The sequence below is a fragment of the Phyllobates terribilis genome, unplaced genomic scaffold (assembly GCF_046119375.1).
Source record: "Phyllobates terribilis strain yellow unplaced genomic scaffold, ASM4611937v1 Scaffold_11__3_contigs__length_659146591, whole genome shotgun sequence".
Classification (NCBI taxonomy): Eukaryota; Metazoa; Chordata; class Amphibia; order Anura; family Dendrobatidae; genus Phyllobates; species Phyllobates terribilis.
The window spans coordinates 547,520,818-547,629,713 of record NW_027362771.1 but is presented as its reverse complement, the minus strand read 5'-3'; the positions used below and the strand labels follow the sequence as shown (position 1 = coordinate 547,629,713).

The window sequence follows — 108,896 nt, the reverse complement described above, 5'->3', positions numbered from 1 at the left end:
TCTCAGGTAAGGAGGGAGTACTGCCCGGAACCCCAACACCTGCATCCAATACTACACTGCTCCAGGCCGGCTGGAAGGGCAAGACGCAATGTATGTTTCTGCTGAGCCCTGTCCCTGGCTGGAGTGGGGGGAACCCAGATGTAGGGGGAACCAGTAGTGGGTGTGGGTGGAAGAAGTAGTTTAAGGGAGCACTATAGTAGTAGGTATATATAAAGGGAAGCCATTTTAGGGTGGCAAGTCAGTCTGTCAGGACAGTTCAGAAGAACAGTCTGGGAGCAGAGTCTCAATAGGAGCTCTGCTCTACAAGTCAGGGCCTAGTGATAGAGGCCCAGGAGGGGAGCAGAGGAGTAGGCTCCGTTCTAAGAAGGGATCCTAGGGGGTACGGCGAGTGCAGGAAGGCACCCGTACGCCCCGCATCTGTCAGAAGACAGAGGGATCGTAGGCCGCAAGAAGGGGACCGGCCCCTGGCCCAGTCGTGTACTCCAAGTCCCGGCTGGAAAAACTGGAGGCTTCTGGCTTCTATAGTCAGTTGCTGAAGCCTCATTCTAATCCCCGTAAGGGTCAAGCCGGTCTGTGACCTCCGATGGACAGAGCACCCGAGCGGGATTGAGAGTGGGAAGCACAGGGCAGGAGGGAGAAAGACCCAGCGAGAAGACGGTCTAGTTAGGAACACGAGAAAGTGGGGTTCTGCCAGGTACTCCTGATCTACCTGAGGAAGTGCTGAACCCCTGCCCGGTGAACGTAGCGCAACGTGGGAGGCTGACACTTGTACAGTGCACCAAAGGAACTGTCATAAGAACTGTTAGTAAAAACTCGGATGACTGCACCATACTGCCTCCGTCCATTCTTTAATCTGCGTCATCGTTCCCTCTCTGCACTACAGCGCACCCCACACTACCTACACTGCCCTGGAGCCAGCTCTACCTGTGGAGAGCCACACCATCCCTGCTGCCGTAACACCAGCTCCAGAGGACTGCTCCGCAGCGGTGGCACCCTTTAGCCGCAATCCACAGGTGGCGTCACGAACAATCCCAAAAACCCCATATAAAAGTAACCCCCTTTTGCACTGACCGCCCTGACATGACATGAATACATAATGAGAATACATAATGAGAGCGCCAGAGCACATACATATCATTATGGCAGAACTGAAAGTAAAGACTATAAAAGAATAACTGGATGGATTTCATCATCAAAGGTATCATTTTACTCAGTATAACAGCGCCCACCTGACAGTGTATGTAGTTTACCAAGCACAATCCTGCTGACAGGTGCACTTTAAACATTTGAACTAGCCCAATGATCAATTTCAGTTTCACAAAACCTCCGGCGATCAACTGATCAACTGTTGTTGCTCTAGTTAGCTACCCATTTTCCCTGCAGCGGCCACTACAGGGGGAAATGTAGTATTACACGGTGGCAATCTCTTTGCAGCAACTACACTTCAAGATGCTGGATGCTACGGCTTTAAGAGCTCCAGAGGACTGCTCCGCGGCGGCGGCACCCTTTAGCCGCAATCCACAGGTGGCGTCACGAACAATCCCAAAAACCCCATATAAAAGTACCCCCCTTTTGCACTGACCGCCCTGGGTCACGGACCGGGCCAGCCACCGTGATATCCCCCGGCATCCATAAGAGGCCCGGCTGCCAAGTACCCCACGGCCCTGGGGGCGCGTCATATACACCTCCAATTCCAACGCACAGAATATATATATACCCTGATACGATCACTGCTAACTCCACAATAACAAAAGGAACTACTAGCTGCCACCACCAATCGTTTATACACACCGATTGGACACCAATTACATGTAGCATATGGCTTCATGGGTGCGATTTAGAGAGCAAGATGAACGAAGCTATTAAATTTTATATACAGGTGCATTTCACAAAATTAGAATATCATTCAAAAGTTAATTTATTTCAGTACTTCAATACAAAAAGTGAAACTCCTATATTATATAGAGTCATTACAAACAGCGTGATCTATTTCAAGTGTTTATTTCTGTTAATGTTGATGATTATGGCTTACAGCCAATTAAAACACAAAAGTCATTATCTCAGCTGAAAATACCAACCATACCATATACACTCACCAAACAACTTAGTGGGACACAGAGGAGTTAAAGGAAGGAGAAACTAATAGGAGAGAATGAGAAGGTGCACACAAACAAACTCCAAGCAACAATATCCTGAACAAATCTCCAAACGCAAACTCCTACCACAAACTACACCTCCAACTCCAGAACCAGGCAGCAAGAACTAACACTGGCAATCTCTAAGTGCCAGTGGCCAGCATATATAGCATTGGGGAGTGGCCAGCACTGAAGAGCTGAGACAATCCAGGTAAGAAATCTCCAGGAACTTCAACTGAACATTTTAATCCTTGCACCGCTAGCAAGGAAATAAACTGCACAGTTTGATAAGATGGTGATGTACTTCTACTAACCAATGCAGGAGTAACCAGAAACGGCGGTCTTCTGACCCCTCTGTGTCACAGTATCCCCGTGACACTCACACTGCCCAGTCTCAGTACTATGCCCCCATCTCACAGTTTTACCACTATACTGTCCCCTCACACTGTTCCCCCACTCTGCCTCCCTCTCTATCCTGTCCCCTCCATACTGCACAGTCTCCATACAGTGCCTGTCAGGACTCTAACCCAGCAGCTCTTGTGCACCAGTAGGCAGCTCTTCCCTCTGAGCTATTCAGCTCGATGGACAGCTCCTGGCTAACCTACATTCTAGTGCCTGTGTTGTTCCTGATTGGCTACATCCTGTGAGTTCCTGATTGAACACCCTATTTCATCTTGGCCTGGCACCTCCTTTTTTGCAAGATTATTGTGCTCCCAGCCTCTAGTCAAGCTCTCCCTTCACCTGCTGCCTCATACAAGACTGTACTGCTGTTCCTGTGTACCGTTTCCTGGCTTTTCTTGACTATGCAACCTGCTAAATTCTTCACGACTATACTGCTTTTCCTGTGTACCGATTCCTGTGATTAGAGTCTCAATTATAACTGCTTGAATGGCCCTATCCCACTTCCAGGGCATGGTATTCGGCAAAATGCTGGCCCTTGGATGGTACCTTGGATTGCCACATGAAGTGACCCGAAAATGCTCCCCTACTGAGTGCACCCAGGGCAAATGCATGCTCATACCGTCCTCTCCCTAGTTTCACCCATGGACACATTTAACTAATAGAGATTTTCTAAAACTAAGACTCTTTTGGCACAGTCATCAAGTAAATAATAACATTTCAGCTAACAATACCATATCTTAAAGAGTAAAGAGAACCTGTCATCACGATTTAACCTGTTGTAGTAAAGGTATGGCTTGTTATACTGATTTAATGGATACCTGTAGTGAAAATATTTAAAATAGTAGGCAAGTCACTGAAAGCACAGTGACCTGTCAGAGGCCAGAGATAGGAATACATGAATACATAATGAGAGCGCCAGAGCACATACATATCATTATGGCCGAACTGAAAGTAAAGATTATAAAAGAATAACTGGATGGATTTCATCATCAAAGGTATCATTTTACTCAGTATAACGGCGCCCACCTGACAGTGTATGTAGTTTACCAAGCACAATCCTGCTGACAGGTGCGCTTTAAACATTTGAACTAGCCCAATGATCAATTTCAGTTTCACAAAACCTCCGGCGATCAACTGATCAACTGTTGTTGCTCTAGTTAGCTACGCATTTTCCCTGCAGCGGCCACTACATGGGGAAATGTACTACACGGTGGCAATCTGCTCTTTGCAGCAACTACACTTCAAGATGCTGGATGCTACGGCTTTAAGAGCTTCTGCTGTTCAATGCATTTTTTCACATTATTATCACAGCTTGACTGTAAAGACAAACACATACCAGTCATGATTGATGGGATCTGCATTGTTTTTTTTTCATCATAACATATGACGGATTCTCTACAAATTTCCTGCTGAGTAATTGATGAGCATTAATTATTAACACTGATCATTCTTTATTTTAGCCACAGTTACAGTGGGTCAGTCTTGTTCTTCAGGAATGCAGAGAAATTTAGCATCCATCGGTCTATGAAGGTCATCCTTGGACATGTAGATATACTATGTTTGCACCATGTTGCATTTCTTTTAACTGTATGGCAGTATTATTATTGCTCTAATAATATGGCTACTATATGGAATGTATGCAGATATGTATATGTGGGTACTATGTTTGCTGCATTTTTTTGTCACTTTATGGCGGTATTATTAATGCTCTATTATTTGGGTACTGCATAAATCTATTATGCAGATATTGCAGGCATGTTTTATATGGATACTATGTGTGCTGCATTTTTTGCTACATGCTGAGCACCTATTATTTCTGTTATTTCAGTACTGCATGGTGCTATCATGTAGTCATACTATGTGGACGGCACTATAGTTATTGCACTTCCTATCGTAATGTTTTTCTGCATTTTTCTCAGTATATGGTAGTATTGCTAATGCTTTATTATTTGAGCACTGTATAGAGCTATCATGCTGACATATTATCTGGATACTATGGGGCTCATTCATCAAACAGTTTTCTGCAGAAGTATCTCGTAAAACGGTCTGACCTGCAGTTGCGATCCAAAAATTTTTGACTTTTGTCATTTTTACATCAGTCCTGGAAACTCTATGTAAAGTGGGTGAGGCTTTTCCGGAAGAGTGCCTGGCCAAACACGGGCAACATATTTTATCATAATTTCTATAACTTACAACACAAATGTACTCCAGTCCCTGACTGATGTAGATTTCTTGCAGCTGTAAGATGCACCAAATTCATTAAAAGGCGCTAGTTAAATTATTATGAACACCTCCTAATGAATTTTAGAGCATTTTATTGGTGATGAAGACGCGGCTTGTACATCGTTTGGTCTTTCCTGTAATAATAGATGGATGAGAAACCTAGACAATAAAGAAACAAGGCAGAAGAAGAATTGCCGCCTTCAAAGTGTGGTGCTGGAGAAGGATGATATCAAGACCATGGATGGCAAGAAGAACAAACAAAACAATTTTGGAACAAGTGAAGCCAGACATGTCACTTGAAGCAAGAATCACCAAGATAGGACTTTCCTACTTTGGACACATCATACGAAGAGAGCAATCACTGGAGAAGGACATCATGGTCGGAAGAATAGGAGGAACAAAGCGAGGAAGAAAACCAGCAACCTGATGGCTTGATACTGTCAAGATAACTGTAGAGAAGACCCTAGGGGACCTATCTAGGCTTGCACAAGATCAAATATCATTTACTCAACTCTAGTAGACCAGGAAATATTTCCACCTTGTACAAATCATTTGCTTCTCCGCTAAAAAAGGAGGAGGATCTCGGGAAGTCTTTGTCTCAGAGATTGGCAAGATATGGCTAAGCTTTCAATTAATACTGTCCTGGCCGAATCTTCTTATAAGGTCAGTTATAAGATTGGATTTGACAGCCCAGAGGCTGGCGTAGGTTTTCCCAGGGCCCCCCCCCCCACCCCCCACCTCCTTTGCTTTTGTTGTTGGGTTGTGGGCTCTTTTTTACAAATATGGTGGTCCTACCCCAAAGTACGCTGTTTTTGGATACGCTTCCATCATCTTCTTCAGACTGTTACTCATTTATCACTTAAGGAGTAATTGTCATTATATTTTTTTATTTCATAAATCAACAGTACACATGAAAATAAGCCACTTTGTAATTTATCTTATCAGAGAAATCTGGACTGAACTTTTACTCTCACTTCATGGGTAAATTCTGTATTCAGTGAAGACAGTTTTTCTCATTATTGGGATAGGAGATGACAGTTGGTGCTTTTAAAATTCTATGGAGGGGAGGGGGAGGAGCTAGAGGCTGACAGACAATCTACGGCAAGTTTTCCTGAAGCGACACTTACAATTCTCCATATCGATCGCAGCATTCCCGGAGCAAGGAGAGGTAAGCGCTGTAACTTGCCTCCTCTCTGACGTCCCGCGCTGTCTCCTACCGGGTCTCGGATGTTGTCATGGTGACCTGATGTCATCATGACAACATCCGGGTCACCAGGAGGCAAGAAGTTACTTTGGTCATGCGCAGTGAATGACCAAAGTAACTTCTCCCTGTGCAGCTCTGACAGGCTGCATAGCACAGGGAGCTGCTGCTCTCTATACTATACAGCCGATCAGAATGTAAAAAGTGAAAGTCCCATAGTGGGGCAAAGTGTAAAGTAAATCACATCAAAAAATATCACGTGCCCGGAAATTATATCAATAAAAACGTCAACTTGTCCTGCAAAAAAACAAGCCATCACCTGACTGTCGGCCGAAATATGGAAAAATTATAGCTCTCAAAATATGGTGATGCAAAAACTAGTCTTTGCAAAAAAAAGCGTCTTTTAGTGTGTGATAGCTGTCAATCATAAAAACCCGATATGAATCTGGCATCGCTGTAATCGCACCGACCCGAAGAATAAAGTCGTCTAATTACTTATACCGTACGAGAAACAGCGTAAAAAATAAACTCTAGGGTTAGGGTTGTGCTAGGGTTAGGGTTATGCTAGGGTAAGGGTTGTGCTAGGGTTAGGGTGGTGCTAGGGTAAGGGTTGTGCTAGGGTTAGGGTGGTGCTAGGGTTAGGGTTGTTCTAGGGTTAGGGTTGTGCTAGGATTAGGATTGTGCTAGGGATAGGGTTGTGCTAGGGTTAGGGTTGTGCTAGGGTTAGGGTTGTGCTAGGGTTAGGGTTATGCTAGGGTTAGGATTGTGCCAGGGTTAAGGTTGTGCTAGGGCTAGGGTTGTGCTAGGGTTAGGGTTGTGTTGGGGTTGGGATTTTTTCAAAAGTAAAGAAAAATAAATGATGATGATGTGGCGACCAGTGTTGAGCGCAAGTGCTTGCTACTTGAGTTTGCATCGGGGGCTCAAGTATGCACCGAGTATCGCGGGTGCTCGAGTCTCCGCCCCATATGCTTCGTGGCCAAAAAAAGTTGTATAGATTGCCTGCCATGCACGAGCAATCCACGCATGTTTTTTTTGGGGGCGTCTAATCATGTCACTCGAGCACCCACGATACTCGGTGCATACCCGAGTACCCAATGTAAACTCAAGTAGCGAGCACTTGCGCTCAAGACTAATGACAACTTATTCAATATGATGATCTAATGTTATCAAATTCTGTGTCATACCTCTGAGTTCAAAATGTTCACTAAACCCCTTGATAAAATCCTTGAGGGGTCTAGTTTCCAAAATGGGGTCACTTGGGGGGGTTTCCATTATTTAGGCACATCAGGGGCTCTCCAAACGCGACAAATTTTGTTGGAAAAATGAGGAATCGCTGGTCAACTTTTAACCCTTATAACTTCCTAACAAAAAAAAATATTGGTTCCAAAATTGTGCTGATGTAAAGTAGACATGTGGGAAATGTTATTTATTAACTATTTTGTGTGACCTATCTCTCTGATTTAAGGATATGATAATTCAAAGTTTGAAAATTGCAAAATTTTCACAATTTTTGCCAAATTTCCTTTTTTTTTCACAAATAAACGCAAGTGATGTCGAATAAACTTTACCACTATCATGAAGTACAATATGTCATGAAAAATATTCTCAGAATCAGCGGGATCCGTTGAAGCGTTCCAGAGTTATTACCTCATAAAGTGACAGTGGTCAGAATTGTAAAAATTGGCCCGGTCATTAACGTGCAAACCACCCTTGAGGGTAAAGGGGTTAAACTGTCCCTGTGGGAGGGACCACTTGACAGACTTATCCCATGCTCATACAGTGGGTACGGAAAGTATTTAGACCCCTTTACATTTTTCACACTTTGTTTCCTTGCAGCCATTTGGTAAATTCTAAAAAGTTCATTTTTTTCTCATTAAAGTACACTCTGCACCCCATCTTGACTGAAAAAAAACAGAAATGTACAAATTTTAGCAAATTAATTAAAAAAGAAAAACTGAAATATCACATGGTCATAAGTATTCAGAGCCTTTGCTCAATATTGAGTAGAAGCACCTTTTGAGCTAGTACAGCCATGAGTCTTCTTGGGAATGATGCAACAAGTTTTTCACACCTGGATTTGGGGATCCTCTGCCATTCTTCCTTGCAGATCCTCTCCAGTTCCGTCAGGTTGGATGGTGAACGTTGGTGGACAGCCATTTTCAGGTCTCTCCAGAGATGCTCAATTGGGTTTAGGTCAGGCCTCTGGCTGGGCCAGTCAAGAACGGTCACAGAGTTGTTCTGAAGCCACTCCTTTGTTATTTTAGCTTTGTGCTTATGGTCATTGTCTTGTTGGAAGGTGAACCTTCGGCCAAGTCTAAGGTCCATAGCACTCTGGAAGAGGTTTTCATCCAAGATATCTGTGTACTTGGCCGCATTCATGTTTCCTTGCATTGCAACCAGTTGTTCTGTCCCTGCAGCTGAAAAATACCCCCATAGCATGATGCTGCCACCACCATGTTTCACTGTTGGGATTGTATTGGGTAGGTGATGAGCAGTGCCTGGTTTTCTCCACACACTGCTTAGAATTATCACCACAAAGTTCTATCTTCGTCTCATCAGACCAGAGAATCTTATTTCTCATAGTCTGGGAGTCCTTCATGTGTTTTTGAGCAAACTCTATGCGGGCTTTCGTATGTCTTGCACTGAGGAGAGGCTTCCGTCTGGCCACTCTGCCATAAAGATCCGACTGGTGGAGGGCAGCATTGATAGATGACTTTGTGGAACTTTTGCCCATCTCCATATTGCATCTCTGGAGCTCAGCCACAGTGATCTTGGGGTTCTTCTTTACCTCTCTCACCAGGGCTCTTCTCCCATGATGGCTCAGTTTGGCTGGTCGGCCAGGTTTAGGAAGACTTCTGGTGGTCTCAAACTTCTTCCATTTAAGGATTATGGAGGCCACTGTGCTCTTAGGAACCTTGAGTAATGCAGAAATTCTTTTGCAACCTTGGCCAGATCTGTGTCTTGCCACAATTCTGTCTCTGAGCTCCTTGGGCAGTTCCTTTGAGCTCATGATTCTCATTTGGTCTGACATGCACTGTGAGCTGTGAGTTCTTATATAGACAGGTGTGTGCCTTTCCAAATCAAGTCCTATCAGTTTAATTAAACACAGCTGGACTCCAATGAAGGAGTAGAACCATCTCAAGGAGGATCACAAGGAAATGGACAGCATATGACTTAAATATTAGTGTCTGAGCAAAGGGTCTAAATACTTATGACCATGTGATAGTTCAGTTTTTCTTTTTTAATAAATTTGCCAAAATTTCTATATTTCTGTTTTTTTCAGTCAAGATGGGGTGCAGAGTGTATTTTAATGAGAAAATAAATGAACTTTTTAGAATTTCCCAAATGGCTGCAATGAAAAATTTAAAGGGGTCTGAATACTTTCCGTACCCACTGTAAGCATAATCCAAAACTGATCTCATTCATTCATGTTCTTGGCTTCAAAAAGTTGATTGCATGTGCTTGGAAGTCCCCTTCGATTTGCCTTAAAGGGGTTTTCCCATGAACAAAGTTAATTTCATTCAGCATTTTAATCAATAGATTTTTGAATAATAATAAGTTCCACAATTGAATGTGTTTAAATAAAATATCCCTGTTCTGAGATAACCTTCTAAATGTGCCCCTGCTGTGTACTGTGTAATGGCTGTGTCTGACCGTACAGGGACATGGTCTGATCATACCACATTCCCTAGCCAGGGGAGGACGCAAAAGAGAATATACAGATAGCACAGCGTCAGATCGCAAATGATTCTTTTGTTTCAGGTAAACCATTGTTTAAAATCAGGCAGTGAAATGTTTTACCTCACAAAAAGAATCAGCTGTGATCCCCTGCTGTCCTGTCTGTATATTCTTTTGCTTCATCCTCTGCCCAGGAGATGTGGAATGATCAGACCATGTTCCTGCATGGTGAGAATATGTAGCAGAGGTCCTGTAGGCTGCTGGCGGACAGGAGACCAGGAACAGGTAGCAGAAGTCCTGGAGACCGCAGGAGGACAGGAAAACGGGAACAAGTAGCAAAGGTCCTGGAGACCGCAGGTATACAAGAGACTGGGAACAGGCAGCAGAGGTCCTGGAGACAGCAGGCAGACAGGAGACCGGGAATAGATAGCAGAGGTCCTGCACAGGGCCGGCGTCAGCACCCGGCGCACCCGGGCAAGTGACGGGGCCCTGAGCAGGCGGGGGGGTCCACTCACTGTCGGGCACCCTGCCGCGCTATGGGACCCGTGAGCGGTGTGGTGCCAGCGCCCCCCCACGCTTGCTCAGGGTCCCAGCACAATACTCATCTCTCCCCGTGCCTCCGCAACAGGTCCGGTCTCTTCCGCGGCTGCTGCATTGTGACGTCTCAGGTCAGAGGGCGCGGTGACGTCTTTACACAGCGCTCTCTCCTGAGCCGTCACAGCGCAGAGCGGGAAGACGCCGGCGACGCTGAGGAGTCTGGAGCAGCGGCAGCAGGTGAGAAGTGAGGTGAGTATTTGATTTTTTTATTTTTTTTTTATATATGGAGGCATGGGGCATTATAAGGGGGGGTGACATCCTGCATGGGGCATAAGAGGGGGTGACATCCTGCATGGGGCATAAGAGGGGGTGACATCCTGCATGGGGAATTATAAGGGGGGGTGACTTCCTGCATGGGGCATTATAAGGGGGGTGACATCCTGCATGGGGCATTATAAGGGGGGTGACATCCTGCATGGGGCATTATAAGGGGGGGTGATATCCTGCATGGGGCATTGTAAGAGGGGGTGACATCCTGCATGGGGCATTATAAGGGGGGTGACATCCTGCATGGGGCATTATAAGGGGGGGTGACATCCTGCATGGGGCATTATATGGGGGGAGAGGTGACATCTTGCATGGGGCATTATATGGGGGGAGAGGTGACATCTTGCATGGGGCATTATATGGGGGGAGAGGTGACATCCTGCATGGGGCATTATAAGAGGTGGTGACATCCTGCATGGGGAATTATAAGGGAGTGGGGGTGACATCCTGCATGGGGCATTATAAGGGGGGTGACATCCTACATGGGGCATTATAAGGGAGGGTGACATCCTGCATGGGGCATTATAAGGGGGGGTGACATCCTGCATGGGATATTATAAGGGGGGAACAGCCTGCATGGGGCATTACGTGGGGGAAACAGCCTGCATGGGGCATTATGAGCGGGGAACAGCCTGCATGGGGCATTATGTGGGGGGGAACAGCCTGCATGGGGCATTATGTGGGGGAACAGCCTGCATGTATTCTGTATGGAGCATTATAAGGGGACCAGTATCCTGTACAGAGCGTAATATGGGGGCCAGTATCCTGCATGGAGCATTATTTGGGGGCCAGTATTCTGTATGGAGCATTATAAGGGGGCCAGTATCCTGTAAAGAGCATAATATGGGGGCCAGTATCCTGCATGGAGCATTATTTGGGGGCCAGTATTCTGTATGGAGCATTATAAGGGGGCCAGTATCCTGTACAGAGCGTAATATGGGGGCCAGTATCCTGCATGGAGCATTATTTGGGGGCTAGTATTCTGTATGGAGCATTATAAGGGGGCCAGTATCCTGTAAAGAGCGTGATATGGGGGCCAGTATCCTGCATGGAGCATTATTTGGGGGCCAGTATTCTGTATGGAGCATTGTAAGGGGGCCAGTATCCTGTACAGAGCGTAATATGGGGGCCAGTATCCTGTATGGAGTATTTTATGGGGACCAGTATTCTGTATGGAGCGATTCGGCGGTTTCTGAGCTGTTGTGGAATTTACAATAGATATCGCTCATGTAATGTAAGAAGTGAAATCTTTGGCATTGTACTATATATATATATTTCTCTGCTGTATCTGTGCATCATGAAGCGTGGTATGTGTTAAAGGGACCCACTGAGACTCTTTCGCCCGGGGCTGACAAAAAACTGGAGCCAGCCCTGGTCCTGCAGGCACTTGAAAGTCTAAATACCAAGACACAGGTGTGTGTCTTGGTGAGTTTTATATAGGCGCAGGCAGATGATCACATGGGAGCACGCCGGGCCATCTGCAAAGCCCAACATGGAGCAAACCAGAGTTCAGCGGACCAGGTTGAGGGGAGCAAAGGCCGGATCTGGGACAGTTGCACAACAGGTATATGCACACATCTTTTTTCAGTTTGGTACACGCTGTTACCCGCCTGTTAAAGCGCATAATAAATGTTAAAAAGAATGACCATGTGCACTGCAATGTAAAACCGTCATTTCTGTTCATACATGCTCTTTTGAGAGTCTCTTAACTGCTTCACCTTTGTAAAGACGCCAAGCGGCTAAAAGAAGTAACCCAATCGTTCTTCAGACGGCTTTCACTTGGCTGCCATTCACTAATTTATGCATAGTATTAAAAAGCAAAGACAAAAAAATGGCCGCAAAAACAACGTTGTGTGCACATACCCTCACTGAGCAAGAAATTTAGTAGTAAACTTTCAGCATTCTGCACCGTTGACCTTGTTTTTCCACCTACATAATACTTGTGCACTCTGCAATTTAAAAGTGGAAGATGGATTTATATTTCTCCCATTAAAGGGAATCTGTCATCAGGATTTTACCCCCAAAATGTGCATGTTGCTCTTTCAAAGACAAGTCCAGCAATACCTTTACAATGCCAGTCTGTTCCATGTTACTGAGAAATCAGTGTTTGCATTTATATCTAAATGAGGCTGAAGGGCTATAGTAGATCTAAAGCCTCTGTCACTCCAGCTCTATTCCCCACCCAGCACTGCCTCCTCTCCTCCTGCTGCTTGACTGACAGCGTCTCTGCTGTGTGACTTCAGGCAAAGGAGCCTTAATTCAAGCCGGAGGCGGGGAATAGAGCTGGAGTGACAGAGGCTTCAGATCTACAGACAGTTCTTCAGCCTCATTTGCATATTAATACAAATGCTGATTTCTCAGTAACGGGGGAATGGACTGGCCATGTAAAGGTATTGCTGGATTTGTCTTTGAAAAAGCTACATGCTCATATAAATAGTTTTAGGGTTAAATCCTGCTGACAGATTTCCTTAAAGTGCTATTTTGATGGACTTTTTATGGTGTTCTTATTCTTCATACTTGCCATTTTAATGTTTTTTTTACGTGTTTATAACTTTCATAACACATATTTTTTTTTAAACTTTAACATAGAAAATATTATTTTCTCCGGGGCCTCTACTAATCTACATCTGGTCCTGCTCAGTTTTCCCAAACTACCGAATGGAAAATTTGCTTTGACGAGGAGATTACAGCCCTCCTTTATTCTGGCTGATTTTGCAACAACTATGGGATCTGTTGTGCACATATACGGTGTACGCACCTACAGTATCTATACAGAAGACGATCTCGTAGTATCACGCAGAGCAGTTGATATATTTTCCTCTCTGTTTCTCACGCCTTCCTGTTTCCTATCTTTTCGAGGCTCGCATTATGTCATCGGTCAGAGTTTCTTTATGGCTGACGGCTTCTCGCTTGCTGCTAGTGGTGATGTCATCTAAAAGGTCAGACTCCATCCCGATCAGTTTCCTCCCTGGTATGACGCAGTCCTCTGGGCCACAGCATGACAAGTCGTCCTTCCCATCCTCATTGATGATGCCATGGACTGGGCACATGGTGATCCGCCCTGTACATCATTCAGACTTCCAGGGAAAGTGGGAAATATCAGGAAGCTGTGGTTTCTGATAGTTAGTAGGTTACACATAATATACTATTGTGTATTACTATGTCGGAACTGCTTCCTTATCTATTAGTTTTTTATGTGTTCCTGTGCAAATTAAAGCGGATTTCCACATAAGTAATAACCACATACTCATAGCCATCCCTGAAGACAATATTTATTGGTTTAGTGCAGCTTCTTGATCTTTTGATCTTCCAACTGTAAAGGGGAAAAAAAGGGAGTTGAAACCATTGGTAGCCATTTTGGAAACTTTGGAGAAATATAATTGGTCACCTGGTGTCACGGGTGTGTCAGATGTAGCAGACAGTCATTCTGCAACTGGTTGCAGAAGGTGACTTTGTTTGGCATTACAGACGCCTTCTTAAATCTGTCTTACAGCTACCTCCGTCCTGCTCTGATTGACACCCTGGCCTGGGTGTTTGAATACTTTGTTTTCTACAGGGAGGCGCCGGTGATATTCACATGTTCCCTTGTGAAGGCTTGGAGCTATTGCAGTCTGCTTACTTCCTCTCTGGTGCTAGGAGGATGTGTGGTGTAATCTCTCTGAAGTCAGCTCAAGCTAAATTACTTTACCCCGTGTTTGTCTCCCTTGTTGTCTTTAGTTGCTATTGGGGACTGACTAGTGCTCATCCCCCTCTTCCCTATCCAGGCCAAACTCTAGGGAAATACAGGGTTCCTGTGCGGCGATTGGGGAGGAACCAATATAGGGACGATAGGGGAGACAGAATGATATCAGATCAGCCTATGAGGTCTCCACTCCCCCTTTCCCTAGTGTCTGGGCTCCCTTCCCCTCTTCCCATCGTGTTGCACTTAGTCTTTCCCACACTTTGCGTGACACCTGGTCATCCACCTGTAAACAAATATATACAGTCTCTCGCCTTTTGTTTTTTTTCTCCCTCTTATCACCAACTCCACATCTGTAAGTTTTGTGGACTTGGAATAAGTACCCTGTAGGGAAGTTAAGAGTTTTTTTCACACAAATTTTGGTATAAATTCATGTGAAAACTCTTATAAAATGTATAAAACTGTTTACACACCCCAATTTTTGATTCTGATATGATTTCCAAAACCATGTCCTTTAGTTAAACGGTTCCCCCAATGGATTGAACAGAGCTAATATACTCATGTGGAACCTCTGCCATTCAAGCGCAACCTTCTGCTGTGGTTCACAGATTTTTCCAAAGTGTATGAACATATCCTTAGATAGGGAGTAAGCAGAACATACACAATAAGGCCTCATTCACATGTCCATGTTTAAACACGTATGTGAAAAATTGGTACCGGTGTCATCAGTGTTTTCCACAGATGGATAAAGAAATTAATAAATTACGAAGCTTCTTCTATACTTTGCAATGGTAAACACGGACAGCACACGGACGGTACGTGTTTTTCACGAACCCATAGACTTGCATTGGCCCTTTTCTTCCGTGATAATGGAAAAAAAACTATCACTATCTATATTAAAAAATAAAACATTTTCAATTTTCACATTGACCACTAGATCTAGTTTAAGACTCCAACTTCCTGTTTGGTATATGGACATTAGCAGCAATAGACAGACTCAGATATTATCTTTTTTTTTTTTTTTATAGACGATCCCGATGTAAGAATAGGGATCTGGTCTTACAACGGGATCCACTGTATTGCTTCTACGGAAGGACTGCTGTCCGGATGAGCGAACCAGGGTAAAAGAATGGGCTGGTAGCCGGGTCAAAACCAAGAGGGCAGAGAAAGTACAAAATCGTTAGGCAGGGAAACTGCTGGACAGCACACACACCCATACTGCCAGACTGGGCAGCACTACAGGTCCCAGCTGGTTCTGACATCTTCTCCATCATCAGCGCTGCCCATAGAATGAATACAGCGGCGCCTGGTGACAGAAGCAGACATCTCAGGAGAAGGTCCCGGAGGAGATGTGACAGTAATCTGAGTAAAGGCCATTGAGAAGGGAGAGGGAGGAGGTGAGCTGTGACATCACCTATTGTGAATGGTGGATCCTGTGTTATCTTCTGTATATAGAGGTGTTATTGACGCGACCCTGGGCCGTAGGGTTCTCGGTGCCGGGCCGGTGGTTGCTAGGGGAGATGTCACAGTGGCGGTGACCCGGTCCGTGACCCAGGGCGGTCAATCAAAAGGAGTTCTATTTACAGGGGATTTTTATAGTTTTCATGTATATAGTTCGTGACGCAACCTGTGGTATGCGGCTATATGGAGCAGCCGCTGCGGAGCAGATCCTCTGGAGCTGATGATGACGCATCAGAGTTGGTTTAGCTCTCCACAGGTAGAGCTTAGCTCCAGGGCAGTGTAGAGATGTTATAGGTGATTTTACTCACGGTTATTGCAATCCAAGTTACAGGTACCAGTGTAACTTCCCTCGTCGAGCTGCGCTTACTCAGGGAGGGGTTCAGCCAACCCTCAGATATCTCCGGAGTACTTAGCGGGACCCCCTTCTGTGTGTTCTCTCTCTCTGGCCATCTTCCTACACCTCACACCTAGTGTCCCAATCCGGTACCCGCGGGCCTTGTCGGGCGACGTCTGTTCCGTACCCTGGGTCCTCTATGGCTACCTTCTTGGTGAGACTGATGTGGACTGTTGGCTGCAGGACTTGAAATACTGCAGCCTCCGGTTTCTAGTTGAGACATAAAGTACTCTGCTAGTTGAGGGACTGGTCCCCTTTGTGCGACCTGACCCCTCCACCTCCTGGTGGATTCGGGCGTACGGGTGGCCTCCAGCACTGCCCGTACCCCTGGGGTCCCTTCCTCATTCCTGGAGCCCTTCCTGCTCCTCTCTCCTTCTCCTTCAGTCCTGGGCACCTCCTCAGGCCCTCCTCCTGAGCAGAGCTCCTACTGAGCTCCTGCTCCACACACTCTTCTCCTCTGACTGAACTGACTTCACAAGATGGTTCCCTCTTTTATATCACTTCCTTTCATGTGCTCCCCTGAACTATGTCCTCCACCCACACCCACTACATAGTTCCATCCTTAAGCTAGGGACCAGGGACTGTGCTCTCCCTTAGGAGCAATCTCGCCCTGTCCCCACTGAAGTGGAGTGTATTGGATGCAGGTGTTAGGGTCCCGAGCAGTACTCCTTCCTTACCTGAGAGTGAGATACCATACCTCTGGGTGAGATGTAGTACCTCTGTGGTGACCAAACCCTCAGGGGCGCCACATTATCAGTCATTGTACAGGAGGAGGAGGTGAGCTGTGACATCACCTATTGTGAATGGTGGATCTTGTGTTATCTACTGTATATAGAGATGTTATCAGTCATTGTACACGAGGGGGAGGAGGTGAGCTGTGATATCACCTATTGTGAATGGTGGATCCTGTGTTATCTACTGTACATAGAGATGTTATCAGCCATTGTACAGGAGGAGGAGGTGAGCTGTGATATTGTGGCGCCCCTGAGGGTTCAGTCGCCACAGGGGTACTGCACCTCAGATAGAGGTGTGGTATCTCCTCTTCCAGGTAAGGATGGAGCATCACTCAGGACCCCACTTCACACTCAACACTACACCACTCCTGTCCTGTAGGGGGCCTAAATGCACCAGGGTGCTGCCCCGGCCCGGGATAGAGGAGATGGTGGGAACCAAAGATAGGGGGAACTAAGTAGTGGGTGAGGGTGGAGGAAACACTTACTGGAAGCACTTATTGAATCATATATAATATATGCCCATCTTTAGTACAAGGTCTTTGATTGTGGGTCTTCTGTCAGGGTCCAGCAAGAGTCTGTAGCTGGCTGAAGATTCGTGGTCCTCGTTCTCTGGCCTTGAGACGAGGAGCGGGTCAGAGTTAACCAGTGTCTCTACCCGGTCAGGGTTCTGTTCTAAGAAGGCCTTGGAGGGGAGCAGAGGAGATAGGCTCCACAGGCAAAAGGATCCCAGGGGGATACTGACGGAGCGGAGTCGCCACCTGTATGGTTCACTCTGGCTTAGCCAGACGGATTCCTGCTGCAAAAGGGGTAACCGGCCCCCGATATCTGACTTTGTCACTTCACGTCTCAGTCAGAAAAGCCCGGTGGCTTAGTGGATCCCAGGGGGATACGGACGGAGCGGAGTAGCCACCTGTATCTCTCAAACTGCGTTTACCCAGTGGGACCCGGCCTTACACCACGTTCATTCCACACACAGTCAGGAGAAGATTCTGTGGGAGAACTTACAAAGGAGAGGAACACACACACCAGAGGGGTCTCGACAGGTGCTCCTGATCTACCTGGGAAGTGCTGAACCCCCTTCCTGGTGGCCACAGTATGCTGTGTGTAGCAGAGAGAAGCTTTGCGGCAGAAAGTTCATCTAAAGTGTGTAAAGACCCGGATGACTTCATTCACCGCCTCCGCTTGTTTATTCCTGCGCGGCACTGCACCCACCATACCTCCACACAGTTCATCAATCACTGCCCTGAGGCCTGCTCCACCTGTGGGGAGTAGTACCAACCAAGCTACCAGAACATCAGCCTCAGAGGACTGTTGCAGCGCTGGTGGCCTTCACCAGAAACCTCAGGTGGCGTAGTCGAACAACCACTCATCCAAAAGCCCATTTTTCATGTGACAGCCCTGGGCACGGAACGGGTCAAGGCCACGACTGCATCCCCGCAACACCTACACTGACCCGGCTCCGAGTAGCCCCACCGCTCAGGGAGGGCGAGTCAATATCACCTATTGTGAATGGTGGATCCTGTGTTATCTGCTCTATATAGAGGTGCTATATGTCATTGTACAGGAGGAGGAGGAGGTGAGCTGGGACATCACCTATTGTGAATGGTGGATCCTGCGTTATCTGCTGTATATAGAGGTGCTATCTGTCATTGTGCAGGAGAAGGTGAGCTGGGACATCATGTGAATGGTGGATTTTATGTTATCACTTATAGGGCTTCTCAAGTTTCTATTACTAGGACCTCATCAGAGAGACCAAGATAATGTTGGACCTCACCATCCGAATTGGAACTTAATTTCTCAGTTTTTCATCTTTTTTGTTTCCTAACCACAAAATAACACCATAATAACAGGATGAGTCAGTTATATTGTTACAGCCATAAAAAGGATGATGCAACATTTGGTAATTTCTATGAAAACTGCCTCTCATCAACATCTAGCCGACACGTCGCAGTTTGAGAAGCACTGGTGATCTCTATATAGAGGTGTAACCTTTTATTATTATACAAAATAAAGATGATTATTATTTATTTTTAGAGCTCCATTGATCCCTGGTGCTGTACATGAGTAGGGGTTACATACAAAATATAAATATAAGTTACAGTGAACAAATTAATAGTAACCAACAGGTACAGAGGGGAGAGGGCCCTGGCCTTGTGGGCTTACAGTCTACTGGATAATGGGAAGGAGACAATAGGTTGGGAGGTAGATAGAGAAAAATGCTGACACTGCTGCTACACCCAAATTTTCAAAGAATTTTTTGCATTTTTTGTTCTGTTTCTTGTGTGGTTTTTGCGGCATATTTTAATCAATTTGATGGATTTTTATGCAATTATGTGCATTTTTTTGTCTTCTGTTTTGCATATGTATATCATGTGATATGTGAAATGGGTTTCATTGGTTGAGCTAATCTTTAAAAAGATTGCTATGTATTAACTATATAGCTTGAAAAAGGACGCTTCATGGCGTTTGAAACAAATTGCTATTCAGTATATGAGGCTATAATCTGATGAATTTTACTACTCTTGAATAGACTATGGAATTTCAAAGGAAGCTGGAACGAACAAACTTTTTTTATGTGATAGTTGACACATGTGGCCACACGAGTTCTGTGCTTCTACATGCCAAGGTCTGCTGTGGGTGAGCTGGTTTCTTTTTTCCTTTTTCTTGCACAGCTCTCTTAGCTCTTATACCCAGGGACAGCTCTCTTAGCCCTACTACCCAGGCACAGCTCTCTTAGCCCTACTACCCAGGCACAGCTCTCTTAGCTCTTATACCCAGGGACAGCTCTCTTAGCCCTACTACCCAGGGACAGCTCTCTTAGCCCTACTACTCAGGCACAGCTCTCTTAGCCCTACTAGCCAGGGACAGCTCTCTTAGCCCAACTACTCAGGCACAGCTCTCTTAGCCCTACTACCCAGGGACAGCTCTCTTATCACTACTACCCAGGGACAGCTCTCTTAGCCCTACTACCCAGGGACAGCTCTCTTAGCCCTACTACCCAGGGGCAGCTCTCTTAGCCCTACTACCCAGGCACAGCTCTCTTAGCCCTACTACCCAGGGACAGCTCTCTTATCCCTACTACCCAGGCACAGCTCTCTTAGCCCTACTACCCAGGGACAGCTCTCTTGGCACCACTGTCCAGGGACTGCTCTCTTAGCCCTACTATCTAGGGACAACTCTTTTATCCCTACTACCCAGGGACAGCTGTCTTATCCCTACTACCCAGCCACAGCTCTCTTATCCCTACTACCCAGGGACAGCTGTCTTAGCCTTACTACCCAGGGAAAGCTCTCTTAGCCTTACTACCCAGGGGCAGCTCTCTTATCCCTACTACCCAGGGACAGCTCTCTTATCCCTACTACCCAGGCACAGCTCTCTTAGCCTTACTACCCAGGGACAGCTCTCTTAGCCTTACTACCCAGGGGCAGCTCTCTTATCCCTACTACCCAGGCACAGCTCTCTTAGCCCTACTACCCAGGGACAACTCTCTTATCCCTACTACCTAGGCACAGCTCTCTTAGCCCTACTACCCAGGGACAGCTCTCTTGGCACCACTGTCCAGGGACAGCTCTCTTAGCTCTACTATCTAGGGACAGCTCTTTTATCCCTACTACCCAGGGACAGCTGTCTTATCCCTACTACCCAGCCACAGCTCTCTTATCCCTACTACCCAGCCACAGCTCTCTTATCCCTACTACCCAGGGACAGCTGTCTTAGCCTTATTACCCAGGGAAAGCTCTCTTAGCCCTACTACCCAGGGGCAGCTCTCTTATCCCTACTACCCAATGACAGCTCTCTTATCCCTACTACCCAGGGACAGCTCTCTTAGCCTTACTACCCAGGGACAGCTCTCTTAGCCCTACTACCCAGGGACAGCTCTTTTATCCCTACTACCCAGGCACAACTCTCTTAGCCCTACTACCCAGGCACAGCTCTCTTAGCCTTACTACCCAGGGACAGCTCTCTTAGCCCTACTACCCAGGCACAGCTCTCTCAGGCCTACTATCCAGGGACAGCTCTCTTAGCCCTACTACCCAGGGACAGCTCTCGTAGCCTTACTACCCAGGGACAGCTCTCTTAGCCCTACTACCCAGGCACAGCTCTCTCAGGCCTACTATCCAGGGACAGCTCTCTTAGCCCTACTACCCAGGGACAGCTCTCTGAGCCTTACTACCCAGGGACAGCTCTCTTAGGCTTACTACCCAGGCACAGCTCTCTCAGGCCTACTATCCAGGGACAGCTCTCTTAGCCCTACTACCCAGCGACAGCTCTCTTAGGCCTACTACCGAGGCACAGCTCTCTTAGCCCTACTACCCAGGGACCGCTCTCTTAGCCCTACTACCCGGTGACAGCTCTCTTATCCCTACTACCCAGGCACAGCTCTCTTAGCCCTTCTACCCAGGGACAGCTGTCTTATCCCTACTACCCAGGGACAGCTGTCTTATCCCTACTACCCAGGGACAGCTCTCTTAGTCCTACTACCCAGGGACAGCTCTCTTGGCTCTACTACCCAGGGACAGCTCTCTTAGGCCTACTACCCAGGGACAGCTCTCTTAGGCCTACTACCCAGGCACAGCTCTCTTAGCCCTACTACCCAGGGACAGCTCTCTTAGCTCTACTACCTGGGGCAGCTCTCTTGGCCCTACTACCCAGGGAGAGCTCTCTTATCCCTACTACCCAGCCACAGCTCTCTTAGCCCTACTACCCAGGGACAGCTCTCTTAGCCCTACTACCCAGGGACAGCTCTCTTAGCCTTACTACCCAGGGACAGCTCTCTTAGCCCTACTACCCAGGGACAGCTCTCTTATCCCTACTACCCAGGGACAGTGCTCTTAGCCTTAATACCCAGGGACAGCTCTCTTAGCCCTACTACCCAGGGACAGCTCTCTTAGCCCTACTACCCAAGGACAGCTCTCTTAGCCCTACTACCCAGGGACAGCTCTCTTAGCCCTACTACCCAGGGACAGCTCTCTTAGCCCTACTACCCAGGGACAGCTCTCTTAGCCCTACTACCCAGGGACAGCTTTCTTAGGCCTACTACCCAGGCACAGCTCTCTTAGGCCTACTACCCAGGCACAGCTCTCTCAGGCCTACTATCCAGGGACAGCTCTCTTAGGCCTACTACCCAGGCACAGCTCTCTTAGGCCTACTACCCAGGGACAGCGCTCTTAGGCCTACTACCCAGGCACAGCTCTCTTAGGCCTACTACCCAGGGACAGCTCTCTTAGGCCCACTACCCAGGCACAGCTCTCTTAGGCCTACTACCCAGGGACAGCTCTCTTAGCCCTACTACCCAGGGACAGCTCTGTTAGCCCTACTACCCAGGGACAGTTCTCTTAGCCCTACTACCCAGGCACAGCTCTCTTAGCCCCACTACCCAGGGACAGCTCTCTTAGCCCCACTACCCAGGGACAGCTCTCTTAGCCCTACTACCCAGGGACAGCTCTCTTAGCCCTACTACCCAGGGACAGCTCTCTTAGCCCTACTACCCAGGGACAGCTCTCTTAGCCCTACTACCCAGGGACAGCTCTCTTAGCCCTACTACCCAGGGACAGCTTTCTTAGCCCTACTACTCAGGCACAGCTCTCTTAGCCCCACTACCCAGGGACAGCTCTCTTGGCCCTACTACCCAGGGACAGCTCTCTTAGTCCTACTACTAATGAGAATTGCTGTAAATGATGTCGGCTGTGTACTGACTACTATGTCATAGGAGTTTAAATGTGATTGGCTAATTATGAACATCCCCAATTTTAAGAGGCTATTCACACTTATGCAACCACATTATTTTAGCTTTTTTATGGTGTGTAGACTTTTTATATCCATTGTATCTACTGTATACCTTTCATAGAATTTGTGTTTATGATGATAATGAAACTGGTGAAAAGTGATTTATTCAGAATAGGAAGTATTAGCTTAGTATAAGGATTAAAAGCCAGTGTGAAAATGTCAAGATTGCTGATGTTTTTATTTAATATAGTGAAAAAGTGGAAAATTGGAAAATAAATAATTAGAATGTTTTTTTTAACAAAAAATGTTTAGAAAATACATTTAACATATAAACCTGATTTCACAAATAGGTCATTTTCAGAAAACACATTCTTTTTAAAGTGGTATGATTCAATCTGACTGGCGGCTAGTGTTTTGTTCTTTCGTCGCCTGTTTGCCGGCCTGTTTAGATGGGCTAATAGTTGAGAAATAGGGTTTCCCCAAACGTTCGTTCCTCAATGTGTGGGTAATGATCCCCTAGGGTCACCACTTTTGGGGAACTTCTGCATACTAGGCTTGCAAACTACCCAGCCTATGGCAATGATCCTATGGCCGCTTCTTATCTATGAGGCCGCCTGGTCAATAACTTGACAGCTTGTTGAACCTCAGAAGTAATGAATTCCCCCTCCCATCATCCATTGCTTCCTCCTAAGTCTCAAATTCCAGAATATATAAATGAAACAAACGTGTCTTGAAATAAAGAACTCAAGCAATGATGATTTTAACCAGCTGCGGGATCCCCAGGTGGATTTCTTGGAAGCGAGGCATTTGCATTAGGAAAAATTCCCCTGAATACACCATGACAATCGCCCTGGAGCCCAAAATCACTTGGTTTCCCCAACTAAGCTGCCTATGTTTTCGCAAAGCATGACCTTTAACTGTTAAGTCGCCATGATAACAAGCCAATCAGCAGGACACAGGGGGCCGGGATAGTCAGTAATGAACTCGGTCATCGTCTGCTCGTAGGGAGGTGGAGTGCAATAACATTGTTGATAGATGGGCTAACTTCTTATATGATTTCATTCAGTATAAGTGCGGGTCAAGTAAAAACCACAGCACAGGCTAAGCCTGGTATCACACTTTCGACTTTCACAGTCCAAGAACTGACCACGATGTCCAGACCAGCTGCAAGTATCTTGACCCAGACTCAACAGCGTCATGAGGCTGTTGAGATCGGATCAAGAGATCCGCAGCCAGTCCGGACATTGTGGTCGGTTCTTGGACTGTGAAAGTCGGATGTGTGAAATCGGCCTTAAGGTTTGCATAGGGTCACAGACATTAGGCCTTAGTTGATAAAAATGGACAATTTCAACCAAAGCGATCTTTTGAGGGATAAAAACATAAAAATCAATCATTTCAGTTAATCGATCACAGAAGTTCATCGAAGTGAAGTTTTCTGTGTTTGATATTTTCGACTGAAAGTTGGAAGAAAAATCTTTTGTGAACGAACTATATTGATTTGAAAGAATAATCCCAGAAAGATCATTGGTTCTTCGCCCGCTTTCATTGAGCATGTGTGGCCATTTTATTTTCTCGAGCCATGGCGACTTGATGGATGAAGGATCTGTAGGAAGATCGATCTTGTAGAAGTCTAGATAGGCCCACCAGGGTCTTCTTCAATCTCCACCATTATCTTGAGAGTGTCAAGCCATTGGGTACTGGTCTTCCTCTTCGCCTTGTTCCTTCTATTCTTCCAACCATGATATCCTTCTCTTGTCAACACCTGGGCATGGCAAGTACTGCACATGCAAACCCAGTAATCATGCCACCTGAGTGCATCACTAAGACAAATAATGCCTCTGAATGCCCCCTTTAGAAAGTACTAATGTTCTCTTTATAAGTAATGGTGGTCCCTGAAATCCCCTAAAAAATAGTAATGTCGCCTTTGTACCTTCACTACCTCCTCCCTCCCGCAAAACAAAACAATGATACTTACCTAATCCAAGCGTCTCAGGAGTTTTCTCCCTTGCGCACACAGAGCAGGTTGGCACAAGTGACACAATGCAGCGATGACCTGTACCGGCGGGAGGTTCACTTCTTGTTCGCTTTTGAAAATTTTGTAAGGTAGTCCTTAGATATGCCAATCACAGGTTGTTCTACGGGTAGGAAATAGAGATGGTGCAACCACAGGACCCATCAGTAATCTGTGACCTTTGGCAGAAGAGCTGTTGGCCACCTCTTACCTTCTGGAATCTGCGGCTCCTCTTTCGATTACGTCATCGTTGCGGCTTGACGCACATGTGATGTCATACCAGGTTGGCTAATCAAAAAAAGAGCCATGGATGATGGTAGATATTAGACAGTTCTCAGGGCTCTTTTCAGGGAGATATGAATTACTGATGTGGCCGCTGGTCCTGCAAACCTATTCGCACCAACTTTACTAGGAAGTCAAGTGCTCAACTGAAAACTTGAAGGGGAACCTGGTATCAAATGTTCAATTTTCCTTCAGCACCATCACAGGGGAAATAAAGCGTTAGCCACGGTAAGGGAAAGAGGAATTACATGCTGGCCATTGAGGTGAAGATCTGACCATGTAACACATGGAAAGGTCAGGCCTATACAGAAGAGCTACAATCTAGGACTATAACATGTCCTTATCGGCACATGAAAAGAGCGGTCTTAACAAGGTAACATTTTTAGAGGTAAAAATACAACTGACAGCCCTGACAGCCACCGAAAACTCCATCACAAAATATTCTTATGTTCCCCCCCAACCTGTAAATGTAGGATATGCAGAATCCCATAAATGACCAATATCTCCGCCCAAATCTTGTTGCCGTTGCTCATTTTTCCGGGTCAGTTTGCAATGGAATAGGACAGTGATAGAGGAAGTGACTAATGTTAGGTTTGTTTTACTCCACCAAAGAGATGTTATCAACAGGAGGGATACGGCCATATGTAGGGCACACATTGACGTGGTGCTCATCACCTCTCATCTCCATGCATGAAATGGCAGGAAAGCTCATGAAAGCAATTGTATTGTGATTTCGGCCACAATATGGCATAGTGCTAGGATATGCAAGGACTTCCTAATTAGTGCCATTCAACTGTCGGGACGCCCACTTATCTGTGTTGGAGCTGAGGGGCTGCAAGACAGTAAAAAGTGGAAAAAAAAGAAAGTACATGTCACTTGTGCTAATAGAGTTGGTGCGGGTCTTCTCTTGATTACTTGACGTAGCATGATGTCACATGTACAGTACAGACCAACAGTTTGGACACACCTTCTCATTTAAATTTTTTTCTGTATTTTCATGACTTTGAAAGTTGTACATTCACACTGAAGGCATCAAAACTACGAATTAACACATGTGGAATTATATACTTAACAAAAAATTGTGAAACAACTGAAAATATGTCTTATATTCTAGGTTCTTCAAAGTAGCCACCTTTTGCTTTGATGACTGCTTTGCACACTCTTGGCATTCTCTTGATGAGCTTCAAGAGGTAGTCACCGATAATGGTCTTCACTTCACAGGTGTGCCCTGTCAGGTTTAATAAGTGGGATTTCTTGCCTTATAAATGGGGTTGGGACCATCAGTTGTGTTGTGCAGAAGTCTGGTGGATACACAGCTGATAGTCCTACTGAATAGACTGTTAGAATTTGTATTATGGCAAGAAAAAAGCAGCTAAGTAAAGAAAAACGAGTGGCCATCATTACTTTAAGAAATGAAGGTCAGTCAGTCCGAAAAATTGGGAAAACTTTGAAAGTGTCCCCAAGTGCACTTGCAAAAACCATCAATCGCTACAAAGAAACTGGCTCACATGAGGAGCACCCCAGGAAAGGAAGACCAAGAGTCACCTCTGCTTCTGAGGATAAGTTTATCTGAGTCACCAGCCTCAGAAATCGCAGGTTAACAGCAGCTCAGATTAGAGACCAGGTCAATGCCACACAGAGTTCTAGCAGCAGACACATCTCTACAACAACTGTTAAGAGGAGACTTTGTGCAGCAGGCCTTCATGGTAAAATAGCTGCTAGGAAACCACTGCTAAGGACAGGCAACAAGCAGAAGAGACTTGTTTGGGCTAAAGAACACAAGGAATGGACATTAGACCAGTGGAAATCTGTGCTTTGGTCTGATGAGTCCAAATTTCAGATCTTTGGTTCCAACCACCGTGTGCGACGCAGAAAAAGTGAACGGATGGACTCTACATGCCTGGTTCCCACCGTGAAGCATGGAGGAGGAGGTGTGATGGTGTGGGGGTGCTTTGCTGCTGACACTGTTGGAGATTTACTCACAATTGAAGGCATACTGAACCAGCATGGCTACCACAGCATCTTGCAGCGGCATGCTATTCCATCCGGTTTGCGTTTAGTTGGACCATTATTTATTTTTCAACAGGACAATGACCCCAAACACACCTCCAGGCTGTGTAAGGGCTATTTGACCAAGGAGAGTGATGGGGTGCTACGCCAGATGACCTGGCCTCCACAGTCACCAGACCTGAACCCAATCGAGATGGTTTGGGGTGAGCTGGACCGCAGAGTGAAGGCAAAAGGGCCAACAAGTGCTAAGCATCTCTGGGAACTCCTTCAAGATTGTTGGAAGACCATTTCCGGTGACTACCTCTTGAAGCTCATCAAGAGAATGGCAAGAGTATGCAAAGCAGTCATCAAAGCAAAAGGTGGCTACTTTGAAGAACCTAGAATATAAGACATATTTTCAGTTGTTTCACACTTTTTTGTTAAGTATATAATTCCACATGTGTTAATTCATAGTTTTGATGCCTTCAGTGTGAATGTACAATTTTCATAGTCATGAAAATACAGAAAAATCTTTCAATGAGAAGGTGTGTCCAAACTTTTGGTCCGTACTGTACGTCACGGCGCAACGATGATGTGGCGGTAGATCACATGATCAGAAGAAGAGACGCAGACGTCAGTAGGTAAGAGGCGGTACTCCCTCTTGCATTAAAGCATCCACAGATCACTGTCTTGGCCGATGAAATGAGACGTGAGAGTCTATTCGCACCAACTGGCTACTGATGGAAGACTCTCCAAACTAGGCACTATTCAATCAAAAAGCAGCAAGAAAAACTTTAGGGGAAAAAAATCTCTTACAAAACATCCAGGAACTGTCCAAAACTACTTCAGAAAATGAAAAACTCCTCCAAAAACTGCCCAAGATGGAGCATTTCCTGAAACAGCTTACACTTAAAAAAAAATAGTCTTTTCTGACCACTTCAAAAAACTGCACTTAGCCAATGGATGATCTTTCACCTTTCCTTAAATGTCTGTTGACCGGTGACCGGATGCAACACGCAGACGGGGACAAGGCGGAAATAACCAATTAAACTGTTCATTTCTTTAGTATGGCAGGAAATTGTGGCAACTATAGCAACAGTGAATAGTGCAGAGCAGAGTAATTACAGCGTGAAATATACAATATAGATATACAATGAATCCTCAGGTTCACTCTAACTATTACAAAGTCTACCAAGGCTCGTTGGGCCTCCTTTCCTTCAATCTGCAACCGTCCTATATGCTGCAGTAGCCCAGGCCAACCCCTGTACTGTATGTCAGTCCTGGAAGCAACAGCCAGGCTCATTCGCGCCTCCCGTTCACCAATGCCGGCGTCCATCCCCGAGCGTGTTTCCTCGTGGATCTTCTGTGCTTGACAGATTGGGATGAGGGATGGGCCTTAGCTCTTCACTGGAGTCGTCAGGGTTCCGGATCTTGACCGGCGCAGGTCTGGTCTTTGGACCTTGACTGGCTATGCCTTCTGGATATGCCTGTGGCAGATCTGGTCTTTGGGTCTTAACCAGCATTGTCTAGGTTCCAGAGCTTGTCTGGCGCCATCTCGGGTTCTGCTTCCAGGCACGCCACAATCCGCTGGCTCACGCTTCCTACTACGGCCTGGCACCCCGGACTCGGCATCTTCCCCAACACACATCCTGACCATCCCTTCTCTTGGTGCCAAATCTGCTTTTGGAGAACTGACTTTTTATACCAGAGAACTGTGCCATCAAGGTCACCTGACCTGGTGCTCCATCTGAACTAGTCCCATCTGAAACTCTTTTTCTTCCGATTAGTTCCGAAGCATCCCATTTGGACAGTAGATGGCAGTCCTTATGCACAAATGCCGCACAGTGCTCCCAACTACTATTCCCAACATTGTCCCTTGCTCGTGCTAATTACGAGCAAGGGACAATGATGAAGGCAGCATTCAGCACCCGGCGCTTGAGAACAGCGCTAACTGTACACTGATTCCCAGGCGCCTGTATGTGTCACACTGATGATCAGTGTGTGACATTTTGCGGACCGTGCAGTGTGTAAAAAAACAGACATGTCTATGTGTGGAGCACACAGACACACAGTCCATGGAAACACACTGACATGTCAACAGACCCATAGATTTGACTGGGACTGCATGTGTCAGTGTCTCCAGTACGTGTGGAAACCACACTTACTGGCGACACGGACGTGTGAAAGAGCCCTTAATGTCTGAAAGGGAACAACCTCTTTAACAATCTCATATGAGGCCCCACCACAGACTTTGTTCCTGAGGGAGTTTAGTGGGCAACCCATCAGCACCTTGTGATCGCATTGTGGAAAGGGTGACATGTGCACTATTGGGATTGTGCCACTAAAGTGCCACTATCAGTGGCAGCTCTGCTTGCTGTATGTTAGCAGCAGGTGCTGGCTGTATAACACAGCTGGCACCCACCAAGTATGGAACTAGCAAAGCTCCTGAGCCTGGTCCATACATCTGCAGCCAAATACGCCGTACATATACCTCTTTACAGTGTCTCTAATGGTGGAGTTTCCCTCTGAGCTGCAACACCAAATATAGCCAGTAGACAAAGGTGGCGCTGTATCAGGTAGAAAGCAACAAAACTTCATACAACTTTTTTACAACTCTAATTGAGGCATTTATTAACTGTGTGACTGCCATTGTGATTTTCTCCTTCAGTGGACTGAAACAATCTCCTCATTGACTCCTGGTTCCTTGTGAGATCATCTGGAGAGTGTTTCTGGAAAGCTCAGCAGGTGTGACCTCATGTAGTCAGGTGCCTCATGGCTGAGCGCTCTCAGCTGCTTGGGGGGGTTACTAGGTGGCACTGCCCGGGATGGAGTGGGAGGGGATGACAGGAAGGCATTCTTAAAATTCCTGGCACACACTCATCCATCCAGAGATACTGTACTATCTGCCGTCCTGTAATTTCCTGCTGCGTCGTCAGCCATGGATACAGAACAGGTGAGATCATCTGCGGAGAGATGATGGCCAGGAATGATCCCACAACACTGTCCTGTGGGAAAATCGTGCCCTATTACGTGTCATGGGGCGGCTGTTATTGGGGGCAGATGGCAGACGCAGATAGGGGTGGAGGGTCTGGTATGAATTAAAAGAGCTGGACCTGGACTATCGGCTTGTCGTTACACGTCCATAGAGCTGATGCTGCCCCTATTCCGCCTCCAATATAGTCTACGTGGGCATCAGAATTGGACCATGGAGCAATGGAAGAGGTAAACTGGACCTGTTTAATTTGATGAAACAGCGCCACTCTCAACCATGGGCTGTGTCTGGTATTGCAGCTGAGCTTCGTGCAGATAAATAAGGCAGAACTGCAATTCCAGATACAAACCATGGTCAAGAGTGGCGCTGTTTCTGGAATAACAAAGTGTATTTTTCTAGTCCAGAGTAACCTATTATTATTATTATTTATTATTATAGCACCATTTATTCCATGGCGCTTTACATGTGAAAAAGGGGTATAATACAAGAACAATTACAATAATCTTGAACACAATGTGACGGCGACTGGTACAGGAGGAGCGAGGACCCTGCCCGCGAGGGCTCACAATCTACAAGCATATGTAATCTTTTCCCGTAGCTGAACATACATACAGGGGGTAGGGGTGGTGTTAATTAACCCAGCCGCTTTTAGATTTAAGAAATAGGAGGAGCCCTCTAAGGGCTCATCCCCGTATGTCTGAAAAAAACCGTTCTGATATATGGACCGAAAAAACAGATGAGTTAGCATCCGATTGTCATGCGTATGCGATACGACTGCAGTGCGATTTTAACATGGGCTTTTACATAGAGGAATTCTCTATGTAATTTACACAGTTTTCCAAGGAAATATTCTTCACTACGTATATATACAGTACAGACCAAAAGTTTGGACACACCTTCTCATTTAAAGAGATTTCTGTATTTTCATGACTATGAAAATTGTACATTCACACTGAAGGCATCAAAACTATGAATTAACACATGTGGAATTATATACTTAACAAAAAAGTGTGAAACAACTGAAACTATGTCTTATATTCTAGGTTCTTCAAAGTAGCCACCTTTTGCTTTGATGACTGCTTTGCACACTCTTGGCATTCTCTTGATGAGCTTCAAGAGGTAGTCACCGGAAATGGTTTTCACTTCACAGGTGTGCCCTGTCAGGTTTAATAAGTGGGATTTCTTGCCTTATAAATGGGGTTGGGACCATCAGATGTGTTGTGCAGAAGTCAGGTGGATACACAGCTGATAGTCCTACTGAATAGACTGTTAGAATTTGTATTATGGCAAGAAAAAAGCAGCTAAGTAAAGAAAAACGAGTGGCCATCATTACTTTAAGAAATGATGGTCAGTCAGTGCGAAAAATTGGGAAAACTTTGAAAGTGTCCCCAAGTGCAGTTGCAAAAACCATCAAGCGCTACAAAGAAACTGGCTCACATGAGGACCGCCCCAGGAAAGGAAGACCAAGAGTCACCTCTGCTTCTGAGGATAAGTTTATCCGAGTCACCAGCCTCAGAAATTGCAGGTTAACAGCAGCTCAGATTAGAGACCAGGTCAATGCCACACAGAGTTCTAGCAGCAGACACATCTCTTCAACAACTGTTAAGAGGAGACTGTGCAGCAGGCCTTCATGGTAAAATAGCAGCTAGGAAACCACTGCTAAGGACAGGCAACAAGCAGAAGAGACTTGTTTGGGCTAAAGAACACAAGGAATGGACATTAGACCAGTGGAAATCTGTGCTTTGGTCTGATGAGTCCAAATTTGAGATCTTTGGTTCCAACCACCGTGTCTTTGTGCGCCGCAGAAAAGGTGAACGGATGGACTCTACATGCCTGGTTCCCACCGTGAAGCATGGAGGAGGAGGTGTGATGGTGTGGGGGTGCTTTTCTGGTGACACTGTTCGGGATTTATTCAAAATTGAAGGCATACTGAACCAGCATAGCTACCACAGCATCTTGCAGCAGCATGCTATTCCATCCGGTTTGCGTTTAGTTGAACCATCATTTATTTTTCAACAGGACAATGACTCCAAACACACCTCCAGACTGTGTAATGGCTATTTGACCAAGGAGGAGAGTGATGGGGTGCTACGCCAGATGACCTGGCCTCCACAGTCACCAGACCTGAACCCAATCGAGATGGTTTGGGGTGAGCTGGACCTCAGAGTGAAGGCAAAAGGGCCAACAAGTGCTAAGCATCTCTGGGAACTCCTTCAAGATTGTTGGAAGACCATTTCCGGTGACTACCTCTTTAAGCTCATCAAGAGAATGCCAAGAGTGTGCAAAGCAGTCATCAAAGCAAAAGGTGGCTACTTTGAAGAACCTAGAATATAAGACATATTTTCAGTTGTTTCACACTTTTTTGTTAAGTATATAATTCCACATGTGTTAATTCATAGTTTTGATGCCTTCAGTGTGAATGTACAATTTTCATAGTCATGAAAATACAGAAAAATCTTTAAATGAGAAGGTGTGTCCAAACTTTTGGTCTGTACTGTATATATACACTGCTCAAAAAAATAAAGAGAACACTTAAATAACAGAATATAACTCCAAGTAAATCAAACTTCTGTGAAATCAAACTGTCCACTTAGGAAGCAACACTGATTGACAATCAATTTCACATGCTGTTATGCAAATGGAATAGACAATAGATGGAAATTATTGGCAATTATCAAGACACCCTCAATAAAGGAGTGGTTCTGCAGGTGGGGACCACAGACCACATCTCAGTACCAATGCTTTCTGGCTGATGTTTTGGTCACTTTTGAATGTTGGTTGTGCTTTCACACTCGTGGTAGCATGAGACGGACTCTACAACCCACAGAAGTTGCTCAGGTAGTGCAGCTCATCCAGGATGGCACATCAATGCGAGCTGTGGCAAGAAGGTTTGCTGTGTCTGTCAGCGTAGTGTCCAGAGGCTGGAGGCGCTACCAGGAGATAGGCCAGTACACCAGGAGACGTGGAGGGGGCCGTAGGAGGGCAACAACCCAGCAGCAGGACAGCCACCTCCGCCTTTGTGAAAGGAGGAACAGGAGGAGCACTGCCAGAGCCCTGCAAAATGACCTCCAGCAGGACACAAATGTGCATGTGTCTGCACAAACGTTTAGAAACCGACTCCATGAGGGTGGTATGAGGGCCCGACGTCCACAGATGGGGGTTGTGCTCACAGCCCAACACCGTGCAGGACGCTTGGCATTTGCCACAGAACACCAGGATTGGCAAAGTCACCACTGGCGCCCTGTGCTCTTCACAGATGAAAGCAGGTTCACACTGAGCACATGTGACAGAGTATGGAGACGCCGTGGAGAGAGATCTGCTGCCTGCAACATCCTTCAGCATGACCGGTTTGGCAGTGGGTCAGTAATGGCGTGGGGTGGCTTTTCTTTGGAGGACCGCACAGCCCTCCATGTGCTCGCCAGAGGTAGCCTGACTGCCATTAGGTACTGAGATGAGATCCTCAGACCCCTTGTGAGACCATATGTTGGTGCGGTTGGCCCTGGGTTCCTCCTAATGCAGGACAATGCCAGACCTCATGTGGCTGGAGTGTGTCAGCAGTTCCTGCAAGATGAAGGCATTGAAGCTATGGACTGGCCCGCCCGTTCCCCAGACCGGAATCCGACTGAGCACATCTGGGACATCATGTCTCGCTCCATCCACCAACGTCACGTTGCACCACAGGCTGTCCAGGAGTTGGCGGATGCTTTAGTCCAGGTCTGGGAGGAGATCCCACAGGAGACCATCCGCCACCTCATCAGGAGCATGCCCAGGCATTGTAGGGAGGTCATACAGGCACATGGAGGCCACACACAATACTGAACCTCATCAGGAGCATGCCCAGGCGTTGTAGGGAGGTCATACAGGCACATGGAGGCCACACACAATACTGAGACTCATTTTGACTTGTTTTAAGGACATTACATCAAAGTTGGATCAGCCTGTAGTGTGTTTTTCCAATTTAATTTTTGGGGTGACTCCAAATCCAGGCCTCCATTGGTTAATAAATTTGTTTTCCATTGATGATTTTTGTGTGATTTTGTTGTCAGCACATTCAACTTTGTACAGAACAAAGTATTCAATGAGAATATTTCATTCATTCAGATCTAGGATGTGTTATTTGAGTGTTCCCTTTATTTTTTTGAGCAGTGTGTATATAAAAAAATTGCAGATGAGATGTCACTCGTTGATTAACATTGGTCAGAGTGCAATCCGATTCTTTATCGGATTGTACTCGTCCGTTTTTCACACAAATGAGTATAAGCCCTTAGGGTCCAGCTCATACTTGTCCACTTTGGGCATCAAGGAACAGGAAAATAGGATTTTAAATTTTTTGCTGCCGATCACATCCATCTGTAGCTACAACCTTCTTACAGCGCCGTACACCCTTCATGTCCCTTTTACACCTACCTTGTTCTCCGACTACCCACACCCTGTTCTCCTCAATGAAAATCCTCCCAAAATGCCTGTTTTAAGAAGGTTTGGTAGAAACAGACTCTTGTGGGAATCTGGGAGGTCTCCCCTTTTTCTGTGAACCCCCAGGATGTTTCCTTTTTTCTAATTTGGACCCAGTATGGTCTGAAAAAAATCTACTTACTGCTGTCCATGTACTTTGCCAGTCTCCTTTCTTCCACTTCCAAAGTGGACGGTGCATGACCGCTGCAACCAACCAGTGGTGGGAAAACAATCGGCGGAATTGAGAAGCACGCTGGGAACAGTTTTAAAAAAAAGGGAGGTGGATATGACGCGCCCCCTGGGCCATGTGTGTGTAGGGATACCTGGAACCGGATCTGTTGTGGATGCTGGGGGTTGTAGTCTCCGTGGCGGCGATCCCGTGGCTCAGGGCGGTCAAACCAGTGGCAGTCTATTTGTGCGTTTTTTATGATTAAATGTCCGACTACGCCACCCGTGGATTGCAGTCAGAGTGAACCGCCGCTGCAGGGCAGACCGCTGAGGCTGGTGTTGTGGGTGCAGCAGAGCGTAGTATAACACCCCACGGGAGGAGTATAGCCTCAGGGCAGCAAGTGTGGAAGTTGGGGGTGATGGTGCGCGGGAACAGCAGTAACCACACGGAGTCCTGTAATGCAGTCCAGGGTATTTACTCACAGTTCTTTATCCACGTTACTGCAGCTGGTCATAACGTCCCGCGTCACATTGTGCTCACCAGGTGAGGGGTTCGGCCTACTTCCAGATAACTTTGGAGCGTTTCACAGGACCCCCTTTGTGTGTCCTTTCTCTGGCCTGTCATACCCCGCCAGTGACCTCGCTTCTGTCCGGCTGCCTCGGGCCTCCTCTTGGTAAACCTTGGCGCCGGTTCCCTGACCCTATGTAGTGCCTTCCTAGCGGGTATAGCGAGGGGCTGCGCCACATAAAATGTCACAGCCTCCGGTTTCTAGCTGAGGGTAGTTCCCTGCCTCCACTAGTTTCGGGGACTGGTCTCCCCCTTTGGCCTGACCCCCCTACGCAGGTAGATTCGGGCGTGCGGTGTCGACTCGCCGGTCCACACCCCTGGGTTCTTTGTTTCTTGTTCCTGGAGCCTCCTCCGCTCCTCTTCCTTCCTTCTCCTTCCTCCAGGCCCCGGCCGCCCTCTCCGGCCTGCCTGCGGAGCAGAGCCCATGCAAAGCCTCTGCTCCCAGCCTCCTTCTCTCCCAACTACTGAACTGAACTCCACAACACTGAACCTAAGATGGTGCCCACTTTTTATACCTCCCTCTAGTTGCACCCAGGAACTGCCCTCTCCCTCCTATGCACTACAGGGTTCCCCCTTCCTCGGTGTTCCCTCCCCCCACTCCAGCCAGGGACAGGGACTGTCATGCTCTACTTGGAGCATATCGGTCGCCCTGCCCCCCGGAAATGTGGTGTAATACATGCAGGTGTCGGGGTCCTGATCCACACTCCATCCTTACCTGGAAGTGAGATATCGCACATTTGGTTGAGATGCAATACCTCTGTAGCGACCGAACCCTCGGGGCGCTACAGATAACCACCTTACATTTTTCCACCTGTTCTTACCTTTGAATCTGTCACCAGATTTTTGCCACCTAATGTAGGGGCAGAGACCCTGATTCCAGTGATTTGTAACTTACTGGGTTGCTTGCTGTAGTTTTATCAGCAAGAGATTATCATTAGAGGGCTAGTAAACCTGCTGCCAGGAAGTCCTCCATATTTATGAGCTTTGTATAATCCCGCCTCCAGCACTGATTGGCAGCTTTCTGACTATGCACAGTGTACACAAAAAGCAGCCAATCAGGCATGTGGGCAGGGTTATACACAGCTCAGCATTCCGAGCAGTCATAGATCTGCAGCAGATTTTATTAAAACTACAGCAAGCAGCCCAGTATGTAATACATCGCTGGAATCAGGGTCTCTTCACTTACATCATGCTAAGGTATCAAAAACCTGCTGACCGATTCCCTTTAAGCTCCCGTGTAAACGTGCGGCTGATCTGAGTCCTGTAAGGAATTTTGTAAGTAAATTCACCCTTTAATACACTCCGAGCCTCTTGAATTAGATCCAAGAGATAAGAAGTTTTCCTAATTCATAAAACCAGGCATACTTTCCACCCAAAGGTAAACACGCGGAACAATCATAGGATGCCGAGCCGTCTATTTATGTCGTATACACACGTTAGGGGCTTGAATTCTGGGAAAGAACTGATTGCAAAGAATCTAGGCGAAAAATTAAAAACCAGCACAATCCTGGAAAACCATGAGGCGCGGTCATCTGCGCTAAACCTCAGTGATGACTTATTCAGACATGATACAGATAACGGAGGGCGTCACCGTGTACAGAATACAGATCGAAAATGATTTCCTGGGTATATTTTTACCCTGGCAGGAAAATGAATGCATTGGTCTCGAGCTCCGATAATTCCATTTTTAAGACCATAAAATAATCCAGCACTGATCCCAAGTTACAGCCTGTTCACACTAAGGCTGCATTTATCATTTTGCAGGCTTCAGAGCTGAAATCTCCCAGGTTCACCATTTATAGAGTTTTTCCTGATCATTTGGATGTTAGCATCAGGCACTTTACCAGAGATGGCATTAGGGAAGTACTCACATTGGGCTCACAATCCCTCGGACAAATAGTCGGACAGATAGTGTACAGACCATAGACAAAAGCTAAAGCCTCTTTGTAGAAATATGCTTTTAAAGCATACTTAACTTTTTTTGGGGAAAAAACCTTTATCCTCCAAGTGATCGCTGGAAGTCCGCTTCGTTCATTGTCTATGGGACTGCTGAGTATAGAGCTCGGCTATTGCTCATAGTCCCATAGACAATGAATTGGGCAGAATTTGAGTCCATTCTCAGGGTTCCTGAACCCCGACGATGGCAATCAGCGTGTTATCCCCTATACTATGGATCGTGGATAACTTGTTTTTGTTTTTTTTAGGAATAATCCTTAAAAATTGTTAATGTTAGCAATCAGTGTAACAATGCAAGGCAGTGAGTTTCAAAGGATGGGTGCAGCACGAGAGAAGTCAGAGTGAAAGGATGTAATAACGAATGTGGTGTAGGGCTTTCAGCTCTCTGGTAGCAGCTTGGATACGCACAGGCACAATGTCACACCAGGTGAGAGAAGGAACAAGTGTACAACGATGGGAAGAGTGGGAAAGGAGCCCAACAAGTAGGCAAAGGGGGAGTGGAGACCCCTAGGCCGATCTAATATCACCCTGACTACCCTGTCATCCCTATACAGGTTCCGCAACTATCACCGAGCAGGAAACCTAATCCCTGAATGTCCGTAGACCTAGGCCCTAGGTAGGGAGGGGACGGGGTGAACACTAGTCAGGCCCCACTGTAACTAAAGACAACAAGGTAAACAAACAAAGGGGATATACTTAGCTTGAGAAGACACCAGAGAGAAAACGCCAACTGTCCTCCAAGGGAAGTCCAAGGAGAAACTAGCCGACTACTAGTACTCCAGGCATGGCCAGAGAAACATAGAACTATCACCGATGACTCTCTGGAAACACTGAGAGTATTTAACTACCAAGCAAGGGTGTGTCAATTAGCAGCAGAAGGTGGAAGTCGTTGCTGGGTCCTAAAGGGAGAAGCATATCACTACACTACAGTGATGGGAGGATCAAGATGGCGTCTACAATGCCAAGCGCAGTGACCTTCTACAGCTGGATCCAGAGCGACACTGTCACTGTCATACTTGATACACCCGTGACTCACAGGGTTTTTATATCACAACAGAATAAAATTTATTGTCCTTCATAAACTTTATAGCTTCAAAATGAAAACAGTCCTTTCTTCCGCACAAATGGATAACAAAACAGTCCTTTCTTTGGGTAAGGCAAAGAAAATCAAAACAGTCTCACCAATGTGGTATTTACAGGAACTTCTCAGTCTCTAGCATAGACTATCCAGCATGAACAGACTTTCTCTACACTCTGCTGAGCTAGCTGCCCGTTATTAGTTCTGTAAGACCCAGACTGTAGTATGGGAGCGACCTTTCCCATCCAGACTCTTTTGGTCGCTCCTAAATCCTGGACCCAAAATCCACTTAAAAGAAAAAACATCTCAGTAACCTACACCTGCCATCCAGGACCTTACCTCCTGCTTTCTTACAGTGGATAATACAAAACAGTAGAGGCTACAATACATATATATATGTATATATTTTGTAATATACATATACAGTACAGACCAAAAGTTTGGACACACCTTCTCATTTAAAGATTTTTCTGTATTTTCATGACTATGAAAATTGTACATTCACACTGAAGGAATCAAAACTATGAATTAACACATGTGGAATTATATACTTAACAAAAAAGTGTGAAACAACTGAAAATATGTCTTATATTCTAGGTTCTTCAAAGTAGCCACCTTTTGTTTTGATGACTGCTTTGCACACTCTTGCCATTTTCTTCATATACAGTTTTAAAGATGTGCTGATACAGGAGACTCTCTACTACAATGAGCAAAAATCAGAACTGGACTTGGGGCTGAGGGTGACAGCTGAAGATCAGGTAACATTAGGAAAAAAATGAAATTAGTAAGTAGAGTTAGTGCAAATCGAATTGAACGTCCTAGTAAATTAGCCATGACTGTAATCTGTGGCCGCTGGCCGGGAGCGGTAGTGCCACCTCTTATCTGATGGATCTACTTTTAATTAACCCCTATGGTGCAGCATCATCTTTGCGCCTAATCAAAAGAAGAGCCACGGACACCAGCGGGTAAAAAACAATGGACTGGGATGTGCGAAGTGATTAGTTCCAACTCTATTAGTAAGAAAATGTAGGAAAATTAAACAATTATTTAGATTAGAATCAGATCTAAGGAGAATTTTTGAAAACTGGACAACCCCTTTAAACAATCCTAAGAATAGGTCATCAAAATCTTATGTGAGGAAAACCCCTTTAAGTAATTAAAGGCTTATTCTCATCTCCATAAATGGGTATTGTCGGATAGTGCTTGTAAATATGAGCAATTTTTCAATTTATTGCTTATTAAAATTTTCAGCCGTTCTTGCAATATCAACACTTTTCTTTTGCTTACAGCTCGTTGCCTTGGAGGCCGACCACCTCTGCTAGACAGCAGAACGAGTGCAGAGTTTACAAGCTCATTCCTATTGAGCTTGTAAGCGCTGTTTTTAACCTGATCATGATTGCTGGAATGCACTGTTACCTCTTAATTCCAGCCAGCGCAATTCTTAAATGCTGGTCTCCAAGGGAACAAAGTATAAATAAAAGAAAAGTGGCAATATCTCAAGAACGGCTGCAAATTTTAGCAAGCAGTAAATTGCAAAAGTGATTGTCTTTACAAGCTCTATCCGACAATATCCATATCCTACAATATGTTATCCTGTGGTTAGTAGATAACTTACATCAGCCATGGTCACATTGAATTACATAGCAAGGATCATCTACTGCTAAACACAATATTGCTCAAACCTGGAACACCCTTTAGGTGACCAAATGTGGGAATTGTGTCATCTTGGCAAATCCGGGTGGCTCTAAAGGGCTTAATTATTTGTATCACTGATAAAACACAATCCATGTAATGTTTTCCGTTGCCTTTCTCCATGATGCTTACACAGATGACCGGGTCGGTGATTTCCTGTGACCGTCAGTTTATTTATATCTTCTCTGGATATTCCGACCCTGATGTCCGATCTTCTTCTCTATGATGTTTTATATAGTTTTTTTGGTGCTTCGTAAACCCGTGACGTTACCAGCCGAGTTTCTGTTTATACGTGGTATTTAAATGACGGTAAACGTGACGTGTTTTCTTTTAACTAAAATTTACAGTTTTCAGTTATTTTTTTTATCTGATTTTAATCAGTAGATAATTATTTCTGGAAACAATAAAAAAGGCTGGCTGGATGAAACAGGATCTTCCTGTTGCTTAACTCATATCATCGTGTTCTGAGATCAACACATAAATGCTTAAAGAGTAATCGTTGTTTTATATATTTCTTCATAAATCAATAATACACATGAAAATAAGAAACCGTGTAATATATCTTATCAGAGAAATCTGCTTTGTTCTCCTCCTGGACTGATGTTTTACTCTCAAAATTCTTAATTCAGTGAAAACAGATTTTTCCCATTAATGAGATAGATGACAGTTGGTGCTTATAAAGTTCTATGGAGAACTGTAACTGTCATTCCAGGAGAACTTGCAGTGGAATGTCTGTCTTCTTCTAGCTCCTTCTCCATAGAATTTTAAAAGCACCAACTGTCATCTCCTATCTCAGTAATGGGAAAATCTATCATCAATAAGACGAGGGAGAGTGATCTATCAGTCCCGGGGAGGGGAAAGAAGCAGATTTTTCTTATAAGATATATCACCAAGTTGCTTATTTTGATGTATACTATTAACTTTTGAAATAAAAATTAAAATGGTTATGGTATGTGCACACATTACATTTTTTTTCTGTGCAGTTTTGTTGCTTATTTTTTCCATGCAGATTTGCTTAGATGTCATTTATTTCAGCATTTTGCTGCAGATTTCACCCGTACTGATGAGTGGGGAAAAATCCACAAAAAAAACACACAACATAAAATGCGGTAAAAATGTGCGTTTTTTTCTGCCAACACATCAGAATTTGCAGGAGAATTTTTTTCTGCTTCCAATCCAGAACGTGTGCATATAGCCTTACATAGAATTAATATTAATTGAGTTGTGATCCGTAGCCTATTCACGGCAGGATAATATTTTGTAATAAATAATATAAATATTACGATCCTAACATTCTTGTTCTTTACCTTTTTTTTTTAACAGTACGGAACAATTAAAGAAAAACCTTGGTCGTGGTGGGATGGTTTTTACGCTTTTTTGAACAAAATAGTGTCTTTAAAATAAATGGATAAATAGATAAGGTAGCAATATAAAGGTTGCTGAGCATTGATGCAGGGACAATACTAGCAAATACAAGCTGCAATAATAAGTGTATATCACGCAAGTGATTCAGATAAAAGTCCTATAGTACTGTAGTATTGAGAGGGTTAAATTTCCCTAACAGAAAAGACTTGAATACAGGTACGTAATACACTTACATATGTGTATACCCACCGCCCCAACGCACGTTTCCTTAGAACTTCATCAGGAGACGTGTCCCGCGTCTTTGTATATATTGTGTCATGTGAATTGTGTTGTAAGGTATTATGTAAGATAAGTAATGTTAATAATGTACAGTAGAGGGTGTAAAGTGTAGGACATAGGCTATAAGATAGGTAGTATAGGGATAGATAATTGACGGTAGTTTAAGTAATGACAGCAGGACAAGACAGAGTTAATGTTTGGACTAACCCATAGTGGGAGGAGATTAGTGTTAGAGAGATTGACTGCTTCCTGTAGTTAGTTAGTTCGAGTTTGAAGAGTCAAGTGAGCAGTACTGCCGAAAAGGGTGATCCATACAAAAAGGAGACTTAAGGCCAGGGATAGCGAGATCATAAAGAAGAAGTAACTGACTAGTCATAATGGCCTTCTGGAGAAGGAAACAGTGTGTTTGCAGAGCCCAGGTGTAAAACTACAGAGGTAGGATATGGTGTGAGGGAAAATGATTTATACCGTAGAGGAAACGAACGTAAGACTTTGTAGCCGCTATCACTTGTATATAACCTTTGCCAAGTTATCAATCAGTAAAGACTCTATGTTTGAACGACGGTCTCCTTTATTGAACTGTGGAATCTATGGTCCTGGCCAGCCCACACCACCAGCTATCCACAGCCTGCACAGGTGTAAGACCCTCACAGCGCAAGTCCACACACCCAGCCAGGATCTGCACTTTCATGTAGCGCACCGGGGCGTAAACAGACACTGGGGACTGATGTAATTTTAGGGGTCTGGTCTGAGATTTGAACTCATTTTAGGGGTCTGTTCTGGAGTCTGAAAACATGTAAGGGTCTGAATTAAATTTAGTTCTCTAGTCTGAATTCTGAATTAGTTTTAGGGTTCTGGGGTCTTAATAAGTTTAAGGCTCTGAGGTCTTATTTTTGAGGTATTATCTATGTTAGGGGTCTGGTCTGGTTTTCATACTAACAAACAATAAATCTTGATGTAAATCATTCTCCAAAGTTTCCAAAACTTTACTGTTGGTGTTCCCCTGACCACAGACCCACGGACCGTTACTACAACTACCAGAGTGCTCCTATTCTAGATGGACAAGACGTTCCTTTCAGTCTCCAATGGCTCCTACTATTTCAGTATGAACACCAAACATTGACAGGAGAAAAAGTAGGAAAATTACAAAGTATGCTTCTTCTTCAAGGACATTCCTGACACAAGTAACGTTCTGTATGCGCCCACGTGAAGAAGAGGAATTTACCACTTGTAGAGACAATCATCAAGAACGACAAAAGGAAACTGATCACACAGAAAGTACGTCACCTGCCATGGAAACGTTAATATTTTCAACCATTACCTCTAATACTGAATAATGGATTTTGACTAATGACACAAGAGACTATGAAGCGGTCAATGGATTTAAAGGGGTACTCTACATAATACATGAATCAAGTTGGAATAACAGTAGTGCTCTAGACAACCTCATGTAAAAAAATACCAAGGAGAATCATTTCAAAACTTTTTCCACCTTTAATGTCCCCCATAATTTCTATTGAATTTCAATTGGAACATAAACTGAAATCTTTTCTGGTGGAAAAATGAAAAATAAAGAACTAAAATAATGTGGTTGCATAAATATCTACACCCTTACACTAATACTTTGTTGAAGTGCCTTTTGAATTTATGACAGTTTTCAGTCTTTTTGGGTCGGAGTCTATCAGCAGAATTGACAATCTTCACCCACTCTTCCTTGCCGTAGCGCCACATCTCCTGTGTATAGCACCCTCCTCGGGTCATTGACAGATTGCCAATTGGAATCACATCTGGGCACTGGCTGGGCCATTCCAAAATGGTGATCTTCTTCTGGAGAAGCCATTCTTTTGTCTTTTGTTGGTTTGGAGGTTGCTCGGGGTTGTTGTCATGCTGAAAGGTGAAAATCCTCTTCATCTTCAGTTTTTTAGCAGAGGCCTGAAGGTTTTGTTGCAGAATTGACTGATATTTTGAACTGTTCATAATTTCTTCCATCTTGACTAAAGCCCCAGTTACAGCTGCCAAATAATAGCACCGAAGAATAATGCTGCCTCCACCATGCTTCACTGTGGGTATGGTGTTCTTTTGGTGATGCGCAAGTGTTTTGACAAAAAAATTCAACCTTGGTCTCATCAGACCATAACACATTTTCTCACAGGCTTTTGGCAGACCTGATGAAGGTTTTGACAAACCATAGCCAGGCTTAAATATTTTTCTTTTCTGTAAGAAAAAGCTTCTGTTCTGTCACCATAAATATGGGAGATTGTTGTCACATGTAGTACACAACTAGGACTTACCTGCATACCATACCATACCTGCAGCTCTTTTATTGTTGTGAAGATGTTCGTCCATATGGATGAGTCACTATAAGTGTTGCAACTTTCACTGTCCTCTAATTTTCACCAGCTTTTACCTAACATCAGCATCTACATCAGGCCGAGTCCAGCATAATGGGTGCTCTCTGGCTAATAAATGAGAGGACCCATCTTTATAATGTCCACATGCCCTAAAGGGAAAGCCTGGAGACCGCAGGCACTATGGAGTAAGAGGAGAAGACTGACCCACTCTATTAAAATATGTTATTGTTCCCAATGACGATCAGCTGAATTATGAATACAGCTCTGGAATATAATTCAGTCTGTAACTCGGGATCAGTAGAATATAAATAATGCAATGTATTTATAAAGTTACTCAACATTTCATGTAGATTATTCATACATATAATGGGAGCCTTGAAGATGGATATAGTGGAAGAATTCTCCATTGTGTAGTTGTGCTGGAAGATTGGCTGATCTCGCACCATTTTCGTTGTGCATCGCTGCAGCTCCGGGAATGTTTATAATATGTGGTTGATTTCGTGTCCATAATAATAGGACTAGTGATTTGATCATGGATGACGCACATATGATTTCAATATGACAACCCATGAATACGATGAGAGTCAAAGCGGATGTGATCATTACACCGGACCTCTATAAACAAACATCTGCAGCGTGCGTAAGCATCAACTCTTCTCCGAAACTTTCATGTACAATTATCCTCCTCTATCAAGTTGCTTTTTCATAGGTTTTAGATACCCTTAGCTGCCTAGACAATAGCGCTTTCGGACATGGCACCGCTATATGATCACACACCTTCACACATTACCTGTCAGTCCTTTGGGGGTTGTCTCAAGGTAAATGACTGCTAAAAAGAATTGGACAGCCACTTGTAAATTTTGTAAAGTCACTTATTCTTATATACTATGGTTCCAATGCAGCAGCGCCCCCTAACTGTCTATAGTAGGAAAAACATTAAAGTTTCAAAAAGTTTGGAATTCCTTAACAAAAAGTTTGGAATTTCTTTAAAAAAAAATAAAAAATTATGTGGTCGCTTTATTTTCAACACATCCTTTTTTTTTTACTCAATGCTGGAACCATTTTTCTTCCAAGTTTTCACAAACCTTGTTGCATCCATTTTCTATTCCACGTATGAAAAAAACAACAACTTACTTTCCCTACACATGAAACAGTGCACAGATGAGATCCCTGTGCTGTATTTCTTTTTTCATTGGCTTACATTTGATCAGCGACACAGATCAGATCTGTGTTTTTTTTGTTTTTTCAGGGGGATGAGGAGTGTGGAAAATCTACCCCCCCCCCAAAAAAAAAATAAAATAAGGATATGTGAAATGGCCCTTTGATTGCAATAGGTCAATGCTGTATCCATAAAAATATGGATCGTACAAAAAAAACCAAAAATCTGATGTGAGACACCGGCCTCCTTCAGTCATTTTTCATGGATCAATTCTGTAACAAAACTGCAGCGACACGTATGTTTTTGATCGGAGTCACAGATCAAAATTTCCCATAGAAGTTTATGGGCCAAAGAAAATCAGGGACAGCACATGGGTGACATCGGGGTACAATCCGTGCCCCGTCTGTGAATAGTGTCATAATGATGAAGAGATGATTTGTAATTCATTGATTTATTTTTTCATATGTGAAAATCACTGATGAAACTGATCACACTTACTGATTAAAATGTGACTGGTTTTTTTTTTGCCTGCTTGAAAAGTCACTGACATCTGAATGAGGCCTTAAAGGGAATCTGTCAGTAGGATCAGCCTTCCTAAGCCGTCTACATCGACATGTAGGTCATAGGAAGCTGAATTAAATGACACCTTGATGTCTGCGATCCGATGTCTTATTCCCGAGAAATCCATGTTTTCCTTAATATGTAAATGAGCTGTTAAGATGTATGGGCTAGACATAGAAAAAGTATCTACAGTCTCAGGGAGGGCAGAAAAAAAGCAAAATGTAGTTAAGTAGAAAGCAAACGATAAGGAAATAAGTGCAGTATAGAAGCTGTGCCAATGTATGAGCTACTGAAGCCAGCAGCACAGAATCACATCCAGCCTGTATTACTGGGAGAGACACTCACATAATAGGAAAGCTGATACTTGGAGGGTGGGCAAACTCCATGTCAGGGGGTCTGAAAATGAGTAAATAGGGCAGATTCGTACCAACTGAACGTCACCTCGTATATATATGTGCAAATCACTGTTTTCTACACCAAAGGTCTCCATAAATTGCCATGATGTAGAATTAATAATCTGCAGTGATGCTAAATTTAAGCCCCATGACAGCTGGTCGGCCGACAATTGTAATGCACGTGTGATTGTCTCCCTCAGAGGTCACCAAGTGACGAGCGGTGTATAGCGGCTGCTTATCCCCCTGCACATAACGCGCATGCGCGGCATGGTATAGGATGTGTGTGTGGGGGGAGGGGCTGTGCGACACATCGGCCGGGCAGAAGGAAAATGTATACAACTTCTATTCCATAAACAAGCAGTGACGTCACGGCCGCCCGCCTGTCTCTTCGTGTGGACACGCCCCGCTGGTGACGTCAGACAGGGAAGTGAACTAGGAAGTGGAATGTACACAGCACCCGGCGGAGCAGCGCGCGCCCCGGGATCCCCGAGCTCCTCCGCCCGCCCGGCCCATGACACACCAGGTAGGACGTGTGACGACACTGAACTGTGTATGGTGTGTACACTGTGCTGTCCATAGGACCTGCACTAATATGTGTAATGCAGTGTGTGTATATATATGTATATATATATATATACACACTACTGATAGACCACTGTACATATACTGTGCTGACACCATTATACACATACTGTACTACTTAGACCATGCTATTTCCCGTATATGTATATATACACTACTACTGATGTACCACTGTACACTCCATATATTTACTGTACTGCTGACACCATTATAATGTCCATATACACTGTACTATTATATATACACACTGTACTACTGATATACCATTATACTGTACTGCTTACAGACCATATTATTGCCCGTGTGTGTGTGTATTTATTTTACTCACTTATATACAGTAGTGCTATCATATTCCACAGCACTTTACATACATAATCATCACTGTCCCCATTGGGACTCACAATCTACATTCCCTATCAGTATGTCTTTGTAGTGTGGGAGAAAACCGGAGAACCCGGAGGAAACCCATGCAAACACGGGGAGAATATACAAACTCCTTGTAGATGTTATCCTTGGTGGGATTCAAACCCAGGACCCCAGTGCTGCAAGGCTGCAGTGCTAACCACTGCGCCACCGTTCTGCATATACAGTACAGACCAAAAGTTTGGACACACCTTCTCATTTAAAGATTTTTCTGTATTTTCTTGACTATGAAAATTGTACATTCACACTGAAGGCCTCAAAACTATGAATTACCACATGTGGAATTATATACTTAACAAAAAAGTGTGAAACAACTGAAAATATGTCTTATATTCTAGGTTCTTCAAAGTAGCCACCTTTTGCTTTGATGACTGCTTTGCACACTCTTGGCATTCTCTTGATGAGCTTCAACAGGTAGTCACCGGAAATGGTCTTCCAACAATCTTGAAGGAGTTCCCAGAGATGCTTAGCACTTGTTGGCCCTTTTGCCTTCACTCTGCGGTCCAGCTCACCCCAAATCATCTCGATTGGGTTCAGGTCTGGTGACTGTGGAGGCCAGGTCATCTGGCGTAGCACCCCATCACTCTCCTTCTTGGTCAGATAGCCCTTACGCAGCCTGGAGGTGTGTTTGGGGTCATCGTCCTGTTGAAAAATAAATGATGGTCCAACTAAACGCAAACCGGATGGAATAGCATGCCACTGCAAGATGCTGTGGTAGCCATGCTGGTTCAGTATGCCTTCAATTTTGAATAAATCCCCAACAGTGTCACCAGCAAAGCACCCCCACACCATCACACCTCCTCCTCCATGCTTCACGGTGGGAACCAGGCATGTAGAGTCCATCCGTTCACCTTTTCTGCGTTGCACAAAGACACGGTGGTTGGAACCAAAGATCTCAAATTTGGACTCATCAGACCAAAGCACAGATTTCTGCTGGTCTAATGTCCATTCCTTGTGTCCTTTAGCCCAAACAAGTCTCTTCTGCTTGTTGCCTGTCCTTAGCAGTGGTTTCCTAGCAGCTATTTTACCATGAAGGCCTGCAGCACAAAGTCTCCTCTTAACAGTTGTTGAAGAGATGTGTCTGCTGCTAGAACTCTGTGTGGCATTGACCTGGTCTCTAATCTGAGCTGCTGTTAACTTGCGATTTCTGAGGCTGGTGACTCGGATAAACTTATTCTCAGAAGCAGAGGTGACTCTTGGTCTTCCTTTCCTGGGGCGGTCCTCATGTGAGCCAGTTTCTTTGTAGCGCTTGATGGATTTTGCAACTGCACTTGGGGACACTTTCAAAGTTTTCCCAATTCTTCGCACAGACTGACCTTCATTTCTTAAAGTAATGATGGCCACTCATTTTTCTTTACTTAGCTGCTTTTTTCTTGCCATAATACAAATTCTAACAGTCTATTCAGTAGGACTATCAGCTGTGTATCCACCTGACTTCTGCACAACACAACTGATGGTCCCAACCCCATTTATAAGGCAAGAAATCCCACTTATTAAACCTGACAGGGCACACCTGTGAAGTGAAGACCATTTCCGGTGACTACCTCTTGAAGCTCATCAAGAGAATGCCAAGAGTGTGCAAAGCAGTCATCAAAGCAAAAGGTGGCTACTTTGAAGAACCTAGAATATAAGACATATTTTCAGTTGTTTCACACTTTTTTGTTAAGTATATAATTCCACATGTGTTAATTCATAGTTTTGATGCCTTCAGTGTGAATGTACAATTTTCATAGTCATGAAAATACAGAAAAATCTTTAAATGAGAAGGTGTGTCCAAACTTTTGGTCTGTACTGTATGTATATGTATATATATATATATATATATATATATATATATATATATATAATATTACTGTACTACTGATATACCACTGCACAGTCCATATATACGTTGCAGGGTTGGACTGGGGTGCCTAGGGCCCACCAGGGGAATTGACTCCAGGGTCCCCCACGACAGCTACCATAAATGGTTTTATTACTTGTTCATTTTTTGTCCTCTCTCAGTAAAACGTGTGCCTTTTAGCAAACTATACAGTGTGCACTGCACTATATCAAAGTGTTTTTTGTTAAAATGGAAGAAACACGAGATGACTGTCAATCTTCCTCGGTCTGGGGCTCCATGCAAGATTTTTCCTCGTGGGGTAAGGATGATTCTGAGAAAGGTCATGAAGGACCTGGTCAATGACCTGAAGAGAGCTGGGACCACTGGCTCAATCATGACTGTCAGTAACACACTACACCGTCATGGATTAAAATCCTCCTGGGCATACAAGGTTCCCCTGCTCACACCAGCTCATTAATGTCATTAAAAAGAATCTTCCTATTTTACGTACTGACAAAGTATTGAAAGAAATTTTGGAGACAGGTTGCCATTTCGTGGCTAAACGTGGTACTACCATTTCTAACATTGTATCTCCCAGCGATCACACCAATGCTGCAACACGCAGGACGAGCTGCTGGCTTTATATATGCATAAAGGCGATGTCAGCAGCTTGTCAGTAACTGCTATAGAGAGGGGTCTTCCCCCAAAAGGAGGTGGGGATAGACCACACTTGTTAAAATTTAAGGGAGCAGCATGGATTTTAAAACACAATAGCAAAATCCCCAATGGAATGAACATTCGCTCTGATTTAATGTATATACACTGAGTCTGTATTATTTTGTATACATTATTATGCAAAGGTTTATAATTAACCCTATTACCGTGTTCTTTGCCCCTCCCATTTTTCTCCTCCCACTATTTCCTTTTTCTATTTAAGCAACCATGAGGTACCATGTGCTCATGCTTAGACTATGATAAAGAACCAGCTTCAGTTCAAAACGCGTCATCGCACGTACGCATGCGGTTGCATCCGCAACCAGTTTTTAACCTCTCATGCTTTTTTTTTTTTTAAAAATAATAATTTTTCATTAAAGGTTGTTTTTACAAAAAACATTTTTGTTTTTTTCCCATACCTGATATTTGGAACTGTTCATAATTCCCTTCACCTTGACTACAGTTCCAGCTGACAAATAACAGCCCCAAAGCATAATACTACCTCCACCATGCCTCACTGTGGGTATAGTGCTCTTTTGGTGATATACAGTATTGGCTTTGTGCCAATCATACCTTTTGGAATTATAGACAAAAAGTTTACAAAAAAGCTTAGTCTCATCAGATCATAACAGTTTTTCCGCCCAGGCTTTTGGCAAAACATAGCCAGGTGTGGATATTTTTCTTTTCAAGAAAAGGCTTTCGTCTTGCCTCCTTACCCCACAGGCCATATAGATGAAGAATATAGGAGATTGTTGTCACATGCAGTACTCAACCAGTACTTGCCAGAAATTCCTGCAGCTCCGTTAATGTTGCTGTAGGCCTCTTGCCAGCCTCCCGACCAATTTTCTTCTTGTCTTTTCATCAATTTTTGAGGGACATTCAGTTCTAGGTAATGTCACTGCTGTGCCAGATTTAAGCCATTTCTCAATGAACGTCTTCACAGTGCTCCATGGTAGATCTAATGCCTTGGAAAAAATTTTTGTACCCTTCTCTTGACATAACTTTCAGCAATGAGATCCCTTTGCTTTGTAGTCAGCTGATTGTTCTGTAAACTACAGCTTAGAAAATGTCAGGAAAATCCGACTAGAACAGCAAAACTTTATATGGGTTAATCAGAATCACTATAAATTAATTATAATAGTTCTTATTGGCATATTTTATTTTAAATGACATACAAACTGCATTTTAACAGGGGTGTGTAGACTTTTTATATATTATAGACACACCCGGCACTCTCCATATATACTATACTGTCTGTGGATACTGTGCCCCACCATCCATATACACCACACTATACTGTCCATATATACTGTACTATAGTGACCATATTTATTCCTAGGATGCCCCCGGGTGCCGGACCAGCTGGCCTCCCCCAACGCACACACTCAGCTGTGGATCCTGGGAGATGAAGGAGCGTCTGGGCACTGGAGGTTTTGGATACGTCCTGCGCTGGCTCAATAGGGTGAGGGGCAGTCTCTATATGTCTGTCTCCATATTATCAGTGCAGGATTATAATCTCCATCCATTATGTCTCCTTAGGACTCCGGAGAGGAAGTGGCCATTAAACAATGTCGCCAAGAGCTGAGCCCGAAGAATCGAGAGAGATGGTGCCTGGAAATTCAGATAATGAAGAAGTAAGGAACTGAAATTCTTGGAAAAGGAGACAATATGGGGGATTTATCTGTACTTTTAAGACCTCTTTCCTATAGTCAGTAGGGGTCTGACCGCTAGAAACACCACAGATCACAATAACGGGTCCAATGTCTGGTGTGTGAATCGAGCAGTGGTCACATATAATCTCTATACTCCCATAGAAGTGAATAGAGCGGTGGTCACATAGGAGCACTACACTCCCATAGAAGTGACTAGAGCGATGGTCACGTATAAGCACTATACTCCCATAGAAGTGAATAGAGCGGTCGTCACATAGGAGCACTACACTCCCATAGAAGTGAATAGAGCGGTGGTCACACATGTGCTCTACACTCCCATAGAAGTGAATAGAGCGGTGGTCACATATAATCTCTATACTCCCATAGAAGTGAATAGAGCGGTCGTCACATAGGAGCACTACACTCCCATAGAAGTGAATAGAGCGGTGGTCACACATGTGCTCTACACTCCCATAGAAGTGAATAGAGCGGTGGTCACACATGTGCGCTGCACTCCCACCCTCTTGGTGGAATTTATAAGTCTCTTCATCTTACCGCTGCCTGATTTCAGTTGTCCGGACTCTGTCATTTTAGGCCATTTTGATATTTCTATTACAGATTAAATCACAAGAATGTGGTGTCGGCCCGAGAGGTCCCCGAGGGCTTGCAGAAGCTGGCTCCGAATGATCTTCCTTTGCTGGCTATGGAGTTCTGCCTGGGAGGTGATCTGCGGAAGGTGGGTAATGTACCGCTCCGCTGTCTGTGTCAGGACCATATCCTTGTTTATTACATACTTATCCGTAACTTCTGCTGTACTGAGGCTCTTACCCTTGATAAAATGCCTTCTGAATCCCTGCTATGAAGTACTAACTTGCTGGGGGACAAGCTCCAACGAGAGCTTGAGTCATGGGGTTGAGGTGTTTAGTGATCTACTACTCACACAGGAGATGTTGACCTTTGAAGTACCATCTTGAAATAACCCATGAAGAACCATAGACTAATGGTTAAAGGTTTGGAAACAATTTATTTTATTGTTTTATTTTCTTCATAAATTCTAAATTAAACAACTTACTAAATAGTCCTCATTAAAAATGTTCTACCATTCTGTTGCTGTAGAGTCTGTGCAACTCTTCACCTAGTTGCCTGTCCTGCTGCTTATGAAAATGGTATGGTGAGAATACGCTGCTCCTGGCTCTCCCCCTTTCCCTTTCAGTGCAGGAAGGTTGTGTATGACATCAGAGTGTGGAGAGGCAGGAAAGCATACAAGTCTTAACGGAGGGCAGACCAGTATATATAGGCAGGAAGTGTGTACACGATAGTCTGGAAGGGGAGAGGGTGAACAACCCGTATATTTGTTTAGAGAGATATGAAAGTGCTCTCTGCAGGGTATGTGAGGGGACTCTTTAGGATCAGTGTAATGAAAGAGGAAATCCTTCATGAGTTGTAGAAGGAGAAATCGGTGCAGGAATGAAGCTGTGCTGATACATGAGTTAGTGAAGACAGCAGCATCCTGGCTACCCAGACCTCCCATTCAGCATGTATTACTGAGAGGAACATGAGAAATATCTGAAACAAGTAGCATATTTTATGTGGTGTGAAAATGTCCTTCTTCATGTGTGACGTGACTGCACATTTGTTGAGGTCCATTACTGATCGCCTTCTTCTCCATGCAGCACTTAAATCACTATGAAAATTGCTGTGGCCTGAAGGAAGGCCCCATCCTGAGCCTGCTGTCTGACATCTGTGAGTGTCCCCCAATATTGGACATCATACACACTACACCCGGGCTTCATTAACCCCTTTGATGCTGCCCATCTATGAGACAATATTCCATTTCTCCCTTTAGCCTCTGCTCTTCGTTATCTCCACGAGAATCGAATCATCCACCGAGACTTGAAACCGGAGAACATTGTCTTACAGCAGGAAGAACATAGGGTAAGGAAATCCGACACGGCACGTCCTTGTATTTTTTTGGAGGTCCACCCAAAATGTCAAATGTGTATGTTACCATGCAGAGATAAAGGGGTATTCGCAAAAAAAGCAAACTTTATATTGGGGGCGCAATGTTGTTTTTTTTCATGAGCAAAGCCTAAAATGTTTCATTAGAATGTTAAAATTATTTTCCCACTTCAGGGGGGTATTCCCATCTCCAAGATCTTATTCCAATATGTAGTAGGTGTAATAATAATAATATTATTAACAAATACCTCCAATTAGAAATTCGGTATAGTTTTTCTGATTAGCTATGTTGCTTACCCCATGTGCAGGGCATTGCAGTAGCTTAGGTAGCTATGGTTACGACCACTAGCAACTAACTGTCACTATATGAGTGGACGGAACCATGGATACGTAAGCTACCGCAATGCCCTGCACATGGGGTAAGTGACATAGTGAATCAGAAGAACTATACTACATTTCTTATTGGAGGTATTTGCTAATACTATTATTATTACACCTACTACATATAGGGATAGGATCTTGGAGGTGGGAATACCCCTTTAAGGGAGCCTTTTAGGTTGTTTCTTACATGTGGAAGTAGTGGTATGGCTGTGTTCCAATAAAAAAATTATACCTTTTTTTGTAGAGATCTGATGTGCCAGTCATGAAAAAATAAATCTGGAGTCAGAAGCCATATGCAAATCAGACTGAAAGTTCACTTGGGGTGTGGCCATGTACTTAGGCGACTCCTCCATATACATGGACAAGCCCCTGTGCACTGTCAGCCTAATTTGCATATGACTTCTAGACTTGATTTCTCATGACTAGTACATTGGATCTCTACAAAAATAATTGTTGGCCATAGGTAATAAGTGTTATTAATGGGGGAAGCCCTTTAGCTGTGGTCATCCTAGTGGAGATCGTGTGCAATTACAGAGAACTGATTATCTATTTGTGGGTGTCAGGACCATCATTACTTATTAATGTTTTTTTTCTCAGTTCATTCATAAGATAATCGATCTGGGATACGCCAAGGAGCTGGACCAGGGCAGCCTGTGCACCTCATTTGTGGGCACCCTGCAGTATCTGGTGAGTGGTCCGTGGTCACATAGTCAATATGTTGCCGGCCCTGCTGTGTAATGGATAGCTGAACCCTACATAATGTTTAATACCTTACGGCTCCCTGTTCAGTGATGGTTAGCAGCGATCTTGAGACCCCCACTGATCACTCAGATTAAGGAGCAGCAGCTCATAGATTTTGATCATTGTCCATCCATCCGGTGATCTCCATAATGCAATGACATTTCCTTCTTGGTGTTGCACTTTCATGATTGATGAAAACGGGGTGGTGATCGCTGTGTAATGTCCTCTGCTTCCCCGTGTGTCTCAGGCCCCGGAGTTACTGGAGCAGCAGAAGTACACGGTGACCGTGGACTACTGGAGCTTCGGCACGCTGGCCTTCGAGTGTATAACAGGATTTCGGCCTTTTCTTCCTAACTGGCAGCCGGTGCAGTGGTGAGACGCGGTGCTGTCATTTACCACAGGTTGTTCTTCTGTGACCCCACCGGCTGGGACCACTCACCTGTGTGTTTTTGGGGCGCAGGCACAATAAGGTCCGTGAGAAGAGCAACGAGCACATCGTGGTGTATGAAGACCTCTTGGGAGCGGTGAAGTTCTCCAGTGTCCTGCCAATGCCTAATCACCTCACTGGGTGAGAATTACTTTCCTCATCCCTCCTCTTTTGGTCTGGTCAAGGTTTTGGAGGGGTCTTTTCCCTGTGGCTGATCTCAGTATTTGTGCCTAACACCTCTTCTCCAGTACATGCCGACTACTTGTATCATAATCTTCTCAAGAACCTTCCACCTCCAGTCATTTCGGAGGTCTGTGAAAATTATCCATCCATCCATCCCATCTCTATCTATCCAGTGGCGAACTGCCAATGGCGGCAGGCCACGCCACTGCTATGGGGCCCGTGAGCCGGGGGGGCCCCGAAGGAGCGGGGGAACAAGAAGGATAGGTGAGTATTGTATTTACAGGAAGGGGGGGTTGCGGCGGCGGAGAAGCGGGCACACGCAGTAGCCTCTGCTGCAGCTACCACGTGTGCCCGCTGCTGAAGGGAAATGAATATTCCCTCTTCTCCACTCCCCATGGGCGTGGAGAAGAGGGAATATTCATTCTCTTTAGTAGCGGGCACGGAGGAGCGCTGAGCCGCGGCTCCTGCTGACAGTGCCCGCTAAAAAGAGAATGCATATTCACTCTTCTCCATGCCCATAGTCCTGGTGTGGAGAGGAGTGAATATGCTGGCAGCTCACAGCAGTGTCTGAGAGCGCATGGCTGTGACGCCATGCGCTGCTTAGATGCTGACATGAGCTGCTGGCAGACAGGATGCAGCGCTGAGGCAGAGGTGAGGAAGGAAGGAAGGTGAGTATAAGTGTTTATTTGTTTTATGTGTGCAGTGATTGGGCCACGCGCGCCTGGTTTGGGGGATGAGGAGGGCCCACGCGCGCCTGGATTGGGGGGGATGAGGAGGGCCCACGCGCGCCTGGATTGGGGGGGATGAGGAGGGCCCACGCGCGCCTGGATTGGGGGGGGATGAGGAGGGCCCACGCGCGCCTGGATTGGGGGGGGATGAGGAGGGCCCACGCGCGCCTGGATTGGGGGGGATGAGGGGGGCCCACGCGCGCCTGGATTGGGGGGGGATGAGGGGGGCCCACGCGCGCCTGGATTGGGGGGGATGAGGGGGGCCCACGCGCGCCTGGATTGGGGGGATGAGGAGGGCCCACGCGCGCCTGGATTGGGGGGGGATGAGGAGGGCCCACGCGCGCCTGGATTGGGGGGGATGAGGAGGGCTCACGCATACAGCATACCAGGATTGGGGGGATGAGGAGGGCCCACGCATACAGCATACCAGGATTGGGGGGGATGAGGAGGGCCCACGCATACCAGGATTGGGGGGATGAGGGGGGCCACGCATACCAGGATTGGGGGGATGAGGGGGGCCACGCATACCAGGATTGGGGGATGAGGAGGGCCATGCATACCGGGATTGGGGGGATGAGGGGGGCCATGCATACCGGGATTGGGGGATGAGGGGGGCCATGCATACCACGATTGGAGATGAGGGAGCCATGCGTACCAGGATGGGGAAATTTACCAGTAGCTACTGCATTTTATCCTATGGGGTGGGTAATATACTGTATAGAGGACTATGGGGAGTGCATTATATTCTATGGAGGATTATGGGAAGTTCATTATACTATATGAAGGATTATGGGGGGTGCATTATACTATATGGAGGATTATAGGTGGCGTATTATACTATATGGAAGGCTATGTGGGGCCATTATAATATTTTGAGGGCTATGTGGGGGACCATTATACTGTATGAAAGCAATTATACGGTGTGACGGTTTGTGTAGGGTCCAGCCTACTGTTTGGAGGGCTGTGTGGGGCCATTATACTGTATGGAGGGCTGTGTGGGGATCACAGTTGGGGCATCATCCTGTGTTGGGGTCACCATACTTTGCCTTGGGAGTTGAAGTGGGGCACAGGAGGGTCATTATACTGTGCATGTGGAGGCTAATGTGGAGGAATGCACCATGGGGGTGTCATACTGTGTTTGGGGGGCACTTTTATTGGCATCATACTTTGTGGGGGCAATGAAAGAGGAATCTAGGACTTCAGAAGGAGGGAAATTACTATCCAAGGGCTGGAAAGTTGTGAGAGCTGCTCTTCTGTGACACAGACAAATATTTATTTATTTTTTGTGTGTGTGTGGGGGGGTCAATTAGAGCTTCTGCTATGGGGCCCCATGATTTCTATGTAGTCCCTGTATCCCCTATCTATCTAGGTTTTTTGTCATGGTTTTTAGCCTGCAAAACTCACATTTTCCATCCCCAAAGTCTGGTGAACGTTTACAAACGGAGTGCTATTGTTTTCAATAGGAAAAAAAAATGCTGTTCTCAGAACATATTGCAGTTTTGTTCCATTGAATAAGGGTACTTCCCTGTAGAAAAGCTCAAGGATCTGCATCGAAATTTTGCAAATGCCCGTTATGTCTGTCTGATGTGTATTTACCCCAAGTGAACATATCTTTTAAAGTAGTATAAAAGGCACAAAAAAATAGTTGAACACAACAGCACAAAAGTTAAAAAGGCAGAAAATAAATATCCGCTGCGCTCCCAGGCAACATGTTTCAGACCTGCATTGTCATGCCTGAGAAGGGACCATGCAGGTCTGAAACATGTTGCCTGGAAGCGCAGCGGATATTTATTTTCTGCCTTTTTAACTTTTGTGCTGTTTTGTTCAACCATTTTTGTGCCTTTTATACGACTGGATCAATAAAGCGATTCTTTTAAAATGATGTGAGTACCGGCTATTGTTTGGACTGTGGCTATTACTGGAGTATTTTGCCGGTCACCCTGACAGGTGACTTGATTGCTCCTTTTCATATTTTATACCTTAAAGTAGTATTCTGGACTCCAAAAAATGGATAGGTAATCGATCAGTGTCCTTACATTGTCCTGTGTAACCTTGCTGCCCGGTCGCAGACAGATGCAGGTGGCATTGGTTTAGATAGCGGAGCGCTGCACTTAGTTATCATCATCTCAGATAACATGAATGTCCAAAATGATCTGACAGTTATCATCTATCCAGTGGATAAGTGATCATTTTTGCAGGCTGGAATACCCCTTTAATCTGAAATCAACCTTCTGCCTTATGAGACATCCAGGCTTCTACTTTTACAGTTCTATATTCCTGCATCCACCACTAGAGGGTGTTTTCCCCATACTGAGTTTAATAGGATGTGTCTACAGTAGACTCCTAAGCTCCCCCTAGTGGTGACTGCAGACAGTTTTTTCATTTTTTTTTTTTTTATGTAACTTTGCAAGGCATGATAAGTTGATGTCCTGTCTTATGGATATTTATTTCTTCTGAAAATGCCTCCTTAGGGAACACATCTTCCTATTGCTTTCTTTACCATAGGATCTTGGCTAGCAAATTAGAGTGCTGGCTACAACGCATGCTAATGTGGCACCCAAGACAGAGGGGCACAGATCCACAAAATCTAGAAATCGGCTGCTTCCAGGCTCTGGACTCCATTCTTAGCCTCAAGGTAAGAGACCAGATAAGAGCCCATAGTCTGTGTCCAATACCTCTCCCCCTATCCTAATTATCTGCCATGGCTCATTGTCCCACCACGGTGGTCACCGCATAAGTGGATCTATAGAATGGCCAATAATTCAGCTTTTTATATACAGTAACCCTTCCCCGTGCCGTCCTGTCCCTATTTGGATATGTTCACACCTATAATTTTTGCTGCATTTTTTTTTTTATGCAGGAAAAAATGCTGTGTACATTTTGCATATTTTTTATACTTTTTTAATGTCTAAAAAAAAAAATGCTGAAAGAATGGGCATGGTTTGTTTTGGAAAAAGAAATGCAATGCCGGTCAAAAAAGCCTTAAGAAATAAAAACAGCAACATGTGAATGAGATTTTAGAAACTGTAAATTGTTAAAAAAAAAAAAATGCTCAGTGTGAACGGCCGCTTTCTGTTTTTTTTTATTTTTGCCAGCTGCTCTCTGTGCTGAACATGGTGTCCGGCTGTGTGCACACCTACCCTGTGAGTGATGGCGAGAACCTGCAGTCTCTGAAGAGCCGCCTGCAGCAGGACACCGGGATACCGGAGGAGGATCAGGAGCTGCTGCAGGCTTCAGGCCTGGCCCTAAATCCTCAACAGCCTCTGATCCAATACGTGTCCGACAACATGGTGAGCGATACATGTGTGACTGGTGGTAATTCGACTGCAGGGACCCCCCCAATGATCGACAGAATGGGGATACCACAAAGGGATGATGGGACCCCTGTCAGGGGATCGCTAGTGGCCCCACAAAGGGAAGATGGGACCCCTGTCAGGGCATCGCTAGTAACATAGTTTTTTAAGGTTGAAGGAAGACTAAGTCCATCTAGTTCACCCCATAGCCTAAATGTTGATCCAGAGGAAGCCAAAAAAAAACCATGTGGCAAACCCTAAGCTCCACATTGGGGAAAAAAATTCCTTCCTGACTCCATACGACAATCAGACTAGTTCCCTGGATCAACGCCCTATCAAGGAATCTAGTATATATAACCTGTAATATTATACTTTTCAAGAAAGGCATCCAGGCCCTTCTTAAATTTTAGTAGTGAATCACTCATTACAACATCATGCGGCAGAGACTTCCATAGTCTCACTGCTCTTACAGTAAAGAATCCCCTTCTGTGATTATGATTAAACCTTCTTTCCTCCAGACGTAGAAGATGCCCCCCTGTCCCCGTCTCAGGCCTCAGAGTAATAAGATCAGTAGAAAGGTCTTTATTATTATTATAGCGCCATTTATTCCATGGCGCTTTACATGTGAAAAAGGGGTATACATACAAGAACAATTACAATAATCTTGAACACAATGTGACGGTGACTGGTACAGGAGGAGCGAGGACCCTGCCCGCGAGGGCTCACAATCTACAAGGGATGGGTGAGGATACACTAGGTGGGGGTAGAGGAGGTCATGCAGTAATGTGGTGGAGTGGTGGTTACTGCAGGTTGTAGGCTTGTCGGAAGAGGTGGGTCTTCAGGCTCTTTTTGAAGGTTTCCACGGTCGACGAGAGTCTGATGTGTTGGGGTAGAGCGTCCTAGAGTAGGGGGGGGAAGCACGGGAGAAATCTTGTATGCGATTGTGGGAGGAGGAGATTAGAGGGGAGTAGAGCAGGAGATCTTGTGAGGATCGGAGGTTGCATGCGGGTATGTAACGGGAGACTAGGTCACAGATGTATGGAGGAGACAGGTTGTGAATGGCTTTGTATGTCATGGTTAGGGTTTTGAACTGGAGTCTCTGGGCAATGGGGAGCCAGTGAAGAGATAGAGGAGAGGCCGGGGAATAGCGGGGGTATGGGTGGATTAGTCGGGCAGCAGAGTTTAGGATGGATTGGAGGGGTGCGAGAGTGTTAGAAGGGAGACCAGAGAGCAGGAGGTTGCAGTAGTCAAGGTGGGAGATGATGAGGGCGTGCGCTAGTGTTTTTGCAGATTCATGGTTGAGGAATATGCGGATCCGGGAGATATTTTTGAATTGGAGTCGGCAGGAAGTGGAAAGTGCTTGGATATGTGGTTTGAAGGAGAGTTCAGAGTCCAGGGTTACCCCAAGGCAGCGAGCCTGAGGGACTGGGGAGAGTGGGCAGCCATTGACGTTGATAGATAGGTCAGTTGGGGGAGGTGAATGAGATGGCGGAAAGATGATGAATTCCCTTTTGTCCATGTTAAGTTTTAGAAATCTAGCAGAGAAGAAGGATGAAATAGCGGACAGACATTGTGGGATTTTGGTTAGTAAGGAGGTGATATCAGGTCCAGAGAGGTAGATCTGTGTGTCATCAGCATAGAGGTGATACTGAAAGCCATGAGACTCTATGAGTTGTCCCAGGTCTAAGGTGTAGATGGAGAAGAGCAGGAGTCCTAGGACTGAACCTTGGGGGACACCGACAGATAGGGGGCGAGATGAGGAGGTGGTGTGTGAGTGGGAGGCACTGAATGTCCTGTCTGTTAGGTATGAGAAGATCCAGGATAGGGCCAAGTCTGTGATGCCGAGAGATGAGAGAGTCTGTAGTAAGAGGGAATGGTCCACTGTGTCGAAGGCAGATGACCGGTCCAGGAGGAGGAGGACAGAGTAGTGTCGCTTGGATTTGGCGGTTAGTAGGTCATTGGTGACTTTAGTCAGAGCAGTTTCAGTAGAATGGTGTGGTCGGAAACCAGATTGTAAGCAGTCGAAGAGGGAGCAGGAGGAGAGGTGGGAGGACAGCTCAGAATGGACGTGTTGTTCCAGTAGTTTTGAGGCGTAGGGGAGAAGTGATATGGGGCGATAGCTGAACACAGAGGATGGGTCAAGGGAGGGCTTTTTGAGGATGCATGTGATTGAGGCATGTTTGAAGCATGAGGGGAAGACACCAGTTGTTAGTGACAGGTTGAAGAGGTGGGCTAGGGCTGGGATGAAGATAGTGGTAAGGTTTGGGATGAGGTGGGACGGGATTGGGTCAATATCATATTGGGTCTTTGTACTGTCCCCTCATATATTTGTACATAGTAATAAGATCACCCCTAAGCCTTCGTTTTTCCACAGTAAATAACCCCAAGTGTAATAACCTGTCTTGGTATTGCAGACCCCCCAGTCCTCTAATAACCTTGGTCGCTCTTCTCTGCACCCGCTGTAGTTCAGCTATGTCTTTCTTATACACCGGAGACCAGAACTGTACACAGTATTCTAAGTGTGGTCGCACTAGTGACTTGTATAGAGGTAAAATGATGTTCTCCTCATGAGCATCTATGCCTCTTTTAATGCATCCCATTATTTTATTTGCCTTTGCAGCAGCTGCCTGACACTGGCCACTAAACGTGAGCTTGTCGTCCACCAATACACCCAGGTCTTTTTCAGTGACCGTTTTGCCCAGTGTTTTACAATTAAGCATATAATTATGCATTTTATTTCCTCTGCGCAAGTGCATTACCTTACATTTATCCCCATTAAAGCTCATTTGCCATTTATTAGCCCAAGCTTCTAGTTTACATAGATCCTCCTGTAATATAAAATTGTCCTCCTCTGTATTGATTACCCTGCAGAGTTTAGTGTCATCTACAAATATTGAAATACTACTCTGTATGCCCCCTACAAGGTCATTAATAAATATGTTAAAAAGAAGGGGGCCCAATACTGACCCCTGTGGTACCCCACTGTTAACTGAGACACAGTCTGAGTGTGTTCCATTAATAACCACCCTTTGTTTCCTATCACTGAGCCAATTCTTAACCCACATACATATATTTTCCCCTATCCCCATTGTTCTCATTTTATGTATCAACCTTTTGTGTGGAACCGTATCAAAAGCTTTTGAAAAGTCCATATACACAACATCCACTGCATTTCCTTGGTCCAGTCCCGAACTTGCCTCCTCATAAAAGCGGATCAGATTAGTTTGACAGGAACGCTCCCTCGTAAACCCATGTTGATATTGGGTCATGAGGTTATTCTTCAGATACTCTATTATAGCATCTCTTAGGAAACCCTCCAGGATTTTACCCACAGTAGAGGTTAAGCTTACTGGCCTATAATTTCCAAGTTCAGTTTTTGTCCCCTTTTTGAATATTGGCACCACATTTGCTATACGCCAGTCCTGTGGTACAGACCCTGTTATTATGGAATCTTTAAAGATTAAAAATAATGGTCTATCTATGACGTTACTTAATTCCTGCAGTAATCGCGGGTGTATCCCAGTGGCCCCACAAAGGGAAGATGGGACCCCTGTCAGGGAATCGCTAGTGGTCCCACAAAGGGAAGATGGGACCCCTGTCAGGGAATCGCTAGTGGTCTCACAAAGGGATCATGGGACCCCTGTCAGGGGATTGCTAGTGGTCCCACAGAAGGATGATGGGACCCCTGTCAGGGGATCACTAGTGGTCCAACAAAGGGAAGATGGGACCCCCGTCAGGGAATCGCTAGTGGTCTTACAAAGGAAAGATGGGACCCTGTCAGGTAATCGCTGGTCGTCCCAGTTCGTATAGAATAAAAAAGGAGGACACTTTGTAAATGTGTTCATATAAAAGCTATTGCTGTGATTACAGCTCCAGTACAGATTTATGTGTCTCCATGGTAACAGACCAGCCCTGTGTAGCTTGATCCTTCTGACCTATCTAGAGATGGCCGTAAATTGTGGCTGTTGAACATGAGAACCACCTCCGAGCTGCCGGCATTGGGGGCTCCTCTTGGGATTAGCCGGCCTGGGTGCAGGGTGACCACATGTCTCCAGGCCGGCTAATGGTAAGAAGGTGCCGGGAGGCAAGAAGTAAGGGCTCCCATCCATCGGCTCCAGAATAATGACATGGCCGCTGGCCCGGGCACAGATGGAAAGCAGTGATCCGACTACACAAGGCGTAGTTGTAGTCTGTTACCACGGAGACGCATTGCACTGCACAGTATATGAAGAAGACTAATTTATGATTATTTTATATGAATCCATTAGATAAACGATGGCCGTCAGGTGGAGAGCGACCTTATATTTCTCTTCGATAACCGGAAGACAGTGTATGAACCCCAGATTTCTCTTCGTCCCCATCCTGAAGGCGTCGCACACGTGTGTAAGTATTTTTGGGGCGGGGGTGGGGTGATGACATTTGACTGATTTTTGACAATTTTGGTAAAATTCCTTTTGTTTTTTGATCTTTTATGGTTAATGTATCTGCTCCTCTATATTCAGTGCAGGACCCCAAGTACCCGTTATTGTACATTCACCTCCGTAGGGTGTGGGGACAGATATGGCAGACGATACGCACATTGAAGGAGGATTGTGCCCGGCTGCAGATGGGACAGCGTGCCACCATGTGAGTGACTCCGGTCTTGTGATAGTGCGGATTATCAGATGTCAGATTAAAGGAAGTTTATTAAAGTCATATAGGCCTGTGCTTTTTCCTTGACTTCCCTTCTGTGTATCTTAGGGTGAACCTGCTGCGATACAATACCGAACTATCCAAAAAGAAGAACCTGATGACTTCGGAGTGCGAGCAGCTAAAGGCCAAGCTGGATTTCTTCCGAAGCAGTATCCAGATCGACCTGGAGAAATACAGCGAGCAGATGGAGTTTGGAATTAGTAAGTTGTTTCGTCAGACTGCAGCGGTAGCTCCGGCCTTTTTTCACTGTGTCGCCTTTCTGGATAAATTAGGGCTGGGGGCGCTGTTACATTAGTGTCTATGAAAAGCATCAGTGGTGAAAAGTGGTACTGCAAGCGACAGACAACTAAACATGGTGATGAAAGTTGATAAAAGTTTCCATGAAAACTTTAAGGAAAATACTTATAAGCAGGGATACAAATCCTTCTATTTAACCAATCTGCATGTGATTAGAAAGTCCATTTAATTTTTTTGTTATTTTGCCTGATATCATCTCAAATATTGACAAGCATGCATATTAAAGTTTTTTTTTTTTTAAATGCATTACTGATCTGTGCGTCTATTGCTTCAGGAGCTCTGTGTCCCTGACTCCTGAGCTGCACACCTCCCGGGGTGTTTTCCTGCAAACGGTGGGGGACCCAATTCTCAGGACCGGACCTCCACTAATGTCCTTGAAATTAAGAAAACAACAACATATAAAAAAAATAAAAGCAAACGCATATGTCGCTTATACACATTAAAGGCCGAGGAGGCGGTAAAATTGGGTTTTCTATAAGAGCCTGGACCAGATGGTTTTGCTTGTCTGGAGTGTAACCTGTTTTGCTGACATCTAGTGGCCAATATGAAAAGTGCAGCATTTACTTAGTAGTAATAATAATAATAATAATAATTCATTATTATTATTATAGCGCCATTCATTCCATGGCGCTTTACATGTGAAAGGGATATACTTAGCACAAACAATTACAATAAATTTTAACAATACAAGTCAGCGACTGGTACAGGAGGAGAGAGGACCCTGCCCGCCAGGGCTCACAGTCTACAAGGAATGGGTGAGGATCTTTATTTATATAGCGCCAACATATTCCGTAGCACTTAACAATCCAGAGGTTCATATACATTTATAATAAATAATAATCATTTTATCTCTAACGCGTCAAAATATTCCAAAGCAATTAAAATAAGACATCACAGGGTAACATATAATTCAACAAATTCCAAGAGAAGCTCAAGAGCTTACAATCTATGAGGAAATAGGGATTTTTTTTTTTGTGGACAATAAACTGTTCCAAAATGATTTCTGCTGTTTTGCAGCGTTTACCTGTCTACATGACGCTTGCATAGTCTGAATTAATTATTATTATTGTTATTTTTTTAGCCTCTGAAAAGCTGCTTTCAACATGGAAAGAGATGGAACAGGCTGTGAAAGAGTGCGGGAGGGTGAGCGAAATCTTCCTTTTGTTTGAGAGAAGGGGATTAGACACCATTTAAGTGAAGAAACAGTCAATCATGCATCCCATGGTGTGTGCCATAGGTATAATTGCATGTCATTATATTCTTACAGTAAACTAGACCTTGTATAGTATACAGGCTGGGATGTACAAATGGCGGCTGAGCTTGGTCAGCTATAGGGATGTGCATTCTGTATGATTGGTGCACCAGTTATTATTATTGAAGGGGGTGACACTGGACTTGTCCTGGGCACCCACAGCTTGTGCCGTCAATCCCATGCAGTAAGGAGAGCTTAAATGCAAGGTGCACAGGGCACCCTCCACCTACCATATACCACAATGTATGTATGGGGGCTGCATAGGGTAGATATAGGCAGTTGCAATAAGCATGCCTTGCTCAGTACTGCTATCAGACTGTATGTTACTGCAGAGATCCTCTTTTTATTCTTGTATTATATCAGATATTATACCAGGTAGTATAGGCTTCACTTACATCAATAGGAATCTGCCAGTGGATTGGTAGCCGTGACCTAAGCTTCATTGCCTATAGGACATTGAATCAGTCTCCATCCTTGCACTCGGGGCGGATATATCATTGGTGCAACCAGGAGCCCAAGTGGTGATGGGTCCATTTCCACCTCCAGAACGTGGAATTGTGCATTATGATGAGTAATTGGACTGCAAAGGACCCGTATACTGTTCTTGCACAGCGGCCCTCTCCTGTCTGTGTCCTCCAGTGCTTACATGGTTACATATAGCTCCCATCTGTGTGTCCTGTACAGGAGCAGGAGGTTCAGCACTTAGTGGAGAAGATGATGGTCCTGCAGACGGACAGCGTGGACTTACAGAGGAACCCACTGGGCAGGAGAAACCGTGGCACTCTCGATGATATGTAAGTGAGCCACCATCACACACATCCCTGTGATCTGCCATTTTTATATGGGCCCATGTTAGGCCGCAGTGCCTGGGCTCCTGACGTGAATTAATGGTCCCAGAGATCTGCGGCCGACCCCGTAACATGGACCATAAAATTTGCTTGTGTGAATACACCCTTACAGGCAATGTTTTCTGCTTTATCTAACAGAGAGGATCAGGCTAAGGATCTGTACCGGAGGCTGCGAGAGAGGCCGAGAGGTGACCAGATTCCTCCACGATCCCTCCTCTGCTCATTCCTATTTTCTAAGATAGCCTTTCTCTATTATCACAGATCAGAGATCAGGAGGCGACAGCCAGGATATGGTGCGACTGCTCCTACAGGCTGTCCAGAGCTTCGAGAAGAGGGTGGCGTTAATATATGACCAGCTGAGGTATGCCCTGCGCACGTCGCTGTCTGGACCCCTGCCATGTGGTTTCCCCTGCGTGTATTACTCTGGAGGGAGAGATCTTACTAAGGACCTCTCCCTCCAGTATTATGCAGTGTGTTTTTTTTCTTTGGGATAGGTTCGCACCCTGCAAAAACGCACAGATTAGACCACAAGCTGCAGCTATTTTGCACTGCATTTTAAAATCCCCTCCCCTCACTGTAATATGCATGCATTTCATGGACCCTGGATCCCGGCGTATCGCACAGTTTATTCTCCTCCCTTCATACTGTTTAGTGTGACCCCGACCACCCACTTTACCCTTATACTCTTAATGTTTGGTTTTGTCTCTTCACAGCAAGACGGTCGTTTGCAAGAGGAAAGCTTTGGATCTCGCCCCACGTCTGAAGGAAGTGATGACCCTGATGAGAGAAGATGAGAAAATGGTGGTAAAGAGACAAGAGAAGAGACAGCAGGAGCTGTGGGACCTGTTGAGAATTGCCTGCGTGAGTCTATACTCTTACACACTGTACTGGTAAACGGGAGACATTTAAAGGGGTTTTCCTTAGAAAAAACTCTGTTTGACTATGTGACTGCAGAATTGCACACTGTCACTATTTGCCTGTACGCGACTTGGTGGTCACTTAAGCACATGTATGTGGTAGTCAGTACGAGATTTTCCTGCTCTTCTTTGCAAAGTACATACATGCAGTCACGTGACGGTCCACTCACTCTGCAGATCCAGGGGTCACACAGAGTGACTGCAATATTTTCTTTTCATTGGGGGACATAGGAGACATGGGTTATGTGCTGCCACCTGGAGGCTGACACAAAGAATACATCTTTGGGATAAAAGCCAACTCCTCACCAGCAGCCGACACCTGACATTCAGTTTTAGCTTAGTGTCACGAAGGAAGCAGGCACGGGTTGAGTTTCAGACCTCTGTTGACTTGGATTTACTGGCAGGACTGTCAGATACGAAGCTTGGAAGGGTTCGGGTCTTTTTAATTAAGTTTGACTAGGATTAGGGAACAAAGGCCTTCAATGTCCGGTTTCTACCATTTCATTTAGAGAGGTTTTCACCTATAGAAAAGAAGCTATCGGCAGCGCTCCTATGGCGATATCCCCCTTTTTAATTTTTGCATGCCTGACTTGTGCCAGGGTTGACTTGCAAGGGCCAGGTTTTTGCATTGCCTATCCTTGTCCAGCGGAACTTGATTTGTAAGCCATGGGTCAGAATGGCCCACCTGGGTGAACCCGGGGCCATCATATTGGCACCCCTGGATTTGTGGGACCTCAATCCGGTCTTGGACACCCTTCAGTCCGCTCCTTTCTTGCTGATCAGAGATATATCTCTACATTTCGGCTTTCCTACATAGGTGATTGTTCCATCAGGCTAGACTCCGAGTGGTGGCTCTCATATGTCTCCCTTCTCTGGTACAGAGTGATCTTGCGTTCGGCACCCTCCTCTTTTCTTTAGGTACTCCATCCTTCTTCCCCCGGAGAGGTTCTTACACAATCTTACATAGAGCTCTGCAGTCCTATCTGTCTCTCACCGTTTCGTTCAGATGCCTCGTTGGTCATCCCGGTATGTCCTTGCAGAGGTCGGACCGCCTCTAGGTCTACCATTGTTCACTGGTTTCAATTCCACCAGTGCGGAAGATCGGCGTGATTTAGGGCGCCCTTATGCTCACTCCTTCCTCCTGGGTCATATGTCTCTGGGCGTCTGTTCTTCTATTCCATAGGGTCGCTACTTAGTCTTCAGTCCATAGCTTTGACAAGCTCTTACCTAAGTCTTCGCAGATCGGTACTACAGGCAGCTGTTACGATACTGGCGTAGTACTGCTGGGAACCAGTGGCCGAAGGAGCACGAGCAGAACGGCAAGCGGTGGTAGAAGTTCTTGTAGTTAGCAAAAGGAGTTGTAGGAAACAATCCGTAGATAGGTGCGAACAATCTAGGTAAGAATGTTCAGGAGCTCAGAGACTGGAAACTAGGCTAACAGCTAGATACAATACTCATGCAATGAGTGAGAGATCCATGCGGCTTTAAGCAGGCCCAAGCAGGAACAAGATAGATCCCACAGGTTCAGAATCTGCCATCTTAGTAAAGGGCAATTGCAGAACACAACAGCAGCCTCCAGTGGTATGGAGTGGGATTGAAGCACAATTATTAAGGTGAACAATAGCAGCCACTAGTGGTCAAACTGTAGAAGGACAACTGGAATTTTGACAGCAGCAGTTACTTGGGTAGTCGACTGAGGGATTGCTATTTTTCTATCTACAGTACTGGTATTTATTTCTCCCACCCTAGGGACTGTTTTAGTACATCCCATGGTTCCTGTGTCCCCCTAAAAATTGAGATTTTTTTGGTACTAACCATAAAATCTCTATCTCAGAATCTTCATTGGGGGACACTGCACCTTCCCTTGTTTGGGGGGGTCTTGGTTTTGCTTCTGAATAGCTGGGTGACGGCTGGCCCAGGTGTAGGTTGATGTATTCTTAGTGTCAGCCTCCAGGTGGCAGCATATAACCCATGGTTCCTGTGTCCCCCAATGACGGCTATGAGAAAGAGATGTTACGGTTAGTACCAAAAATGTTAATTTAAAGGGTTTATTTGGGGTAACAGCTGAAAATTGGTAAAACAATATAATAAGCATTACTTACCTATTCAGTACCAGGCGACCGCTCCCGTGATCCTCAAAGATCCTGCAGCAATTCTTATACGTCACTTCCGTCAATCACATGATTGCTGCAGCCAGTCACTGGCCTCAGCGGTGACTGTCATCTATAGCACTCGGACGACAGGCGTCATCACAAGGGGGCCACTAAAGCGGCGAGGCGTTATTGTTAACTAGCTATTACCTCATTTTTAACACTCTCAGACGGCTCCTTCAATGGACCCAACACTTCTATTGATTTCTTTTGCGCTTCTGATGTGTCTTATAACTTTCATTTTCTGCTCAGAGCAAAGTACGAGGACCCGTAAGTGCTCCGCTACTGCCGCAGCAGCTTCCCCTGAGTCTGAGGAGGTATGTGGTGATCTCAGTAAATCATTCTAATCGGGCACTAGTCCTAAACTCGACAACTGACGAAAACAAAGCCTAAAATGATCTACACATGAAAGTTAAAGGGGTATTCCCATCTGCAAGATCCTATCCCAATATGTAGTAGGTGTAATAATAATAATAATAATAATATTAGCAAATATCTCCAATTAGAAATGTAGTACAGTTCTTCTGATTCACTATGTTGCTTACCCCATGTGCAGGGCATTGCAGTAGCTTAGGTATCCATGGTGATGACCACTAAGAGCTAACTGTCACTATATGAGTGGGTCATCACCATGGATTCCTAAGCTACTGCTATGTCCTGCACATGGGGTAAGCGACATAGAAATGTATTATAGTTCTTCTGATTCACTAATTGGAGGTATTTGCTAATATTATTATTACTACATATTGGGATAGGATCTTGGAGATGGGAATACCCCTTTAATGTTTCGAGATTTCTCTACAATGCGTGTCAGTCATTAATTTTCATAAACGCTGAAGTCAGATTAATGCCAGGAATGGCTGATAACATGAAACAGTTTATACAACTGCGGAAAATGGAGACTGGATGGAGGGAAAAGGGAAAGCTCACTGAGCTCTGAATGGCGGTGGAGAGAGGGCATCTGTTACAGGGAAAGCCCACTGAGCTCGGAGCACAGGTGGAGAGAGGGCATCTGTTACAGGGAAAGCCCACTGAGCTCGGAGCGCAGGTGGAGAGAGGGCATCTGTTACAGGGAAAGCCCACTGAGCTCTGAACGCAGGTGGAGAGAGGGCATCTGTTACAAGGAAAGCCCACTGAGCTCAAAACGCAGGTGGAGAGAGGGCATCTGTTACAGGGAAAGCCCACTGAGCTCTGAACGCAGGTGGAGAGAGGGCATCTGTTACAAGGAAAGCCCACTGAGCTCAAAACGCAGGTGGAGAGAGGGCATCTGTTACAGGGAAAGCACACTGAGCTCTGAACCTGCAGCAGCACAAGCAGAAATGTCAGAGAAAGCAGACCTAGAAAATAATAATAATGAAAAAAGCAACACATAAATAAACTAAATTTACCTCTCTACGTACATGGATACATAAATAGAGAGCAAAATATATATCCGGCACACATTTTGATCAAATTGTGTCAGCCTACCTCTCACGACAAGACTGTCCTATAGATGGGTCACTAAAGTAAAGTCCTCCTCTCTTTTGAGCCTAGGCTTCCAAAATAAATTGAGGGTTTGTTTAGGAATCGGCTATATTTTGCTTTATTTAAAACCAGCCATGGCCCTATGGGGGACGTGCGTACAACCTAGATGAAGGCAGCCACAACCCCCAAATATACAGAGCAGAAAATCATTGTCTTGTCAGGGCGATCAAAATAGTGGCTAAGAACCTTCTACCGATCGGTGGAGTCAGAAGTTCTTTGTGACTGCGGGGGGCTGTTGTGTTTCATTGCTTTTGCGTTGCAGTCACAGCAGATCTGCGCGATTATTGCGCTTCGTTAGCAGACATTGTTTTTTTTCCTCCTTCGTGTGTGAATTGTGTATGTCATCACAGTGAGGACCTTCTGTCTGAGTCACAGAGTCTGTGTGGACAACTGGAGACTTCTATGAAAAGTTTAATGGCTGATCAAGACACCCACCTAATGGTAAGTGTAATGTCTGACACTGATAAATGACGCTCCTCACTTTCCATAATACTTATAGACGTAAAACGATAGAACAGTCTGGATCACCAGTGAAAAAGGAAAAGGGTGTAAGGTCCTTAGTTCTAGCACTCGGTGGGAGTCAGGAGTTTGATTCTCAAGTTGGAAAAGTCTGGCTTCCTGCCGCCACCACTAGGGGGAGCTAACCTCAGTCACATTTCCAATTGAAATCAGGGCTGAGTTTCCTATGTCAGCACATCTTTATTGCTGTGTGTGAAGGGGGCTGGTTGACTGCTCATTCCTATAGCTAAGCCCGACCCCCTTCTCTGTCAATGCTTCAACCATAGAAAAAGCTGTTAAAATGAACAGTCAGCCCCCTTCATACACAGAAATGATGACCGGCAGAGAAAGAAAACGCAGTCCTTAAATGGGGATCGGAGGGGGATATCTGAATATTTCAACATTTTTTTTTAATTTACTGTTTCACCACTTTCCGACGTGTGACGTACATTTACCTCACATGTCAGGTGTGGGTGTATGGGGCGGACTCAGGAGGTGAGCCTGCCACCTACATAATGAGTACTGTCATTGTTGAAAGCGACAGCCGGCAATAACTTCTGCGGCGTTAGCTCAGATTGCATCGGTTTAACCCCCTTAGATGCTAGATTCAATAGCTACTGCAGCATCTAAGTGGTTAGACAGCACAAAAGTGAAAAAACAATGGCCACTGTGGGGCAGGAGTTCACTGTACCACCCCTTTAATTCTACGCTTACACCAGTGATTTTGGACCTTTCCAAAATTTAATTTCCAACCCCACAAGCATTATTTTTTCTGGTAAAGCTCTATAGCAGCCATTGTGTCTGTAGCCTTTATAATGCATTGATCTTGGCCTCATAACCATTGTTTCTTTATTTCACAGTCACTAGACTGGTCATGGCTGCCGCCACATGAAGAGGAGTCGGGGGGCTGTCGGCTGACAGCAACGTGAAGCGATGGGGGGAATAAGACCGTGAAAATGGTGCCTTTAACTTGTTTTTTTATGATTGCGTGTTCCACTGCACATGGCCAAACCTTCTGTAATCAATAAAGCCGAGCTTATTTCAATTTAAGCCAAAAAAAAAAAAAATATATGGCTGCTCGGATCATAATGATGAGATACCAGGAACGGTTTGCAGCGCTGCCATTATTTCTTACGGAGCAGTTAGAAACGGGTACAGCGTCACCTACAGGCTGCTAGCAGGTACTGCAGAAAAAAAAAAACAATGATTCAACTGCACATTAAAAATTGACCTGATACCATAGGCCTAAAAACAAAGCCATTTTAATGCACATTGGGGGAGATTTACTAAGCTAGACGCTCCAGACTTCTGGCTCAATTTGCACCAAAAAAGACTCAACATACCTTGCACTCTTTTTTTTTTTTTCACCTCTGGGGCAATATGAGCAAAATAATGGCACAAACTAGGCCAACCAATAGGCGATGATAAATTTTAGCTCATTTTCCGACTGTCTAAATATCGGCCAGGGTTAGTAAATCTGCCCCATTGTGCTCTTTTATGAGTAAAGTTTAGAAACTTTTTTTTTTTTTTTTTAAGAATATTTTTTTACTGGTTTAATAATAATTCATATTATAAATAATAATTTTTTTTGCTTGTTAAAAAAAAAAGACGTTTTTATGATCTGTGGTGAAATAAATGTATTTTATTATATCATATGATATGGTAATTGTGTGTTCATTCATCCATTACCCGGTCAGAATCATGAACTGGAAGGAGCAGGCGGCCGGAGAGCGGATTTCGGCTGTGTTCACACATGACGCTCATGATACTCATCGGTAAAGACGAGTCCCCATCAGCTTCCATGTGCCTGAGCAGCATATATTCCTATGGGGGCAGGGAATTTTGTCTGAGGCTGAGAGCCCATTAAACTCTCATATATTCTAATTTATTTATTTATTTTTTATGGTTCGTGGAGCCTAATTTTTCAATTTTTTTTCTTCTTTTTTTTTGGCCAACATCAGGTGAAAAAAGGAAACAAAACCAGAAAATTCACATCTGTTTTTAACATTTTTTTTTTCCTGACCACAAAGGAAAACCAAAAGGCATTTCAAATTGTGTTCCCCTTTCTTTCCATAACAATTATTTTTATATTTTAGCCATTTTTTTTCTTTTCTGGACCAGGACAGAGCTAGTAACAATATATTGGACTGTCAGCAGCTTTCTTGTTTAGGGCTTGTTCATACTTTGCGGTTTTTACGCTTTTTTTTGTTACCCCCGTAGAAAAAAAAGTCACGTTTTTACAGTACTAGTAAAGTGGATGAGATTTCTAAAATCTCAGGTACTTGCTTCGTATATTTTCCTTGTTAATTCTTTCAGTGTTTTTGCAGCGTTTTTCACCCATTCAAATGAATTCAAAATACTTTTTTTTTTGTATCTGACTTCCCCTGTAACTGGGGCTGGCAATATTAGCCCTAGTTACAGGGTAAATTCAGCCTCCTGGCTGCATAACACAGCTGTCTGGGTCTGTTCAAACCCACCAGCTCCCTCCCATGGACCTGGTGATCCTGTGATCGCTGGTGCGGAAGGTATGAAGGCGCTGTAAGACCTTCCTATTCTGTATTCACAGCTCTCATTTACCTGTATATACAGTGATCAGGAAGGCAGAGATGGTAATGAACCATCTCTGCCTTCTCTGTGACCCAGCCATGTCTGATAGCTGGCTCCTCGCTTCTGCAGCTTATTCTGCGATGACGATGACCGGGTTTGATGTTTACAGATGTTTTTGGACGATTTATCAATTGCGACTACTTTTTTTTTTTTTTTATAAAGGTCTCAACATTTTTTTGGGTGTAAATGTTCCCTCCGGACTTATTCTTATGTACGTCCTAAAATTTTTGCTCTCCTTTTTTTGACATTAGGTGGAACGTGTGACTTTTTTGTGTGCCAAGAAGTCGCAGAAAAGGTTTACTGCCAAAAAAAAAAGAGCATTTTTTTTTAATTTTATTTTGCATGTTATTGAACCACGCATGCTATTTTGAAAAATTTGGCGTAAATGGTATCCACAAATACCCCTACAAAAAAGAAAAAATAAATGAAAAAAAACCAAAAAAAAAACAGGTTATAACAAATTGCGCCCTAACAGTCTATAGAAGCCAAACGGTGCCGAATTTTTAACAAAAACCTAACTGCAAAAAATGATATTTAGCTCCAAATACATGCAGTTAGGTGAGAAAAAAAAACATTTTCCCAAAAACAAAGGTCTTGAGGGGAGTTGTGGGGAAGTCAGATGCATCTTCATGAAGTGGAGTGTCTGACGAGTGACGTGCTCCTCCGTGTGCTACGCCAGGAGTTTTACTCCGGTCAGGGACTGGAGTGAGATTTCTGGCGTATGGAATGCCCCTGGAGTTGGCAAAAAGTTGCTAAATTTTGGCACAACTTGCGCTAAAAATTTGCGACTTTTCAAAGCTTTTAATCCAAAGTTCTCATGTGAAAGTTTTGATCAATCAGGCCCAAATTTCGCTTTTTGCCTGAGTTCCTGGTGCTCTCTCCCCTCTGCTGATCAGTTCTTAAAAAATACCAACTTTCAGACAGGGCTGGACAAATGCCCTCTATATTGACCAATGTCAATTTCTGTACAGCGCTACTGAATAAGTTGGCGCTATATAAGCAACATGAACTAGTTGTATATCTCGTGTATTACTCCACGACAAGCTGCTGGTGACCGATCAGACTGCAGACGGACGGTAACGGAGGACAAGACTGCTCGACAGCTCGTATACAGGGTCACGTTCCGTACTCGACCTTGAAACTGTTCATTCTGTCATAAAGCAGTTCAATAAAAGAGGATAAAAAAAAAAGCATAAAATGTAAATTATTAACCGCTTTTTATTGAAAAAATATATATAAAGCCGCTTTTTACCAGTTTATAGCTACATATTGTAAATCAGTTACAATGTAGTGAATATTCTGGTTTATCTGCTACAGTATATGCCGCGCAATGTCCTCATGTTCCTTATGGGTCTCCCTTACTAATGAAAAAAAAGTTCCAAAATTAGTCGACTTTATTAAAAATATGTTGTTTTGTGTATACAGCTACAACACAGACCAAGGCATCTCCATGGTTACCGACTACAAGCAAAATCGTAGTCTGATCCTTCAGTTTTACTCCCATCTGTCCCTTAAAGCGGTTGTCCAAGTTTGGGATGAAGTCTGTAGTCAATCTGTACCCTGCAGACTTCTGAATCCTCACAGTGTGTGCGCTGCACGCTGTCAGGATTCTCCGATCCTGCCGGGGAGATGAGGCACTCACATGACTTGAAGTAAGCAATTTGCATACATGAGGTCACATACCGACTAGATGTGCACAGGTTATTTTGAGTGAGGCCTAGCATGTCTAGTCAGAATGTGGCCACAAGTATGCAAATCATGTACTTCCGGTCACGTGACTGCCCGCTTTCGCAACTAGAGAATCTTGACAGTGTGTAGTGAGCGCGCTGTGAGGATTCAGAAGTCTGCAGGCACATAGTCACTGCAGGCTTTCATCCCAAACGTGGACAACCCCTTTAAGTCTTACACTTGCAGACAGTAGAAGAAGGGCACAATAAAGATGATTTGTCTGAAGCATCAGACTATTTGCAAAGTCGCTTCCATTTGAAATACATTCGAACAGTTAAGCTTTGGTTTTTGCAGGGAAGCCGATGTCATACATTGCAGGTGTCCTGTCTGGAGATGATGGCTTCAGATCCAGACTTTCTCTGTCATCTGCCTTATGATGTCAGAGCGCTGGATGTTCTGCTTTCTGTGACCGTTACACAAAGAGAAAGCAAATGACATAAATACAATTCCTATCAATCACAGCAAACCGCCGAGCCGCAGTGTGAGCGTCAGTCCCCTGATCCTGGTATGCAGTGTGTATTAGGCCACGTTCACACTGACGGTATTTTACATCAGTATTTGTAAGACAAAACCAAGGAAAATACAGAAGTGGTGACGTGTTTCTATTATACCTTTCCTCTGCTTGTTCCACTCCTGGTTTTGGCTTACAAATACTGATGTAAAATACTGACCGTGGTCTTATACTATCTTCAATTCTGCAAGCTTCAGAGCTGAAATCCTGCAGAATTCCTTTATAAAACTAGCTGGGTACACACTTATTGTGCCCCCTCCACATTACTCCTACAGGAGCTTTGTCACCTCCCGTTCTAATCCATAGACATTGATGAGTGGTCGGTCCTCCCTTTGCAGCTATAACATCTTCCGCTCTTCTGGGAAGACTTTTTATAAGATTTTGGAGGAATTTTTGTCTATTGATGCAGAAAACCATTTGTGAGGTCAGACGCTGATGTTGGAGGAGAGGCCGGGCTTGTAATCTCCGATCTAGCTCATCACAAAGGTGTTGGATGGAGCTGAGGTCCGGGCTCGGTGTGGCCGGTCATGTTCTTCCACCAAATTCCCCCAACCAGGTCTGTATGGACCTTGTGCACTGGGCACAATCATGGGGAACAGAAAAGGGCCTTCCCCAAACTGTTCCCACAAAGCTGGAAGCTACAATTGTCCACAATATGCTGAAATATTAAGATTTCTCTTCACTGGAATTAAGTGGCCTCAGTCGACCCCTGGAAACCACCCCCATAGCGTCATCCCTCCTCCACCAAACTCTACAGTTGGCACCATGCAGTCAGGGGGTAACGTTCCCCTGGCATTCACCAAACCCGGACTCCTCCATCAGATGACAGAGAAGTGTGATCCGTCACTGCAAGGAAACACGTCTCCTCCAGAGTCCAGTGGTGGCGGCTTTACACCACTCCATCCGACGCTCGGCATTGTGCTTGGTGATGTAAGGCTGCATGCAGATGCTCGGCCATGAAGCTCCCGGTGGGGGCGCAGTGCTTGTGCTGATGGCACAGGGGTGTCTGGAGATAAGCGGCTGATCCCTGGGGTGAGGATATCAGCAATATACAATATTGTGCTATGAATAGATGGGGAACGGGCGTGAAGATTTATTTGGGGGGTGCTTTTTTTTTTAGTATTTTTTTGCAATTTCTTTTATTTTTTTATGCTCTTTATTTTTCGGAGAATTTACAATGAATTATACACATACTCAAACTATGCACAAAAAACCCCACCGAATATAACGCATACATAGCATATATTAATTAGAGAGCACTCCCAGGAAAAAATAACCCCTCCACCCCCAGAGCTTAGAGGTCCCGGCTCGTCCTCTCCTGTCACCTATTCCGCCATTTATTTTTTTTTTACATCATTTTACTACATATACCATAGAAATTTGGTAAGAAAGCCGCGAAGACGCTCTACCCAGTACGCGACTCTATGGTGCTCGCTGCTCGGCAGTTTGGGCCGTTAGGTCCTCCAGGGTCTACTCAGCCAATGACAGGAGGGGATTGTTTGCTTCTCGTCCTGGGTGGGCGTGGCTGGGCGTGTCATGTGCTCTTGGAGTAGTAGCGGAGGTACATCTGCGCATGCGCCTGTGACTTGGCGACGCAGAGGACGGAGACCTTCAGCTGGGGACAGGTGACAGCGGCCGGGGTCGTGTGTGAATGAGTGCGGAGACGCGCGGTAATGGAGCGCTGCTGTGTGACTGCGGCAGAGGAGGTCACCGGCTGTGTCTAGCGATGGGCTTGTGTGCAGGTGGAGGCATGGAGTAATCCATACGTGAGGGGGATCAGCGCTGAGTACATGGCTGCTCTGCTGATGCCGCGGAGGAGGAGGAGGAGAGGTTTCCGGACGATCGGGAGCCGCAGTCTCTTCCATCACTTGGAGATTGTGTCATTCAGAATTTGTTATAAATCCAGATATTGACATTTTCCATCTTGGATCTTCAGCCACTGAGACACAATGTAGGGTGTGTGCACGTGGTGTGTGCTACAGGGGGCGTCAGTGTGCAGCGATGGGCTAGGTTGTCTACACATGGAGGGGGGTAGCCTCACAGTACGCTGATAGATGGGGAGGGGGTAGCCTCACAGTATGCTGATAGATGGGGAGGGGGTAGCCTCACAGTACGCTGATAGATGGGGAGGGGGTAGCCTTACAGTACGCTGATAGATGGGGAGGGGGTAGCCTCACAGTACGCTGATAGATGGGGAGGGGGTAGCCTCACAGTACGCTGATAGATGGGGAGGGGGGTATCCTCACAGTACGCTGATAGATGGGGAGGGGGGTATCCTCACAGTACGCTGATAGATGGGGAGGGGGTAGCCTCACAGTACGCTGATAGATGGGGAGGGGGGTATCCTCACAGTACGCTGATAGATGGGGAGGGGGGTATCCTCACAGTACGCTGATAGATGGGGAGGGGGGTATCCTCACAGTACGCTGATAGATGGGGAGGGGGTAGCCTCACAGTATGCTGATAGATGGGGAGGGGGTAGCCTCACAGTACGCTGATAGATGGGGAGGGGGTAGCCTCACAGTACGCTGATAGATGGGGAGGGGGTAGCCTCACAGTACGCTGATAGATGGGGAGGGGGGTATCCTCACAGTACGCTGATAGATGGGGAGGGGGGTATCCTCACAGTACGCTGATAGATGGGGAGGGGGGTATCCTCACAGTACGCTGATAGATGGGGAGGGGGGTATCCTCACAGTACGCTGATAGATGGGGAGGGGGTAGCCTCACAGTACGCTGATAGATGGGGAGGGGGTAGCCTCACAGTACGCTGATAGATGGGGAGGGGGTAGCCTCACAGTACGCTGATAGATGGGGAGGGGGTAGCCTCACAGTACGCTGATAGATGGGGAGGGGGTAGCCTCACAGTACGCTGATAGATGGGGAGGGGGTAGCCTCACAGTACGCTGATAGATGGGGAGGGGGTATCCTCACAGTACGCTGATAGATGGGGAGGGGGTATCCTCACAGTACGCTGATAGATGGGGAGGGGGGTGGCCTCACAGTATCCTGATAGATGGGGAGGGGGGTGGCCTCACAGTATCCTGATAGATGGGGAGGGGGGTGGCCTCACAGTATCCTGATAGATGGGGAGGGGGGTGGCCTCACAGTATCCTGATAGATGGGGAGGGGGGTGGCCTCACAGTATCCTGATAGATGGGGAGGGGGGTGGCCTCACAGTACCCTGGTAGATGGGGAGGGGGGTGGCCTCACAGTACGCTGGTAGATGGGGAGGGGGGTGGCCTCACAGTACGCTGGTAGATGGGGAAGGGGGTGGCCTCACAGTACGCTGGTAGATGGGGAAGGGGGTGGCCTCACAGTACGCTGGTAGATGGGGAAGGGGGTGGCCTCACAGTACGCTGGTAGATGGGGAGGGGGGTGGCCTCACAGTACGCTGGTAGATGGGGAGGGGGGTGGCCTCACAGTACGCTGGTAGATGGGGAGGGGGGTGGCCTCACAGTACGCTGGTAGATGGGGAGGGGGGTGGCCTCACAGTACGCTGGTAGATGGGGAGGGGGGTGGCCTCACAGTACGCTGGTAGATGGGGAGGGGGGTGGCCTCACAGTACGCTGGTAGATGGGGAGGGGGGTGGCCTCACAGTACGCTGGTAGATGGGGAGGGGGGTGGCCTCACAGTACGCTGGTAGATGGGGAGGGGGGTATCCTCACAGTACGCTGGTAGATGGGGAAGGGGGTGGCCTCACAGTACGCTGGTAGATGGGGAAGGGGGTGGCCTCACAGTACGCTGGTAGATGGGGAAGGGGGTGGCCTCACAGTACGCTGGTAGATGGGGAAGGGGGTGGCCTCACAGTATGCTGGTAGATGGGGAAGGGGGTGGCCTCACAGTACGCTGGTAGATGGGGAGGGGGGTGGCCTCACAGTACGCTGGTAGATGGGGAGGGGGTAGCCTCATAGTACGGCGATAGATGGGGAGGGAGGGGGGTAGCCTCACAGTACGGCGATAGATGGGGAGGGGGGTAGCCTCACAGTACGGCGATAGATGGGGAGGGGGGTAGGCTCGCCTAGTACAGCGGTATATTGAGTATATAGTCAGTTTTGCTTATTACTGTAATGTAAGTACACCCGCGCCTCCTCACATAGCACATTACAGTGATACATGGGGGATCTGACTCCGTACGTTGACACATGGGGTGCGCACATTTGGGGGAACAGCACATAAATACCCGGCTATCCTTACATACACTGATCTGTGCTGTGTATGCGGGGGTCCGCTCGTGCTGTACTGTCGTGTGCCCTGTATACAGACATGGGTTGTTCTCCCCTCGGGGCTGTAAGTGTACAGCATATAGCAGGAGGGGGGTAACCGTACACATATGGGGGGCTCCTCAGGGGGCTGTGTATGGGGTCAGTAACACATATAGTGCTCTCTATTTTATGTATAATATATGTATAGGAATGTGACCTTGCTAATGCCTTCCCGTCTCGCCCGCACGCCTCGTCCACATTCCTGCTGGTTGGGAAGTCCCTGGGTTGCTGTACACTGGACCTCTATTGTTCTCTGTTATCAGCCATTTCTGACGGGCTGTAGTCTTTTTCAGTGGGATCACTCTTTTCCTGCAGTATACAGGTTCTTCAGATATATTTACATACTAAGCGGTGGGCACTGACCCCCGAGGTTTTGTTTGGTTAAGTAAGCGCCAAGTGCCTGCCCCTGTGTTATATACTACGGGGGCCGCGCTGTACAGCTCTGCTGCATCTATAGTTGGTGCCGGGCTCCAATTCATTATCTGCTCCCTGCTTTATCCTCCCTGCCCCCTCTCCTGAGGTGCCCCCACCCTCGCGGTGCGCCAGGCCCTGATGTGGTGCCATTAGATAACATGGGTGGAGCAGTAACGTGAAGAAAACCTGCAACACCAGATGTCCTATTACTCCGAGACAGTGTGAGAGACTGCAGACAAGATGGATCCTTGGCTCTTCCCTTCCGTACCCTACAGCGCCCCCTGCTTATTAGTGCTGGAATGTCCTCCGTGTGCTCCACCAGCACTAATGGTACAGAAGGTCCCATGAGGTCACTGCCAGCTCCCGTGTCCTGTTTGTAGTCCATTCAGCCCACAGACACAAAGACAGAGCCGGGGGAGGGGTGGCTAGTATTTTTTGACATGCTGGTTTGAGTGTTTAAACGACATGACAACTCCTCCAGACCGAGAAGGGGGCTGGCTGACTTCTCTGCAATGGCCAATACGTGGACGGAGAAGGGGGCTGGCTGACTTCTCTGCAATGGCCAATACGTGGACGGAGAAGGGGGCTGGCTGACTTCTCTGCAATGGCCAATACGTGGACGGAGAAGGGGGCTGGCTGACTTCTCTGCAATGGCCAATGCGTGGATGGAGAAGGGGGGCTGGCTGACTTCTCTGCAATGGCCCATGCGTGGACGGAGAAGGGGGCCTGGCTGACTTCTCTGCAATGGCCCATGCGTGGACGGAGAAGGGGGCTGGCTGACTTCTCTGCAATGGCCCATGCGTGGACGGAGAAGGGGGCTGGCTGACTTCTCTGCAATGGCCCATGCGTGGACGGAGAAGGGGGCTGGCTGACTTCTCTGCAATGGCCCATGCGTGGACGGAGAAGGGGGCTGGCTGACTTCTCTGCAATGGCCCATGCGTGGACGGAGAAGGGGGCTGGCTGACTTCTCTGCAATGGCCCATGCGTGGACGGAGAAGGGGGCTGGCTGACTTCTCTGCAATGGCCCATGCGTGGACGGAGAAGGGGGCTGGCTGACTTCTCTGCAATGGCCCATGCGTGGACGGAGAAGGGGGCTGGCTGACTTCTCTGCAATGGCCCATGCGTGGACGGAGAAGGGGGCTGGCTGACTTTAAGGTAGAGAGAACTGGTCCAGGACTGAGGCTTATGAGTGAAGATGGGGCTGTCTCCAATATTCCGGCCCGGAGACACCTTTGTACATGTTTCTCTCACAGATAATCACCTGTACGATCTCAGCATCCTCTGATGTTACAGGGGTCCGGCTCCGTACCCTTGCTCCTTACTACCCCGGCCCCTTGCACAGCGACGGCATATTACTAGGACAGGATAGTCCTTTGCTATTGAGAATGAAGTGTCTGCGATGCTGATGTGCTGCGTCCCCTTCTAAGCTTCCCCTGCGCCCCCCCGCTATGCTGGGTGCTGAGATATTCCCTGGCATAGTGTGACGGGTGCAGGATCAGGGGGGTTTCCAGAAATCGTAAATTCTTGATAATCTGGCATGGGACTATTTTTGCCTTCTGCCAGATTATCGGACGTTCCAGACCATCAGATGTTAGACTAATGGACTTTTCCTGTAGTAATCTGAGCTCCGTCGATTGTAGATTTACATTAAGCTCCTTCATCGGTGTCTTCGGCGTTTGCTCTGAGCCGCCTCCCGTACTCTGATCTTTTAAAGGGATTAGGTCACGAAAAAAGTAAGAGGCTTGTAGCCGACTGTGTCCGGGGGAGGTGGTAAGGACGAGCCCCTGTGGAGCTGCCATCACATGATCAGGGGTCCTGTCATTGCCCGGACACACATGACTAGGGTGTTGTCATATGTCACCTGCTGTCAGCACGTGGGGACACAACCCCTGACACCCAGTGTCCGTGGTACAGCCATGTACCGACCAGTGGACCAGAACCTTCGAGCAGTTTAAAAGCTTTTGTCCAGGATTAGAAAAAAAAAATTGCAACAGCGCCACCTCTATCCAGAGGTTGTGTCTGGTATTGCCGCTCAGATCTGTTGAAAATAGATTAAGATTGAAGTTTTGATTGTTGTTTTTCTCTATAATTCTGCAGTATTTATGGCAGGTAACAACCATTAATGTTTTTTCTGTTATCACCACATGTAAACTGTGTTCTCCATCTCCCCTCTAGAGCCATGGCCGTACCACCAAACTATGCAGACCTGGGCAAATCCGCCCGCGATGTATTTAACAAGGGATATGGTAAGTGTTAATGGAAACCATAAGAAGAAAATGCTCCTCATCCGCCAGCCACCGTCACATCATGCCTCTCCGTGTCCCTGCGTTACAGCCTTGTGGCCGGCATGGCTTGTCGTTTTAACCCCGATTTAATTTGTATCCCCCCCTCGGGATCCGAACCTGCGATTGTTTTTGTTCTGTACAGTGCCACACCTCTGCACAGGTTGGGTGTGGTATTGCAGATAAGCCCACTTCAGTAGAGCCAGATACATCTTATAGACAGGGGTGCTGTTATTTCTTGAGAAAATGTCGGATAGACTGTGGAGCAGCATGTTCAATCGCTACTCCATGCAGAGAGAGAACCCTGATATTGCGATCTGTTGGGCTCATCAGCCGTCAAGAACGATCACCCCTACTGTGTTGTGTGAAAATCCCTTTTAAATAATACATTTTCATTTTTCCTGCATGCACCACTAGGGGGAGCTTACTGTATGTGGGTTTCCACATGTCCCATTGTACTCCGAAGAGGATCAGTCTTCACATTACTCTTGAGCTCCCACTAGTGGTTACACCCGACTGACAGAATTGTATCACATAACTCGATGTCGTGTGAGTAGAACCAGGGCCATGGGGTGAAATTATGCTCTGTTCATTATATGGATATATTGGGAAATTACTGCAATTACCATAATTGGCAATGATTTATGGACCTTTTGAAATGAAAAATCAAATACGGTTGGACATTATTGCTTTTCTAAATTTTTTTTTTATTTACACACATGGTGATTTCTAAAATAACTTTAATTTGGGGTATTGCTTATTCCCTAATATAATGGTTGCCTGAACCGTGACTTTGTGATGGGTGTGAACCGTGAGTTTGTGATGGGTGTGAACCGTGAGTTTGTGATGGGTGTGAACCGTGACTTTGTGATGAGTGTGAACCGTGACTTTGTGATGGGTGTGAACCGTGACTTTGTGATGGGTGTGAACCGTGACTTTGTGATGGGTGTGAACCGTGACTTTGTGATGGGTGTGAACCGTGACTTTGTGATGAGCGTTTCTTTTCTTGTTACAGGGTTTGGGCTGGTGAAGTTGGAGCTCAAGACCAAATCCTCCAGTGGGGTGGTATGTAGCTGTGATATGTAGCAGAGCTGTATTTGTCACTTTTTTCATTGTGGGCTGTGAGCTGTAAAATAAGGGTCTGCGTTCGTCGGTAAGTTTCCTCGTAGTCGATGGGATGTAGTCACACAAGACCGATTTCTTGAGGAAAATCCCATATATCTGAAAATGGCTTACAGAAATCATGTCTCAGGTGACAAAGCCAGCTCTGCTATGCGCATGTAGATCACATTATATTGATTTTATTATGATTTTGGTGATTTGTTTCCTTTTCCTCCATGCTGCCTGGGATCTTACAGATGGTAAGCCATAATAGCGGAAAGTTATATGGACTTAGTATGGCAGGTGCATATAGGGTCCCCTACATTGGATGCCCCTCACTAGCTGCTATTGAGATGACATGTCCTATTGTGATCTGCTCCACTATCTGTACTTGTAGCCCCTCACAAGGCCGTAGACCCCCCCTAGTAATATTTGTGTCCTCTGCCCTTAGGAGTTCACAAGCAGCGGATCTTCAAACACTGACACGGGCAAAGCAATAGGAAACCTGGAAACAAAGTACAAGCTGAAGGAAGCGGGGATCACCTTCACCCAGAAGTGGAACACGGACAACACTTTAGGGACGGAGGTCGCCATAGAAGACAAGGTGAGCGGCGGCTGCCATTCTGGAGGCATCACTTGAGCCGCCATGAGGATCACATGAAGGTGTAATACTTTGTCTCTCTTTCTTTATACAGCTGGCGAAGGGCTTGAAACTGGCGCTGGATACCACATTTGTACCCAATACCGGGTGAGTGCTGATGCTTTACCTTCTTAACGTTCATACATATTTATCACTTAAAGGGTTTGTCCACTTTTGGGGACAATTTTATTTTTTTAAATGCATGTATTTGGGGTGAAACATCATCTTTACAATTAGGTTTCATAAGAAGTTAGCAGTTTGCCTTCCTTAGCCTGTATCTGTTGGTAGCTGCAGAATGAGTTAACTGAGCATCCGTTAGTGAGCTGTTTCTGACTGGAGAGTTTGTAGATTTATCTGTTCTCTTAGCTGATTTATAACCGCAAACCACCTCAAAATGGACTATACATTTTTTTTTTAAGGTACTCGATTTGCAAAAATGATTTTTTAACTCCAAATTTAAGTAAAAAATAAATAAATAAACAATTGCCCCAAAAGGTGAACGATCCTCTTAAAGGGATCTGTCGGCAAGATTTCACTTTTCAAATTATATGTGTATATAGCTCTTTCAAAGACAAGTCCAGCAATACCTTTACATGGCCAGTCCGTTCCTCTGTCACTGAGAAAGACGGATTTTGGTAAGACCTTACCTGTAAAATCCTTTTCAGCGAGGGAAGGAAGGGAGACACAGTCATTACTAGTGGGTAGGCGGAGCCCACATAGGATAGAACACCTCAGATTAAAAAAGAGAGTTGTCCGGCCCCTCCAGCTTGGGCTCCTCCTACTCCAGCTCTCCAGTCCGTACACAAGCTAAGGAAGAGCAAATATCACCAGCGGAGCAACATAACCCCTTCTGAAGAACTTCAGAGAAAAAAACAAGAGACAGGTTATGCATATAACAGAAAAACCACACAGTCCCAGGTACTACTCACTGGACCTGACCACTGCGATGAGCTGGCAATGCTGGAACAGAGCCTTAGCGCGCCGACCTCAGCCCAGATAATCGCTATCAGAGAAGGGTCACGCCGCATCTGAAAACACAACAACACACTTCTGCCATGGGAGGGAGCTGTGTCTCCCTTCCTTCCTTCGCTGAAAAGGATTTTACAGGTAAGGTCTTACCAAAATCCGTCTTTCAGCAGCAGATGGAAGGAAGGGAGACACAGTCATTACTAGTGGGACGTCCCAAAGCAGTCCAAAAATTAAGGGTGGGAAAAAACCAACAGAGGCAGAATCCCAACAACCTAGAAAAATGCGCAACTAGCGCTAAATACAAGTTAACGATAACTTAAACTACAGCCGCCTGCAGGACCCTACGTCCTAAGGCTGCATCAGCGGAAGCACTGACGTCCACCTTTTAAAACTTTGTAAAAGTGTGGACGGAACGCCAGGTAGCCGCCCGGCAGAGTTGAGCTGCCGAGGCCCCTTGATGAAAAGCCCACGATGAACCCACAGCTCTCGTGGAGTGAGCTCGAATCTTAATTGGACAAGATTCGCCCTCGAGTCGATAAGCCTCTAAAATGGCCGACCGAATCCATCGAGCTATAGTGTCCTTGGAAGCTCGTTGACCACGCCGACGACCTGCTGGAATCACAAACAGAGAGTCCGATTTCCGAAAACCTTGAGTAATAGACAAATAGAACTTCAAAGCCGCACTAAATCCAATGAGTGCAAGGCCCGTTCCTTCGCATTCCTCGGTTCCGGACAGAGCGAGGGCAACACAATATCCTGGTTAACATGAAATTGTGACACCACCTTAGGTAGAAAGTCGCCCCGTGTGCGAAGCACCACGCGATCCGGGAGAAACTCCAGAAAAGGAGGCGAGCAAGAAAGAGCCGCCAGTTCAGAAACCCTTCTCAAAGAGGTGACTGCCACTAAAAAGGCAACCTTCCAAGAAAGCAAAGAAAGGCTAACGGAGTCCATAGGCTCAAAAGGCCCATGTTGAAGAGCCTCCAAGACCAGATTGAGCCGCCAAGGGGACACAAGCGCCTTCCGCGGCGGAAACTGACGGGTTACCCCGCGAAAAAAGGAACGAACGTCCCTACGCGAGGCGATAGCCTTCCGAAACAGCAAGGACAAAGCAGAAACCTAACCCCTCAGAGTGCTAACTGCCAAACCCTTGTCCAGGCCATACTGCAAAAAGGCCAACAAATTGGGAATGGAAAAAATCCTCGGGTTCCTTGAAGAACCCGAACACCATGAAAAGAAGGCCTCCCAAGTCTTGTGATAGATCCTAGTAGTGGCAGGACCCCTGGCAGCTCGCAGAGTGGCAATGACTTCGGCTGAAAAACCTTGACGAGTCAAGATTTCGGTCTCAAGAGCCACGCCGTCAAACGCAGAGACTTCAGGTCCGGATGACGAACGGGCCCTTGGGTTAACAGGTCCGGGCGAAGAGGGAGAGGAAGTGGAGGCGCAGCCAGAAGCGACACCAGCGTCGAGAACCACGTCCTCCTTGGCCAGTCTGGGGCTACTAACATAGCCGGGACTCTTTCCAGTCTGATCCGACGCAACACCAGAGGAAGTAAGGATATCGGCGGGAACACATAGATTAGCTCGAATTGGTCCCCCGGAGCCACCAGAGCATCCACCGCCACAGCCTTCGGGTCCTTGTACCTGGACATGAACGTCGGTAACTTGGTGTTGAACCTTGATGCCATCAAATCCACTTGAGGAGTTCCCCAACGGGAGCACAGCTGTGCAAAAATTTCTGGGTGAAGACTCCATTCTCCGGGATCCACCTTCTCGCGACTGAGGAAGTCCGCCGTGATATTCTGAACTCCCGGAATGTAAATCGCAGAGATGGCTGGCACCTTGGCCTCGGCCCATACCAGGATCCGAGACACTTCCATCATGAGCCTGGAGCTCCTCGTTCCACCTTGATGGTTGATATACGCGACCGCCGTTGCGTTGTCTGTCTGCACTCGCACTGGCAGACCGTTTAAAGGGACCGTCCAGTGTTGGAGGCAAAGGAAAATCGCCCTCAATTCCAGGATGTTGATCGGCAGGACAGACTCTTCCGACGACCATACTCCCTGAATCCAGAGATCGTTTCAGACACCCCCCCAGCCTGACAGGCTGGCATCGGTGGTTATGACCGACCACCTCAGAAGGAGGAAGGACTTCCCCAGGGATAACGCTTCCGGACGTAACCACCATTCTAGAGACTCTCGCACCCTGTGGGAGATGATGACACTGCGATCCAGCGAAGCCTGTGATCGATCCCAACGGTTCAGAATGAGCATTTGGAGAGTCCTGGAATGAAATTGGGCAAACGGAAGTGCCTCCATTGACGCCACCATCAAACCCAAAAGGCGCATACACCTTCGAAGGGACATTGCTGTCGAAGACTTCATAACCTGTACATGTCGAAGAAGACTTGCTTGCTTGTCTGGAGGCAGGGACACCACTGCTCGTACCGTGTCGAAATGCATCCCCAAAAACAGGATTGACTGCGACGGTTCCAGAGACGACTTCTTCCAATTGACCAGCCACCCGAAGTCCTCCAGGAGCTGAAGGGATAGATTGCGAGCCGTCACCGCCTCCTCCTTTGAGGACGCCACAATCAAAAGGTCGTCCAGGTAGGGAAGAACCGTAACCCCCTGTCTTCGAAGGATCGCCATGAGAGGTGCCAGAATTTTTGTAAAAACTCTGGGCGCCGAGGCCAACCCGAATGGTAGGGCCACAAACTGGAAATGGTCCTGACCTATGGCAAAACGAAGGAAGCGTTGGTGGGCCCTTCCGACGGGAACATGCAAATAAGCGTCGCGAATGTCGATTGACTCCAAAAAGTCGTTCTGCGACAGGGCCGCCACAACCGAGCGAAGCGACTCCATGCGGAATTTCCGGGTGCGGACATGCCGATTCAATCTTTTGAGATCCAGAATGGGGCGAAATTTGTCCTCCTTTTTGGGGACCACAAAGAGGTTTGAATAAAACCCTCTTCCCCGGTCCTCCGGCGGAACCGGTACCACCACACCCTTCTGCAGAAGGGAATCGACCTCCTGCCGTAGAGCGGCAACTAGCTCGGGCTCTGACGGAATGCGAGATCGGCAAAACCTGTCCGGGGGTCGAGAAAGAAACTCTATGAAGTAGCCTGCTGACACAACCCGCGTCACCCAGGCGTCCGAAACGCGGGACGCCCAAGTCGATTCGAATTGGAGCAGGCGACCCCCCACTCGAGAGAAAACCTGGCGTCAGTCCGCCTTAGCGGGCTTTTTGTCAGCTTCCCGCTTGTCTTGACGGAAGCTCTGTTTCCAGGGAGTGCGGGATTTCTGAGAAGCCTTTTTTCCTGAAAAAGAGGGACGACCCGATCCCCAAGAGGGCTGACCGGACCGTCCCTTGGACCGAAAGGGCCGCCGACTACTACCGGCACTAGGCCTGCCCGACGCAGAAGCCACAGTTCTTCGCTGTGGTAAGGCCGCTTCTTTTGCCTTTGCCTTGACAATCAGCTCCGTGAGGTCAGATCCAAATAACTGACCACCCTTGTAAGCTAAAGATAGCAAACCTTGCTTGGAAACCGCGTCCCCGGTCCACTGTCTGAGCCACAGTGCTCTTCTGACTGTGACCGCCGAGGATTGCGCCCTGGACAGCAGTGACGCGGTATCCAAACCTGCATCACTGCCATATCGGGCCGCATCCTCCAACAACTTGAAAAGCCCATCTACCTCGGATAGCGGGGATCCATCCTGCCACGCCGTCCGTAGACGGTCCAACCAGCTTAGGGAAGCTTTACAAGCACACATGGATCCTAGCACCGCTCTGAATCCATGACCCGCGGCCTCGTAGATGGATTTCGCCGCCATCTCCGTTTTTCTGTCCAGCGGATCCTGCAGACTCGCCTTCCCTTTAACAGGCAGTAATGAGGATTTGCTCAGCTGGGATAAAGGGACATCCACTTCAGGAGAAGGAATCCAATTATCAATCAACTCCGTGGAACACGGATACAGTGCCTCAAAAAACCGTGTCCCCTGAAAACGTTTATCTGGACACAGGCGTTCCTTCTCCACTGCCCCATCCACTGCCAAGCGCGACCTATGCGACTCCTGAAACATCCGGGCCGACTTACCAGGACGTCTAGTTACCTCCTCCGGAAACTGTAACGCCTCCCTCATGGCTCCAATAAAAGCCTCTGCACGGCCCAAAAAAGAGGCAGAGTGCCCCTGCCGATCCTCCTTATCCGAATCGGACATCTCCCCATCTGAGCTTGAAGGGGAACCCTCCATAACAGAGATCTCCGAGTCGCTGCGTGGGGAGGGCAGTACCGGCCTGTGGCGCTTCCTGCCATGAGAGGATCTAGCTGACACCCAATAACCTAGAAGGTCAGACAGGCCATCAATAGAACGAGTGAGGGCCTCCATTTTGACCACTGCCCCATCACCGAAACCCCCGACCGCTGCGCTTGACGCCGTCGAGGACTCCTGCGTGTCAGACACGCGAGACTGATCCTGTAGCGGACCTGGGAGACGGTCCGCACCTCCTGGACCCTGATCTGACATGCCCTCACACAGTATATGGCAGGTTAAACCTGTCAGTAAGTAGGACAGTGTGGTTTCTTAAAAGAAAGCTGAAGGGTTAAAGCTCTTAAAGAGAGAGCTACCCCAGCTGACCCCCAATTAAGGGATAACCGCTTAATAAGGGGTTAATGTCGCAGACTCCCCACAACCTCTGTGAAATGAAAAGGATGTGCGAGCCCCAGACAAAAAAAGGAACCTCTATATGAGGTAATAGCCGCAGGACAGCACAGTCTGCCACCTTATTGTGCCTCAGAAAGGTGCCCTGCGCTGAGGGGGTGAGGGGTTAAGCTTCTGCCCTGACAGGCAGAAGCGACTCACCCAGCTGGCCGCGGTGCAGTGTTCCTTCGGTCTGTCGGGAGGAGAGGAGAGTGAGGAGCCCGATGGAAGCCGTTCAGTAATGGCCGCCGCGCTGTGAGGAGAGAGAAGCCGGAAGAGGAGGGGCAGGAGAAAGCGCGCGCTCAGAGCGCTTCCTGCCCGCGAAAGACCGGGAAGGCGCGAAGCCACGCCCCCCCGCCGGCTTCAAAAAAAGCGCGCGCGACTCCTCCGCTCTCCGCTCCTGCCCCGCTTCCATGTCCTGCAGGCATCCACCTGCGGACAAAAAAACACAAGTCACCACCTGAATACATGTAGCAGCGGCTGCCGCAGCAGCCACTGCAGCACTCAAAACACATTAACATGCTGAGTACTCACCCAGCTGAGCGCCACAGGGACCCCCAGGGATTTGTGGCGCTGTGCCCAAGCTTCCCCCCAGGGCGGAGAACGCAGTGACCCCAGATGCGCGGTTTGCGTCCCCGCCAGGGAAGCATCCCTCATCCCCCGGGGCCGGCAGGGTTCTGCAGGGACCTCTCTCAAAGGGTAATGCAGATCCGCCAAGGGAGGGGTGGGGGTCCAGCAGCGCTGAGACCCCTGAGACCTCAAGACCACGGGGGTCCAAGTCTCTGTCTGATAAAAATAAAAAAAATTTCTGAGGAGCTGCTTCCAGCAGCGACCATCCTCTGTGACCTCAAATTTTAGACTGGAGAGCTGGAGTAGGAGGAGCCCAAGCTGGAGGGGCCGGACAACACTCTTTTTTAATCTGAGGTGTTCTATCCTATGTGGGCTCCGCCTACCCACTAGTAATGACTGTGTCTCCCTTCCTTCCATCTGCTGCTGAAATCAGTGTTCCATTAATATGCAAATGAGGCTGAAGAACTATTTGTAGATCTGAAGCCTCTGTCACTCCAGCTCTATTCCCCACCACCTGCTTAATTAATGGCTCCTTTGCCTGAAATCACACAACATAGAGGGAGGGGAATAGAGCTGGAGTGACCAGAGGCTTCAGATCTACCATAGCTCATCAGCCTCATTTGCATATCGATTCCAACGTTGATTTCTCGGTAGCGGAGGAACGAACTGACCATCTAAAGATATTGCTTGATTTGTCTTTGAAAAACGACATGCTCATATAAATCGTTTTAGGGGTGAAATCCTGCTCTAAGGAAAGTCATCGAAGTTTGGGTGGTCCAGCGTTCTCGTGTATGGGGGGTGCCTAGACCACACTATTAACCAGCCAGTTTAGAAGATGCATATGGAATAATGATCTCTCTTCTTTTTGTCTAATAGTAAGAAGAGCGCCAAACTGAAGACCTCCTACAAGAGGGAGTATGCCAATCTAGGGGTGGATGTTGACCTGGACCTGGCTGGTCCCACTATATATGGATGGGGAGTCCTGGGCTACCAAGGTTGGCTGGCTGGCTACCAGATGGCCTTTGACACTGCCAAGTCCAGACTGGCACAGAACAACTTTGCACTGGGCTACACGGCGGGTGATTTCCAGCTGCACACAAACGTGTAAGTACCATGTATAACACCGTAACATCAGTATAACGGTAGTACGGCTCCTCTCCCAACGACGTGACGGGGTTTTGCCTCCTCTCTGCTCAGGAACGACGGCACGGAGTTTGGAGGCTCCATCTACCAGAAGGTCAATAAGGATGTGGAGACCTCTGTGAGCCTGGCATGGAGTGCGGGCAGTAACAACACACGCTTCGGCATCGGAGCCAAGTACCAGCTGGACTGCAACACCACACTGTCTGTAAGTACGCCACCAGGAATGGCAGCGGCTCTGTGTGCACTGTGCTGCAACGCTTTACTCTGACCGTACAGATTTTATCCACTACTAATACCGGATTTGTTATTGCACAATCTGTGGATGTGCGATCCCCGGGTACCCAACAAGCTCACCCAAAAAAAACAGCTAAAGCGCAATCAGTGGCGTGCCATACCTCTATAAGTGGCTGAGCATTAGTCCCAGGCTCAGCCACAGTGTTGATTACGGCAGTGATAGGTGGTGGGACAATCACTATCCAATGTGCCATACCAGACACAACCCATGGTACCAGGCTCGGCCATGGTGTTGATTACGGCAGTGATTGGTGGTGGGACAATCACTATCCAATGTGCCATACCAGACACAACCCATGGTACCAGGCTCGGCCACGGTGTGGATTACGGCAGTGATAGGTGGTGGGACAATCACTATCCAATGTGCCATACCAGACACAACCCATGGTACCAGGCTCGGCCACGGTGTTGATTACGGCAGTGATAGGTGGTGGGACAATCACTATCCAATGTGCCATACCAGACACAACCCATGGTACCAGGCTCGGCCACGGTGTTGATTAAAGCAGTGATAGGTGGTGGTTGGGCAGTTACTATCCAATATACCAGACATAACCCATGGACAGGTATGGCGCTGTTTCTGGAAGAAAGATGCCGTGTTTTTTGTAATCCAGTAAACCCCATACATACGATTGTTTGGTGAACATCACTTTCCCATATACGAGTGCTCAGCGAGGTTGAGCGTTCATGTGTTTTCAACATGGAGAGAGGAGAAAGCAGAAAGCTGCTGCCTGAACACAAAAGCCATAGAAATTCCCAACGTCAACTCTTAGAGAATCCACGGGAACCTCCACCTCCCAATCATCCAGGTCAGATGGTGAAATCGGTGGCCTTCCATATAATGTGTACATATGTACTGTACTGTCATGGATTAAAAGCTCTGAATATTGCAGGGGTTGTCCAGATAAAATGACCTTGCAAAGGATGGCTCGTCAATATAATTTTTTAAGGTGATCTTACAGCCAATTTCCCCCCACCATTTTGCTGCTATTGGGTTCCACAGCCCCCGGAAGTTCAGTGTAGGGAGCCAGCACAGCGCCGTACACTGTATAGTTGTCATTGTCAGGTACTGCAGATCAGTGTATGTGAGCTGAGCTGCAGTACCTGAGAACAGTCATTACTGATGGCTCTGTGATGTCTTGGCTCTTTATACCGGGAACCCTTTTTGGGAGGCCGTGGCTCCAGGTATCAGCTGACCAATCATCAATATCGTAGTACTGTACAACTCCTTTAAGCCCTAATGCACACTTTGATATGTCATCCATTATGGATGGATTTTCCTATGTCTCTCTGCTTTAATTTGGATTTCCGCATGCAATGCTTTCAGTTTAGGGTGGAGTCCATCATTAACGCAAGACCTGCCCTGACCAGCAATCTACAATGTCTTCACTTTACGATGTCGCTGTTCTTCCTTCTAGGCCAAAGTGAACAATGCCAGTCTGATTGGGGTAGGCTACACACAGAGCCTGCGGCCAGGTACGTTCCCGATTCCCATGTTATATATCTTAGTCCATGTGATACATATCACCCACTATTCAGATCTGCACTGGATTTTCCGTCTCAGGAATATCTGCAGTGTGTGACATAATGGGTAGAGTGGAAGAGATTGTAAGACGTCTCATGCATGTGCTGCCGAGAAAATCTGAAGCGTAAATTGCACAGCGGTGTGGTTATTTTATGTCTGTGGATTTCACCCTTTGCAAACCTGCAGATTAATCACATATGGAAATACTCTTTTTCAATCAAATCTGTCAGCAGTTTTTTTGATATGTAACCAGAGAGCAGCATGATGTACAGGCAGAGACCCTGATTCCAGTGATGTGTCACTTGCTCAGCAGCTTGCTGTAGTTTCAAAACTATAAGCGCTTTATCAGCAGGAGATTATCACTGCAGGACTAGGTGTCACTTGCCAGGTAGTCATGCTAATCTGTAACCCCGCCCCCACCACTGATTGGCAGCTTGTTGATAGTGTACACATGACGCTGCCAATCAGTGGTGGGGGCGGGGTTATACACAGCTCAGCATTCTGAGGTCTGCTCCATCTACACCAGAAAAAACAGAGATTGTATCAAAACTGCACTGAGCAGCCCAGTAAGTGTGACATCGCTGAAATCGGGATTTCTGCCCCTGCTTCATGCTGCTCTCATATTACATAGCACAGACCTGCTGACAGATTATTTTAAGGCCTCATTCAGACATCAATTTTAGATGTACATGTTCTACCTGTGGTTCTCATGAATAGAGTACGTACCCAACATAATATATGGAGCTGTGCACATGTCTGTTTTTTTGCAGACCGTGTGACCACAAAAAAAAAAAAAAAGACATGTCCGTTTTTGATCCTCGTCATGGATCAAAATGACCAATATAAGTCTATGGGTCAGTGAAAATCACTGACAGCACAGAGATGGCATCAGTGTGCGATCCGTTATCGGAGGGGTATTCCCATCTCCAAGATCCTATCCCAATATGTAGTAGATGTATTAATATAAGAAATGTAGTTCTTCTGATTCACTGTCGCTTACCCCATGTGCAGTGCAGGGTATTGCAGTAGCTTAGGTATCCATGGTTACAACCACACATAGTGACAATTAGATGTTAGTGGCCATAACCATGGATACCCAAGCTACTGCAATACCCTGCACACGGGTAAAGGACATAGAGAATCAGAAGAACTATGCTAAATTTCTAATTGGATGTATTTGCTTCGGAGAAGGAAGAAGCCATCTGATCGATGTGGTCATGCTTTGCGTGCCCGTCCAGACATTCATGCGAGACCTACAGCGATCTTTGGCCACTTGTGTTGAAGCCACATTTGCTTTGTGGCCCCAGGCAGATAATCCCTCCCCCCATTTTAATTCTTCTCTTTCCAGGAGTGAAGCTGACCGTGTCTGCTTTGATCAACGGGAAGAACTTTAGCTCCGGAGGACACAAGGTGGGCCTGGGCTTTGAGCTGGAAGCGTAAGGATGTAGTGGGTCATCACTGAAGATCCACCAGCCCTGACCCTTCTCCCCTCCAGAGACTCCCAAGAAACAGATGTGGTATCACATAGAGCATGAGATGAAGCAGTGCTGAGATGTGTCCTGCATCTTAAGGAGCAGCGGTTCACATGGCTGCAGGAATGGACGATGTTGTCCCCCGGGGGCCAACCCAACATCCTTCTCAGTAACGATCAGCAGAGGTGTTAAACGTTGTGTCCCCGCAGCATTAGGTCATTGATTTCCCACACACTACACAGTGTCTGGTCTAGGGATAAAAAGCCACATTTTCTAAGCCTAGTTTCCTGGAAGTTTCTGTTTTAGTTCTCCTGTATTTGAGCCGTCTGCTTGTAATAACAGGCTAGGACCCCCTAAGTTTAGAACACTACCCTGTCCCCCAAATTAGTTGCTTTACCGTGGAAGTTGTGCGCTCACGTCAGAGTAGGGGAGGGTCCCCCGGTCATTACCGCTCACACTACAGTGAGTGCACACTCCATTGTCCAGAGTGTTCTCATGAAGTAACTTAATATTTGGAGTATTGTAATAAAGATGGACACCTGCACATCTGCTGGAGTGGTTCTTGTGTTATTTTCTAAGTGAAAACATCTTACTCCAGAGAAATCTACATTTTAATTAATATGTAAATGAGCTGTTAAGATCTATGGGCCGGACATAGATCTCCCTGAGAATCTGCCTCCAGAGATTATTGTAAGTAAAATGGGGAATTACCAATGTGAGACACGTCCAACTGGTGTCTTCCCCTCATGCTTCAAGCATGACTCCATCACACCCATCCTCAAAAAGCCCTCCCTTGACCCATCCTCTGTCTAGCTATCTCCCCATATCACCTCTCCCCTATGCCTGAAAATTACTGGAACAACACGTCCATTCTGAGCTGTCCTCCAACCTCTCCTCCTGCTCCCTCTTCGACTGCTTATAATCTAACCGCCAAATCCTAGAGACACTACTCTGTCCTCCTCCACCTAGATATATCATCTGCCTTCGACACAGTGGACCATTCCCTCTTACTACAGACTCTCATCTCGGCATCACAGCATTGGCCCTATCCTGGATCTTCTCATACCTAACAGACAGGACATTCAGTGCCTCCCACTCACACACCACCTCCTCATCTCGCCCCCTATCTGTCGGTGTCCCCCAAGGTTCAGTCCTAGGACTCCTGCTCTTCTCCATCTACACCTTCAGCCTAGGACAGCTCATAGAGTCTCATGGCTTCCAGTATCACCTCTATGCTGATGGCACACAGATCTACCTCTCTTAACCGGATATCACCTCCTTACTAACCAGAATCCCACAATGTCTGTCTGCTATTTCATCTTCTCTGCTCAATTTCTAAAACTCAACATGGACAAAACAGAATTCATCATCTTTCCCCCACCTCACTCAGCACCCCCAACTGACCTATCCATTAAAGTCAATGGCTGCCCACTCTCCCCATTCCCTCAAGCTCGCTGCCTTGGGGTAACCCTGGACTCTGATCTCTCCTTCAAACCACATATCCAAACCCTTTCCACTTCCTGCCGACTTCAACTCAGAAATATCTCCCAGATCCGCACATTTCTCAACCGAGAATCTGCAAAAAACACTAGCGCACGCCCTCATCATCTAACGCCTCGACTACTGTGGCCTCCCCTCTAACACTCTCGCACCCCTGCAATCCATCCTAAACTCTGCTGCCTGACTAATCCACCTGTCCCCCCGCCCCACCTCTCTATTAATCCCTTCACTGGCTCCCCATTGCCCAGAGACTCCAGTTCAAAACCCTAACCATGACATACAAAGCCATCCACAACCGGTCTCCTCCATACATCTGTGACCTAGTGTCTGGTACTTACCTGCACGCAACCTCCGATCCTCACATATAGTGACTGCTGACTATTACCTTATGACCAGACAACCTCTTTAACAGCTCATTTACATATTCTAGAGAAAGCTACATTTTTCCTTATAAGACGTCGGATCGCTGATGTCGAGGTTCCATTTTATTCAGCTTTCTATGACCTGCATGCCGATATATCGACTTAGGAGGTTTAATCCTACTGACAGATTCCTTTCTGGCTTCAGGACGGCTGCAGCTCCAGAGTCTATGATGTTAAATCCTGTGGGTTATGCAGGAGGTTTGTAGGTGAAAGCTATGGGCACCGGTAACTTATGTAGTACATTGCAATCAGGTGACTGCTCGGCCTAGACCTCTGTGACAGTCCTGCATTATCTTCATGAGGATAACTTATACCAGAGGCCGTATTGTTCTTTGGTTTTGTACCTCACGTTCCTGGAGCATAATCCATAATGCCTGTGTGCCCTGGTCCCAAGCAGTGACTACCAGCCCTCTACAGCCCTGAAAGCCTAAATATGAGCTGCTGTCAATCACTGTGTGGTCGGGGGCAGCGGTCCTCTGGGACGCCTCTCCACTACCCCTTTCTTCCCTCTAAAGCCTGACTTAAAAATTAGATTGGTTACTCTGTATTTCATGGTGTATATGAAAATAAACTAATATCAGAGACCTGTTCTCTCCTCCAGCACTGATCTTTCCCTCTTACGAGGCGCTGCGAAGTCTTTGGCTTTACCCAGAAAGAAACGAGATAGGAAGATGAAACTTTACATTTATTCAGCGTACTCTCCACTGCTGTCACCACACTTCTCACATCGGTATTCCAAGTTCCGTAAGCCTTGCAAAAAGAAGGATTTTGGTTGTGCCTCAAACCAGTCATCTGTAGCAGTAGCAGCCATGGGCATCAGAAATGGTGTGAAATTTGGTACCTTGAGGTGTTTCTTCAGGTTTGGAAACAGATGATAGTTGGAGGGAGCTAGATCTGGTGAATAAGGTGGGTGGTCAACCAGTTTTGCCGTGGTCACTTGTGCAGTGTGAGCGGAGGCGTTGTCTTGCAGGAACAAGATTCCTTTAGACAGCCTGCCGCACCTTTTGGCCTTCAATTGGTCCAAAAGTTCAATGTAATACCTTGTATTGATGGTAGAACCACTTTGAAGGTAGTCCGGTAGCAGCACGCCCTCCTTATCCCAGAACACAGACGCCATCACCTTAGTGGCTGATTTTTGCACCCTGGACTTCTTTGGACGAGGAGAACCACTGTGCCTCCACTATTGACTGCTCCTTGGTTTCAGGGTCATACAAATAAATCCAGGTCTCATCCATAGTGACCAGTCGATCCAGGAAGTTCTTATCAGTCCGGAAACGCTGACAAATGCACCAGGAAGTTTGCACTCGCATGCTTTTCTGATCTGTTGGCAAACATTTGGGGACGCACTTTGCAGATTACTTCTCAATGTTCATGGATAATGACTAGTGTTGAGCGAGTATGTTCTATTAACCCTTTCGCCGAGTATGCTCGGGCCGAGCTCCGAGTATTTACAGCTGCTCGGTGATATGGTTGAATAGCTCCCGTGTGCATGATTTGCAACTGTTTGACAGCTTTATTACATGTGAGGAATGTGTAAGAAATAGACATTCCTCACATGTAATAAAGCTGTCAGTTGCAAATCATGCACACGGGAGCGATTCAACCATATCACCGAGCAGCTGTAACTGCTCGCAGCTCGGCCCGAGGGTACTCGGCGAAAGGGTTAATAGAACATACTCGCTCATCACTAATAATGACACAAACACATTCACGAGAAATCCCCATGATGTCTGCTATTCCTTTAGCTGAAATTCGCCGATTCTCCAGTATGAGGTTGTGCACAGCATCAACGATCTCCGGAACAATAACCACTCTCGGGCGTCCATGATGTTCCTCATCATTGGTGCTGAAGTGGCCAGTTTCAAATTTGGCAACCCAGTTCTTAACTGTAGAATATGAAGGGCATTGATCCCCCAATGTCTGTGACATATCACCATGAATATCCTTCGCTGACTTTCCTTGCAGAGACAAGAATTTTATCACTACTCTGCTCTCATTTGCTGTGAACATCGCCTTAGACTCCGCCATTTTGTTTTCCCGTGCGCCTAGATCACTGTAAGCTACAAACACAAAATTTTGAAAACATATTAGACACACAAGGCTTTCATGTGATGAAACCTTCATTACCATAGAAACAAAAAAAGAACACAGACTTATCAGCAGCCCCTATTCACAATTAAAATCTGGCTGCTGGGAATATAGATTCACAATGCAGAGGTAAGCGGTGACGGTTGCTGCTTATAACAGTCTATGGAGGGGGAGGAGCTAGATGAAGACAGACATTCTGCTGCAAGTTCTCTTGTAAAGACAGTTACAGGTTAAGGTGTAACTATTGTTTCTTGAGAACTTGCATCAGAATGTCTGTCTTCATCTAGCTCCTCCCCCTCCATAGACTGTTAGGAGCAGCAACTCATTTCTTATCTCTAATGTAGAAATTAATATTCCTTGCAGGCAGGTTTTACTGTAGAATAGAAAACTTTGAGAGTGAATGATCAGTGCAGGAGAAAAAGAAACAGATTCCCCTAATAAGTTGATTATTTTCAATTGTACTAATGATTTATGGAAAAAAAAAATAAGTAACTGGTTTTAACTCCTGGAAAACCCCTTTAAGGCGTTGCCTATTTTCTAATGAACTCTTTAAAACCTCACATAGGAGTGTGTGTGTGTGACCCCCAGCTAATTTCCTACAGAAGGACCCAGTTCTAATAACATATATAAACCATTTTTAAAGATGGCTGCAGCTATTCTTAGTCTATGCCAGCACTAAAATCATTCAGTGCATGCTCTGAACCAGCGACATGGTCAACGCCCGTTAGAATCAGTAAGAAGTGAAGGGGGTTGTTTGCTATGCGAGTACACACCAGTATAAGGGGATTTCATCAAGATGTGTCCAATCCCTTTAAGGGCTCTTTCCAGTACGAGTGGTGACAGTTTCCACAAGTACCGGAGACACTGACACACGCAGACCCATTCAAATGAATGAATGGGTGTGTACACCTCAGTGTGTTTTTGCAGACCGTGTGCTCCATACGGAGACAAGTCCGTTTTTCTGCAGACACACGGTCCACAAAAACGTACCACACTGATGACATCTGTGTGACACCGGCGCCTGGAAATGTTGCTGTTCCCAAGAGCCGGAGCTGAACGCTGCCCTCATCATGGTTCTGTGCCGGCGCTGTGATCAGCAGCAGCAGGGACCATGATGAGGGTAGTAGTAGTGTATTCTCAGTGTCCCCACCTGTAAAATTAAGAATAAAATAATAAAATCGTTATACTCATCTCTCCTAGGGGTCCCCCGTTGTCATCCATGCGACAGCTGCTGCAGAGAAGCTGGGGAGAATGAGCCGCTCTGGAGCTGGAGCTGCAGCTCAGGAGCGGTGTCCTGTCACTCACGGAGCGCAGCTCCGGAGAGGCTCATTCTCCCAGGCTCCTCTGCAGCAGCGGTCGCATGGATGACAGCGGGGGACACCTAGGAGAGGTGAGTATAAGGATTTTTGCTGGTGCTGATCGCAGCACCGGTAGGGAACCATGATGAGGGCAGTGCTCAGCACATGTGCCTGGAAACAGCGCTACCTGTAGCGCTGATTCCCAGGCGCCCGTCCGTGTGATCCAGATGCTACACAAGTGCCGCACATGGATGTTACGCGTAAAACACACACGGGGCACGGATATCTCCGATACCGGAAATATACGGACGTGTGAAACCGGCCTGTGAGCAGCATGCCAGTTAGATATAATCAGTGCTGACTGCTCACGGAGGGTGGATTCTTCAAATAACTCTATAGTGGAGTTACCATCAGCCTTAAAGGGTTTTTCCACCATTTTTATTTATATTACTGTCTAATACAGCACCACTGATTCCATAGTGCTTTACAGACATTATCATCACTGTCCCCATTGGGGCTCACAATCTACATTCCCTATCAGTAGGTCTTTGGAGTATGGGAGGAAATCCACGTAAACACGGGGAGAACATTCAGACTCCTTGCAGATGTTGTCCTTGGTGGGATTTGAACCCAGGATCCCAGCACTGCAAGGCTGCAGTGCTAACCACTACTCCTATACTGATGACCCAACCTGAGGATACATCATCCGTAGAGGACGGACCGTAGTACATAAGTGGAGTTGTGCTGTTTAGCTGCTAAAATCCAGCCGCCGCCAGAACTGAGGACAGCTGAATAATGGGGGTCCGGCACTTGTCATTGGTGACCCATAGTAAAGGTAAAAGCAATGAAACAACTCAACTCGTTACAGAATTGTAAAAAAATCATAACTTAATAAAAACAAAATCAGCTCGTGTGGATCCCACCCGGGATCTTCTACAATAAAGCAGGGAAAACTTGAGAAAATCAGATTCAGTGTCAGTTTCTGCGTGTCATTTTGGGTCTTCCTCTGTGTACTATCCCCTTACCCTGTCTGTCTTAGTAGATACATGCAAATTCCCTATAAAATACCAATTCTGAAACATCTTTTTTTTTTGGAAATGTGCCCTGTGATGTTCTTCGGTTACTCCTCCTGGAAATGCAAGGATAAATTCACCGTTCCCAGTTAATTCATTTTCATATTTCCAGGCGGAATAGATACAACGCAGAAAAAAAATAAGTGCCCTACAACTGTTATTTTCATGGGGATTACAAGTTTTTATTAAAACAGATTTGTCACAAGAGCGGTCAGGCTCCGAGTCGCTAAGAGTCACATGATTTGGGATAAAAAGTTTCCATGAGGACATGCGATGGAACTGCAGTCCCGATGTTCAGTGCGATGGCGCTGCAGTCCCGATGTTCAGTGCGATGGCGCTGGATTCCCCATGTTCAGTGCCGGAGCCTCGTCACACGTTAAATAACACAATTCTTATGTAACAGCTTTACATGCCATACACCTAACTACTAGCCCTCTCACACTACAATCTGTACCACGGGGACGTCGCAGCGTAAAACTGGCAGTGTGAACAGGGCCGTGGTCAGTCGGCGGCGTTCACTCGCTGCGATCCTTCGGCTCACGGTATTTATACTGGATGTAATCAAAGATGTCTTTCTCGCTCTCTATCGGAAGAGGTTCACCTGCAATTCCTAGGAGGCGACAAAAGGAAGAAATTTATTTTTTTTACTTCTTAAAGGCACTTATTCCTATCTTCATAGATGGATATTGTTGGAAGATACAAGTTTTTAATTTACCACTTATTAAAATTTGCAGCCATTAAGGAGATGTTAAATGAATTGTTTACAAATGGTTGCCAAGGAGACCAACCACCGCTGCTGCCTAGTTTGTAAGCACCGTGCTGAAACTGGCTGGTATTAGCTTCAAAACAGCGCTTACAAGCTCAATAGGGAAAAATCTTGAACAAAGCGCTTACTAGCTCAATAGAAAAAAAAACTTCAAAACAGCACTTACAAATGCAACAGAAAAAAGAGCTTGTAAGCACTGTGTTCTACTTTCTAGCAAAAGTGGTCGATCTCCACGGCACCAAATGGACAAAGAAAAAAAATTGGTAATATCTCAAGAACAGCTTCAAATTTTAATAAGTGGTAAATTGCAAAATTGCTGTTATTTACAAGAACTGTCTGAAATTATCCATGTATGCAGATGGGAATAAGCCTTTAACCCAAATCGTCAATCATTACACTAGTCTATCACCCAGTTGAACTCTACTTGGTGGAAGGGGGAAAAAAAAAAGTAAAAAATCCTTCCAACCTGATGTGAAGATACTACCAGGTCTACAAGGGGTATGTGCTCAGGAACTATAAAAGTTGGCAATACTGACCTGTGACTCCCAGGGGGCGCAGGGTGTATTCATTCAGGGTGAAGCCTTTCTCCAGGGCATGGGTGCGCATATTCTTGTTAAAAATATCACTGCCGGTGAAATACAGCACCCCGCAGTAGTACTGATCCTTAGGAATCAACCTAGGAATCAACAACATAAGGGTTGTTCTCATGTTTCATTTTCAGGATCATACAGAACCTCCCGTTTGTCAGGGGTCCTGCACCCTGATTGACAGTCCCAACCCTTCTAACAGGAGATGCGAGCCCAATTAACCTGTTAATGACTTTTCTATCTAGGGTATGGGGTAACGTTTCTCCTTGTGGAGAGTGACAAGCCAAGCCTGGCATGTCAGAGTGAGGAGACTTAAAGGCCATGCATACACCTTAATTTCCCAGAGGAATTGTAAAGCCCATTGTCCTCTGAAACATTACCGTATATCAATTCTGCGGAAGGGGAACTGTTTGCCTCCCTCGGATGGCAGCTGGCATACACCCTGTGGGGAAGCACAAAGCAAAAGGAGGTCTGGGAGAGAAAATTTAGGAATCAGCTTGGTGTTACTGGCCAGGAGTGTTCTAGTTTACATCCAGTGAGTAAAAACCATTTACTGACAGCAAGCAGAGATCTTGCATTATGGGCAATTAAATGGGTATTCCCATCTCTAAGATCCTATAACATTAGCAAATATCTCCAATTAGAAATGTAGTATAGTTCTCCTGATTCGCTATGTCGCTTATCCCATGTGCAGGGCATTACAGTAGCTTAGGTATCCATGGTTGCAACCACTCATAGCGACAGTTAGTGGTTTGTGGTTGTAACCATGGATACCTAAGCTACTGCAATGCCCTGCACATGGGGTAAGCGACATAGCTAATCAGAAGAACTATACTAAATGGGGAATAGAGCAAGAGAAACTGTGCCTTTAATAGCAGGAGGTACTCTCAGTATGAATACAGACTGCAATGCCTGGCCTTATCGAGGGTCTCCTGACCCGAATTTAAAGCCTGTGAGGAATCCCGCGGTCAGTCCAGGCATTAGTGTCATGAAATGTGACAGTCTTACCCCGACCTTGCTGGAACTGATCCTAAAAAGTGTAGGCGGAAATAAAAATGGAGTAAAAACAAACAATTTGGCTGAATTCTTAAGTGACCCTTCACTCCTGTACTGACCTCAGAGCTCTATTCAGGGCTGAGCTGTACTACCAGATATGGCCATATGGACAAGAGTGGTGCTGTTTCCTCATAACTAAAACCATAATATAGATATAACTGGACTGAATTTAAGATTAATGATAGAGAATGATAACCTGGGACCCGGTACATGCCTCTTACCATGAACTTGGTGTCTCCTTTCACCAGTGTGTCTGTGATGAAGCTGCATTCTTCTAGACTTTGCACTACCTGGTGTAAGAGGTGCGGCTGAGAACAGAAACATGGATATCATTATTGCCCCCCAGAGTAGACCCCGTCCCCATCACAGTACACCAGACGTGCGCACAAGATCCTGCCGATGTAACAGACAACCACCAGCTTGGATTTTTAATATCCTGTGAATTTCTCACACAGCGTCTTTTACACGGACATCATTAGTGAGATCCGGATCCCATCAATTCTCCACTTTTGTCTTTTCCTTGACCCCATTTTGTGTCATAAAACAACTAAAACAGAGTAATTTATAACAAATCTGTGTCTCAGGAGCTCCTCTTCTGCTGCAGCTGGAGCCCCCCCCCTGCAGCTGGAGCCCCCCCCCTCTTCTGCAGCTGGAGCCCCCCCCCTTCTGCAGCTGGAGCCCCCCCCCCTCTTCTGCTGCAGCTGGAGCCCCCCCCCCTCTTCTGCTGCAGCTGGAGCCCCCCCCCTGCAGCTGGAGCCCCCCCCCTCTTCTGCAGCTGGAGCCCCCCCCCTCTTCTGCAGCTGGAGCCCCCCCCCTCTTCTGCAGCTGGAGCCCCCCCCCTCTTCTGCAGCTGGAGCCCCCCCCTTCTGCAGCTGGAGCCCCCCCCCTTCTGCAGCTGGAGCCCCCCCCTTCTGCAGCTGGAGCCCCCCCCCTTCTGCAGCTGGAGCCCCCCCCCCCTCTTCTGCTGCAGCTGGAGCCCCCCCCCCCTCTTCTGCTGCAGCTGGAGCCCCCCCCCCTCTTCTGCTGCAGCTGGAGGCCCCCCCCCTCTTCTGCAGCTGGAGGCCCCCCCCCTCTTCTGCTGCTGGAGGCCCCCCCCTCTTCTGCAGCTGGAGCCCCCCCCCCTCTTCTGCTGCTGGAGGCCCCCCCCTCTTCTGCAGCTGGAGGCCCCCGCCCCCTCTTCTGCTGCTGGAGGCCCCCCCCTCTTCTGCAGCTGGAGCCCCCCCCCTCTTCTGCAGCTGGAGGCCCCCGCCCCCTCTTCTGCAGCTGGAGGCCCCCGCCCCCTCTTCTGCAGCTGGAGGCCCCCGCCCCCTCTTCTGCAGCTGGAGGCCCCCGCCCCCTCTTCTGCAGCTGGAGGCCCCCGCCCCCTCTTCTGCAGCTGGAGGCCCCCGCCCCTCTTCTGCAGCTGGAGCCCCCCCCCTCTTCTGCAGCTGGAGCCCCCCCCCCTCTTCTGCAGCTGGAGGCCCCCGCCCCTCTTCTGCAGCTGGAGGCCCCCGCCCCTCTTCTGCAGCTGGAGCCCCCCCCCTCTTCTGCAGCTGGAGCCCCCCCCCTCCTCTGCAGCTGGAGCCCCCCCTCTTCTGCAGCTGGAGCCCCCCCCCCCCTCTTCTGCAGCTGGAGCCCCCCCCCTCTTCTGCAGCTGGAGCCCCCCCCCTCTTCTGCTGCTGGAGGCCCCCCCCTCTTCTGCAGCTGGAGGCCCCCCCCCCTCTTCTGCAGCTGGAGGCCCCCGCCCCTCTTCTGCAGCTGGAGGCCCCCGCCCCTCTTCTGCAGCTGGAGGCCCCCCCTCTTCTGCAGCTGGAGCCCCCCCCCTCTGCAGCTGGAGCCCCCCCCCTCTGCAGCTGAAGCCTCTCCTCCCCTCTGCCCGCCTGCAGCTGGAGCCTCTCCTCCCCTCTGCCCGCCTGCAGCTGGAGCCTCTCCTCCCCTCTGCCCGCCTGCAGCTGGAGCCTCTCCTCCCCTCTGCCCGCTTGCAGCTGGAGCCTCTCCTCCCCTCTGCCCGCCTGCAGCTGGAGCCTCTCCTCCCCTCTGCCCGCCTGCAGCTGGAGCCTCTCCTCCCCTCTGCCCGCCTGCAGCTGGAGCTTCTCCTCCCCTCTGCCCACCTGCAGCTGGAGCCTCTCCTCCCCTCTGCCCTGACTGGAGAAGGACACAAAACATGTTAACCAGAACCTGGAGAAACCCCTATAATTCAGTTTTTCACCCCTATCCTAGTTATTAATCCTGTCTAATGCTGTGGATTATAAATGTCGAGAGCTGGGAGCATTAAGCTGTGAGAGAGAAGAGACGGGCAACGGCGCAGAGACGGGCAACGGCGCAGAGATGGGCAACGGCGCAGAGACGGGCAACGGCGCAGAGACGCTGAGATACAGAGACAGACCGGCATGAGATGAACAGACAGATAACGGACCTGTTTTGCAGAGTCTGACATGAAGTCTGGGTGAGTTAATAAAATATCCATATCCCCACTGGACGCCGCACCTGATGATGAGAAACACAAATCTGTTAGCAATGTACTGATGGCGCAGGTGGATCTGCTCTGGACGGACTGGGGAAATCCTGCCACTAATCAAAACAGTTGTTCGTCAGCTGATGGGATCGTTGTGTGGGCCTTTGTCGCCCCCTGTATGAGCAGAAGCCTTCCAGTGGAGGACATGTAATGCTGTACTCCTCCAGCAGTGGTCTCTGTAAGAATGATGTATAATTGGCTGCCACTTCCCTCAACAATCAGGCTGCGTGCCCACGTTGCGTATTGCAAGTGTATATGCTGTGGAATTTCCGTTGCGTATTACAAGCGTATATGCTGCGGAATTTCCGTTGCGTATTACAAGCGTATATGCTGCGAAATTTCCGCAGCGTAAACGCTTGTAAAACGCATGTATATCCGCACCCCATGGTCCCCAATGGCATTCCGCAATGTCAATGCCCATGCTGCGGATTTTTCCGCAGCGTATATGCTGCGGTCAAAAATCCGCAGCATGTTCATTAATTTTGCGGAAGCGCAGCGGAATCAATGTGCGGATGGTACCCAAGTCTGGAGGAGACTCTCATCCAGACCTGCGTACCAAAGAACCTGTAAAAAAAAAAGAATAAAATAAAGTTTATACTTATCTTCTGATGTTTTCCCTCCGTCGCGCTGTTGTGTGAAGGACCTGCCACGTCATTGAGTCATGTGACCCATCACATGACTCAATGACGTCACCGCAGGTCCTGCACACAACAGCGTGAGCCGCTCAAGACTCAGGACGGGGCAGAGAATGCATCAGAAGGTGAGTATAAACTTTATTTTTTACCATTCTGATTCTTTTTTTTTAACTATTACTTGGTCACACTATATATGCCGGTTGCATGGATTTATATAGTGTGAACAAGTTGTCAAGCACTTTTCCAAGTGATGCTTAAATCACTTGGAGAAGTGCTTGATAACCCGCATGTGGAAATGCATGCAAAGACGCTGCAAAGACGCCTCACAAACGCTTCTACCTGGCGGGAAAACCGCATGTAAAATCCGCATGCGATTTTCCCGCCAGGGAGAAGCGTAAAAAATATGCTTCAGGGCCGCAACGTGGTCACATAGCCTCACATTCAATAACTGGGGCAATATAGTGTAAGCCAGATCCACGGAGAGGAACGGATCCCAGCTTGGTTTACATACAAGGGCTCATTATAAGATTTCATGTGTAAAAAATGAGTATATTAATACCTCGCCTGTAGCTGCCGCACACTGTAGCAATGTACTCAGGGTCCAGGATCTCCACCTTCTCAAGGACAATTTCCTGGAGAAAATCAAATCCAACAGAAAAAAACAAAAAAAAATGAAAGGAAAACATCTACAACACCATTGTCACCATCACACACCCAGGAGAGGTATAAAAGACTGCAGGTGGTTATAGGTCATGTCTGGCTGTAATACCAAGCTTAGAGATCTGCTTGCGTTGCTTCCTGTTCTGATTTTCTAAGTTTCACATACTTTGGATCACAAGTTATCCAATGCCTCAACAATAGGGAAAAAAAAAAAAAGATAAAAAAAAAAATAAAAATAAGAGAATTACTTCTCCTCCTCCAAGAAAAAACACTGGTGTGAATTAAACACTGCTGCACTCCGACACGACGGCATAAAAATCAACTCGCCCTTGCACCACTACGTCAAGAAAAAACAAAATACTGAATATTTAATGGGGCAGTCCAGCCACATATAGTCGTCTCACTAACATGGTGGTTTCACACTAAAATGGATCTTAATATATACTTTATTTATGAAAGCTGCAGTGATAGGTGTTCAGGGTTGGTGCTCGGCCCGGTAGCTCCACTTTCACTTTATTTATAACACAGGGGAATCCTCCTCCCTTTCCTGGGTCAGCATTTAACCAAAGTCATATATGAAGAGAGTTGGCTGAATAGATCAGTTCATTAGCCAAGCCAACCCCCCTGTCTTTCTACAAGTCAGCCATCACAGAGAAGGAGGCTGGCTGGCTGAGCTCAAAAGACAAGCCAGCCCCCTTCCCTGTCGTGGCCAATTCATAAAACGAGAATGGTGCCAGATGGCTGAATTCAATAACTAAGCCAGCCCCCTTCTCTGTTATGGACAATTCATAAAAAGAGAATAGGGCCCACTGGCTGAATTCAATAACTAAGCCAGCCCCCTTCTCTGTCATAGCTAATTCAGAAAATGAAAAGGGGGTAGGGTTATTTTAGTTGCTAAGCCAACCCCCTTCTCTTTCAATAAAACAGCCATGATCAAGAAGGCTGACTTTCTAAGTTGAATAGCTCAGCCAACCTCCATCTCAGTCATGGCCAGAAAAGGGGGCTGGCTTAGCTAATAAGATTCATAGAAGTCACTGATGGCAGAGAAAGAAAAGTGGAGGAAGCCGTCTCCCCCGTCAGGTCCACACTTGGCTGAGTAATACATGCGCTGTACCTGCATCTTCAGCATCTCCTCCCGCGGGATCCTCATTTCAAAATCTTCAAAGTATCTAAAAAGAAAATCCAGGAGTGTCACTTACATCTTGAACATGGCCGGCACC

At 46.5% G+C, this 108,896-nt stretch overlaps 3 protein-coding genes across 5 annotated transcripts in view; 2 read left to right on the top strand and 1 right to left on the bottom strand.

Annotated features, from left to right (window-relative positions):
* Nucleotides 1-41,603: 41,603 nt before the first annotated feature.
* IKBKB (inhibitor of nuclear factor kappa B kinase subunit beta) lies at nucleotides 41,604-72,534 on the top strand. Of its 2 annotated transcripts, none has more exons than XM_073653970.1 (22): nucleotides 41,604-41,765; nucleotides 50,677-50,799; nucleotides 50,877-50,971; nucleotides 51,608-51,725; nucleotides 52,663-52,732; nucleotides 52,836-52,924; nucleotides 53,927-54,016; nucleotides 54,318-54,442; nucleotides 54,531-54,638; nucleotides 57,914-58,043; nucleotides 58,504-58,698; nucleotides 62,970-63,084; nucleotides 63,204-63,327; nucleotides 63,442-63,593; nucleotides 64,772-64,833; nucleotides 65,627-65,736; nucleotides 65,929-65,978; nucleotides 66,052-66,151; nucleotides 66,504-66,651; nucleotides 69,110-69,174; nucleotides 70,732-70,822; nucleotides 71,740-72,534. In XM_073653970.1, exons 2-22 carry the CDS (start codon nucleotides 50,743-50,745, stop codon nucleotides 71,806-71,808), a joined length of 2,163 nt encoding a protein of 720 aa, XP_073510071.1. In that variant the 5' UTR covers nucleotides 41,604-41,765; nucleotides 50,677-50,742; the 3' UTR covers nucleotides 71,809-72,534. The 2 variants fall into 2 exon arrangements, with proteins under 2 accessions (XP_073510071.1, XP_073510070.1); XM_073653969.1 differs by lacking the exon at nucleotides 41,604-41,765 and adding an exon at nucleotides 46,168-46,319.
* A 4,695-nt stretch (nucleotides 72,535-77,229) lies between these two features.
* On the top strand, nucleotides 77,230-95,641 carry VDAC3 (voltage dependent anion channel 3). 2 transcript variants are annotated; one of them, XM_073653967.1, is made up of 9 exons: nucleotides 77,230-77,350; nucleotides 82,580-82,650; nucleotides 83,702-83,751; nucleotides 84,239-84,391; nucleotides 84,483-84,535; nucleotides 91,540-91,767; nucleotides 91,861-92,011; nucleotides 93,519-93,576; nucleotides 94,974-95,641. In XM_073653967.1, the coding sequence occupies exons 1-9, from the start codon at nucleotides 77,262-77,264 to the stop codon at nucleotides 95,063-95,065; spliced, it is 945 nt and encodes a 314-aa protein (XP_073510068.1). In that variant the 5' UTR covers nucleotides 77,230-77,261; the 3' UTR covers nucleotides 95,066-95,641. The 2 variants fall into 2 exon arrangements, with proteins under 2 accessions (XP_073510068.1, XP_073510069.1); XM_073653968.1 differs by having other exon boundaries at nucleotides 77,327-77,395.
* Nucleotides 95,642-101,635: 5,994 nt separating this feature from the next.
* Nucleotides 101,636-108,896, bottom strand: part of POLB (DNA polymerase beta) — a 27,316-nt gene continuing 20,055 nt past the window's right edge. The window contains exons 8-14 of the mRNA XM_073653966.1: nucleotides 108,791-108,845; nucleotides 107,576-107,648; nucleotides 106,283-106,353; nucleotides 104,109-104,195; nucleotides 103,212-103,273; nucleotides 102,781-102,920; nucleotides 101,636-102,088 (exon numbers count right to left, since the gene is read on the bottom strand). Coding sequence (XP_073510067.1) covers nucleotides 101,994-102,088; nucleotides 102,781-102,920; nucleotides 103,212-103,273; nucleotides 104,109-104,195; nucleotides 106,283-106,353; nucleotides 107,576-107,648; nucleotides 108,791-108,845 — 583 coding nt within the window. The 3' untranslated portion in view covers nucleotides 101,636-101,993. The remainder of the gene's footprint in view (nucleotides 102,089-102,780; nucleotides 102,921-103,211; nucleotides 103,274-104,108; nucleotides 104,196-106,282; nucleotides 106,354-107,575; nucleotides 107,649-108,790; nucleotides 108,846-108,896) is intronic.

Bases quoted from the DNA above. Each gene is read 5' to 3' on its own strand.
- IKBKB (XM_073653969.1), top strand. The intron at 63,085-63,203 runs GTAAGTATTTTT...CTCTATATTCAG, and splicing joins TGAAGGCGTCGCACACGTGT to TGCAGGACCCCAAGTACCCG. The intron at 65,737-65,928 runs GTAAGTGAGCCA...TTTATCTAACAG, and splicing joins CGTGGCACTCTCGATGATAT to AGAGGATCAGGCTAAGGATC.
- VDAC3 (XM_073653967.1), top strand. From the start codon at position 77,262: ATGTGCTCTTGGAGTAGTAGCGGAGGTACATCTGCGCATGCGCCTGTG. The intron at 83,752-84,238 runs GTATGTAGCTGT...CTCTGCCCTTAG, and splicing joins CCAAATCCTCCAGTGGGGTG to GAGTTCACAAGCAGCGGATC. The intron at 91,768-91,860 runs GTAAGTACCATG...CTCTCTGCTCAG, and splicing joins TTCCAGCTGCACACAAACGT to GAACGACGGCACGGAGTTTG.